This window comes from Lithobates pipiens, unplaced genomic scaffold (genome assembly GCF_037356315.1).
Source record: "Lithobates pipiens isolate NorthernLeopardFrog02 unplaced genomic scaffold, aLitPip1_a1.2 Scaffold_27, whole genome shotgun sequence".
Lineage (NCBI taxonomy): Eukaryota > Metazoa > Chordata > Amphibia > Anura > Ranidae > Lithobates > Lithobates pipiens.
Genome location: NW_027507788.1, coordinates 205,343,582 through 205,487,760, shown reverse-complemented (window position 1 = coordinate 205,487,760; position 144,179 = coordinate 205,343,582). Strand labels below are relative to the sequence as shown.

General features: G+C 42.9%; 1 protein-coding gene across 1 annotated transcript; it reads right to left on the bottom strand.

The window, feature by feature from the left end:
- Positions 1-28,624: 28,624 nt before the first annotated feature.
- On the bottom strand, positions 28,625-116,331 carry TMPRSS5 (transmembrane serine protease 5). The gene is made up of 13 exons (XM_077458135.1): positions 116,002-116,331; positions 109,291-109,381; positions 96,742-96,846; positions 78,079-78,198; positions 74,909-75,044; positions 66,100-66,213; positions 52,408-52,451; positions 45,895-46,057; positions 42,139-42,320; positions 39,298-39,396; positions 38,261-38,403; positions 34,007-34,159; positions 28,625-33,911 (listed from the first exon to the last, which is right to left on the bottom strand). Exons 1-13 carry the CDS (start codon positions 116,038-116,040, stop codon positions 33,903-33,905), a joined length of 1,398 nt encoding a protein of 465 aa, XP_077314261.1. The 5' UTR covers positions 116,041-116,331; the 3' UTR covers positions 28,625-33,902.
- Positions 116,332-144,179: the final 27,848 nt, after the last annotated feature.

Sequence of the window (144,179 nt, the reverse complement as noted above, 5' to 3'; positions counted from 1 at the left end):
GCAGCCTGTTGTACCAATACTCCAATCTCCCCCGAATGGGGAGGGAAATGATGTGAAGGTTTAAACCAAAGGAACAGAAAAAATGAAAAAGAAAAAAAGGCTCCACATGGTGCGGGTCAAACGATATAAAAAAGTTGATTTATTGAAGTCAAAAGGTAATTAATGACTTGGTGATCACATAAAAAATATAAAATGAAATTAAAAGCAATGTGGGGTGCCAACAGCTCGCCCGACGCGTTTCGACATATGTGTCTTCAACTGGGGCATGTTGGAACCCACCACATTGCTGACAAATATATAAGGAATGAGAGAGAAGTTCCGCCTACCAAGGGGCGGAGAATCCCATCTCAGACAACATCTTAAAGATACAGTGAACAGTTTGGTCAAGTCAGAGTAAACATGTTCAAACACAATAAGCAATTATAAATAGCATCTAGAGATGTCACTCATGCAGGCTATTAAATTAATGTTGTTAACGATAAAAAATATAAAAATATATAGAAAAAATTAGCCACCATGCTCGCGCATGGATAGCTGTGAATAGATTGCATTATTCATAGCCTCATCGGACATATAGATGCAAAAAAATTCAACATATATATAAAACATATACAAAAAACACATCCAATACCGGTACAAAGAAATCAGACATGTATCGTTAATTATACATAAACTGCATTGCACCTAAATCTGAAAGTAATAGTCCGCATCTGCATTATTCATAGCCTCATCAGACATATAAATGCAAGGAAATTCAATGCACACGCGAAGTAAACACAAAAAACTTGCAGCTCTAGTACACAAAAAATATCAGACATGTATTGTTAACTATACATAGACTACATTATAACGTCACCTAAAAAGACTACTTTACATATGTGTTGTATCATGAATGGAGATGTGAAAGTCTCAGTAATAGTGTCTGATAAGGATCTGTCATTGTGTAATTTGGATGTCTCTTACTTGTTATACTAGCAATCTGTAACCAGAGAATATGTATAATTAACCATGATGACAGTTCATACGTACTGATCTTTTATTTAGAGTTGCGATCGAATGATCATAAACATCATGACGTGCAGTAAGACAGGAAAGGTTCCACTAATCCCTCAATGTGTATATCATGTGACTAGGTGTGGGAGTGGTAAAAAGGAACTCGCGTCTACAGAGCAAGGGCGTGTATATTTCTACATCATTATGCTAAATATGAGGGAGGGGGAGGCATTCAAACATTGGCGCCATTTCTCCGTGTTGTGCGTTCCACGCTGTGAATCAAAACAAACAGCGTAAGAACGTACTAAGTGCGTGGCGACGGAGTGGGGGCGTGTATATGAGAACGTCACAGGTTGCGTCACTAAGCAGGAGTATGTAGAGGGCGTGTAAATGCAAATATCACGTATTGCGTCGCATTACGAGAAGATGGAAAAGAAAAAAAGGATGTCAAAGCTTGGCGCCATTTCTCATATGTTAAGCGTCACACGCCACAGGGCGTGGCGAGCAGTGAGGGAGCCAATCAAAGAATGTATCAATCTGCACATGCGCCTTGACTTGTGACGTAATTACGTCACGTCACGCACAGTAATGTATCTAGGGCTCATCAAGGCCAGGGTAATCACGGGAAATACAGGGGGCATAGCAACACTACGTCACGCCCAATGGTAAAACCCGACGCAACCATGACGACCACAAAGGCGTCAAGACCAGGGTAATCACGGGAAATACGGGGGGCATAGCAACACTGCGTCACGCCCAATGGTGAGACCCGACGCAACCATGACGACCACAAAGGCGTCACAGCACTTAAAATTGAAAGGACACCGCGGGCCAAAGGATACAAATAAAAAGACGGAAAAGGAAAAAATAAAATAGAAGGAAAATTAGACATCGCACCATAACCAGAATATACAACTAGTAACAGAAGTATAGTATATAATAAAAATATATATAAAGGATGGTGACATGGGTCAAATGCGGTGTTTGCACATTACGCACGCATTGACCAGAGAAGATCCTAAAATGCCTAAAACACAGGGATAAACCTGGAATCCAGTAAATATGGCATATTGCCAACTAGTGCAAAAAAATATAAGTGTGTCGGGGATATCCATCCCCGATCGCACGTGATCTAGAAAAGATGCGTAATAATCGCATGTGTCTAGATTCAAGCAAAAGTCAGAAATTTAATTTAATAAAGAGTTTGTGAAAGGAAAAATGAATTGGAGTACATGGGTGTGTAGAGTGCAATAGACATTGTGTCATAAAGAACACATAATAAAGAAATATAAAAAATTATATGAATGGAATGACCTAAAAGTAAGTATAGGGTATACTGGTGTGTAAAAACCAGGCAAATGGTAAGGAAGTAAGAGATCAAAGTGAATAACAAAAATAATATATGGCGATAATAATCCAAAACTGGATAGATTAGGCCTGATTAATGAAGCAGTTAATGTCCCAGTCTGTATTCATGCCGAAGGGGGAATAGCACCTCAATTCATAAATCCAAAATGTCTCGAGGCGCGACACCCCCCTCAGGCATGAATCCCCTCTCCAGCTTGGGACAAATTTGTCGATAACCTGGAAGCGGGTACCCGTGGGGTCTCTATTGTGTTTTTCAAGATAGTGTCTCGGAACCGGGTGTTTATCGCACCCTTTTTTAATTTTGCTAAGATGTTCGTTGACTCTAATAGAGAAGTTGCGAATAGTGCGACCAACATATTGTTGGTTGCAGGGGCAGGTGATCAGATAGACAATATACCTAGTGACACAAGTAGTGAAGTGTTTCATAAGATACCTACGTGTGGTGGTTGAGGATGTAAAAGAGTCACTTTTCCCCTTACCCAGCGTGTTATGTATGCAGACGTTACATTTTCTACAGGGAAAATAACCCTTGCTCTGTGGGAAAAATTGTATCGATTTAGGGATATCTATTACATTAGGAGCAATATCATTTTGTATAGATCGGGCTCCCCTGTAAATGGTTCCAGCTTTGTCTGGAATAATCCCACCCAGAACTTTGTCACTTTGTAGTACCTTCCAGTGCCTATTGATAATTCTCTTTATGTCATAGTGTTGTGTGGAAAAAGTTGTAAAGAAAGACCACTTAAATTTATCACTTGTTCCTGTTTTGACTTTCTTTTGTGTGAGAGAGGCCCTGTCAGTATGTAAAGCTGCTTTAAACTCAACATCAAGGGTGCGTGGGTCATAGCCCTTGTCCAGGAACCTTTTACGAATGGTATAAGATTGGGAAATATAGTCACTAACATTCGTGCAGTTACGCCTGAGCCTAAGAAATTGACTGCGTGGGATAGAATTAAGCCATTGACGATGATGGCAGCTGTCAACAGGAATGTAACCATTCCGATCCGTTGGTTTAAAGAAAGTTTTCAGGACCAGGCGTTTCTGCACTACTGTAACTTCTAAGTCAAGAAAATGGATGTTAGTTGTGCTGGCCTCAAAGGTCAGCTGAATACCACGGTCATTGGCATTGAGGGTTGCCATAAAAGAATCAAGGGATGGCCGACTTCCCCTCCATAGGAGGAGGATGTCGTCTATATACCTAGCCCACAACACCAATTCTGGCCTGTTAAGGGCATAGACGACATCCTCCTCCCACTGGGCCATAAACAAGTTGGCAAGACTGGGTGCATATTTGGCCCCCATGGCGACCCCTCTGGTCTGGGTATAAAAACTGCCCTGGAACCAGAAATAATTGTGAGACATAGCGAACTCCAATATTTGCATAAGGAAATTCCTGTGTATCACAGGGAGTGTGGAATCCCTAGAGAGAAACCGTTCAACAGCTCCCAGGCCTAAATCCTGCGGGATACAAGTATATAGCGCAGAAACATCTGCTGTGACTAAAATAAGGTCGTCATGATACGTTATATTTTCAAGTAGTCGGATTGTATCACCTGTATCCTGTAAGTAGGAAGGTATATTCCTTACTAGGGGCTGAAGATAGGAATCTATATATTTCCCTATTCGCGAGGTGATAGAATTTATACCGCTCACAATTGGGCGGCCGGGTGGATTCACAGAATCCTTATGTATCTTAGGAAGTTGGTATATTGTCGGAATGCGTGGAGCCAATGGGATCATGAATTCTCTCTCTTTCTTATTGAGAATATTTAGAGAAAAACCTTCATCTATGATCTGTATGAGTTCTTTTTTATATTTAAGGGTAGGATCCCCTGGTAGGGGGCTATAAGTGGTTTCAATGTTTGAATGCCTCCCCCTCCCTCATATTTAGCATAATGATGTAGAAATATACACGCCCTTGCTCTGTAGACGCGAGTTCCTTTTTACCACTCCCACACCTAGTCACATGATATACACATTGAGGGATTAGTGGAACCTTTCCTGTCTTACTGCACGTCATGATGTTTATGATCATTCGATCGCAACGCTAAATAAAAGATCAGTACGTATGAACTGTCATCATGGTTAATTATACATATTCTCTGGTTACAGATTGCTAGTATAACAAGTAAGAGACATCCAAATTACACAATGACAGATCCTTATCAGACACTATTACTGAGACTTTCACATCTCCATTCATGATACAACACATATGTAAAGTAGTCTTTTTAGGTGACGTTATAATGTAGTCTATGTATAGTTAACAATACATGTCTGATATTTTTTGTGTACTAGAGCTGCAAGTTTTTTGTGTATACTTCGCGTGTGCATTGAATTTCCCTGCATTTATATGTCTGATGAGGCTATGAATAATGCAGATGCGGACTATTACTTTCAGATTTAGGTGCAATGCAGTTTATGTATAATTAACGATACATGTCTGATTTCTTTGTACCGGTATTGGATGTGTTTTTTGTATATGTTTTATATATATGTTGAATTTTTTTGCATCTATATGTCCGATGAGGCTATGAATAATGCAATCTATTCACAGCTATCCATGCGCGAGCATGGTGGCTAATTTTTTCTATATATTTTTATATTTTTTATCGTTAACAACATTATTTAATAGCCTGCATGAGTGACATCTCTAGATGCTATTTATAATTGCTTATTGTGTTTGAACATGTTTACTCTGACTTGACCAAACTGTTCACTGTATCTTTAAGATGTTGTCTGAGATGGGATTCTCCGCCCCTTGGTAGGCGGAACTTCTCTCTCATTCCTTATATATTTGTCAGCAATGTGGTGGGTTCCAACATGCCCCAGTTGAAGACACATATGTCGAAACGCGTCGGGCGAGCTGTTGGCACCCCACATTGCTTTTAATTTCATTTTATATTTTTTATGTGATCACCAAGTCATTAATTACCTTTTGACTTCAATAAATCAACTTTTTTATATCGTTTGACCCGCACCATGTGGAGCCTTTTTTTCTTTTTCATTTTTTCTGTTCCTTTGGTTTAAACCTTCACATCATTTCCCTCCCCATTCGGGGGAGATTGGAGTATTGGTACAACAGGCTGCGTCTGAGTTTGACTACCTTGACGTTCCATCTGTAAAGATCCACTATTGGGCCTACAACCGCCTGGAGCTCCACCACCAGCTCAACAGATCTCCCTCCTTATACTCCTTGGTCCCAGATTGTGACCTCAAGCTTTCTAGACTCAACCGTCATATGACTGTGTGAGTCCAACTGTTCCGGTAAGAAGTATTTATCCACTCTTTACTGATGTTTACAGTCAAGCAGATCCATATGAATACATTCGCCTAGTGTTTTACCTTCTTTATCCAAAAGCGTACGGGGCAAAAAAAAATATAAAAATTGCTGTAGCTTGGTAAAACTGGGGTGTTGCCCGCAGTGTTTTAGAAAGGAAATAATAACAATGTTCTAAAGATACAAAATCCAAGCTACACCCCTTATAGTCCACTATGTTTTATTTTTAATTAGCAGTAACATGTTAAATATTTTTTTCTATTTAAACTATTATAATGCCAGTATTTAAAGATTGCACATTTTCTTTATGGATGCATAAAATAGATGATCTTTGAATGCTTTGCAGTTTTTGAAATGGCAGTTCTTTTGCTGTGAATCCCCAGCCAAAAAAAAAAAAAGAATAATAACAGTAATAATCCCTGGAATGAGTTTCCTCTCCCATGGATGTGTGATCCGTATTGTCCCGTGTTGTCCCGTGTTGTCCCGTCTGACTGATTTGTACCCTTCGCCATGTCAGCAGCCAGGACTTTGCAATAAGTTGCCTGTCAATCCTGACAGTTCATTAGAACTCTCATGTTCTCTTCTTTATTCCACCTACTGTAGCATACTTCTCTATTCTCTGCTATGGGTTCATCCCTATCAGCGCTCTGCACATTTAAAAGGTTCAACAAAATATAATAACCCTCTCTGTGGATTTCTAAGGATTCATAATGTATTTGGAGAGGTGTGTTTGTTCTCATTAGTATTTCTAAAGCAGTATTTGCATAGCACTTCACCATCAATTATTGGGCTTTTTTCCTACAAGCTTTGCCACCAGTGGTGGCTGGTGCTCAAAATTTTTGGCGAGGTGCAAAGAAACTTAAAAATACTGAACCCCCCCCCCCCCCCCCCCCCATCAATTGCAGCTTCACTGTGCCCATCAAATGCAGCCATTGTGCCCATCAAACGAAGCCACTTGTGCCCATCATACGCAGTCGATTGTGCCCATCATACGCAGCCGCTTGTGCCCATCATACGCAGCCGCTTGTGCCCATCATATGCAGCCACTTGTACCCCATTATATGCAGCCACTTGTGCCCGTCAAAATTAGCCACTTGAGCCCGTCAAATGCAGCCATTTGTGCCCATCAAATTTAGTCACTTGTGCCCATCAAACGCAGCCACTTGTGCCCATCATAAGCAACCGTTTGTGCCCATCATACGCGGCCGCTTTTGCCCATTATACGCAGCCGCTTGTGCCCATTATATGCAGCCGCTTGTACCCATCATATGCAGCCACTTGTGTCCATCATATACAACCACTTGTACCCCATCATATGCACCCACTTGTGCCCGTCAAATGCAGCCATTTGTGCCCGTCAAATTTAGCCAGTTGTGTCCCATCAGATGCAACCACTTATGCCCAGGGACAGACTGACCATTCGGGCACTGCCCGAGGGCTCCATGCCACCAAGGGGCCCCATCAGGGTTGCCAGCCTCAATAAAACCAGGTACAGGATGTAAAAATCTGTGTTTTTTTTAAAGATCCCAAGATTACCTCTCCAGTACCTTTTCAGTGTGTGTATGTGTATTCTGTGTGTGTATACGGTGTGTGTACATTGTGTGTGTATATTGTGTGTGTATACTGTATGTGTGTGTGTATACTGTGTGGCCATAACCTATTGCCTGGGGGCCCCATAATCTCCTATTGCCCAGGGGCCCCATAATCTTCTCCTATTGCCCGGGGGCCCCATAATCTCCTTTTGCCCGGGGGCCCCATGAGTTGTAAGTCCGCCCCTGCTTGTGCCCCATCAAATGCAGCCAGTAGTGCCCCATCAAATGCAACCACTTGTGCCCCATCAAATGCAGTCACTTGTGTCCGTCAAATGCAGCCACTTGTGCCCTATCATATGCAGCCATACTCGGCTGTCACTTCACTAACCCCCCCCCCCCCCCCACAGCCGGTCCGGTGGTATTTACCGCTCCTCTCCGGGAGTGACGGGGCTCTCCTCCTAAGCGGCTCTTCTCCTCTGCAGCATTCGTTCCTCTGTGACTCACCTCCTCGTGTCCTGTGTCCGCTCGGCTCATCTTCAGGCTTCCTTCCCCTGTGCCTCCTCTTCTGCCAAACTGATCCAATAGAATCACCTAATGCTTTGGCCAATCAGGAGACAGGTCTCACTGACCTGCCTGCTGATTCGCAGGGAGGAATTTTAGTGTGAAAATAGTGAAAATTCATTCGCTATGCCACACAACAGGGTCTGATCGGGACACAGAGCTCTTTGCCCCGGGCTCACCCTATTTTGAAGCCTATTACAGCCTTTGGCTCTAATCACGTGCTTCAAAATACACACCCCCCGCCTATCCCCACCACAGTAATTCATGTGTCCGGCGTCCTGAAAGGGGACGGGCACATGAATAGGGAGGGCGTCAGAGGTGTCGGGGGGGCGGCACCCGTGCACCCACAATGCACGGGCCACCATGGTTTGCCACTGACAGATTTATAGTAAGTCAGACGAATAAAATTGGATGCTTCTACTATATTTCTTTATTTTAATGAATGATATGCCAGGTGATTCGGGGCATTGATCTCATTTTCTACGTATGGTCTTGCAAAGTGTTAGTGGGTGATTGTGAGCCAGTTACAGAGCCAGTCTTCTGTGGAGTTCTATGGCCCCTCTTAACCACTTCAGCTCCGGACCAATAAACACCTTAAGGACCAGAGGTCTTTTTGCAATTTCGCACTGCGCTGCTTTAACTGGTAATTGCGCGGTCATGCAATATTGCACCCAAACGAAATTTGCGTCCTTTTCTTCCCACAAATAGAGCTTTCTTTTGATGGTATTTGATTGCCTCTGCGATTTTTTTTTTTTGCGATATAAATGGAAAAAGAGCGAAAATTTTGAAAAAAAAAGATATTTTCTTCTTTTTGTTATAAGAAAAATCGAATAAACTAAATTTTAGTCATACATTGAGGGCAAAATTTATTCAGCCACATGTCTTTAGTAAAAAAAATGTCAATAAGCGTATATTTTTTGGTTTGCGCAAAAGTTATAGCGTCTACAAACTAGAGTACATTTTCTGGAATTTACACAGCTTTTAATTTATGACTGCCGATCTCATTTCTTGAGGTGCTAAAATGGCAGGGCAGTACAAACCCCCCCCCCCCCCCCCCGCAAATGACCCCATTTTGGAAAGTAGACACCCCAAGGAAATTGCTGATGGGTATGTTGAGCCCATTGAATATTTATTTTTTTTGTCCTAAGGGATTGAATAATGACAAAAAAAAAAATAAAAAATTTTTTTTACAAAAAGTTGTCACTAAATGATATATTGCTCACACATGCCATGGTTATATGTGGAATTGCACCCCAAAATATATTCCGCTACTTCTCCCGAGTATGGCGATACCACGTGTGTGGGACTTTTTGGGAGTCTAGTCGCGCACGGCACCCCGAAAACCAATCACCACCTTCAGGATTTCTAAGGGTGCAAATTTTTGATTTAACTCCTCACTACCTATCAAAGTTTCGAAGGCCATAAAATGCCAAAATAGCACAAAACCCCCCAAAATGACCCCATTTTGGAAAGTAGACACCCCAAGCTATTTACTGAGAGGCATGTTGAGTCCATGGAATATTTTATATTTTGCCACAAGTTGCGGGAATATTACAAACTTTTTTTTTTTTGCACCAAGTTGTCACTAAATGATATATTGCTCACACATGCTATGGGCATATGTGAAATGACACCCCAAAATACATTCTGCTGCTTCTCCCGAGTATGGGGATACCACATGTGTGGGACTTTTTGGGAGTCTAGTCGCGCACGGCACCCCGAAAACCAAACACCACCTTCAGGATTTCTAAGGGTGCAAATTTTTGATTTAATTCCTCACTACCTATCACAGTTTCGAAGGCCATAAAATGCCAAAATAGCACAAAACCCCCCCAAATGACCCCATTTTGGAAAGTAGACACCCCAAGCTATTTACTGAGAGGCATGTTGAGTCCATGGAATATTTTATATTTTGCCAAAAGTTGCGGGAATATTACAAACTTTTTTTTTTTGCACAAAGTTGTCACTAAATGATATATTGCTCACACATGCTATGGGCAGAAGTCAAATTACACCCCAAAATAAATTCTGCTGCTTCTCCCGAGTACGGGAATACCACATGTGGGGGACTTTTTGGGAGCCTAGCCACGTACGGGACCCCGAAAACCAAGCACTGCCTTCCGGATTTGAATATAAAATGCTATAAAAAACAAACTAACCAGAGTCACCCGTAACACTTATACGGTGATCAGTGGTGAAAGGGTTAACTAGGGGCAATCAGGGGGTTCAAATTTTTATTAGGTAGTATATGGGGGTCCCTGGCGCTATATAAAAACCTGACGGGGAACCTAAATAACTAACTGGCTAACCAGCGTCACCAGTGACACTTATACTGTGATCGCTGGTGAAAGGGGGTGAAAGGGTTAACTAGCAGCAATCAGGGGGTTAAAACCATTATTGGGTAGTATATCGGGGTACCTAGCGCTATAAAAACCTGGCGGTGAACCTAAAAAAATAACTAGCTACCTAGCGACACTAGCGACACTGATGCAGCGTTCAGAAAAATTATCGCTTAGTGACACTGGCAAAAGGGGGTGAAAGGGTTAACTAGCGGAAATCAGGGGGTTAAAACCATTATTGGGTAGTATATCGGGGTACCTAGCGCTATAAAAACCTGGCGGTGAACCTAAAAAAATAACTAGCTACCTAGCGACTGTAGCGACACTAATGCAGCGATCAGAAAAACGATCGCTTAGTGACACTGGCAAAAGGGGGTGAAAGGGTTAACTAGCGGCAATCAGGGGGTTAAAACCATTATTGGGTAGTATATCGGGGTACCTAGCGATATAAAAACCTGGCGGTGAACCTAAAAAAATAACTAGCTACCTAGCGACACATGCAGCGATCAGAAAAATGATCGCTTAGTGACACTGGCAAAAGGGGGTGAAAGGGTTAACTAGCGGCAATCAGGGGGTTAAAAACATTATTGGGTAGTATATCGGGGTACCTAGCGCTATAAAAACCTGGCGGTGAACCTAAAAAAATAACTAGCTACCTAGCGACTGTAGCGACACTAATGCAGCGATCAGAAAAACGATTGCTTAGTGACACTGGCAAAAGGGGGTGAAAGGGTTAACTAGCGGCAATCAGGGGGTTAAAAACATTATTGGGTAGTATATCGGGGTACCTAGCGATATAAAAACCTGGCGGTGAACCTAAAAAAATAACTAGCTACCTAGCGACACTAGCGACACATGCAGCGATCAGAAAAATGATCGCTTAGTGACACTGGCAAAAGGGGGTGAAAGGGTTAACTCTAGGGGCAATCAGGGGGTTAAATCTTTATTGGGGGGTGATAGGGGGCTACCCTGGACCTAACACTAACTGTCCTGACAGTTTTTACTGTCACAACTGACACTGAATGCATTGATCAGTAAAGAAATGATCAATGCAATCAGTGACACTGTGACTGGGGGGGGAGGGGGGGCGGGGGGGGATCGGGGGGCGATCGGGGGGGGGATCGGGGGGGGTTTGTGTGCCTGTGTGTACCTACATGTCAGTGTAGTGTTGGTGCACACTTACTTTTACTCTTCTCCTCGTAGTCCGGTCAAAAAGACCGCCCCGAGGAGAATGACATCACTTCCTCCTTCCTGTGTAAACAATACACAGGGGAGGAAGCTTCTCATTGGCCAGGAGCGATCCAGAGGGGGTGGCCGAAAACCAACGGCCATCCCCTCATCACGGAGCGCTCCTGGACCGAATCGGACCGCCGTAAACAGCGGGAGGGGGTCCGATCGGACCCCCCACCCGCTGGAAGGCAATCACGTAGATGTACGTGATTGTGCCTGCCTGTGCCATTGTGCTGACGTACAATGGCAATACGGCGGTCCTCAAGTGGTTAAATAACATACTCTATATTACCAAAAGTATTAGGACACCTGCCTTTACACACATATCCCAGTCTTAGTATGTAGGGTTCAATATTGAGTTGGCCCACCCTATGCAGCTATAACAACTTCAACTCTTCTGGGAAGGCCGTCCACAAGGTTTAGGAGTGTGTCTATAGGAATGTTTGACCATTCTGCCAGAAGCCCATTTATGAGGTCAGGCACTGATGTTGGACGAGAAGGCATGGCTCTCGGTCTCCACTCCACTTCACAATTCATCCCAAAGGTGTTCTATCGAGTTGAGGTCAGTACTCTGACTCTGTGCAGGCCAGTCAAGTTCTTTCACCCAAAAACCACACTATATAGCCAAAAGTATTGGGCCACCCCTTCAAATCATTTTGGTGTGGGGCAGTTTTCAGGGGTTGGGCTTGGTTCCAAGGAAGGGAACTCTTAAGGAGTCAGCATACCAAGACATTTTGGACAATTTCATGATCCCAACTTTGTGGGAACAGTTTGGGGATGGTCCCTTCCTGTTCCAACATGGCTGCGCACCAGTGCACAAAGCAAGGTCCATAAAGACATAGATGAGTGAGTTTGGAGTGGAGGAACTTGACTGGCCTGCACAGAGTCCTGACCTCAACCTGATAGAACACCTTTGGGATGAATTAGAGTGGAGACTGCAAGCCAGGTCTTCTCATGCAACGTCAGTGCCTGACCTCACAAATGCGCTTCTGGAAGAATGGTCAAACATTGCCATAGACACGCTCCTAAACCTTGTGAACGACCTTCCCAGAAGAGTTAAAGCTGTTATAGCTACAAAGGTTGGGCCAACTCAATTTTGAACCATGTAGACTAAGACTGGGGTGCCATTAAAGTTCATGTGTGTGAAAAGGCAGGCGTCCCAATACTTTTAGCAATATAGTGTGTGTGCACATTGTAGGTAAAGACACACAATAAGAAAATCGGATGGAAAAATTTGTACGACAAGCTGTCTGACGATTTACGGATCCTTAGTATGGTGCTTTTTGACAGCCAATTTCGCTTTTTCATCAGAAAAAAATTGGATGTGCAGAGTATATAATTTATTGTCGGATGTGAACTCAATGTCTGATTTTCGTTTCATTAATACGGTCTTCATATGAAAAAAAATCACAAGAGCAAGACTACACATGCTCAGAAATGAAACAATACATAAAAAACTATTCAACACATTACGCCACTTCTGACGTTGTATTCTGTCTTACGAAAATTTTTGTATTGTGAGTAACCTCTTCACTTTCGACATGCCACAAAAAAAACGGACGTTTGTTCATCCAAAAATCTAAGCTTGTGTACGAGGCTTTAAAGTGGTTGTAAACCCTTACAAAACACTTTGACCTACAGGTAAGCCTAGATTAAGGCTTACCTGTAGGTCCAAGAAATATCTCCTAATCCTACACGGTTTAGGAGATATTTGCCGAAAGACAGGCACCACTATCTACGGCGCATGCCCTGTAGACAGGTGCGCGCAGGCGCACTGAGTACGACACAATCAACGACGAAGATGCCGCACGTGTCAGCTCCTGTGCACATGCGCGGGAGTGACGTCATTGCGGCTTCGCCGAATGACAGCGGCGGGGCAGCGAGACCCCACCGAGAAGATGGATGCGCCGGACTACAGGGGACATCGGTGACATCGCTGGCTCCTGTGTCAGGTAAGTGACACATAATGGGCTACTATGCGATGCCATGTTGAGGGCACGCGGCCTGGTACGGCTCGGGGGGGGGGGGGGCGCTCGCTCGCCCCCCCTTTCCTGGCCAGCCGGGTAGCGTGCTCGAACAAGGGTATGTTGTGGACTTGGGGGGACCCCCACGCCGATGCATTGGGGTTCCCCTTTAAGTCCATACCAAGCGGCGGGGCCAGCGACGTCTCCTTCGCGTCTCCTTCGTACGTCCGGACTAGAATAAGGAAGTTCATAGCCAGTAGCCAATAGCTGCCCTAGCGTCGGTTTTTGTCCGTCGGACTAGCATACACACGAACGGATTTCTCGGTCCGGCGGAAAAATTTAAAACATGTTCTATTTCTAAAGTCCGCCGGATTTTTGGCAAGCAAAGGTCCGATGGAGCCCACACAAGATCGAATTGTCTGATGGACTCGTTCCGTCGGACCTTTGCTGTCAAAAAGTCCGGTCATGTGTACGCGGCAGTAGAAATCTTCTGGGATGCAGTGGTGGCGGAAGTGGGAGCTATTAGTGGGTTAATGATTGCTAAGGACCCACTTATGCTACAACTAAGTATATGTGACAAAATTGCTACCACATACTACAAACATTTGCTTCATTATATTATGCAAGGAAATCTATTTTAATAGAATGGAAGGTGCCAGACCCCCCTACAATATCCCAATGGCGCACTTTAATTAACAATATCCTCCCCTTGTCCAAGCTCACCTACTTGGGTTATAATTGCTCCAAAAAGTTCCATAAAATCTGTAATTCCTGGGTTAAGGCTTGTGACCTCACAATTTGATGTTCTCACAAGTCCCTGTCTCGCTCTCCCCCGCTTATCCTCTTTACCCCCTTCTCTTCCCTTTGTCCCCCCCCACTCCTTCTTACTATCCCTACACCCCACTTTGCCTTATGTCCCCATTAATATTAATAGAATGCAAGGCTCCCCTGCTTATGGTATTAAGGAATGCTTACTGGGTTAGTTCCTGGTGTACAATAATGGGATAACGTCTTGGTAACCTGTTGGCTCCCCTGACATGTATACGCCCTTGTACACACGGTCAGAAATTCCTACGGAAAATGTCAGATCGGACCGTGTTGTCAGATAATCCGACCCTGTTTGGGTTCCATCTGACTTTTTCCGTCGGAATGTCCGACCAACAAAGTTTGAGAGCTGGATATAACATTTTCCAACAACATGATCCGATCGGACTTTGTCCGATCATTTGTAGAGAATTCGAATTGGACAAAGTGCCACACATGCTCAGATCAAATTAGGAGACCGAAGCTATTGGCTACTAGCCCGAATGTAGTTCCGTCGTAACAAACTAACGTCATCACGTTCTGAACGATCGGATTTTCCGACAACTTTGTCCGACCGTGTGTATGCAACACCAGTTTCGGACAAAATCCGTCCGAAAAAATCCGACGGATTTTGTTGTCGGAATGTCCGACCGTGTGTACAAGGGCTAAGAGCTCAACCACATTGTTATTAACTGGTGTAAAATGGTGAGCTGCGCTAAAAAACCAAAAAGTGTTCTAAATAAATAAATTCATGCAGTTAGAAACATCATAAACTATTTAATTAAGTGAATGTAAGCATTAAATAATATATCGTTTGAATCATATACAGTGGTGCCTTGCGAAAGTATTCGGCCCCCTTGAACTTTTCAACCTTTTGCCACATTTCAGGCTTCAAACATAAAGATATAAAATTTTAATTTTTTGTGAAGAATCACCAACAAGTGGGACACAATTGTGAAGTGGAACGAAATCTATTGGATAATTTAAACTTTTTTAGCAAATAAAAAACTGAAAAGTGTTGCGTGCAAAATTATTCAGCCCCTTTACTTTCAGTGCAGCAAACTCACTCCAGAAGTTCAGCGAGGATCTCTGAATGATCCAATGTTGTCCTAAATGACTGATGGTGATAAATAGAATCCACCTGTGTGTAATCAAGTCTCTGTATAAATGCACCTGCTCTGTGATAGTCTCAGGGTTCTGTTGAAAGCGCAGAGAGCATCATGAAGACCAAGGAACACACCAGGCAGGTCCGTAATACTGTTGTGGAGAAGTTTAAAGCCGGATTTGGATACAAAAAGATTTCCCAAGCTTTAAACATCCAAAGGAGCACTGTGCAAGCGATCATTTTGAAATGGAAGGAGTATCAGACCACTGCAAATCTACCAAGACCTGGCCGCCCCTCTAAACTTTCAGCTCAGACAAGGAGAAGACTGATCAGAGATGCAGCCAAGAGGCCCATGATCACTCTGGATGAACTGCAGAGAACTACAGCTGAGGTGGGAGAGTCTGTCCATAGGACAACAATCAGTCGTACACTGCACAAATCTGGCCTTTATGGAAGAGTGGCAAGAAGAAAGTCATTTCTCAAAGATATCCATAAAAAGTCTAGTCTAAAGTTTGCCACAAGCCACCTGGGAGACACACCAAACGTGGAAGAAGGTGCTCTGGTCAGATGAAACCAAAATCAAACTTTTTGCCCACAATGCAAAATGATATGTTTGGCGTAAAAGCAACACAGCTCATCACCCTCAACACATCATCCCCACTGTCAAACATGGTGGTGGCAGCATCATGGTTTGGGCCTGCTTTTCTTCAGCAGGGACAGGGAAGATGGTTAAAATTGAGGGGAAGATGGATGCAGCCAAATACAGGACCATTCTGGATGAAAACCTGTTGGAGTCTGCAAAAGACCTGAAACTGGGACGGAGATTTATCTTCCAACAAGACAATGATCCCAAACATACAGCAAAATCTACAAAGGAATGGTTCACAAATAAACGTATCCAGGTGTTAGAATGGCCAAGTCAAAGTTCAGACCTGAATCCAATCGAGAATCTGTGGAAAGAGCTGAAAACTGCTGTTCACAAACGCTCTCCATCCAACCTCACTGAGCTCGAGCTGTTTTGCAAGGAAGAATGGGCAAGAATTTCAGTCTCTTGATGTGCAAAACTGATAGAGACATACCCCAAGCGACTTGCAGCTGTAATCGCAGCAAAAGGTGGCTCTACAAAGTATTAACGCAAGGGGGCCGAATAATTTTGCATGCCCCACTTTTCATTTTTTTATTAGTTAAAAAAGTTTCAAAAATCTAATAGATTTCGTTCCACTTCACAATTGTGTCCCACTTGTTGGTGATTCTTCACAAAAAATAAACATTTTATATCTTTATGTTTGAAGCCTGAAATGTGGCAAAAGGTTGAAGAGTTCAAGGGGGCCGAATACTTTCGCAAGGCACTGTAAATATTATAAATGAATCATGTAGTTAATATATGCATAGAAAAAACGCAAATAATAATCACCTGTGTCAAATCACGTGAGAAACCCTACCTAATATGACTTATCAGGAATCCTCAAATGCAAAGGGATAAAATAACACAGAATATATATATCCCTCATATGATCAAACATATAACACCATAATAAAAACAAAATTGAATTTCATTTAAAGTGAAAATAAAAAGAAAAAGAATTAGTCCATTAAAGTCCCAAAAAGTGATGTTAGTTAGCAAATGCTGATAATTCGTTCAAAGTGGGAATGGAGAACTGACACCCACGTCACTTTGTGTGAACAGGAATCCAAGAGAAGCACCTCCACCAGTAAAGAGAAAAGGGGCTGCTTACCAGAACTTGAGATCTCAGTGTTACGTGAGATCAAAGAGGGCATATAAGTAAGGGATCTGGATGAACCATCACAGGAACCACACCGGACTGTCCTCAATGTACATTCCAAACAGTAAAGCGATAATGCCACAATTTGACAATCTTCATTTGTTTTCTTCTTAGAGCAAACCCTCTAAGGCCGCGTACACACGGGCGGACTGTTCGTCCAACTTTGTCCGCTGAACAGTGTTTGGGCGGACAGTCCGCTCGTGTGTGGGCTTTCAGCGGACAGTTTCAGCGGACAGTTGGACGGACAAGGTTTTTCGGAAATTCCGTAAAACTGTCCGCTGAAACCTTGTTTCAGCGAACAGTCCGCTCGTGTGTAGGCTTGTTCGTCAAACAAAGTTGCGCGCATGCTCAGAAAGGATTTTCACGCCGAAAGCTATAATGCAGTGTATAGGACGTCGTATTTTTCGTCCCGTCGTACGTGCTGTTCACGTCATCGCGCACGGTTTCAGCAAACTGTTCGTTCGTCGTGTGTGGCCATGTCCGTCCATGCTAATTTTGAGCGGACTGTTTGCCGAAACTGTTGGACGGACAAAGTTGGGCGAACAGTCCGCGCGTGTGTACGCGGCCTTAGAGGACCAATTTATTAACCGGTGTGTATTATATCCAGGCCTTATTGTCTTCTCTGTTCTTCCCTTTTATGCCAATATAGTTAATGTATTGTTACTGTTTGTATTGCTATACTTGAAACTGTTAAAATCAATGTTTTCTAAAAGAACTGCAAGATCCTCCTCCTTTATTATCAATTAAATTTTTCCAGGTACCACTTTGTAACAAAGAGTAAGCCTCTGTCTCCCTTGTGTTTGGGATGGGTATCATCACTTTGGTGGTCATTGGTGGTCACAGGATTTTGCCCATTTGTATGTAGCCAAAGGCCTACTCCTGTGACTCACAAAACACACTTTAACACAGGCATGGTCCCTCAAGGGGAGCACCTTCCCCCAGGACAAGCTTCCACGGTCCATAGGTTAGCTTTCTCTAGTTCCCCCTATGCTCAATGCAGGAACCTCTTATCCCAATTAACCCAGGCAGAGCCCATGATTGTAAACTTCAGCACTAACTTTAACTAAGACAGAGCAGACATCAGGCATACCAACCTACACTACACAAACAGATACTAAGCATCTCACTTTATCTTTTCAGCACATAACAGAGGAATGTCAATCTGTGTTCAGTTAAATGTCATTTAGACTTTGGTTCACAAAGTTTTACCATGCCAGTCATTCCATTAGTAAACGGCAATGTGAATGATAACTTCTCTAGCATTGTTGTAACAATACATTTTTTAAGTGACATTATATTTGTTCTAAGTATCCTTGTGCTCAATAAGTACCTTTTACGTCCCCATAATTAGGGTGCTTTCTCCCAATCATGCCTGTCTTTCCCAATCCCAAAGGCATTTCTTTCCAAAGGTTTACTTACAGTCCATGGTGCAGTATACTGTACTTTGCCATTTTACCAGGAATGTCTTATCTACGCTATTTTCGGTGTGCACTCTGACTGAGCATCCCCACTCACCAATCTATCACAAGGGGATTCTATGTGACAGCAAGGGCTCAAGTCCTGCGGGGACGCATGGGAACGGAGTTCCTGTACTTTTTCCACAACAGGAACTCAGTTCCCGTTAGCAGCTGTGTCCTGCAAGACTTTGAAGTATGTGAGATGTGTGGCAGGTGCTACACCAGCAGCCGCCGACACAGCTCGCAATAGTAAGTGCCGCACACCTGACCATTCAGGCATTGCCAGTAGGGGGCCCCATGACAGCTTCCGCTTCGATCTACCTGTCAATCACAGCTAGCTGATGGGTAGACCAGGTCTAGGTCTAGCTGACGGGTAGATCAGCTATTCTGCTCACAGGACATGCAGGGAGAGAGGTGAGCTGAGGGAGGAACATCAGTTTGGGGTCGTAAGCTGAGCACAATACCTGGCAAAGTTTAATGCCAGGAGGGAAGTTTATGTGGAAATATGTGAAGGGTTGGTATAGCAGGGAGTGTGTGTTGGAGCCCTGCAGAGTTTGCAGCCCCCCCAAGCTAACATACATCTCCTAAACAGGAACACATCACTATCTCCCCAAGCATTCTGTCCAGATAATGTGCAGTTCATTTATGACCTTTCCATTTAACCCTGTGTTATCCAAACTCTGTTCAATGAAAAGTGTAAACTCACCACATAAACACTCTATATACAAAATAAAATTCCCCAATAAAGATCAGAACATGATGTTCACATTTGCATGGAAGCACAATTGAATGAATGCTGATTATTCCAAGAATTACCGTATTTATGTTTATTGAGGATTGTTTTTTTTTTATGTACTAACAGTTAAGCTTCATACACACAATACGAAAATTGGATGAAAAATACCACTTTTGAAGCGTTCGTGCATATGAGCGTGTCATTTAATTTTTTTGTGGGGGAGTGGATCTTGGGTGGGAGTTCCCACACTTTTTCCCCCAGGACTTGACCCCTGGTTACAGCCTAATTACTCACTTAAAGCAGAGTTCCACACAAAAGTGGAACTTCCGCTCATTTGTCTCCTCTCCCCCTCCGACACCTTTTGGGGGGGGGGGGCAGGATACCTGCCTTTGACAGGTATCCTGTTTCCACTTCTGGGAGTCCGGGCCGCAGCCTGTGACATCACCGCAGGGCTCCCTCCTCCTCCCTCCTCCTCTCCCTGTCGCTGAGCCAGTAGGAGAGAGGAGCGGGGCCTTGCAAATGTGCAGTAGGGTTTCCATCGTGAAGCCCTAAGGCTACACTGCCAGGTACCCTTACCCACAATGGCAACGGCAGCAACCAGCAGCTGATGGAAGCATCAGCTGCGGTTCCGACATCATTGGACTCCAGGACAGGTATGTGTCTGATTGTTGAAAGCCAGCAGCTGCAAAATGTGTAGCTGCTGACTTTTATTTTTTTTTTTTTTTTGGGCGGAACACTGCTTTAACCAAGAAGTGTGACCTTTCCTGAAGAGAACCTCACACCCTGTTACAACCTGCTAGCTGTAGAGAAGCATCAGTTCATCTGAGACTGTATACCTGAAACTGACCTGACTATAGAAGTAGAGACTTAAAGCGGATTAAAAATCTGCTGCATTCACTTCCCAAAGCATCCAGCTATGTTATATCCACAATCTCCGTAATCACCTCAATGCCAATGCTGACATAATTTCTATATTCTCTTCGGTTAGCCATCATGAATGGTTAGCAAGGGATGACTTATCTCCTATTCATGCGAACAGGGGTTAATTCATCTCAACACCTAAGGCATGCTAAGATTAAAATATATTGGAAGTCAACATGTTTTTAATATCAGATATTTCTGGAGTGTTGATACAACCAGGTTATATGGATGCCAACTGGGCGGATGGGGGTAGCCTGGAAGGCCAGCAGATTTAATCTAAAATTACATAGCAGGGTGTGTGTAACTGAAGAATGCAGAATCAGAATCAGAATCTTCATCTGGAAAAGAGTTTCACACATATGAGTGGTATGGGAACAGGAGAGCTTTTCTTCAGACCACCTGTGATGGGAAGATTAAACTGCCTAATTGCCTTCCCTGCAACCAGGACATCAAATTGTCCGCTGTTGCTGAGATATTGACCTAGATTAAGACAGGGGTTCATAGACTAAGGCTGCCCCCTTGTGGAAGAGAATAACATACTTCCTGATTAGGAAAAACAGCTCCTTAAAGCTTCTCATTGGACAGATGACTACACGGGCGTGACGGGGTAATGGCCAGTGAGGGTCTTTTTCTTTTTGTCCTGGAGCCCAGCCAGCATGCAGAACCCGAAAGAAAGGACTTATGGTATATCACCTCTGCTCTTTTTTTTTTTATCTGCTCTGTAGTATTCTTTTAATGTTTTATGTAGGCATTTCTACTTTCTTTATAAACAAATGAGACATTTGCTTATCTGAGCATTGTGTTTGATTCTTTAGCTAACATTATTATATCACCACCATTAACCTTATCAGAGATTTGATAGACTAGCTAACTATAGGAATAGGCAAGATAACACATATTTATAATAAGGGAATCCAAAACCACCCCATATTTATTTCAAAATCTGAACAAACTTGCATACAGACACACAGTGTGAAATCCCTCTGGAAATAGATTTGCGGTAGCTGTTATATACCCTCCTGATCGCCTGCAAACTATGGGCCAGATGATCCTGACAAAGGGTTCCAGCATGGATCACATGACAGCAGCTAGTTCCTTGAGAATAATGGAGGCTGCCATTACTGACCTCTAATTCTGAGAATTCTAGCTTCCTTGACGATGCTTTGACTTCAATGCTGTGTGAGTCAATGACCCAGTGCAAGTATAAAGATAAGGCATTCTGATGCCCCATACACACTATCAGTTTTTCTGCTGAGTTTTTCCATCAGGTTTACCAAAACCATGTAGTACAAGGGACGGCCTGATTGCATACAAATGGAAACTCCTAAGGTTTGACCTCATATTATATGGTTTTGGTAAATCTGAAGGAAAAACTCAGCAGAAAAACTGATAGTGTGTATGGGGCTTTACACTTATTTCCAGCATGCTTTTTCTGGGTCTGTGACTAAGCCCTTGTACACACGGTCGGAGATTCCGACAACCAAATCCGTCGGATTTTGTCAGACAGATTTTGTCTGAAACTGTTGTATACACACGGTCGGACAAAGTTGTCGGGAAATCCAACGTGATGACGTTATTTCGTTACGACGGGACTACGTTTACGCTAGTAGCCAATAGCTTTGGTGTAGGAATTTGATCTGAGCATGCGTGGCACTTTGTCCGATCGGAATTCTCTACACATGATCGGAGTATGTCCGATCGGAGCATTTTGTCTGAAAATTTTACCAACAAGTTAGAAAACTTGGTCCGTCGGATACTCCGACGGAAACCGTCCGATGGAGACCACACACAGTCGGAATATCCGACAAAACTGTTCGATCGGACACATTCCGTCGGAATCTCCTACCGTGTGTACAAGGGCTTAGAAGTAAGTCAAACATCAGTCAGGAACCTAACACTTTATAAGCATGTTAGCAATAGCATTCCATACTTCTCTTGCAACAGAATCACTTTGAACAAATCTGTGACTGCTTGCTACACCTAGGAGCCTGTGGAACGGACTGTTTCTGGAGTACACACCTATGATGAGTAGAACATTATCAGGAAACGCACATTTTTGGCAGGAAGCATATGGTACTAAAACAGCTTACCCAACTGTACTTAACCCTTAGGGTTAGGGTTTGGTGGCAACTACAGGTGGCCTCATCATTGGAACGAATGGGATTGTCCTCATATATGTTGAAAACGTCAGGACCGGCTGGGAGAGTTTCCAGTAGCATCTTCTCCATGGACTTTCCATTGAAATACATAAAGAATCACTAGGCTTTATGTTTTATGATTATGCTGCAGAAGGCTAACTAAATACTTATGGCCATTTTTCCATCTTGAGCTATGCTTCCAGGTGACAAGGGGGGGGGGGGAAGTCTCCCAGTGCGGTCTAGTTATGATCTTGGGCATTCTCTAAACTTGAAAGTTGTGCTCTTTTTAAGTCCAATTCTCTGTGGGCTGGGTCAGTCACTGCAGCATATGTAAGCATAGTAGCGGGTTGCTGGTGACATCAGTGCCCCTATGAGGGCACATGCCCATATTTAATGTCTAATTATGGATATGTGTCTATACACAGTATAAGGGCACTGATGTCACCAGCAACCAGCCCCTTTGTTTACGTCTGCTGCGGGCGGTGAAATACCTGGCCTGAAGCTGAAGGGACTAAAAAAAGCGTGCAACTTTGAAAGTCAGAATTTAGTGCGGAGGACGCCCAAGCTCATCTCTGGAGATAAACTAATATATAAAGAATAGCAAAAGACATTGTGAAACAAAACTTGTTGGGAGAGAAATGTCTAGACATGTTGCTAAACTTAGTCCAGTGACCTTTGTTACTTTCTAGGGCTCAATATACCTGTTACAATCTCTGAACAGTCAACCTGAGATTTACCAAAACTGCAGTGCCTCGAAAAAAGTTATAATATTCACATCCCTTGAAATTTTCCACATTTTGTCATGTTACAACCAAAAATGTAAATGTATTTTATTGGGATTTTATCTGATAGACCAACACAAAGTGGCACATATATACATACACAAAATTGAAGAAAAATGATAAATGGTTTTCAATTTTTTTTTTTACAAATAAACATGTGAAAAGTGTGGTGTGCACAGTGTGGTCAGTCCCCCTGAGTCAATACTTTGTAAAACCACCTTTCACTGCAATTACAGCTGCAAGTCTTTTTGAATATGTCTCTACCAGCTTTGCACATCTAGAGAGTGAAATATTTGCCCATTCTTCTTTGCAAAATAGCTCATGCTCTGTCAGATTGGATAGAGAGCGTCTGTGAACAGCCATTTCCATGTCTTTCCACAGATTCTCAATTGGATTTAGGTCTGGAATTTGACTGGGCCATTCTAACATATGAATATACTTTGATCTAAACCATTCCATTGTAGCTCTGTCTATATGTTTAGGGTCATTGTCTTGCTGGAAGGTGAACCAGTCTCAAGTATTTTGCAGACTCTAATGCCGCGTACACATGATCAGACTTTCTGGCAGACTTGGTCCGGTGGACCAGAATCCGTCGGACAATTTGATCGTGTGTGGGCTCCGTCAGACTTTTTCTTTCCAAAACTCAGACGGACCTAGAAATAGAACATGTTTTAAATCTTGGTCTGCTGGACCAAGTTCCTATCGGGAAGCCCGTTCGTCTGTATTCTGGTCCGACGGACCAAATACGACGCAGGGGCAGCTACAGCAGCTGCCCGCGAGAATGTTTCCAGCACGATCCTATCGCACTTGTTCTCGGCTTCAGGGTACTGTACACCAGGCCCTTAGACCTGGTATGGATTTTAAGGGGAACCCCCTACGCCAAAAAAAACGGCGCGGGGTCCCCCCAAAACCCATACCAGACCCTTATCCGAGCATGCAGCCCGGCCAGTCAGGAAAGGGGGGTGGGGACGAGCGAGCGCCCCCCTCCTGAACCGCATCAGGCCGCATGCCCTTAACATGGGGGGTGGGTGACTTCTGAAGGCAATTGATTCCACTAGATTTTAGTTAGGGATATCAGAGTGAGGGGGCTGAATACAAATGCGTGCCACACTTTTCAGACATTTATTTGTAAAAAATTAAAACAAAAACCATTTATCATTTTCCTTCCACTTCACAATTATTTGCCACTCTGTGTTGGTCTATCACATTCCTAAACTATCCAAACACTGTATTCAATCAGATAGGCCCTTGCACTACATGCCTGTTAGAGCTAAAGGAAATTGTACAATCAGATTTCTAATGTAATGTGTGGCAAACTTAAGACAGCAATAGAGTTAAAGCGGAGTTTCACCCAAAAATAGAACTTCCACTGATCCGGTACCTTCTCCCCTCCAGTGTCACATTTGGCACCTTTCAGGGGGGACCAGACACCTGTCTAATACAGGTATTTTCTCTCACTTCCGGGGATAAATCCACGCATAATCTGCGCCATGTCCGGCCCCTTCTCCACCGCCCCCTGCTCTCTTCTGGGAGACACACAGGACCCAGGGACCAGTGAGGACGCGCAGCAAGACTTGCGCATGTGCAGTAGGGAACCAGGCTGTGAAGCCGCAAGCCTCCACTTCCTGATACCCTTACTGAAGATGTCGCGCCTCCACCTGAGAGCTGAGGCTTCGGGTGAGGACATCGCGGGCGCCCTGGACAGGTAAGTGCTTATTTTAAAAATCAGCAGCTGCAGTATTTGTAGCTGCTGACTTTTAATTTTTTTTTTTTCGGCGGAACTCTGCTTTAAAGGCTAAACAATGATTGCACAAGGTTACGATTAACTGGACAGATTTTGCCTGCATGTACAACTACCCCCAAATCTGTATGCAGTAATTGGCATGTAAATACTGCAGTACAGGGCTGGAGGGCTTCATTCCAAGCTGAGTATTTCATAATGTGCTAGTATGTGATGCATACTAGCACATTATGCTTTTGTCTTATGTTTTGTTTTTGCAACATCCGCAGTTTACAACCTCTTTAAGCACCTTCACCCTTGACTAAAAATAACAATGTTGTTACTTTAAAAATAAAACCCACATATGGACAGGGCCCAGACTCAACATGACACCACACTTAATATAAAGCTTAATATTATCTTCATCGGATAATATATCACCAGTAATGCTTAATCTAGTATTTGGCTCAACTGAGCCTTGAAGATAACAAGCTACCGGAATTTAGAGGCTGCAAAAACATGGTGCATGTATGATGAGAATTAATGAACGTGCTCTTGAAAAATGGCATAGCCCACCGAGCCGTAGGGCAAAGTTCACACAGTCTGCAGCAAGTTAATGTCCTTAATAGTGCTTGAATATGTTCATCATGAGTGCCGCCTGATAAATAGCGCTATTATCATAAGGCCATAATAGGAATAGATGGGATAGATATATACTATATTACCAAAACTATTGGGACGCCTGCCTTTACATGCACACACTTTAATGGCATCCCAGTCTTAGTCCGTAGGGTTTAATATTGAGTTGGCCCACCCTTTGCAGCTATAACAGCTTTAAATCTTCTAGAAAGGCCGTCCACAAGGTTTAGGAGTGTGTCTATGTTGATGTTTGACCATTCTTCCAGAAGAGCATTTGTGAGGTCAGGCACTCATTTTGGACGAGAAGTCCTGGCTCGCAGTCTCCATTCTAATTCATCCCAAAGGTGTTCTATCTGGTTGAGGTCAGAACTCTGTGCAGGTCACTCAAGTTTCTCCACCCCAAATGTGCTTATCAATGTCTTTATGGACCTTGTTTTGTGCACGGTGGAGGGGGGATTATGGTGTGAGGTTGTTATTCAGGGGTTGGGCTTGGCCCTTAGTTTCAGTGAAGAGAACAAGGCATCAGCACACCAAGACATTTTGGACAATTTCATGCTCCCAACTTTGTGGGAACAGTTTGGGGAGGGCCCCTTCCTGTTCCAACATGACTGTGTACCAGTGAACAAAGGAAAGCCCATAAAGACAAAGATGAGTGAGTTTGGAGTGGAGGAACTTGACTGTCTTGACCTCAACCCGAAAGAACACCTTTGGGATGAATTAGAGCAGAGACTGCAAGCCAGGCCATTTTGTCTGAAAGAATGCACTTCTGAAAGAATGGTCAAACATCCCATAGACACACTCCTAAAGCTTGTGGACAGCCTTCCCAGAAGAGATGAAGCTGTTATAGCTGCAAAGGATGGGCCAACTCAATATTGAGTATGGACTAAGACTGGTTATGCCAATAAAGTTCATGTGCATGTAAAGGCAGGTGTCCCAATACTATTGGTAATATAGTGTATATCAGCATTGGAACACCTCAGTCATTTAAAGTTTTGAGTCTTGAAGACATATAAATCTGACTTACTTCCTTTATTGAATCATAAGAGCCAGTTCACACAGGGGCAACCTGGGATCTGACTTCAAGTCGCCCCAAGTGGTGCGGTTGTGAAAATCAATGGAAGTGAATGGAGCCGTCTTAATGTACACTACTGAAGTCGCTCCGACTTCAGAAAAGGTTCCTGTATGACTTCAATCCGACTTCTAGGTGACTTGTACCCATTGATTTCAATGGAAGTTACCTCCAAGTCGGATCCCCTGTCTTAACTGAAGCAACTTTCCAGGAAATAAAAATAGTTTTCTAGGCAAACCCCTCCCTCCCACAGAGCTGATTATTATGTCATTGGCCACTGGCAAAGTCCCCTGTCCTGGAGGCAACTTCAAGTTGCCTTGTAAGCTGCCTTAAGTCGCGCTGTGATTCATACTCAAGTTGTGTCCAAGTTGCCTCCCAAAGTCACACTGGAAGTTGTGTTGCCCCTGTGGGAACCGGTTCTAAGTGTGTGCATGTCAGTCAGGCAAATGATATACAGTTCACGCTACATATCCAGCTCAGATCACCAGTGCAGTAGATAGAGGCTCTGTGGGGAATCACCAGGTAATATTGAAGACCAGGTGTTAATGTATATGTGCAGGGAACTCACTGTTCGTTGACCGGCGTTTCCGAAGATGGATCCATCCTGGTGGCTCACATATCCAAGTCCGCCCAGCTGGGGGACGCCATCTGTCCAATGCAAACAGGGGCCATTGTGAATGTGAGTTTGCGATACTCCTATCCTAGCCTCCGTCTACGCATGCGTGATGGTGGATACTCTTGCTGTTGTTCACGGTGGCAAGCTACAGCAGTGGCATTGCCATTCAGGGGTTATGGAGAAACCTCAGGACCTTGTGTGTACACCCCAAAATATTCTCCCAACTCTTTTTTAGTAGCACCAACTATATATGGTTTAGTGTTCAAGATGCTTTACAAATAGGTTATCAGCTGTCTTTTATCCCCTTGTTCTAGCCTTATGCACCCCCTTATTCTTCACATTATTCTTCTTCTTCTTCTTCTTCTTCTTATTCTTTCCTTCACATGCATTGTCTAGCACTAGTTTGGTTAAACAAGTGTTAATAGTATTGGCCTCCTGTTCCGGCCCTCTCCCACTCTTTACAACATATAAAGTCTTGTCCTTTGGTCAATCTCCTTCCTATGGTTTGATAAAGGGGCCCTCCTGTCTGCCCTGAATCATATAGCCACACCCCATCCACTTCCTGTCATCTTCACCCAGCCAAGAGAAGTGCTGTTTGGAGCCGCAGCCATCTTGCTACTCCTGGAAGTTGCTGCTGCCTATGTTCCAGCCTGACAGCTGTATACTTTCAACAAGAACTCTGCTTCAGGCAGCCACTTCCCTGCGGAGCTCTGAAGCCTCATGGATATCCTATGGAGGTCTATAAGGGTTTATGACAAGTCTTGATTCACTTTTAACTAGTGACTGCATTTTTTATTGTCTTTTTTTTTTTTTTTTGCTATATCTAGATGGAGGCGCCCTCTTGTGTTTGTTTAATATACTGGCAAGGGGATGTTATTGTTTTGTGGAAATCCTTTAAAGCGGAGTTCCATCGAAAAGTGGAACTTCCACTAATTTGGTCCCCCCCCCCCCCTCCAATGCCACAATTGGCACCTTTCAGGGAGGACGGAGTGCAGATACCTGTCTAATACAGGTATCTGCACCCACTTCCTGAAATAGACCACGGGAGTCACGCCCCTTCCTGCACCCACCCTGCTGTCTCCTGGGAAACAGACAGGTCCCAGGAGATAGCGGGGGCCACTTACGACACTCAGCGTCACGCGCGCACTAGGGAACCGGGAAGTGAAGCCGCAAGGCTTCACTTGCCGATTCCCTCAATGAGAATGGCGGCGGCAGCAACCGAGAGCCGAATATTTGCTCGGCTTCGGCTGCCGATATCGTTGGACCCTGGGACAGGTAAGTGTCAATTAAAAGTCAGCAGCTGCAGTATTTGTAGCTGCTGGCTTTTAATAAATTTTTTTAGGTGGACTCCCTCTTTAAGAGACAATTTTTGTTTGCCATGCACCTTGATGATATCATCACAGTGCGCCCACAATGATGCCACCTCACATACCGTGGCCTGATGAAGCACATAAAACAGCTTTGCATACAAAAGGGACAGATTAAACAAAAAAAATGGCAATTCAGCTACAATGTCTGTATTTGCCTACCCTAGCTATTAAATATCTAAATGTGAAAAAAATCCCCACAGAGCATACAACTGTCAAAACTAGTTAAAGAAGATTTATTATATCACTTCAACAAGAACAGAGCAAAAACACCAGCACATGACTGAGAGTAATTACGGAAGCAATCAATTATACTAATTACATAAAAATCCATCACGCAAATCTTTTTATAAATGGATATGAAATGTAATTCACATTATCTTTGCATGCACTATGTTTAACACGTCCGCAGAACTCAGGGCTATGATAACATTTATAACCGTTTTGTATTCTCGTTCTGAGAAAGGTCTACGATTTGCTCAGGGCTGCTCGTTGAATTACTTACTTACCAGACTCTAATAAGTTTAGTCACCAGGAAATGAGTTTCTAGATTAATTTCATATCCTTTATAAAACACTGATCAGCAGTGCTGCAATCCATTACCCCTCAGGACTGACAGTTTTTGTTTTGTTCTACAATTTTAAGAATAATTCCACCAATAAATGGAGTACAGAGTAATGCATAGCATCTAGTGCAGTGATGGTGAACCTTGGCACCCCAGATGTTTTGGAACTACATTTCCCATGATGCTCAAGTACACTGCAGAGTGGATGAGCATCATGGGAAATGTAGTTCCAAAACATCTGGGGTGCCAAGGTTCGCCATCACTGATCTAGTATGATATGTAAGATACTGGTAACTTACTTGCTTCTACCATTCTGAAAAAGATCTTGCTGTTGGAGGTTCCTCCCAAGGGCTTAACTACAGTCCCAGCAGCCCATGTATGTGACTGGTATGGGACCCAGTGTCAATTGGGACCCAGTCTTAGCCCTTGTACACACGGTCGGAGATTCCGACAACCTAATCCGTCGGATTTTGTCCGAAACTGTTGCATACACACGGTCGGACAAAGTTGCCGGAAAATCCGACGTGATGACGTTATTTCGTTACGACGGGACTACGTTCACGCTAGTAGCCAATAGCTTTGGTGTAGGAATTTGATCTGAGCATGCGTGGCACTTTGTCCGATCGGAATTCTCTACACATGATCGGAGTATGTCCGATCGGAGCTTTTTGTCGGAAAATTTTACCATCAAGTTGGAAAACTTTGTCCGTCGGATACTCCGACGGAAACAGTCTGACGTAGACCACACACAGTCGGAATATCCGACAAAACGGTCCGATCGGACACATTCCGTCGTAATCTCCGACCGTGTGTACAAGGGCTTAGGCTCCATGCACACTGAAGCTCAAAAAAGCCTTTTCTGGACGCCAGATTGCTGGCAGAAAACGCTGGTTGAAAAAACGCGCTTTTAATAGCGTTTTGTAATAACGTTTATGAGCGTTTATTAGCGTTAGCGTTTATGGGCGTTTTCAATAAAAATACACAGAGGACACTCCAAAAATCCCGCAGTGCATTCCAAACTCCCACAATGCATTGAAAAAATAGAATGCCAAACACTAGTTAACGCGTGTTAATGAGCGTTTATCTGCGTTTGTCGTTTTTTGGCAGTGAAAAACGGCACTTTGAACGCGAATTTCTGCCGTTCAGAAAAAAGCCTATAAACCCCACTGCTCATTAAAGCTAAAAAACATCCATGTGTGCATGGACACATAGGCTAACATAGAGTGAAGTTTATGGGCTTTTAGGCTCCATGCACACTGAAGCTGATAAACTGCAGTTTATTGGCGTTTGGGCGTTTTTTGTAAAAGCCCATAAACTCCACTCTATGTTAGCCTATGTGTCCATGCACACATGGACGTTTTTCAGCTTTAATGAGCAGTGGAGTTTATGGGCTTTTTTCTGAACGCCAGAAATTCGCGTTCAAAGTGCCGTTTTTCAGCGCCAAAAAACGACAAACGCCGATAAACGCTCATAAACGCTCGTTCATTAGTGTTCGGCATTCTATTTTTCAATGCATTGTGGGATTTTTGGAGTGTCCTCTGTGTATTTTTATAAAAAACGCCCATTAACGCTAACGCTGTAAAACGCTCATAAACGCTCATAAACGCTAGTATAAAACGCTGTTAAAAGCAGGTTTTTAAACCAGCGTTTTGTGCCAGCAATCTGGCGTCCAGAAATAGCTTTTTTGAGCTTCAGTGTGCATGGAGCCCAAGTCTGAAGAGTGATTGTACAATTGCTGGCTCAGGGGTTGGGAAGTGCTGACTTTCCTGTCAATGGATTGCTCATTGATCCACCCAAACTAATACCAGCTGTGATCTCGCTGAACCTGAGGCTCTTCTCCTTGGTTCTCAACACAAAATAATCCTAAAGGAGGACAGTTAGCCTCTGAGTGGCCATTCCTTCACCTAATTCAGATTACCCTACTACAGTGTTTCTCAACTCCAGTCCTCAAGGTGCCCCAACAGGTCATGTTTTCAGGATTTCCCTCAGATGAAATGGCTGTGGTAATTACTAAGGCAGTGAAACTGATCAATTCACCTGTGCAAAATAATGGAAAGCATGAAAACATGACCTGTTGGGGCGCTTTGAGGACTGGAGTTGAGAAACACTGCCCTACTACAAGAAACACGCCAACAGCACCTGCTTACCTTTCTCTGGATTTATCTGGTATTCCAGCGTTCCTTTCTTCTGATCCATTAAGAATGTAACAGAGTCTTGCTCAAATTGCCTCTGATACTCCAAGCCATAGACATAAATTCTGGGCAGTTCCCTGGGACAGCTTCTGATCAAAAGGTTCCTGCGGACCTTTTGTACTGTACATGTATTGTTTGCGCATATTCTAGTACAAACCCTGTTTTTTTTTAGGATCAGATCTATCTTATTGCTATTTAGACCCCTTTCACACTGGGGCGTTTTTCGGGCGTTTTTCAGGCACTTTAGCATTAACAAAAGTGCCTGTAAAGCGCTTGAAAGAAGCTGCAACTGCAATCCCAATGTAAAAGCCCAAGTGCTTTCACACTGAGATCCCTTTCACACTGGGGCGTTTTTCAGGCGCTTTAGCTTTAAAAAAAAGTGCCTGTAAAGCGCCTGAAAGAAGCCGCAACTGCAATCCCAATGTAAAAGCCGGAGTGCTTTCACACTGAGGCGCTGCGCTGGCAGGGCGTCAAAAAAAGTCCTGCAAGCAGCTTCTTTGCAGCGCTTTTGGAGTGGTGAATGCACCGCTCCTAAAGCACCCCTTCCCATTGAAATCAATGGGAAGCGCCTGAAAAGCGCTATTGGCAGCAGCATTTTGTGGGCGTTTTAACCCTTTATTTGGCCACTAGCAGGGGTTAAAAGCGCCTCAATAACGCTCGGAAAATGCTGGTAAAGCGTTGCTAATTTAAGCGGCGCTTTACAAGCATTTTTTTTAGGGCGCTGACATTGTGAAAGGGCTCTGAAATTACTTGGGCTTTCACATTGGGACTGCAGATGAGGCTTCTTTCAACCGCTTTACAAGCACCTGAAAAACGCCTGAAAAATGCCCCAGTGTGAAAGGGGTCTAACTGTGACCCTGCCTGGTACTCCTAATTAATGCCAGACCCATCCTTAATCTGTACATAAACATCATCTCACCCAATTATTGGTCGTTCACTCCTGCACTCCATTGTCTTTTATAACACCCCAAGAATATAGTGGGACTTTAATGGTACCACATTTGTTAGTGCCGGAACAATTTAGTGTTTTTTTTAAATTCATTTTTAATTGTATATATCTTAAAAAACAATCATGTACACAATTTCTAAAAAAAATATATTTAGTGCATGAAAGTAAACATATTTTTGGGCTGGCTCCAGGAAATGTCATGATGTGACCTATTTAACACTACTAACAATATACTTCTACAGTTCAATCAAGTAGTATGGTTATGCATATACAGATATACAAGAGGGCCCATGGTAACTAAATTTGTTGATTACCTTGAGGTTAGAGCCAAGACAGGTATTTTTATGTTCATGCTCTAAATAATGTCTTCATGAATTATGTACATCATTGTTTTCAAGCCCCCGTAAACACCACCATTCACAAAGGAAATCACAATATTTTCAATGGTGCCCAACCACATCAATGCGGAACAGCTGCAGCATGTTTTTGGAAATGTTACAGATGCTATTTTGATGTAAGATGTATAAAAATATATTTTTTTCTTTAAATACTTGTTTGGACTTTTGGATATATGGTACCTTAAAAGCTCTATTATATAAGCTGCATCTTGATATAGCGCGGTCCTTTACCGTACAGGGTCTCGACGCGCTTACAAACAAATACACACATACTAGGGCCAATTTGTAGACAGGATCTGATTAACCTACCAGCATGTCTTTGGAGTGTGGGAGGAAACCGGAGTACCCAGAGGAAAACCCACACAGGCACAGGGAGAACAGGCAAACTCCAGGTAGATATGTGCGAGTTGTTATAGAGTAGGTCCAGGATGCTGGCGTTGTGACCAAATTGTTTAATAGAAGTCTATACATGTACTTACTTTTCTTGACTCATCATGCAGCAAACCTCTTTACAGAGCACCCAGTGGAAAACTAGGATGTTTCATTGACTCTGCATATCAAGCCTGTGTCACCTCACATTTGGCTACCCATAATATTTTGCTACCCGCTAGAGTGCGCGTGCGCGACGCCGCCATAAGCGTTCCAACACAGTGCTCCTTGCGGGCTCGCTTCGCTTGCCATGCTTCGGGCACGGCCTTGCCTTACTCGGCATAATTATAATCTAACTCTATGTCCACTTGGATGGTGGGGCTTGAACCTGGACTCAAGGGTGGAACACATATAACGGCGTCGCACATGCGCAGTTCAGCGGGTAGCCAAATGTGATGGGTCGCCATATGTGACGAAACACCTGCAACAGAAGGATTCTAACTCTACTGCTAATGCGAAAGTACAGATTTGACCTCTTAAAACAACATTTGCAAAAAAAAATTTTCCCCTAAAAATATAATTTTGGGCAATGTGGTGCAGAAGATAAAATGATGTGCTAATCAGATGGCAGATATTATTAAGGTATAAAACTCTAGATGGTTACTTAAGCTACCATTAACACTTCTTTTTTACATATACCCCAAAGCTGTATTTTATAATATGGTGAGATTTGTATTTATATATATATATATAAACCAGTGATACACTGGCTTTTCATTGATGTAATATGGTGTAGCTTTATAGTAATGACATGTATGCCCAGTCCTGTATGTAAGCTACTCACACCACTACAGACAGAAATTACACAGATGAATATGAAGTATGGTGGCTACAGCAGTGTAACAATCTGAGGTCTCTGGAAGATTCAACACTGATTGACACTATATTGATTGGAGATATCACTCATAAGATTTGGAGTTTGTAAATTCAGGGATACAGGCATCTTCTGTCTTCTTTATCTCTTCTAATCATCCTGTAATATTTGAAAAAATATTCTGATTGATATCTAGTTTATGTGCATGTAGGATATGGAAAAGAAATCTAGATCCAAGAAATAAAGAAACCAACCTCAATGATATTGTGGATCCAGTCTAAAAAGGATGAAATCTTAGTGTAGACTCCAGGACGATTTGGCTCAGCACATCCCATGCCCCAACTCACCACTCCTATTAGGCGCCAGGTGTAGTCGGTCTGACATACCAAGGGGCCACCACTGTCACCCTGTAAGAAAAAGGGAAATTAACTTCTGGAAGGACTTCATTTCCTCATGTAATGATCCATCCTTCATTAAAAATTTAGCATTGGGTAGAAAACGGGGCACAACCAAATACTGAATATTCTAGTGTATCTCTAGTGTCCATAAGCTAGATTGTCTTTAGACACTAGTCGGCAACATCAGCAACATTTACCAACAAGTAGCACCAGGACCTGCTTGATTGAATATAGGTTTTATGGGTTGTTTTAGGTAGGCTTTCCTCCTAAATTGTTAATGGTAAATTTTACTGATCTAACACTTAATTTCTGAGGAAAGGCTAGCTGATGTGTAGCTGGTTTAAGATTAGGAGGGCTGGATAGCATATTAGATTCACGCTATAGATAGGTCTCTGAAATATAGCACTGGCATGTAAATTACTTAAAATATGGAAGCATCCACCCCCTGCCAAGGGGTTGAGGGCAATGTCTATGTAATGCAACTGATATGCTGAATGAAAGATTCCTTTAAATACCATGCCTGGGGTCCCCTTAGTCTGCCTGTAAAGTGGCGCGTCCGTGTAATATGTAGAACATGCCGCACTAAAATGACATTTCTAAAGGAAAAAATGTCATTTAAACTTGCTTGCAGCTGTAATGTATTGCTGGCTCCCGGCAATATAGAGAAGAAATCCAGAAAAAAAATCAGCATGAGTCCCCCCCCAGTCCATACCAGGCCCTTCGTCATATTGACACTTTAGGCCCAATTTGGACATATTCACTTAGGGGTGTACTCACTTTTGTTGCCAGTGGTTTAGACATTAATGGTTATGTGTTGAGTTATTTTGAGGGGACAGGAAATTTACACTGTTATACAAGCTGTACACTCACTACTTTACATTGTAGCAAAGTGTAATTTATTCAGTGTTGTCACATGAAAAGATATAATAAAATATTTACAAAAATATGAAGGGTGTACTCACTTTTGTGAGATACTGTATATATAATATAGGTTTGCAAATTACACAATGCAGAACATAGTGGACCAATGCGTTTTGCATAAATCCAGTGCTTCTACAGGATCCGCAAGCTCTTTATATCAAAAATATAGTTACAATCTCTACAATGAAAAATGCAATAATTACAAAGTTGTACATTACATTATTATACATTGCATTTATGCCTGCAAGTTACACTCGTGGAGATAGTGTGAGCCCAAAGTGGAGAAAAGAGAAGGAGAAACAAAAATAAATAAATAAATAAATTAATAGAAAGTATATAAAATCATAATTACAAAATAATAATAATAATACAATTTATCTATCTTCTCTTTTCTCCACTTTGGGCCAACACTTTCTCCACAAGTGTAACTTGCACGCATAAATACAATGTATAATAATGTAATGTACAACTTTGTAATTATTTTTTATTTTAGACATTGTATCCATAGTTTTGATATAGAGAGCTTGTAAATCCTGAAGAAGCACTTGATTTATGCGAAACACGTAGGCCCAATAGGATCTACATTGTGTAATTTGCAAACCTATATCATATATATTGTATATTTTATAAACTAATAAAGATTTTACAACATTTGATATATTTACTTTTTTTGTGTATTATAGGACACACCAAACATCCCCCTACTCCAGGCTCCTTTATTGGGGACTTAGGGTTCTCTTATTCTCTTTTGGCTATTACGATATAATGGGGGATGATGTCAGGTTTTTTTTATTTTTTTTATTTGATTGTGACACGGTCTTTGCCTCCACATAAAATTTATGTTGTTATTACCTACTTACTCTTCCCCACCTTGCACTATCATAAAGTTAATGTGACAGTGAAAAAAAACTTTCAGTGGAAAGTAAAATATCTCAAAATAAAATGTAATGTAATGTAAAATGTCAAATACATTGAAGTATTATTATGGAAAAGAGCTTCACTATACAAGTGCTAATCTTCTGTTAGATTGGAGGAGATGTAGATAGAGAAATAAGAATACCCCTTCTATGTACATATAATAGCAGGCTTTACGTTTTGGCAGATGATGAATTGCAGTTTGACAAAGCTACACAGATCTCAACAAGAGTTTCTAAAGGTGATTCATGAAGGTAAATATCACTGTAGGCTTAACGCCGTGTCATTTCAGTTAATATCAGCTTCTTCATCACCAACTTTAAAGTGGATACTAAGCAAGAAGAAAGTTGGGCCAAGGTATGGATAGGCTGTGCAAGTTAATACAATCAGTAATTTGTAGATGAGTTAGCAAAGGTATGTATGTTTATGTAGGAATATTGGAAAATTAGGACTTATGTCCGTGAGCATTATTTTTGTATGTTATTGACAACTGAACTACAGGATAAGCTGGCCATACTCTAACATTTCTCTTCTTCAGCCCCTTTGGGTTGAGCAAAGGAAATCTATTGATTCCCCTATCAATGCTAAACAGTTTGGATGGAGGAACCTGCCCTGCTGGCTTTTGTATTCTGACAGCGGTCCCCGGGGCTGTCAGAATAACCAAATAGTGGCTGCATCTGTTCAGCCTACAATCAAAGGATGTCAGGAACTGGATGAAATTTGCTGAGTGTATGGCCAGCTTAACCAATTCTGGACCACCCTATGGCAGATTTACTGCTACAAGGCGTCCATCATGTGCAGGATCATGTATATGTGTGTGTATATATATACATATATACACACACACACACATATATATACTTGATTATGCACTTACGCCTACAGGGTGGGTGGGCGGGCACACTGCTGGTGGGCCACTTGTGCTGTGATTAATCACAGCAAAAGCCAATCTGCGGATGCCAGGCACTGGATGTCTGCCGGTACCAGCCGATCATCGGCAAAACACTTAGAAAGGAGATCTGCCTATATAAACAAGGCACATCCCCATTCCGACAGGGGGGGGGGGAAGGGATTGATTTTTTGTCCCTGCAAAACAGGGGATAAAATCCATCTCTTCCCCCAGTAAGAGCAGCACATACAGTACACAAAAACACTGGATAGGCACACAGTTAATTATATAGGATAAAACTAGATAATGGGGCCTAAACCCATATTATGGGAATTAACTAAATTGGTAATATGGTTGCCGAATTGTCTGTTAGACAGGGTACCTCCACAACTGACCAATATCAACCAAGAGCAGCACTAGGGGGAAAGAACAGATCATCCTACTAAAGCGTTGTATAAGGAGGACCACCCACAGTATACAAACGTAGATAAAAAACACAGTAGCACCCTAAAAAAATAAACCTGAGAACAAAATTGCACTTGTTGCTTGCAGCAACAAATTATGTTTCACCTTTTTTATTGAAAACAATTAGCAGAGTCCTAATTGACCAAATGGTGAGTATAGCCACAGGTTCAAAAAGGACATACATCAAACTTATAAATGTGCCATCATCCAAATTTGTAATTGTAGAATGCTAAAAGATGTGGGAGTGTCTGGGCAGTTGCTGATGCTGACCCCTATACATCCACATCTATAAGGCTTTGGGTTTGACTGGACTATCTCGGTACTTGGTAGTAAATAACAAGTGAAAGAAAATAAATACAAAATATATAATATTTAATGAAGACAAGAAGTGTATAAATACAAACAATAAATCTTTAAAATCGTATATACACCACAATTAAGCAATGCTACTGTCGGGTTCTCCCCTGTAGAGTTTTCTGTTGAAGAGGGGTATACAAATTTCCTCAACCGGTTTCGCGGCGAACCGCTTCTTCAGGAGGATAGTCTACAGGATACATAATATCTTTGAGCTAAACATATTCAACAAAACAAACATATACGCAAAAGAGAAATAACAGAACATTTTTATACCCCTCTGCAACAGAAAACTCTACGGGGGAACCCGACAGTAGCATTGTTTAATTGTGGTGTATATACGATTTTAAAGATTTATTGTTTGTATTTATGCACTTCTTGTCTTCATTAAATATTACATATTTTTTATTTATTTTCTTTCACTTGTTATTTACTACCAAGTACCGAGATAGTCCATTCAAACCCAAAGCCTTACAGAGTCCTAATTGGTTGCTATAAGTGATAATATTGTATTTATTTCTGTTTTTAGGAACCTAAACTATAAATACATTTTAGTAAATCTTTACCTGGCAAGCATCAACTTTTCCATCAAGGTAGCCGGCACAGAGCATTCTGGGAGTTATGTCACCATTGTATATACAGGAACTATTGCACTTTTTAGTGTTAATTAACGGTACCAGAGCTTCCTTCAGGATGCGAGGCATATGTGCTAAAGAAAGACATATTATAGGGGAACGTTAGCTAGGATAACAATCACCAGCAGACTTACATATAAAGTGAAAACTATAAAGGTTTTTATTCCCGACATCGCCTAATTTTAACATCGATATTTTATATATTATTTCATTTATTTAATTTTTTAGAAGCTCTAAAAATGAGACATCAAAGACCATAGACTTTGAGCAATGAGCTTTCCACCTTCAGGCTAAAGGTGGGTAAATATGAAATAATCATATATAATGACTACCCATGTAAAAAGGTCCCACCTTATTGCTTATTCCACCCTTCTCTGTAAACAGAACCGTTGCACCTTTTCATAAAAAAGTTGAACACTCAAAATAATATCAACTAAATGTGATTTTTTTTTTAGACTGGTGTACCTGTGTTAGGTAGACAAATATGTTAAGATAATGTAAAATCACCCCCCCCCCCCCCTCCCAGCGCAGAGAAGATCTCCCACATTACATATAGACTGCTACCATCTTACTGAGATTTACGGAACCCAGCAGTCTACTATAAGCTAAATACCAGCCCTCAACTTCTTTGAGATAGTGATAAACTAACAATACATTTCTTCTTCTGACAATGGCCGATGGTTCCTGAATGAATCAATTCTGCAGTAATTAAGGGCTGTTCTTCAACTTGGATTAGCTTGGTTTCATTACTCAAAGATAAAGTTGGACGAAGGCCATATCAGCCACAAGGGTTATAACCGCTCTTTATGAATGGTTATAACAAAGACCATGGTGGAGGGTATGAATGGGACCTCTTGCAAAAAAAAAAGGATTAGCATTACTCTTTAAGGTGCAAAAACCTAAGCACTGTTGACATAGACAGAGGTAATGTCAGAGGTAGGTCTTTACAAGCTGATATGGATACTCACTGTTATCAGGATGAGTATGGCCCCAGCCTGAGACCCAGCACTCCGAACCAGCGGCGAGATCCTGATCGTATTGTGGTAGGCATACTGGACGTATACTGTCTGTGCAAAACCATATCAGTCAAATTTACAGTCATCACATTACTTTCAAATTTACAGTCATCATACTTTTTTTAAATAAATTCTTTATTTGTTCAAAAGGAAAACAGAAACAGGTCACTCTACTTTATTAAGGGCCCCATCTATGCATGAGCCTCTGTTAAGTATGTTTTTAAAATGATTTTCACATGATATTACACTGTTAATAAGCGTTTTTTTTTTTTTTTTCTATTGCTTGAACTAGATGGACTTGTGTCTTTCTTCAACCGAACTATGTAATTATGATCTTTGATCTGTGCTTTCACTCTGTGCTTTCCCTGTGCTTTGTGAGAATGCTTCAATCAATTAAATGTATGTCTAAACCAAAGCGTGAAAGAATTGTTCCATTTGTCCACACCTTCCCCCGGCCTCCTCTATTCATAGAGCATGTACTAGTTCTTTCTGGAAAGCAAAGCATGTGAATGGAGGACAGGCAGATGAATTACTGGAACTAAATTAACAAAATTGCAGCGCTATAATTTAAATAAAAAAAAGTTCAAGTGTATTATAAACAGTTCATATGTGTTTCCAAGATTATTGCGTGTTGAAAGCTTCTCATATGTAACCAGCGGGAGAAGTGGCAACTCATCAGAAGTAAAAAATAAATCAAGAGCACAGCAAACATACTTTTAGTGATCAATTTGTGGTTTGGTCATCAGAATCCAATGGTTAGCTGTATCCACTTCTCCTTGGAATGTCACATCACATGAATTACCATAAAAGTGAAAAATAATATAGTGTAGTAATTTATAGTAAAAAAAAATCAAATGAACACCTGTGATAGAAATGATGTTCAGTGTACACTCGTGACCAAGAATTCCTCACCCCCATGCAGTGCACACTCACCAAAATCATTGTGCTGCCATAAAGTATGCAGCCAACACACATCACAGGATGGATGGATGGAAGCCAAGCATCGGTCTCTCCTTATGGGATCCACTCCTTATTCCTCTCTAAGGCCGCGTACACACGCCAACTTTGTCCGTCCAACAGTTTCAGCAAACAGTCCGCTCAAAATTAGCATGGACGGACATGCCCACACACGACGAACGAACAGTTTGCTGAAACCGTGCGCGATGACGTGAACAGCACGTACGACGGGACGAAAAATACGACGTCCTATACATTGCATTATAGCTTTCGGCGTGAAAATCCTTTCTGAGCATGCGCGCAACTTTGTTTGACGAACAAGCCTACACACGAGCGGGCTGTTCGCTGAAACAAGGTTTCAGCGGACAGTTTTTCGGAAATTCCGAAAAACCTTGTCCGTCCAACTGTCCGCTGAAACTGTCCGCTGAAAGCCCACACACGAGCGGACTGTCCGCCCAAACACTGTTCAGCGGACAAAGTTGGGCGAACAGTCCGCCCGTGTGTACGCGGCCTTATGGACACTGAGCTCCTCATTCAGTCACAACCAAACAACAAAGGTCATGAACCATAGTGGTAGTAGTTTATTGTGAATACCGAATGCAGCAACAAAGCAATCACTAGCAACAGTAGTAATCAGCCAGTTATATTTAGATATATTTATAGAATGTGGTTCGTAAACTCACATCAAAACACTGACACTTCTGAGATCAGTGTGACAGCGCGACATCATGTAGACAGCTCCGCCCCAATGCGTTTTCCACCAATGTGGGTTTGCCTTCTTACAGAACACTTCTGGGAAATCCTGTGAGTTCTATGACTGGAGGAGGTGGACAGAAGGCCTGAGTGAGTGGCACAGCTCTTTCAGCAACTGATGTCAACACCAGCAGCACCAGAAGATCAGTGCTGTGGTGGTGACTACTGTTGCTGGGAAGATTTACCAAATTTTCACTCTACTGAGTTCTTTATTGGTGACAGATCCTGTGGCAGGAAAACAATTGACCAATGAGTGTAACCTTTCACCTGTATCTCTACCCCGGTCACTGGGTGGTGTCAGCAGTTATCTCAGGACTGGGCTCACCTCTGGATTCAGCCTTCCTTTTGGATCTTCTGACCTGCTCTCTAGCCCAATCTCCCCTTTGTTCTATTTTTCCCCTTGTCAGGGTCAATCTTTATGGGGAAATGTCATCCACTTTTTGTGTGAACAGGGGTTAGTAAACTGTAATTTGGTTGGTGTAAGATATTGTTGTGTGAATTCTGATGACTAATGCCGCGTACACACGATCAGATTGTCCGGCGTACTTAGTCCACCGAAACGCATTTCAGCGGACAATTCGATCGTGTGTGGGCTTCAGCAGACTTTTGCTGCGTGAAGTCCGGCGGACTAAGAAAGTATTTTTGCACTCCAAACTTCCCGTCGGACTTGAGTTTCAGCGGACAATACGTTCATCAGTATGCTAGTACGGCGGACTAAGAATGACGCATGCTCAGAAGCAAGTACGAAAAAGGAAGCTATTAGCTACTGGCTATTGAACTTCCTTTTTCTAGTCCCGTCGTACATGCTGTACGTCATCGCGCTAGCAAACGCCGGACTTTCTGTGTGTCTGTGTGTGGCCAAGTCCGTTCGGTAGAAAGTCGGCCGGACTATCCGCCGGATTGTTTGCCGGACTAAGTACGCCGGACAATTCGCTCGTGTGTACGCGGCATTAGCGTATTGGTCTGGTATCTGTTTGGTTATAAAGACTAAAGATTATTTTATGGTTATTTTTTCTTTTAGAACCCAATAGTATACAGTACAACAGTACAAGCATATTCATTAAATCATAATAGTTAGATAACCTGAGTAGTTTAAGGGCTTGTCCAGTTTCATCAGGGCAATATCATAGTCATGACTTCTATCATCATACTTCTGATGATAAATGATCTTCTCCACTGCAGACACTGAGCCTTTCTGTCCCACTGAGGAGTGGCTAATAACACCTGCAAGCACCGACCAGCTGGACACTTGAGGAGACCTGTAACTTAAAGAGGATCAACCAATAAAACATAGATATCACAGCTATTGATACGTCAGTAGTATTTAAAGTGCTTGTTACCCCAGAATTTCATATTCCTGAAATGTGTCTGTTGTAGCATGTACTTGTGTTAAAACATATCTGGTTCTCTTTGTATTTCTTCCTGGTGATCCTGCCAGTCCCTCTGCTTTCAAACTGTCCATGCTAGGCATGGAAGCATATCCACCCCAACCTGGTCAGTTTTCTGGCTGTGCTGGGAATACAGCCTGCCTGTCTTTCAATGGTCAGACTTGTGCTGACAAGCCCCCCCCCCCCACCCCTTCCCGCACAGCTCTTCACTGGTAGATCAGTGTACTGCTGTATGCATGCATCCTTACATTTTCTCCCTGCACCCAACTTACTTAAACTGTCATGCATTATCCATGATCTATTATGTAAGCTGATTTAGTCACATGGACTTCAAATAAAACAGAGAGGTTGAGCTTCATGGTTATTTATCTGATCTTAGTTGACTAACTATAGTATTGTATTAAAGAGGAAGTAAACCCTGATGAGTTTACTTCCTCTTTCATTCCCTGCAAAGGCAAAGCATAATGGACTACTGTGCATCGCATAGTAGTCCATTATATGTCACTTACCTGACACAGGAGCCAGCGAAGTCACCGTTGTCCCCTGTAGTTCCGAGCGTCCATCTTCTTGGTGGGTCTCCGTGGGTCTCGCTGCTCCGGCACTGTGATTCGCCGGAGCAGCGATGACGTCACTCCCGTGCATGCGCACAGGAGCCGAGACGCGCTGCATTGCGCGGCATCTTCGTCATCGATGCCACGCTCAGTGCGCCTGCGCGCCGTAGACAGCGGTGCCGTCTTCGGGCAAATATCTCCTAAACCGTATAGGTTTGGGAGATATTTCTTGGACCTACAGGTAAGCCTTAGGCCCCTTTCACACTGACGATCCGTTCAGGCCCGCCTGTCAGTTTTTCAGGCGGACCTGAACGGGTGCTCCATAGAGCTCTATGGAGCGTCGGATGTCAGCGGTGACATGTCCGCTGACATCCGACCCGCTCCGATCCGAAAAAGTGTGACGGAGGAAAAAGCTATTTTTCCATCCGTCTGCGGATCGGATCGGGTGACGACGGGCACTGCGGTCCGTCATCATCCGATCTCCCATAGGGGAGAGCGGCGCTGTGACAGATCCGTCCCTGCGCAGTGTGCAGAGACGGAGCTGTCATCTCCCTGCTCAGCGGGGTTCGGCGGAGTGATCCCTGCTGAGCAAACGGACATCCACGGGGCGGATCAGAACTGATCCGCCCCGTGTGAAAGGACCCTTAATCTAGGCTTACCTGTAGGTCAAAGTGGTTTTTAAGGGTTTACAACCACTTTAATGTAGCTCAGACCTACTAAAGAAGCCCACTGTCCCCCTTAACACCAAACATCATTCATTCAGGTACACATTTACTAGATACCAGTAACTGCACATAATGATACTGGTCATATTCCTGATTATGTACAACCTGGAATAAGGATGCACATAAGGCTTAGCCCTTGTACACATGGTCAGAGATTCCGACAACCAAATCCGTCGGATTTTGTCCGAAACTGTTGTATACATGCGGTTGGACAAAGTTGTCGGAAAATCCGAAGTGATGATGTTATTTTGTTACGACGGGACTACGTTCAGGCTAGTAGCCAATAGCTTTGGTGTAGGAATTTGATCTGAGCATGCGTGGCACTTTCTCCGATCGGAATTCTCTACACATGATCGGAGTATGTCCGTTCGGAGCATTTTGTCGGAAAATTTTACCAACAAGTTGGAAAACTTGGTCCGTCGGATACTCCGACGGAAACAGTCCAATGTAGACCACACACAGTCGGAATATCCGACAAAACGGTCCGATCGGACACATTCCGTCTGAATCTCTGACCGTGTGTACAAGGGCATATGTTGCTTCCTAGGTTTGCAGATAGTACCAATTGACATTTGGACTTTCAGTGGTTGACATTATAAGGGTCTATTTTAAACAATGTATAATGCAAATAATCACTGTAATGTGTCTAATATGTTTTTTATACCATAATCAAGAAGATACCACATTAGGGTCATTAAATGGTGTTGTTATTCATAGCAAATAAACATATCAGACAAATTACAGTGATTAGTTGTTAGCTTTGAACGTGTTCAGACATTCACATAGGGAGGCTAGGGTAATTTATATTTATCCTTAAAGTGATTGTAAAGTCACATTTTTTTCTCAAAAAACAAAACAAACATGTTATATTTACCTGCTCTATGTAATGGTTTTGCACAGGGCAGCCCAGATCCTCCTCTTCTTGGATCCCTCTTTGGCTCTCCTGGCCCCTCTCTCACTCCTGTTAAATACCACCACAGCAAGCAGCTTGCTATGGGGACATCTGAGCCAAGTCACAGCTCCCTGTGTCCATTCAAACACGGAGCCCCCGTTTGGCCCCGCTCCCTCTCTCTCTCCTGATTGGCTAACTGACTTTCATTGATAGCAGCAGGAGCCAATGGCACCGCTGCTGTGTCTCAGCCAATCAGGAGGAGAGTCCCGGATGGCTGAGGCACTCGTGGACACTGCTGGAGAGAGATGGGGCTCAGGTAAGTATTAGGGGGTGCTGGGGCTGCTGCTGCACACAGAGAATGCATTAAGATAAAAAAACCTTCTGACTTTACAACCACTTTAAAGGTTTTCAGATGATTTACAGTTAAATAATATACAAAAGTCATACCAATGTTATACAGAAGTCATACCAAGTCATTCTCTCTTGGCAATAAATAAAGGTTCTTGGAAAATTGAACCCGAGTTGTGTCACTGTAGTAAGGGGGAGGGGGGGGGGGTGACACATCAGAAATCTTTTTGTCTGTCTCTTGACATTTGTTGCCCTTCCATGTGCTTCTTGATGCAAAAGCCAGTTATAGGTAGGGGTGGTTGCCAATTGTTTGTACTGTTGGTAAATTGGTGAGGGGGGCGCACTGGATACCTTCAGATGGCATTGTGCGTCCCTGCACCTTTGAGGAGGAGAGGGCTCCCTCCAGACATACCTACCCTTAATCTATCCATTATTATATATGTGTTCCAACTTGGGAGACTTTAAAAATGATAGAGTTAGGACTGCAGTACATCGGGTTGTCGTGGCATGGCCTCTACAGCTTATGCATATATTTGCAAATGTGTGCAAACTAAACCCATTGTTTTACGTGAACTGTTAAACAAGGTCAATATCTTTTGTTGCAGGCTGGCTGGTAAGTGAGCTGGGAATTTTTTTTTTTTTTTTTTTACATGCGCTTCCATGTGCTTTTTGCTGCAAAGGCCAGTTATAGGTTGGGGGTGTTGCCATTTGTTTGCCCATCAGAAAGTTAGTAAAAAGCTGACTTGGCCACTAGCTAGACTACAGCTTCAGCAAGTCCAGACCACAAGCATTACCAGAGTAATGAAAGAACTCAATAGTGGGTGTAATAGTGAGAAATAATATATATATATAAAACTCCTTCATTGTTGCTCTTCTAATGGCTCCTTTTTAATGCTACTTGGGACATCAGAGAAAGCTTGCCTTTTAGCACTTACTTGTGCACACAGTGTGCAGCAGTTATGATCCAGTTAGGTGCCACGATGGAGCCGCCACAGACATGCTTATTATTAAGGTATAAACTGATTTGCCATGGCCAGCGACCTATAGCGACATCACTCCCTCCAATAATCCTTGAAGACTTGGAACGAGATCCACATTCTGCAAAAATTGCAAGTTTGGATTGAAGAAAAAAAGCCAGATTAACCTTTAAACAACTTAAAGTAGCTATGGTGCAGTTTCAGCATTTTAGGAGCGTGGCATAAGAAAGCATAGTAGGACACCTTAGTCATTGTTCTTAGGGTTACGTGCTACCATAAATTGCCCTACCATCAAGTGCCCTGAATATCATTGCCCTGTCAGACTTGCACAGAGAAAGCATGTGAGGAAAGCAATGCCAATAACCGGCAAGTCTGTTTACATGGGACCAGCTGATTAAATAGGTATGAACTAAAAAGGGGGAGTTTTGGACTTTAAATGAGACCTATGGGTTACATGTCTTCATCCCTAAATCTGTGAAAAAAAGGGGGCATTTTTGGGACTTTAAATGAGGTGAGTACACATGGCTAGAAGATATCAAAACCATGTATAGTAATATATGGTATATGGGCATCATCAGAAAACTTTTTTCTAATGATGCCAAGTGGGAGGGGCGAAACACGTCAAGCTAAGGAGAATCTGTGAAGGCTGTTTGGATTTCAAGGCAGCACTTTCTGCACGTTTTTAAGATTTTGATGTAAGTGTAATGATTTTAAACCTTTTAAATATAATTTTGCAGTATTACACTATACAGTGGTGTGAAAAAGTGTTTGCCCCCTTCCTTATTTCCTGTTCCTTTGCATGTTTGTCACACTTAAGTGTTTCAGAACATCAAACCAATTTAAACAATAGTCAAGGACAACACAAGTAAACACAAAATGCAATTTGTAAATGAAGGTGTTTATTATTAAAGGTGAAAAAAAATCCAAACCATCATGGCCCTGTGTGAAAAAGTGATTGCCCCCCTTGTTAAAACATACTATAACTGTGGTTGTCCACACCTGAGTTCAATTTCTCTAGCCACACCCAGGCCTGATTATTGCCACACCTGTTCACAATCAAGGCATCACTTAAATAGGAGCTGCTTGACACAGTAAGGTCCACCAGAAGATCCTTAAAAGCTACACATCATGCCGAGACCCAAAGAAATTCAGGAACAATTGAGAAAGAAAGTAATTGAGATCTATCAGTCTGGAAAGGGTTATAAAGCCATTTCCAAAGCTTTGGGAATCCAGCGAACCACAGTGAGAGCCATTATCCACAAATGGCGAAGACATGGAACAGTGGTGAACCTTCCCAGGAGTGGCCGGCCACCCAAAATTACCCCAAGAGCGCAGCGACGACTCATCCAAGAGGTCACAAAAGACCCCACAACAACGTCCAAGGAACTGCAGGCCTCACTTGCCTCAGTTAAGGTCAGCGTTCATGCCTCCACCATCAGGAAAAGACTGGGCAAAAATGGCCTGCATGGCAGAGTTCCAAGGAGAAAACCACTGCTGAGCAAAAAGAACATCAAAGCTCGTCTCAATTTCTCCACAACACATCTTGATGATCCCCAAGACTTTTGGGACAACATTCTGTGGACCGATGAGACAAAAGTGGAACTCTTTGGAAGGTGTGTGTCCAAGTATATCTGGCGTAGAAGGAACACTGCATTTCATAAAAAGAACATTATACCAACAGTAAAATATGGTGGTGGTAGTGTGATGGTCTGGGGCTGTTTTGCTGCTTCAGGACCTGGAAGACTTGCCGTGATAAAAGGAACTATGAATTCTGCTGTCTACCAAGAGATCCTGAAGGAGAATGTCCGACCATCTGTTCGTGTACTCAAGCTGAAACGAACTTGGGTTCTGCAACAGGACAATGATCCTAAACACACCAGCAAGTCCACCACCGAATGGCTGAAGAAAAACAAAATGAAGACTTTGGAGTGGCCTAGCCAAAGTTCTGACCTGAATCCTATTGAGATGTTGTGGTATGACCTTAAAAAGGCCGTTCATGCTCGAAAACCCTCTAATGTAACTGAATTAGGACAATTCTGCAAAGATGAGTGGGCCAAAATTCCTCCAGGACGCTGTAAAAGCCTCATTGCACGTTATCGCAAACGCTTGGTTACAGTTATTGCTGCTAAGGGTGGCCCAACCAGTTATTAGGTTTAGGGGGCAATCACTTTTTCACACAGGGCCATGATGGTTTGGATTTTTTTTCACCTTTAATAATAAACACCTTCATTTACAAATTGCATTTTGTGTTTACTTGTGTTGTCCTTGATTATTGTTTAAATTGGTTTGATGTTCCGAAACACTTAAGTGTGACAAACATGCAAAGGAACAGGAAATGAGGAAGGGGGCAAACACTTTTTCACACCACTGTATGTCCCCTTTCCTTCACCTGTCCAAACTTTGTTACAACTGTCGTTGATCGTGTAAAGTATGTATGACCCTGACTATGTGGTGGAGGAAAGGAGATACTATTCCCTAAAGGCACTATACACCAACCTACTCTGTGGACGGGAGACACCATCTTGATACACAGGCTTATATATCATCTTCATCTGGTGAGTGCGGACCCAGGAAGGGAGCACAGGAAGTCACCAGAAATACACTCCAATATGTCACTGACCCGGTATCTCACATCTGATGAACTTTGTTGATTACACTTTATCTTTATTGGCACAGGAAGTCACTAGAAATATATTCCAATGTGTCACCAATCTGATGAACTTCATTGATTGCACTTTATTGGCACTATATCGTTACTGAGCACTTTATTTTGTTATACATGCTATTATGTTACACACATTGATGTTTGTATACATGCATATTAATAGTTTATAAGTGCAGAGCTGAGTTTAAATTCTTTTTTCATTAGTAGCAACCAGCCAACCACTGTGTGGTATGGAACGAATCCTGTATGTCAGGGATATGCAACTAGTGGACCTCCCAGCTGTTGCAGAACTACAAGTCCCATGAGGCATAGCAAGACTCAGACAGCCACAAGCATGACACCCAGAGGCAGAGGCATGATGGGACTTGTAGTTTTGCAACAGCTGGAGGTCCGCTAATTGCATATCCTTGCTGTATGTAGTGAAAACATTTAAAATTACATGGTAGATGGAGAACGCAAGATAATGTATTGAATAGGGGCGTCTGCATGAGAATAAGTGCATCCAAAATAGCCCGACGCGTTTTGTGGATCATACCACTATTCAGGGGCAGGTGCACGCAAATCTATAAAACACAAAACATGAGTAGACCAGTATGATCCAGTGTTGTACCCCTCAACGGGGAGGATATGTACAAAAAGAAAGGGAGAGAGTTACTCATCCCTAGCAGTACTTACATCGTAATTAGTCTGGAAAATGGGGGACGAGGAGTCAGACGCTGTCCAAATTGTCTGTAATGGGAGCTGTGGAAGGGACCCACAGAAGAGGCACCGGGTGCATAAACATGATCCCCAAGAAAACGAAGGACAAAGATCCAGATAGTGGTGTGAGTGGGCTTCATATCTAAAAGTATATAATCTCTCATCCACAAGGACAGTAGAATCATTCGGGTATGCGTTGTTCTCTGGAACAACGCAGAATAAGGATTCCCATCAGCGGAAATACGGAATTCTTTTGGGTTGTTATGGTCAGAGGCGGAGTCCATGTTTGAAAGCCATGTGGCTTCTAAAAACATGCATGCACCCTGTCTATGTTCAGACATGCCCATAAGACTCCTATAGTCATAGTTTATTGATTGTTGTATTTCCTGTGTTGAAAGTCACATCCTGTGTGGTCACGTCCTTATTTGGTCATTTCCTGTGAGGTCACAAACTGTGTAGGAGGCGATTTGGCTTTTGGAGACAAACCCTCGAGTTTGGGACTTCCTGTTTATGTGTACATAAAAGCAGATGCACGGCTCAGAAAAGGCAGTGATGCGGATGGAGCTGAGAACGTAAGCTATGATGGTGGCCATGTGCATAGTGTACAGCCAAATTTCATGGACAGAGGGGATGTCCCAGTAAGATTTCCCCAACAGGATACAGACAGCAATAAACTGACTAAAAGCTTTGGATCTACATGCACTTTACAAAAAATGCCTGCTGATCCTACCATGAGGGTCCTTCAGCAGACCTTTTCTGTTTGAGGGTGTACATTATACAATTTTCTTGTACAATTTTCCTTTAGATTTACCATTATATATAGATATATCATATAATATAAGGTCAAACCTTCACACTTTCAATTTGTATGCAATCAGGCAGAACTATGGTTGCCACCTTTTCTTCAAGCCAAACCCAAACACTTAAGCAGTGCACAGCAATTTTTTTAATTTGTATAAACTATACATATATTTTGCTATTAAATAACATTTCTAATCATATGACGTTATATAACAAGAGTTCTCCTTTTACATCTGAATCCACAGAGTTCCTCTTTTACATTTGAACTCGCAGAGTTCCCCTTCACTGTAAGGGGGGACTCTGCAGACTCTGATGTAAGGGAGAACTCTGGGGACTCTTACATAAGGGATGCTCTAGGAACCCTGATTTAAGGGGGAACACTGTGGCCTCTGGTGTAAAGGGGGACCGTGATGTAAGGGGTGCTCTGAGGACCCTGATTTACCTTAGTGTACTCACTCAAAGGCAGGAGAGAGAAGGGCGGTGACTTCCATCATAGACCGGGATGGATGGGGAGCTCCCTCACCCCTTCACAGTCAGCACCTCTCATCCAGATGCATCTGAGGCTACTGGACTTCAAATTTCAGGCCCCCCACTTTACTTTTCTGAGGCACAGCACCAGGGATTGGAGTGTGGGCAGACACAGAGGGGTGGGGGGGGGGGAGGAAGAGGTGCAGATCGAGCCCTCTCTCCTCTCCCATCTGTGTGTGTGTGTGTGTTTGGGGGGAGATTGATAGTGCTGATTTGGGCAGGTGAAAGAGAGTGTAACAGACATTCTCAGCTTAGACAACTGTAGCCAGCGACCCTACAAGGAAGTCATAGTCCGGTCTGAATAATGTGTCCGGGTTTCAGGCAGTCTGCCCACAATCCATGGACAATTAAACGTAATAAAACTAAACAAAGGGCACCTTTTCTTTATATGAGCAATGTTAGTTTAAATATAAACAGTGTTACTGCACATAAAAAGCATGCATTTTATTCTGTGATTTGTCCTATTTAAAACAACACAAAAAAATAGGATTTTTGTACAAAGCATTGCAAAGTTATTGACAAATGAAGGAAAGTGTTTTTTGGGAGGTTTTTTTTGCACTTTTTTTTTTTTAAGTGTGATACATTTAAATATATGTAAAAAGGTGTAAAATATTAATGAACAAAGCAAACAAAAACAGAAAAAAAGTTTAAATATTAGTTAATAAAATAGGAAAAAAAATCACCAGCAAAAGTATAATTCAATGGAGAAGGAGAATAAGGAGTTAATCAGGGCTGATTAGAGTAAACTAAGGGTTAATAAGGAGTTCAACAGAGGAACATTTATTTAAAAAAACAAAAAAAAAATGTTTTTTTACTTGTCATGTTGCTTTAACTGACTTCATCTGCAGATTGAAGTCCATCCCTCTGATCTGTAGATAAAAAAACAGAAAGCTACAAAACAAAACCATGTTTCATTGTAGCGTTCTGTATTTGCAGCTGAGGAATGTTGTTGATAAACATTGCCAGACCAGTTTTTTTTTTTTTTTTTACAGCTCCTACTGCCAGAACCTTCTCTGTGTACTCGGCAATGCAGCTGTGATTAATAAGAACAGAACTGTCGTGTACTGGGACAGGGGGGATCCTGGCAGCAGGGCAGAAGGAGAGGGTGTGCTAGACACGCCCTGTGTACAATCATGACATTTTTTGGGGCGTGTCTAGAAAGAGTCTGCAACTGGTTAACTGACTTCATTTGTAGATCAAAGTTCATCCCTTTGATCTGTAGATGAATAAATAGAGTGATACAAAATGACACAGTGGGGGTTATTTACGAAAGGCAAATCCACGTAGCAGTGCATGTGCACTTGAAAGTGAAGTCGCTCTAAATCTAAGGGGTAGATCTGAAAAGAGTGGAAATTCTGCTGATTTTATCATCCAATCATGTGCAAGCTAAAATGCTGTCCCCCCTCGGATCTACAGTGACTTCACTTCCAAGTGCACTTGCAGTGTAAAGTGTATTTTCCTTTAGTAAATAACCCACAGTGTTTTGTTGTATCTTTCTGTATTCGCGGCTGAGCAATGTTGTTGATAAACATTGTCAGACTACTTGTATGTTTCTGTGTCTGAGTGGGCCTAATGCTTGATCTGATTGTACAGTCTACAGTGGCAAACTATTGTGATAGGTAGGAATTATACTAAGCCAAACACTGATTTTGGCTATAGGAAGCATTCAAAGACAAAATTCATACTCCATTCCTAATATTAATTACTTTGATGATATGTATTAACATTTTTGTATGTACGTTCAACAATAGGAGCAACGTGCAGGGGAAATGATTTACCTGAACACTTCAGTGCCACAACGTTACCAGAAAGACATTTATGTCTAGAAATAAAAATGGTAAAATGAACACATGGAATACACTACAAAATGAAGAAAATGTAAACTGGTCATTTTAACAGCAAAGGTATCAGGAGAAAAAGCTGCTTGTCCGTCAATGTTCTGCAAAAACACCCCAGGCTCACAAGTTCAATATACGCTATATATAACCTTGAGACTGGGTTCACACTTATGCGAATTGGATGCATGTTTGTCCGCATCCAATTCCCATGACAGGAGATTGTGACCGACTCTATGGAGCCGGTTCACACATCTGCGGGGCAACCGTAGAGAACATTGCACGGGTGTCCTGTGCATCTTTGGCTCCGTTCCAGGTCCGAACTCAGGCAAAAATTTGGGGCCCGATTTTTCCCTGAAGCAGAGAACAGGGACGCACCGAACCCCTGCTGTGATCCGTATCCGTATTAGGTGTGAACCCAAACTTACCAAACCCAGATGAAGGGGCACACTTTCAGTCCCAAACTTATTGGCCATTTTACTGTATGAGACTTTAAAAAAAAAATAAAACGAAATTGTGGATGTTACATTTCTGGCACTATTCTACCTTTACCCCAATTTTTTTGTTGCTGTAAAGCCCCGTACACACGAGCGGACTTATGTCCGACAGACTTCCGAAGGAGTTCTGCCGGAGTTCTGACAGAGTTCTGACAGAGTTCTGACAGAGTTCTGACAGAGTTCTGACGGACTTTCCGAATGAGCGGACTTGGCCACACACAATCACACCAAACTCCGACGGATTTGAACGTGATAACGTGCGACTGGACTCGAATAAGGAAGTTCATAGCCAGTAGCCAATAGCTGCCCTAGTGTCGGTTTTAGTCCGTCGGAATAGCATACACACGAGCGAATTTTTCGGTAGGAACTGGGTCCGGCGGAGTTCCGTCGGAAAAATGTGAAGCATGTTCCATTTTCTAAAGTCTGTCAGACTTTTGCGAATCAAAAGTCCGTTGCAGCCCACACACGATCGAATAGTCTGCCGGAATCATTCCGTCAGACTTTGGATGTTGAAAAGTCCGCTCGTGTGTACGGGGCTTTAGTGTCCCAAAATAGGAAGATTTATACTTTTCCTTTGTCTTGGTAAAACACTGCCATTGGGACTAAAAGGAAAATGTATGAGTTGTCAGTAGAAAAGAATATAAGGAAACATTCTGGTGACAAAAGCCTAGGAAGGGATTTCTCTCACTTTGGAGAGATTTCCTTTCACTTCCTGTTGCATCTATGAAGCAGGAAATGAAGAGAACTCTCCGCAATGGGACACGGATGGCAAAAAACACGATGGGCTTTAACTATTTTCTACTCTATCCAAAGTGGTAAAAATCATGTTTTGGATGTACATATTATTTAATGATGTTAACTGCTGTACACCTGCTTCTGCCAGTGTATACATTTTGGTTTTAAAGCGGTTCTCCACCCTAAAGGGGAAGTTCCGCTAATCTGATCCCTCCCCCCCTCCGGTGCCACAATCGGCACCTTTCAGGGGGGAGGGCGGTGCAGTTACCTTGATAATCCAGGTATCTGCACCCACTTCCGGGACAGACCGCCGCAGACCCCTGCAGATGCCCCGCCCCCCCGTTGTGTTCTGGGAAACACACAGTTCCCAGGACACAGCAGGGATCAGAAGAGACGCGCAGCGCGACTCGCGCATGCGCAGTAGGGAACCGGGCAGTGAAGCCGCAAAGGGGAAGTTCCACTAATCTGATCCCTCCCCCCCTCCGGTGCCACAATCGGCACCTTTCAGGGGGGAGGGGGGTGCAGTTACCTGGATAATCCAGGTATCTGCACCCACTTCCAGGACAGACCGCCGCAGACCCCCGCAGATGCCCCGCCCCCATTGTGTTCTGGGAAACACACAGTTCCCAGGACACAGCAGGGACCAGAAGAGACGCGCATCGTGACTCGCGCATGCGCAGTAGGGAACCGGGCAGTGAAGCTGCAGCGCTTCACTTCCCGATTCCCTGACAGATCACTGACGATCGCTCGTCATCTGCCGCCGACATCGCTGGACCTTGGGACAGGTAAGTGTCCATTTATTAAAAGTCAGCAGCTGCAATATTAGTAGCTGCTGGCTTTTAATATTTTTTTTTTTTTAGATGCAGAACCGCTTTAACATTATTTATTAATGTTTTATCAGAGAAATGCAAGAAAGAGTTTTGAGCATTAAAATGAATGAAATTGTAGCACATGCAGTATACCATTTAACACAACAAATGTTATATTCAGCTTGAGTTAAAAAATTATTTTATTATTAATATTATTAAAAATATTCAGATTGCAGTTTTTATAGTGCAGCACCAACTGAATCAAATATAAACAATATATAGAAGGCACTCTTAATGACTTATGTTCAGTCAAGATAATATATTTAAGGGAAATGAGTGGCTAATGATTTAAAAAATATCTGAGCTGTGGTTGGTGATAAAAGGCCAAACACTTAAGCCTCGTACACACGATCGGATTGTTGGCCAACAAAACTGTGGACTTTTGACCGAAGGGCGTTGGCCCAAACTTGTCTTGCATATACACGGCCACTAGGGATGAGCCGAACACCCCCCGGTTCGGTTCGCACCAGAACTTGCGAACGACCCCCGCGTTCGGCACGAACGTTAGAACCCCATTGAAGTCTATGGGACTCGAACGTTCGAATTGGAAAGTGCTAATTTTAACGGCTAATATGCAAGATAGTGTGCTAAAAAGGGTTTGGCGATCTGCCTCCTGCCTCAGGGGACATGGGTCACTACAAAAAAAAGTTTTAAAAACTACCGTTTTGGCGGGAGCACTGATTTTAATGACGATTAACCACTTCCCACCCGGCCAATGCACATATACGGCCGGGTGGGAGCCGCCTACTCCTGATATGACGTTCAGGAACGTCATTCAGGAGTAGCGGGATCGCGCGCGCGCGCGCCCGCGCAGCGGCGCGATCCCGATGCGCCCGTGTCACCTGGACACGGCGCATCTCAGATCGGCAGGAGGGCTCTGTGATTGGCCCTCCTGATCACATGACGGCCGTGTCCAATCACGGCCGTCATGTGATGTAAACAAACAGCCGGTTGCTAGGCAATCGGCTCCTCCTCTCCTCACACAGAAGTCATCGCTGTGGAGAGGAGAGCAGATCGCTGCAGCCGGCTGCTGATCAGTGAGTATGAGCTGCTTTTTACAGCTTTTTACTCACTGATCACCAGTCTAGTGTACACAGTAAACACACCACACAGTAAACACATCACACAGTATAAACACAATGTCCCCACACATGTCCCCAAAACATACATGTCCCCAAATAATAAAAACACATGTCCCTAATAATAAAAACATGTCCCCCACATATGTCCCACTAAAATCACATGTCCCAATGATTATCTGCACACATATGTACGTGATCACCTGCACACATATGTACATGATCATTTGCGTACATATGTCCGTGATCACACAAACCAATTATTATACACTTAACGGATTTTTTTTTACCAAAAACATGTAGCAGAATACATTTTGGCTTAAATTTATGACAAAATTTGATTTTATTGGATTTTTATTGAAGTAGAAAAAATAAAATATTGTTTTTTTTTTCCAAATTTCCGCTTTTTTGCGCTTATATCGCAAAAAATAAAAAACGGAGTCGTGAATAAATACCACCAAAATAAAGCTCTATTTGTGCGAACAAAATGATAAAAATTTCATTTGGGTACAGTGTAGTATGACCGCGCAATTGTCACTGAAAGCGCTAGAGCGCTGAAAGCTGAAAATTGGGCTGGGAAGGAAGGGGGCGAAAGTGCCCTGTATTGAAGTGGTTAAAGTGAAAAAAAAAGTGAAATATTCCTTTAAATATGGTGCCTGGGGGGTGTCTATAGTATGCCTGTGAAGTGCCACGTGTTTCCCGTGTTTAGAACAGTCCCTGCACAAAATGACATTAAACGGAAATAACACCATTTAAAACTGCTTGCGGTTTTAATGTTATATCTGGTTCCTGCAATATGGTTGAAAATCATTCAGAAAAATGGCATGGGTAGCCCTCCCTGCCCATTACCAGCCTATTTGGGTCTTGTACGCATATTAAGGGGAACCCCGTACCCATATTAAAAAAAGGAAATGTGTGTGGCCCCCAGGCCCTATATACTCAGAACAGCAGTATACAGGCGGTGCAAACAAGACAGGGACTGTGTAGGTTTGTTGTGTTAAGTTGAATCTGTTTGTCATTTTCAACCGGTACATTTTTAACCACTTGCTTACTGGGCACTTAAACCCCCCTCAGTCCCAGACCAATTTTCAGCTTTCAGCGCTGATGCACTTTGAATGACAATTGCGCGGGCATACAACACTGTACCCAAATGAAATTTTTATCATTTTTTTCCCACAAATAGAGCTTTCTTTTGGTGGTATTTAGTTACAGCTCGGAGTTTTATTTTTTGCTAAACAAACAAAAAAAGATGCAAAAAAAAAAAAATCATGTTTTAATAGTTTGTTATAAAATTTTGCAAACGGGTCATTTTTCTCCTTCATTGAAGTGCGCTGATTAGGCGGCACTGATAGGCTGCATTGGTGGGCACTGATGGGCTGCATTGGTGGGCACTGATGGGCTGCATTGGTGGGCACTGATAGGCTGCACTGGTGGGCACTGATAGGCATAGTTAAGGCGGCACTAATAGGCACAGATAAGGCGGCACCGATGGGCACAGATAAGGCGGCACTGATGGGCAAAGATGGGCACAGATAAGATGGCACGGATGGGTGGCACGGATAAGTGGCACGGATGGGTGGCACGGATGGGCACTGATAGGTACCACAGATAGATGGGACTGATGGGCACTGATAGGTGGCACTGATAGGTGGCTCTGATAGGTGGCACTGCTGGGCACTGATGGGCGGCACTGCTGGGCACTGATGGGCGGCACTGCTGGGCACTGATGGGCGGCACTGGGGTGCAGCACCTTTGAGGCAGATTTTGGGTGGCACTGTGGGTGGCACTGCGGGTGGCACTGCGGGTGGCACTGTGGGCACTGCTGGGTGGCACTGTGGGCACTGCTGGGTGGCACTGTGGGCACTATGGGCACTGCTGGGTGGCACTGACAGGGGGGCACTTACTTTATTTCAGGATGGCACTGCGGGTGGCAGGTGGGCACTGGCAGGGGGCAGGTGTCCGCTGGATATGCTGGCCGTGATCGGGACTGATGTCCCGAACACGGCCGCCGGCGATCGGCTTTTTTTTTTTCTCCTCGCGCTGTCAGCGCGAGGAGGAATTCTAGCCGATTACCGGCTCCGTTTTATCACATGATCAGCTGTCATTGGCTGACAGCTGATCACGTGATAAGGGGTCGGGATCGACCCCTTACACGGATCGGTGATCAGGCGAGTCTCACGGACTCGCCGATCACAGAGCGCGCCGCGCGCGCCCCTCAGGGGGCGCGCAGGCCGCTCGTAACCAGGACTACGTCAATAGACGTAGTCCCGGAAATGTGGGTCCGCGCTATTGCCGTCATTTTGCAATAGCGCGGTACCCAAGTGGTTAAAGTGTAGCTCCAGTCAAAAAAAATATCTTTAAGCTTTTTGGAAAACATAGGGAAGGGTTATCACCCCTGTATAATTTGTTTTGTCACCATCTTTTTTCATCTCACTTGCTGTTGTCTCCTTCCGTTTGCAAGTAGGAGATGTTTGTAAATTGGATGTTTGAAAGTAGGGGCCTGCCCTATATGCTCTGCAGAAATGGCGGAACAAGGTGTTGGTTTTGCAACAACATTGTAAGCCTTCAAAGTGACTCTTGGTGGCCGCTGGAGCGCCCTGCTGTGAACGATTATATCAAGAATTGTAATTACATGCCATTGTTGAACAGTGGTAGAAAAATTGACCTTTGGTGGTTGTGGTGCTGGTGCCACAACACTATAAGTCCTCACCATTACTCTGGGTGGGCACAGGAAGGGGCCCTCCTGTGAAATATTATATCAAGAATTGTAATTACATGTCCCTGTTAAACAGGGGCAGAAAAATTGGGCCTTAGGCACTGGTGCCATCACACTGCAACCTCTGCCATACACTCTAGTTTTATTGCAGGAATTAGCCCTGCTGCAAAGCATTGCATCAAAAATTGTACTTAAACACCCCTGTTAAACAGGGGCAGAAAAATTGGGCCTTAGGCACTGGTGCCATCACACTGCAACCTCTGCCATACACTCTAGTTTTATTGCAGGAATTAGCCCTGCTGCAAAGCATTGCATCAAAAATTGTACTTAAACGCCCCTGTTAAACAGGGGCAGAAAAATTGGGCCTTAGGCACTGGTGCCATCACACTGCAACCTCTGCCATACACTCTAGTTTTATTGCAGGAATTAGCCCTGCTGCAAAGCATTGCATCAAAAATTGTACTTAAACGCCCCTGTTAAACAGGGGCAGAAAAATTGGGCCTTAGGCACTGGTGCCATCACACTGCAACCTCTGCCATACACTCTAGTTTTATTGCAGGAATTAGCCCTGCTGCAAAGCATTGCATCAAAAATTGTACTTAAACGCCCCTGTTAAACAGGGGCAGAAAAATTGGGCCTTAGGCACTGGTGCCATCACACTGCAACCTCTGCCATACACTGTAGTTTTATTGCAGGAATTAGCCCTGCTGCAAAGCATTGCATCAAAAATTGTACTTAAACACCCCTGTTAAACAGGGGCAGAAAAATTGGGCCTTAGGCACTGGTGCCATCACACTGCAACCTCTGCCATACACTCTAGTTTTATTGCAGGAATTAGCCCTGCTGCAAAGCATTGCATCAAAAATTGTACTTAAACGCCCCTGTTAAACAGGGGCAGAAAAATTGGGCCTTAGGCACTGGTGCCATCACACTGCAACCTCTGCCATACACTCTAGTTTTATTGCAGGAATTAGCCCTGCTGCAAAGCATTGCATCAAAAATTGTACTTAAACGCCCCTGTTAAACAGGGGCAGAAAAATTGGGCCTTAGGCACTGGTGCCATCACACTGCAACCTCTGCCATACACTCTAGTTTTATTGCAGGAATTAGCCCTGCTGCAAAGCATTGCATCAAAAATTGTACTTAAACGCCCCTGTTAAACAGGGGCAGAAAAATTGGGCCTTAGGCACTGGTGCCATCACACTGCAACCTCTGCCATACACTCTAGTTTTATTGCAGGAATTAGCCCTGCTGCAAAGCATTGCATCAAAAATTGTACTTAAACGCCCCTGTTAAACAGGGGCAGAAAAATTGGGCTGCTGGCATCACCCAGAACCAAAAATGTTCTTCCAACATATCAGCGGAGGAGGAAGAGGATAGACAATCAACATAACAGGACAGTCACTCAGCATCAGCATAGGCAGTCTTGAAGGGATGTGGTATTTCAAAAAAATTATTCGGTTACATCAGCTTCAGGTGCTTGGTAGCTGTGGGTGATCCAAGACTGATTCATCTTGATGAAGGTCAGTCGATCAACTGATTCGGTGGACAGGCGCACCCTGTGATCGGTAACGAAGCCACCAGCAGCACTGAAGGTGCGTTCCGAAAGAACGCTGGATGCAGGACAGGCCAGTAGCTCAATTGCATACTGTGCAAGCTCTGGCCAGTGATCCATCCTCAAGACCCAGTAAGCCAGAGGATTTTCAGTGGGAAAGGTGTCCAAGTCTGACCTTGCCCCTAGGTATTCCTGCACCATGTAAATTAGACGCTGGCGATGGGTGCTGGAACCAATCATACCTTGGGGCTGCGGACTAAAAAATTGTCTGAACGCATCAGTCAGACGGCCACCTTCTCCACCGCTCCTTCTGACTGATGCCTCAGCAACACGTTGTCCAGGACCAGGAGTTTGTGACCTCCCAGTCTCTGGGAACGCGTTGCACAGAGCTTTCTGCAAGGCCTCCCGGAGATGTCTCATCCTCTGCTCCCTCTGCGATGGCAAGATAAGGTCGGCAACCTTACCCTTGTACCGTGGATCAAGGAGAGTGGCCAGCCAGTAATGGTCCCTCTCCTTGATCCGAAGAATACGAGGATCCTTCCGCAGGCTTTGCAGGATCAGGGAGGCCATGCAGCGTAGGTTAGCTGAGGCATTCGGTCCGGAGTCCTCTGGGTCACTAAGGACAACATGATCCGCAGCTACCTCCTCCCAGCCACGTACAAGTCCACGTGTTTCTTGGGACTGTAAATCATCCCTATAAGACTGCTGCTGCTGATGCTGAGTGCCAGCCTCCACCTCCATGCTGACACAATCATCCTCCTCCTCCTCTTCCTCCTCCTCACCCTCTTCCTGTGTGATGGGTGGCACAGCAGGAACACTGTCTGGATAAAGGGGGCCTTGAGAGGCAAGGAAGTCCTCCTCTTCCTGCCTCTGTTCTGCCTCAAGTGCCCTGTCCATTATTCCACGCAGCGTATGCTCCAAGAGGTGGACAAGAGGTATAGTGTCACTGATGCATGCACTGTCACTGCTCACCATCCTTGTGGCCTCCTCAAACGGTGACAGGACAGTGCATGCATCCCTGATCATGCCCCACTGGCGTGGTGAGAAAAAACCAAGCTCTCCTGACCCTGTCCTGGTGCCGTAGTCGCACAGGTACTCATTGATGGCCCTCTGCTGCGTGTGCAGCCGCTGCAGCATGGCCAATGTTGAGTTCCATCTGGTGGGCATGTCACATATAAGGCGGTTCTTGGGCAGGTTCAACTCCTTTTGGAGCTCAGCCAGCCGAGCACAGGCATTAAATGATCGGCGGAAATGCACACAGACTCTCCTGGCCTGTTTCAGGACATCCTGTAAGCCGGGGTACCTGCCCAAGAACCGCTGCACCACCAGGTTAAGGACGTGAGCTACACAGGGCACATGGGTCAGTTGTCCCTGTCGGAGGGCGGAGAGGAGGTTGGTGCCATTGTCGCAAACCACCATTCCTGGCTTAAGCTGGCGTGGCGTCAACCACCTCTCGGCCTGCCCCTGCAGAGCTGACAAAACATCCGCCCCAGTGTGGCTCCTGTCCCCCAAACAAACCAGCGCAAGCACGGCATGGCATCGTTTTGCCTGCGTACTTGCGTAGCCCCTGCAACGCCTACGGAGCACCGCTGGTTCTGAGGACAGAGCACTGGAAGAGGCCGTGGAGGAAGAAGAAGAGGAGGGGGTGGAGGAGAGAGGTGTGTCACAACCAATAGTAGCATTTTGGAGGCGTGGTGGCGGAACAACCTCCAATACTACTGCACCTTGTCCTGCATCCTTCCCAGCAGCCAGAAGAGTGACCCAATGGGCCGTGAAAGACAGGTAACGTCCCTGTCCATGCCTGCTGGACCATGAGTCAGCGGTAATATGCACCTTACCGCTGACCGCCCTGTCCAGCGAGGCAAGGACATTGCCTTCCACATGCCGGTAGAGAGCCGGAATTGCCTTCCGTGAGAAAAAGTGGCGTTTGGGGACCTGCCACTGAGGAACCGCACATTGTACAAACTCACGGAAGGGGGCCGAATCTACCAACTGAAAAGGCAGCAGTTGAAGTGCTAGCAATTTAGCCAAGCTAGCATTCAACCGCTGGGCATGTGGATGGCTGGGAGTAAATTTCTTCCGCCGGTCCAGCAGCTGGGGCAGGGACATTTGTCTGCTATAATCGGACGTGGATGTACCACTAGCAGAGTTCCCGGAAGCACTTGGCTGTGACACACCTAATTCTACACCTTCATTCCTCTCAGAGCAGGTTTCAGAGAGGACTGAAGGTCTAGTGGGGTTGGAGATGCCAGCTGATGAGGAGCAAGGAGAGGTCCGCTTTGTTCTTTGGTGTGGGTCTTTGAGGTATGCTTGCCAACGAGCTGCATGGCAGGTCAACATATGTCTGGTCAAGCATGTGGTGCCCAAGCGGCTGATGTTTTGGCCACGTGAGATACGCTTGAGACATATGTTGCAAATAGCAGCGGTGCGATCTGATGCACTCGTCTCAAAAAAGGCCCACACCAAAGAACTTTTAGAATAACGCGCAGAGGAAGCGCTCTGCGCAGAGGAAGCGATCTGCGCAGGCGGAGCTCTGCGGTGTGATTCAGTCGGTGTGCTGCCCCTAAGCTGGCCCCCGGAGGGCATCCTGCCTCGTTGGACATGTGCCTCCTCCTCCTCCTCCTCCTCCTCCCTCCTTCCAGGCACCCACGTGGAGTCAGTGCCCTCATCATCCCCTCCCTCTTCATCGCTGTAGCAAACCTGGCAGTATGCTGCAGCTTGTGGAACATTACTGCCAGATTGCTGTCCTTCTTGAGCATCCCCTCTCTCTGTGCTCACGCTACTGCCTTCCTCTAGCTGAGCGTCATCATCAGAGCCCACCAAACACTGGGCATCCTCCTGGAGCATGTACCCAACACTGTGCTCAAAGAGTTCAGGAGACTCCTCAGGAGGACGTGGTGGGTCTAGGGAAGGAGTCACTGATGATGACATTGAGAGGAGGGACGACGATGTGTTGGCAGCTGCTTTTCTACTACCCTGAGACTGGGTGAGAGAGGATGAGGAGGATGAAGAGGGCTTGGTCATCCACTCTACCAAGTCGTTGGCATGTTGCGGTTCAACATGTCCAGCTGCAGAAAAGAAGGACAAGCATGTCCCATGGCCACGTGCTGATGACAATGCACCGCGTCCCCGACCAGCACTGTTGTCTCTAGACACAGAGCCTGCTTGCCCTCTTTTATCGGCTCGCGCCTGTCTGCCTCTCCTTGCTGGCCTTCCAGACATGGTAATGGCCTGAAGGGAGTTGGGTAAAACAGTAGTTGGGTAGTTTATATTGTGCTGGAGGCACACAACACCCACTAACTCCTGCAGATGCCTTTTTTATAGAACAGCAGAGTTAAAGGGGTATATACAGATGTATACTGTGCTGTGCTGGAAGCACACACAACTTCCAATAACTCCAGCAGATGCCAATCGGGCCCAAATACAGAACAGCTATGTAGGTGGATAATAGCGGTATGTACTGGGTACAGAGCAGGCACACAGCACGCACTATCTCCTGAGTGACACTGCTGACTGCAAGCTCTATTGTTAAAGATGGACCACTAGCTATATAGGTGAGGTGAATATCACGGTGTATACTGCGGTCAGGGCACGCAGACAATAACAAGAAAACAGCAGAGTTAAAGGGGTATATACAGATGTATACTGTGCTGTGCTGGAAGCACACACAACTTCCAATAACTCCAGCAGATGCCAATCGGGCCCAAATACAGAACAGCTATGTAGGTGGATAATAGCGGTATGTACTGGGTACAGAGCACGCAGACAGCACGCACTAACACTACTGACTGCAAGCTCTATTATTAAAGCTAGATCACTAGCTATATAGGTGAGGTGAATATAGTGGTGTATACTGCGGTCAGGGCACAGACAGTAACCACTACACAAGAGCAAAATAGTAAATCAGCCAAAAACGATTGGTGTGTAACTGTGTTGAAGGTACACAGAACACCCACTGCTTCAGATGCTAACAAACACTACACGAGGCCGCCTGAAAGGCAGCTTTATATAGTGTGGGGCGTGCACTACACAGTCTGAGCTATGATTGGCCACAGGCAGGATGCCTGTGGCCAACCATTGCTCTTCCCGCTACTGGCGCTGCGATTGGCCAAGCATGCGGGGTCACAGTGCATGCTTGGCCAATCGTGAGACAGCAATGCATTGCGCCATCGCAGTGCATTGTGGGCCACACGAATTTTGCCGCGAACGGCCCAAACGTTCGGAATTCGGCGAACGCACGAACGACCAATGTTCGAGTCGAACATGCGTTCGACTCGAACACGAAGCTCATCCCTAACGGCCACACAATTGTTGCCCAACAATTACGAACGTAGTGATATACTACATGTTTTTTCTGCTCTTTAGTGCCACCCTTTGGGCTCCTTCTGCTAATTTCGTGTTAGTAGAAGTTTGGCGAGTGTTGATTCGCGCTTTTCTTTTTGTGCTTTTCATTTCATGCTTTTCAGTTCGCACTTTTCATTTTGTGCTTTTCAGTTCGTTTCTGCATGGCCGTTTGTCAACCAGACATAGTTACATAGTTAGTAAAGTTGAATAAAGACACCAGTCCATCCAGTTCAACCAGAGTGAGTGTCTACAATTGTCCCTATCCCTGTACATTGCACACTCACATCGATCCCTACCCTCAAGGAGTCCACAATCCAAGGTCCCCATTCATATACTGGGGCAAATTTTAGACAGAAGCCAATTAACCTTTATCTTGCGGAATCGGAGGAGATAACAATATTTATTATTGGCCTTGGAGTTTTTGCTTTGACATTATATTTTTGGTTGAATAATAATGATTTGATTTGTTATATTTTCTATATTTTTGGATGCATAGAATGCACTTTTTGGTTAAGTTCTATTGGCAAATAGCATGTCTAATTGTATCTGTTTTCTTTTTTTAACGCACAATAAAAAAATTGTGTATAATAATACTTGTCTGTGTGTTTTACTTCAAATGACAGTTTGGGAGTAGGTAGTTACATTTAAAAAAATACAATGTAAAATTAACAAGGGACACCAACATAGTTGTATCTTTGATCTTAAACTACGGGATAATGGTGTTGTGATAACTTTCCCCCAAAAAAAGAGCATAATAATATTATTCTTGATATCACTAGAAAAAAAAGCCTTTGAAAATTTGTTTGCAATAACTCCATCAGTATCCCCAGCAAAGCAGATTCATTATTATCCCATTAAAGAAGAAGAAAATATGCGCTGCATTTCGAGATTTCATAATTTGACACCATTAGCCATTATGAACGTTAGTTTACAAGACCAATCGCTTCTGGCTCGTCCTTGCTTTTGAGCATGCGTGTTTGTACTTTGGACTTTTGTCCGACGGACTTGTGTACACACGCTCGGAAAATCCGACAACAGACATTTGTCCGCGGAAAATTTTAAAACCTGCCATCCAACATTTGTTTGCGGAAAATCCGACAATTGTCCGATGGAGCGTACAAACGGTCAGATTTTCCACCAACAACCCGTCATCACACATTTTCCATCGGAAAATTTGATCGTATGTACGGGGTTTTAGCTGGCCATACACCATTTGAATTTTGGTCTGATGAACGGCTGAAATCATTTTAGTGGGTGGGTCTGTCACCCCCAGCCCCACCTGACATCCTTCAATTGAAAAGTCAAAGGAGCAATGAGGAAAATTGATTGGATGAAGCTGCTGTTCAGGTATTCTGACAGCAATTGCGTGAGCTGTCAGCAGGGGCGGACTGAGAACTCATGGGGCCCCCATGCAATAGAAGTTTATGGGGCCCCCAGCAATAGAAGATTATGGGGCCCCCGGGCAATAGGAGATTATGGGGCCACACAGTATACACACCCACACACACATACAGTATACACACACACAGACACATACTGTCCCTGGTTTTATTGAGGCTGGCAACCCTGATGGGGCCCCCTAGTGGCATGGGGCCCTCGGGCAGTGCCCGAGTGCCCCAATGGTCAGTCCGCCCCTGGCTGTCAGAATACAATAGCCCAGCAGGGGGACATTCACCTATAAAGCATGGATTGCGGGATATGTTATGTATATTTTTTTTAAACATCCTGCAGGCTGGAAGAAAAAAAAATCTAACAGTCTATGGCCAGCTTTTAATTTGATTATCAGATGTATCAAATTATTTTGCTTTAAAATCTTTACTTAGTTCAAGGAATAACATACCTTATTTGCCAAATATCTTTTGTCGAAGTCGTCTGAGCAAGAGGGATCTGCGCAAATCCTTGAGTATAATTTAGCCTGTAGTTTGTCAGATTTACAGCTTTGTGTTGCATCAGCCTTCGGAAAGTTATTTAGAAACAAAACAAGAAGAGTAAGTTATACATTACTCAATATTTTGATGACACCGGACAGCAAAGATTTTGCTTCCTAAACATTTTTGGTATGTCTAAAAGATTTTTGGCTGCTATTCAAGAAAATAACCTGTCATATAAAAAGTGACAGTGCAGCACCTATACTTTTATAAACATACACACATTGACATATGGCCAAACATATACTATTGAAATAGTGACACTCAAGATGACTATAAATAAAAATAAATAAAAAAAGCCAATAATATGATGAGGGATTGTCCCAAATGAAACCACAATAGAATAGAAAGTGCAAAACATGTCCCCAAAACCGAATATACCGGTACATACACAGTATTGTTTCTCACAAAGTGCAGACAAAAATCCTGGGGGGATAGAAAAAAAAAACACTCTATCAAAGATAATGTGCCCAACCTCCACCTCCTAAATGCACTCACCAGATAGATGAGGTATAAGAGCATATACACACCCAATCTAGATCACTAGTTAGTCCTTGGATTCACAGTCTCAGATGGCAGTGACCATCCTCTGCACAAAGAGATCACACCAAGGAGCCCACACAAAAGAAGTATATAGTGTAGTATTTAATTAATAAAATGGACAATCACAAACAATCCACGTGGAAAAGATAAAAATACACAGCATCTCACTTATTTTGTGTGGACTTCTGGTTGTAAGCTCTATGTGCAGAGGAATGGTCACCACCATCTGAGATTGGGAATCCAAGGGCTACCTGGCGATCTAGATTGGATTTGTATATGGTCTAAGCCCTTGTACACACGGTCGGACATTCAGACGGAAAATGTCCGATCGGACCGTGTTGTCGGATAATCCGACTGTGTGTGTGTGCTCCATCGGACTGTTTCCGCCAGAATATCCGACGGACAAAGTTTTAGAGCTGGGCTATAAAATTTTCCGACAACATGCTCCGATCGGACTTTGTCCGAATGTGGGTAGAGAATTCCGATCGGACAAAGTGCCACGCATGCTCAGATCAAATTCCTAGAGCAAAGCTATTGGCTACTAGCCTGAACGTAGTCCCATCGTAACGAAATAACGCTGTCACGTTACGTACGATCGGATTTTCCGACAACTTTGTCCGACCGTGTGTATGCAACACAAGTTTCGGACAAAATCCGTCGGGACAAAATCCGACGGATTTTGTTGTTGGAATGTGCTACCGTGTGTACAAGGGCTTATACCTCATCTATTGTATCTGGTAAGTGCATTCAGGAGGTTGGACACAGTGGATTATACTTGCACCCCAGAATTTTTGCATGCACTCTGAGGAAGAATACTGGAGTGTAATTATATGCTGTATTTGGGATTTTTTCTTTGCACTACTAGCACTTTCTATATGGATTATTGTGGTTTCATTTGGGACAATCCCTAATCATATCAATTGCTATTTCAATATTATATGTTTGTACATATGCCAATTTGTTTATAAGAGTATAAGCGCTGCACTGTCGCTTTTTATATTTTCATGCAAGGTTGGCCGATTACCTTTGTTTTTGTGCTAGCAGCTATTTTTTGATTACTAGAGTGTTTTGCAATACCTATTGGCTATGCTGCACTCATGAAAAAAAAAGAAAAGAAAACATTGTTGTTGAAGCACATCCAGTACTCCAAGTACAACTGGAATATCTGTGTAGATCTAAAAGTAGTGACTTTGCTGCTTGGATGTACCAAGTACTTTGTTACATATGCAAATGGGACAACTATGCAACCACATGTTGACCCAACATAGATATTTTTGCCTCCACATATAACTTGGACTGATGGAACATCTGTTGAAAAAAATTAACAAGAAAGGTGAAAGTTCTTTTTTATTTGAGAGAGATATTTCAAAGAATGCCTCATGCCAAGATTAACCACTTAAGGACCGGGCCTATTTTTCAGACTTCTGTTTACAAGTTAAAATCATTGTTTTTTGCTAGAAACTTACTTAGAACACCCAAATATTATATATTTATTTTTTTAGACACCATAGATAATAAAATGGTGGTCATTGCAATACTTTATGTCACACCGTATTTGCGCAGTGGTCTTACAAGTGCACTTTTTTGAAAAAAATACAGTTTTTTTAATAAAAAAATAGGACAACAGTAAAGTTAGATCAATTTTTCTTATATTATGAAAGATAACCTTATGCCAAGTAAATTGATACCCAAGACGTCATGCTTCAAAATTGCGCCTGCTCGTAGAATGGCGACAAACTTTTATTCTTAAAAATCATGCATAGGTGACCTTTAAAAATTGCTACAGGTTTCCAGTTTTGAGTTACAGAGGAGGTCTAGTGCCAGAATTATTTCTCTCTCTCTAATGATAGCGGCCATACCTCACATGTGTGGCTTGAACACCGTTTTCATATGCGTGCACGACTTATGCCCCGTACACACGATCCGAAAATCGTACGGAAAATACCGCTTTCGAAGCGATCGTACGATAATCGGATCGTTAGTACAGAGCTTTCGAGAGCCGATTAGGACAGTTCATCCGATATTATTCTATCGGACATGCACGGAAATTTTTTTCGTACGATGCCAGATCGTACGATTTTCGTTTAATCAGTACAGCTATCGTTCGAAAATGCAATACAAATGCATTACAACACATGACATCACTTCCGAGTCGTGCGGGAATTTTCGTAACTTTAGTAAACTCATCAGATTCGATCTGAGATTAGCATGCAATAAAAAACGGACGATCATTCGTCCGATAATCTCATCGTGTGTATGGGGCATTACGTATGCGTTCGCTCCTGGGCGTGAGCTCGGCGGGGAGGGGTGCTTTAATTTTTTTTTTCTTATTTATTTTACTTTTTATTTTTACACTGTCCTTTTTGGGTCACCATCCCTTGCAATAGAAAAAAAGCATGACAGGACCTCTTAAATGTAATATCTGGGTTCAAAAAGACCTCACATTCAACATTTACACTAATATGCAATAGAAAAAATGTGTTTAAAAAAAAAATCCCCTTTATGACCATAGGGCAAAAGTGACGTTTGACTTCTTCCTTCCTCCAATGGTGTGGACCTGAGCGGGGGCCATCTTTCCCTCACTCAGCATCCAGCCTGTGAGGGAAGAGGACCCGATCGTCTCCACCACTACCTCTAGCTCCGGTAAGTTGCAGGGACGACCGCAGCATGGCAGGAGGGGGGGCCCTCTCCCCCACCCCTGCAAAAGTGATTTTGCAGTGAATCCGCCACTGAGACCACTTTTATCTGAAAGAGGACCATCGGCTCTTGAAGAGGATACCAGGATTATGCCAGATATCTGCTTCCATAACAACGGTATTCCTCTTCAAATAGCCAATGTACAACTGCGGCGGGCGAACCTTAAGTAATAAGAAAGGCATTTTTGTTGGTACACAGATCACATACATTATCAATGGCAAGCAGTTTGAAGATCTGTTAATGGGGCCAGAGAAAATCATCTGAAAAGCATTCAAAGATGTTGTTGATAATTTTCTTCACAACGACAGAACATTAAATTACATTTAGCTGGTCTACAAGCTTCCTACAGCATACCAGACCATGAAGCTCAACATTTCACTGAAGATACATTTTCTATATCCAAACATGACTTATTTCCCAAAAATCTAGGTGCAGTCATTGACAAATGTAGCGCCACCCCCGCTTGGTGATTTTGGGTTCTCTGATCTCTGCCTCAACTCCAAGAATGGCCTCAGCCCCTCTGGCACACCTGGTTAAAATCTCTGTAGACACTTTTTAACCACTTCAGCCCCGGAAGAATTTACCCCCTTCCTGACCAGAGCACTTTTTGCAATTCGGCACTGCGTCGCTTTAACTGACAATTGCGCGGTCGTGCGACGTGGCTCCCAAACAAAACTGACGTCCTTTTTTTTCCACAAATAAAGCTTTCTTTTGGTGGTATTTGATCACCCCTGCGGTTTTTAATTTTTTGCGCTATAAACAAAAAAAAGCGTAAATTTTGAAAAAAACAAATTTTTTACATTTTGCTATAATAAATATCCCCCAAAAATATATAAAATATTTTTTTTTCCTCAGTTTAGGCCGATACATATTCTTCTACATATTTTTGGTAAAAAAAATGGCAATAAGCGTTTATTGATAGGTTTGCGCAAAATTTATAGCGTTTACAAAATAGGGGATAGTTTTATGGCATTTTTATAAATTCTTTTTTTTTTACTAGTAATGGCGGCGATCAGCAAATTTTTTTGTGACTGCGACATTATGGCGGACACGTCAGACATTTTTGACCCATTTTTGGGACCATTGTCATTTATACAGCAATCAGTGCTATACAAATGCACTGATTCCTGTGTAAATGACACTGGCAGTGAAGGGGTTAACCACTATGGGGCAGTGTATGGGTTAAGTGTGCCCTGGGGAGTGTTTATAACTGTGGGGTCGTGGCTATGTGTGACATGTCACTGACCTCTGCTCCCGAACACAGGGAGCAGAGAGCAGTGACACTGTTACTAGGCAGAATGGGGAAATGCTTGTTTACATTAGCATCTCCCCATTCTTCCTCTCCGTGAGGCGATCGCGGGTATCCCCACAGTGATCGAGTCTGCGGGACCCGTGACCCGACTCACGGAGCTTGCCGCGGTATTTTAAACGAAAGCGGAACCCTGATAGGGTGGCCAACCACCTGTGCCCGGTGGCATCCAGTTTTTCGTGAGAGGGTTGTTGTCAGTTTTGACCACGAAGTCTGCACCATACAAGTAGTCTTTCAACTTGTCCACCACTGCCCACTTCAGAGCCAAGAATTCCAACTTGTGAGTAGGGTAGTTTTTCTCAGCATGTGCAAGACTTCAGCTCACATAAGCAACAGGCCGCAGGTGTCCATCGTGTTCCTGATATAGTACCCTGCCTAACCCATCTCGACTGGCATCAACATGCAGCTCATATGGCTTGACTGAATTAGCATAGCCCATAACAGGAGCAGTTGTTAGACTCCACTTCAGCTACCAAAAGTCAGTCCACTGGTCTTTGATTGACTCTCAAGGCTTCCTGGGTCCTCTGATTTGTTCGATGGGTTTTGTTGAATCGGGGTCATCATCATCCTCATTCTTCAACAACTCATTAAGGGGCCCGAGCTATTTTAGCAAATCCTTCAATTAACCTTCTCTAGTATCAGCAAATCAGTTGCATTGGTAGGCAATGGCAAGAGGTGATAGCTTCCAGCTTGTCACGCAACTGGTGGAGATTGAGCTGGAGAGAGGGCTTCTCTTGCACCTCCTGTCCGACACCCTTGATAGTGGTGACAGTGAGTGAAGGACACAGAGTGGCACGAGGGCCGATGTAGTGGATGGTGCTGGCCAGACCTCGACAAGAACCAAATGGCTGTAGAGCACTGGACAGGCTCTGAGGATTGGAGCTTCGTATAGCTGGGTCAGCAGATGGAGGCGTAGCCGGGATGTAAGCCAGGAGGTCATCAACAGCCGGACAGAGCAGGTACCAAGACGAAAGGAAGAGGCATAGACAGGACACAGGCCAGGTTCGGTACACAGACAGGCAGCAAGGTAAAAGATCATCAGGCAGTAACAGAGTCAAACACAAGCCGGGATCAGGTAGGGAGGCGGAGGTCAAGGAGAAGGTTCAGGTGAAGCCGGGGCAAGATACTGGAAACTGGAACAGATTGGGTTAACAAGCACTAGCTGAAAGATCACTCAGCAAAGTTCACGTGTCAGTGCTCAGTTTAAATAAATTACTTGACGCCCATATGTGCGCATATGTGTGCGCATCAGCGTGCACCTGTGTGCGTGCGCGCGCATTAGCGTGCACCTGTGTGCACGAGCCAATACAAGTCCCTTACACTGGTGTGCCCATACATAGCCGGACTTCTCTTACACAGCTTCTTGGGGTCAGTAGCTATTCCTTCAGCAGAGACAACGTAGCTGAGGTAATTAACTGAAGGCTGGTAAAACTGACATTTTTCCAGGGACAGCTTCAATCCCTCATCATGGAGTCTCTTCAGGACTTTCTCCAGACGCTCTTCGTGTTCTTCGAGGGTTTTGCCAAAGATGATGATATCGTCTAGGTACACCAGCACTTCGATCAGGTTCATGCCTTCTACTGTCTTCTCCATCAGCCTCTGAAATGTTGCCGGGTCATCAGACAGATCCTGAGGCATCCTGTGGAACTTGAAGAACCCTACTGGGGTGAAAAATTGCTGTCTTCTCCCCATCTTCAGGGTGCATGGGGATTTGATAGTACCCACCCTTCAGATCCAGCACAATGAACCACTTCTATCTTCTATCCTTGGAGTGGTGTACTGATCAGGGGTGTTTGTCCTGTTGAGCATTAGATAATCGATACACAGCCGTAGGGACCCATTCTTTTTCTGTATTACTACTATGGGGGAGGCATAAAGGCTCCTAGACTCCCTGATGATGCCTGATCTCTTCAGCTCTGCTAGTTGTTCATGGATATCTTTCAGATCACCCAGTGGGATCCTTCTGTCTCTTTTCCTGAATGCTTTGTCTTCCTGAAGGTGAATCCGGTGATGGGCACTTTTTGCACACCCACATCAAACTCATGGTTCGAAAACATATCCTGCTATCTCAGAAGCTGGGCTTTGACCTTTTCTTTACACTCAGGTAATAGTGGGATGTTTTGTGTATAAAACAGTTCTATGGAGATTCTCTTCTTCTCTCCCTTCTCCAAATCAAATGGAGAGACTGGGGTGGCTGGATTCACTTGTCCTAACAGCATTTGGGCCAGCAGTTTCAATGGCGAGGCCGTAACATTGCGGACGCTGATAGGGATCTTCCCATGACTCCGTTGCAGAGACCTAGTTGATATCACTTCTGGGATTACCTCCACTCCAGTGTCCTCTCCATGGCAGTCAGCTTCAAGGACAACAAAGGGGCCCGGTTGTTTCCTATTGAGTTTGATTGAAGCTTGTAGACACACCACCTCTCCAGGCTGTAGTATCTTCTCACTTCTGTATAATCGTCAAATCTTTCCCACTCCTTCAGCTGGGGCTCTCTGTTCTTCAACTAGGTGCTGATATACTTTTCTCAGCATAGGGTGTATGCCTTTGGTTGGGGTGTTAGACTTCAATACATGAGGAGTGAGCAGCCTTCTGACAAGGTCAGTGTTCATTCCTATTATCAGAGAACTCTTGTTGGTTCCTGATGGGCGAGGGCATACAACGGCTAGGATATCAAACGTTTGTTTGCCCGGTCACAGAGGAGTCAAAAGTCAACTTGACCACTAAGTAGCCATCATATAGCCATCATATGGGAAATTTTGGGTTCCAATACCCCATATCTCCAGTTCCTCCAATTTTTGCATATGTCTATAAAGATGAAGGTAACTTGTGCCCCAGTGTCCAGAGGGGCCCTTGTATAGATGCCTTCTACTTGGACTGACGTGATGGGAGAAGGTCCCACTAGTTTGTCAGGAAATCTGCCGGGAGTAGAGTAGTTAATTTGTCTTGTCATTTGTATTTGTGCCCCCTTCTTGAGGGGCTTCGGGTTTTGCTTTCATCTTTGTTTGGCCCCAGAGGGATGGTGTGTATCTACTCTCAGCGACCGGGCACCTGCGGTCGAGGAGAGGCATTTGTATGGTCGCTCAGAAACGGCAGCGGGGGCCCTCTGTAAAGTCTTTGCGTCTTTAATATTGGACCTAGCTGCTGAGGATGGGCACCCGGTTGGGTCCTTTACTGGGGCCCTTTGAAGTCTTCTGCTGGTTTCCAGTATTGGCTTTCAGACTTGGGTGGACTTGAACAATTACGTTGGTAATGTCCCATTCCTCCCCAGTTGAAACAAACACATCGATTCACTGGATTTGTGGTAGAGGCAATGGTAGGAGTTGAAGATTGGCTGGACCCCATAGTAATTTCACTGGACAATGTGGTGATTTTGCTGCTAACAGATTCAAAATTTCCATCATCAGTGACCTCTGGGATTTCAGAGTGGCTATCTCTGAATTGGGCTCTGCTGCCCACACCGACCCAACATCAGTATATATATATATATATATATAAATTCTAGTATTTTCAGTATATCATAGTTTGTATATATTTAACTTTCATGCAAACCAATCTACATACACTTATTGGGATTTATTTTTTTATTTTTATCAAAGATATGTAGCAGAATAAGTTTTAGCCTAAATTTATGAAGAAATTTTAGGTTTTAAAAATTCTTCAGGAATATGTTTTATACCAACATTTTAGGTATTTTTTTTGTTTAATTAGCAAACAATAAAAAAAACCAGAAGTGATCAATTACCACCAAAGGAAAGCTCTATTTGTGTGAAAAAATTATATGAATTTTTTTGTGTACTGCATTTTTTAACAAGTGGTTAACAAAAATCATAATCCTAACTCAAGAAAACAAAAACACAAGCAATCATCTAAAACCTCAAATTTCCAAAATGCATGATGTGCATGAGCGACATGACCAAAGGCAATATTAGCTGTCTCACTTTAGAGTTAAGGACTGCACACAGCTGGAACTGCCATTGAGTCTCATTAGCATTACATTGACAGTCAGTCATTGCTGACATATTTGATAATTAGGTAGATAGTCTACTTTAAATGACTGTTTCTATAGTGGTGCAGCCAGGTGCAGACTCTGGGAATGTAATAGATTTGAAAATAAAAGAACAGGTTGGGATTTACATGTTACTCCATTATATTGCAGTGGAATTTCCTACCTGATATAACCTAGATGTTTACATACAAGTGTTCCCCAAGCTGAGTTCCATCCTTCATGGCAGGTTAGGAGCCATTCTTGTTTATATTCCACCTGTACTTCCAACAAGAAGTTTTCTGTGTTTATTCTGAAAGATACTGAAACCATTTTATATGAAAGAATATTTTCTTAAGTTAAAAAAAAAGCTTGCAATAAAATTAAATCTCTATGTATGATGTCACTGATTGACATGACCAAACGATAATACATTATGTAATATACCTTGAAAGCCTTGTTAGATCTCACCAGACCATATGACATTACCAAATGCACTGAAAGTGATTGTGCTTGGAAACAGGTGGCTTGGTAAGGACTCAAGTATGTATTAGCCCTTGTACACACGGTCGGACATTCCGACAACAAAATCCATCGGATTTTGTCAGAAACTGGTGTTGCATATGCACGGTTGGACAAAGTTGTCGGAATATCCGGTCGTTCGTAACATGATGACGTTATTTCGTTATGACGGGACTACGTTCAGGCTAGTAGCCAATAGCTTTGGTCTCATAATTTGATCTGAGCATGCGTGGCACTTTGTCCGTTCGGAATTCTCTACAAACGATCGCACAAAGTCCGATCGGATCATGTTGTTGGAAAATTTTATAGCTCAACTCTAAAACTTTGTCGGTTGGGTATTCCGACGGAAACAGTCTGATGGAGCCCACACAAGGTCGGATTATCCGACAACGCGGTCCGATCGGACATTTTCCGTCGGAATGTCTGACCGTATGTACAAGGGCTAAGCCTTATCTTTTAAATCTTTGCAAAAGAAGATTTATAGGAGAAGAGGGTCTTTTTTGCTCCCTGAACCAAATTGGGTTTACTGTTGGTTTTGTGAAGGAATATACAGTAAGCAGAGGAGGATGGGCAGACTGGTTTGAGATGATAGAAAAGCAACAGTAACTCAAATAACCACTCGTAACAACCAAGGTATGCAGAATATCATCTTGGAATGTTCAACGCATTGAACCTTGAAGCAGATGGGCGACAGCAGCAGAAGACCACACTGGGTACAACTCCTGTCAGCTAAGAACAGGAAACTGAGGCTACAATTTGCACAGCCTCACCAAAATTGGACAATAGAAGAGTGGAAAAACGTTGTCTGGTCGGACGAGTCTCGATTTCAGCTGCGACATTCAGATGGTATAGTCAGAATTTGGCATAAACAACATGAAAGCATGGATCCATCCTGCCTTGTATCAACGGTTCAGGCTGATAGTAGTAGTGGTGTAGTGGTATGAGGGATATTTTCTTGTTATACTTCGGGCCCCTTAGTACCAATTGAGCATTGTTTAAATGCCACAGCCTACCTGAGTGTTGTTGCTGACCATGTCCATCCCTTTATGCTCTTGTACACACGGTCGGAAATTCCGACGGAAAATGTCCGATTGTACCGTGTTGTCGGATAATCCGACCGTGTGTGGGCTCTGGGCCTCTGACATTAAGGCCCCTTTCACACTGGGGTGGTTTTCATGCACTGCAGCGCTAAAAATAACGTCTGTGTAGCGCCTGAAAAAACTGGCCCCTTTCACTCCAGTGGGAAAGCCCGAGGGCTTTCACACTGGACCGGTGCGCTAGCAGGATGGTGAAAAAAGTCCTGCTAGCCGCAACTTTGGAATTCAATAGGCCAGTGCGGCTATACCACCGGCAAAGCGCCACTGCAGCGCCGCTTTGCGGGGCTTTGTGGGCAGTTTTAACCCTTTTTCTTCCGCTAGCGGGGGGTAAAAAGCTTTACCGCCAACGCCCACACCGCCCCAGTGTGAAAGGGGCCTAAGAGCTTTACTGGACCTTCTATTATGCTTTCATTACAAACATTTTTAAGGTCTAGTCACTATAGAGAGACCAAAATTATCAACAGATGAAAGGAGGACTCTTTCTTTCTACACCAAATGGCCAAATGTTTTTGGAAACTTAACCATCACACCTAACTATGTGACCAAAAGTATGTTGATACACCTCCAGAGTACTGAGTTCAAGTGCTTCCAGTAAGGTTACATAGTTACATAGCTAGTAAGGTTGAATAAAGACACCAGTTCATCCAGTTAAACCTGAGTGAGTGTGGGTGTCTACAATTGTTCTTATATGTTGTCCATTGTACATTGTCCCTATATCTGTACATTGTGTCTCATTAAGATGCTCATCTATTATATTATTATTTATTTAAGGTACCCATATAGGGCCATCAATTTCCGCAGCGCTCCACACATACATCGCACACTCACATTGGTCCCTACCCTCAAGAAGCCCACAATCCAAGGTCCCCAACTCACATTCAAATACTAGGGCCAATTTTGAACAGAAGCCAATTAACCTACCAGCATATCTTTAGAGTGTGGGAGGAAACCAGAGTACCTGGAGGAAACCCACGCAGGCACAAGAAGAACATGCACACTCCAGGCAGGTAGTGTCCAGGTTGGGATTCAAACCAGCGACCCTTTTTACTGCTAGGCAAGCATACTACCCACTACACCACTGTGCTGTCCCCAAGTAATTTATACTATATTATACAGAGACAGTTTAGAAATTTACAATCAGGACAACAGTTTGGAGAAGGTCCTTCTCTCTTAGCAGCATGAAACCAAGTTTATAAATACATGGGTTGACAAGTGTGGTGTGGAGCAACCCCAGTGGTCTGCACAGAGCCATAACTTCAACCCAATTAAAAACCTTTGGGATGAATTGAAACACAGCCTTCTCCTCCAAATACCTCTTTGCAAAGGTAGAGGAAAGTGGGGTAACTCCTTACCAAAGCTCATCATATTAGACCGGGACAGCCTGTTTTCAGTTTCTCATCTCATAGTAGCTGTAACTGTGGGACTTTAGCAAAAGGTCCCTGTTAAACACCCTTTATGAAAATCTGGATAGGAAATTTGAAATAGCATGGCATGAAACACAGTGGTATCCAGATGCTTGGTGCAGTTGGACCAATTAAATGTGATTTATAATTGGCTGGCAAAAGCTACCACTCTGTGTTCTTTGCTGTTTGCCTTATTATTTAAAGGCCGCTGGGTATGTTTTCTTTGATAAACTAAAATGAATGCTTCATCTTTTTCTGAACGCAAAAAAAAATAAGCCAAAGCATATTAACTAATTTCATAACGATGGTTAATTATTAATGATATCTTCACAAACCTTTTCTGCGTGGAACTGTAGCCACTTCGTTGTTGTCCGTGTCATTACATCGAGAGGTCACCTCAGCATCTTGTAACGAAATGGAACCTTGGTAAATGAGGGGCTTCATCAAATACTGCACTGAAAATTTTAAAAGCAATAAAATTATAGTTCTTGGGTTCTGTAATCATTCTAACAATCATTTATAAGTTGTAAAATGAATGAAAAAGAATGGGTCCACATTGGTTACATAATCATCTTGTTCTCCAAGACATGGTTCCTCCCTTCCATTACAGTCACTCATTATAGAGCAGTAGTCACAGTTACATATGTGATTTTCCTCTACAAAATTAACATAATAAGACTTATCCCTGAAAATTCTTCCAACTAGCACATACTAGCAATTTATTTTCCGATTTTCTAGTTTTTACATTTTTAAAGAGAAAACTTGTGTAGTCCTGTCATAAAACTGAAACTTGCTACTTCAAATGTAAATGAGAAATAACGGAGCGCTATCTTGTTGCTGTTAAGATCCTAATTAATTATACATAATGTTGGTAATAAATCACACAGTAAAACGTTTATTAATTATGCACACCTTTTCCAGGCACGAATGTCTGAGCAGTGGATACCTCAGTGTAAAAGTCTGTATGATCTCTGCAGGGTGCACTGCCAAACAAGCTGTCAAGGAAAACCAATTAAAATAGAGACATGAATGATGTAGGTTTCCTTTTAGGCGCTCAGAATTTACCACCTACTACAACCTTTATATAAACAAACTCATGTGTAAAGAAAAATATAGATATTTCTGATTCTTTTTATTTCTCTCTTAGAATAGAGAACCCATCTTGCTCACTCTTTCGCTCTCTGAAGCTAAGGCATTCTGGGAATGTCCACCCTTTGCCACTCATCTCCTACACCCGCTCACGTATTTACAAACTTGCTAAATAACTAACCTCCCTAGTGCTTTATATAAGAAAACTTTTACTAAACCCCTGGAAGTTGGTTGAGTCTGCTCCTACAATCTTATTAATTAATGTTGGAACTGCTTACTCCAAAAACGCCTTTAAGAGGGTTGGTGAAAATTTGGCCCTTTATTTTACAGAATCTAGCCCATAGGCCCATAAGTATAACAAGAATAGCACGTGTGCCTTACTTCTAAAACAACAGCTCAGGACGTGGCAGGAGATGACAGCCTAATCCTCCTGCTCCATTACTCCACGGTCCTTCCATTGGCTAAAAAGGGAGCAAATACCCACCAACAGACGCGCTCCTAACGGAGCGCATTCCGCGCAGTACAAATCCCATATCAAGTCGCTCGCGAAAGGCATCCTCCTCCTCACAGGCTTCAGGCACCACCAGAGAGGTGAGCTGCAGCCCCATGATGCCGCCCAGATCACACATCACAGAATTCCTGACTCCTGCTGCCAAATCCCTCAACCTAGAGGATCTCAGAATGGTGGCTGCAGACATCAAAAACACTCTTTCTGCAGCTATAGCAGACATGCAGGCTGTGGCAGGGAGGATGGAGGAAGTGGAGTAAATCACATATTGCCATGAAACCAAATCTATGACACAGCACTCCCTGTACACACACGGCTCCAGGAACTACACAGAAATTTAGAGGACCTAGACAATAGAGGTCGCCGCCATAATATCAGAATCAGGGGGATTCTGATCACCTCACACAAGCCATCACAACCACTTTTAATGACCTCCTATGAAGGCCATCCGACATACCAATAGAAATGGAATGCCTGCATCGGGCACTCCCTCCCAAAGGCAGAGACACAGACCCCCCGAGAGATGTCATAGGATACCTGATACCTGGGACACCACGCTCCTCACCACCACCTGCCAACCATCATTCCCCAGGAGAAGGTAGTATACCAGCTTCCCCGGCGCACAGAAAAGTCAGAAAAGATTAATCTCCCGCCAGCTCTACTACAACCATTGTACTCCAATGGAGACAAGGACACTTCAACCTGCATCTGAGGTTCACCAGTGGGTAAACCTGCTGCCACTTATCCAGGCCTTATGGCTCTACAAGGCTATATTTCTCTCCGCACATGGATGTCCACAAACTGACCGTCCTATTACTGAAACCCCATTCAAACAACCCTCTCTCGTAACGAAGCATGACCAGAAGGGATCTCTCCTAGTTCTACAGTTGACAGAAACTTATACCACCCATATCGTAATGCAAGAATCATACCCTGCAGTTGCCTTACTAAAATCTCATCACCGACTGCCTGAATCCTTGTCAAATGTTTAAACTCCTCAATCATAATGATTAGTCGCAGCTCACCCCACTACAAACCTCCCCTAATTCACACTATACAGCGTCCAGTTTGTTACCACCTTATGCTTGCAGGCAAAAAATGCATTGCTGTGTTGCCTTGTATCTCACATGCACAAATCTGACAAGGCCACATCCATCCCTGTAACAGGCAAGGTAACTTTGATAGCTTTGATATGCCCAGGCTCTTTATCATAGAATTGAAGAACAGAGCTCACACACATCACATGCTCTTATTCTGGGAACAACATTGACCCTAAAATGTGTACTGAGGCAGCTAACAAACACAATACCTGCAATACTACAACTAACAACTTAGTGAACAACATCTCCCATAGGACACAGCCCTGGCCTGGACCTAAAAAGACTCCTTCAGAAATTATCGTACCAACACTCCATCAACACTAGCATCCACCCTGTCATGTCTCCCAACTGAGATCTTGGGCACGAGATTGAGATGTGATAAGAAGAATAAGGACTTTTGCCACAGGCTGGATTATCTTATCATTTCTTATAATTACCTATAAAAAAAATCTAGCCAGCACAATTTCTTTCCCAAACAGGTATACGCTTACTGTCGCAAGATTAACATAACCTCAAGGTGCTTGCTTGAGACACCTCAAAATATTTAGGGCTGATCAGCCTAGCTTAGTTTATTATGTTACAGTTTAATATACATGTATGATATATTCATTTGCATGTCTTTTAACAAGGAATGTATCCTATCCTCTATCCAATCCATAAATATGATATCTCCCCACCCAGTTAGCTGTTCACACAGCTTCGATCCCTGCAAACAAACCCGCAGCACATAACAAATTGACAATTTAAATATGCATAAAGAGGAGGATAGGATATACCTTGAAACTTACAGTCTATATTACAAATAAGTTTAAGTTTTGGTTCCACAAACGGTTTCTGTATCTAGACGATCACAGTCTAATTATACCGGAGACACTCACTGGTTGAAACACTGCCCCTATCTAGCATGGCCTGATAAGGCATTATTTTGCATCACTGTCTGTTGGATAGATGCTTTACCCTAAACAAGCCAATTAACTGAATTAGTTAAGCAAATCTCTATTGCTCTATTGACTTGTGCACATCTCACAGTAGAATAGGTCTTGTAAGCTCATACGTCTTTCACAGGTCGAGAACTGGATAGGTAACCACTCTGGATTACACCACTCAATGTATTAGTAATATAAATGTTATTGTGCTGCCCCCTACAATAAGACATTACCCTTAAGCATGACAGCACCATGAGGGCGTGGAGGGTGGGAGAGGCACTGAGGGCACCCCTACCAAATTCCTGGTCTCCTCACACCCCCCTGTGGCTGAACCCTAACCTTTCACAGTTCAGTACAATCCCCGATCCACAGGCCTGGACTAAATACAAAGTACTGACTCTTGAGCATGTTGTCACCGACGGGGGAAACTTACTCCCTTTCCTGTGATGCGTACCAAATTTAATATACCGGCACAGGCCCATTTCAGATATCTCCAAATCGCGCATGCTTATAGGTGTCAGTTTTTGGGTCAACCAGTTGTCTTTGAATATTCTGAGCTTGAATCCACCCTTAGGGTGAAAGGCTTGGAGAAACCCATGTCTCAGATATATGGGTCTCTGCTGATTGCTGCTCTCCCCGAGCTGTCCTCCCTCTGCAGGAAATGGGTGGAGGACATACCGGGGCTGGATGAGGACGACTGGAGGGAGATTTGGGATTTTCCATTCTCCCCTCTGATCTCAACCAGAGACAAACTGGTCCAATACAAAATTATACACAGAGCTCACTACACACCCCACAGACTGCACCAGATGTCGCCGGCGCATTCCCTGGTGTGCTGGCGCTGCTCCAATCAGCCAGGAGACTTCTTTCACATTTTCTGGGCCTGCCCGGCAGTTGTACATTATTGGAGGGAGGTGTTCCGGGTGATAGTTCAGATTACTAAGACTAGTATCCCTTATGATCCTAAATATTGTCTGCTGGGGCTTGTGGAACAACTGCCGATCCTTAGAGCTCGGAAGATACTCATGTCCCTGTTATTGTATTATGGGCGCAAGGCCATCGCTATGCACTGGAAACAATCGACCCCCCCTCCCTCAAGTTCTGGAAAAACCTGGTGAACGCCAGTTTGCCCCTTTATAAAGCCACCTATTCAGGCAGGGGTTGCCCGCAAAAATTCGAGAGGGTGTGGTCCTGCTGGTTAGACGATGACACTACGTCAACTGCTGCATTAGACAATCCCTAGGTTAACAATGTGATGTTAGTATGCGGATAGAATGGCCCAAATACTCTTATGTCAATACTATCCTGTAATTTTACCTTTGTGCACAGAATCTCCTGAGCTAACCTCTCCCCATATTGGGGTTTAGATAGGTATGGTTAAGTTGTGTTGCTCTGCTATGTTGAGGCATGTTGCTGCCTCAGAGGTAGATTGTTGTTTGTTATAGGATGTGCCTTGCTGTGGCCTGTTGCCGCAGCAGGAATGTGCCCCTGTGTGGGTAATGTTTGGCCCGCATTGGGGCAGTGTATACGCTTATGAAAAACTCAATAAAAAAGATCTTATAAAAAAAAAAAAAAAAAAGCATGACAGCACATTACTGACTTTCTCTTATACCTAAATATGCTCTACTTTCTACACTACCACATGAAGATTGGATACTGCAATGCTAAAATATATCCAACACACACACCAGCAGAACTTCCTCCTAACTAGTAAAATGACACCCATACCACATACACAATGCTCACGCTATACTTAGATCCAAACACCACAAACATCTGTGATGTCTCTCCACCTCATTCACCAAACGAATACCCCGTATACACATTTTCCTCTTCACCTCTTTTGCTCCTGTATACACTTCTGCTAAGAGAGACCAAGTGAATGACGATGCTTAATGACACTCAAACTCACCGTCTCCTTACACTAACTGAAGTCATCTTCTCCAGTCCTACCATATTCTACAACAGCTCAGTCAGTATATCTGTGCTGATCCAATCCGACTCTCCTCCTCTTCTAAAGGCAGGTTAGCGGGTCTTTCCTAGCCGTCGAAACATCTTCCTAACCCCTGACATTTACCCTCTTCTAATTAGAACCCACCCCCCATCTCTCAACCTATCCCCCCCCCCCCCGTTCCATCCATATAATCAGTTCCAATCTCTCAATCGAACGGACTTTCACACCTTCTAGTACTAAAAACTATAACCATACAACAACACTCAAAAATACCCACTCCAAACCTGAACTCCACACGGGCAAAAATCTAAATAGTATCCCTTAATGTGAAAGGGCTTAATCTACCAGAAAAAAAGAGCTGGAGAGGGAGAAAGGGATTTTAACGGTGCAGGTGTTAGCTAAATCATAACAAACGTTATTAGACTAATTACAAAATTGTATCACAAATATTTATTTAGTTCAAAATTAAAAATTCATTAACAATTACATTAATGAAGTATAAAAACCATACGGTGGACAATACAATATAGTGATTGTTCTCATTAAACACACATTATCCCAACATGTTTCACAGAGATATTTGCTTCTTCAGGGGGATGTGTGGATATTTAAAAAAATCTTCAGCCACTATATAGGTGATATCATAGGGAATTTGTCCACCTCAACAGGCACCCATAGCCATCTTGGATCGCAGGGGGAAAAAAAACAGGCCAAGAATAAAGAATACACAAATCTTAGGAATAAGCGTCACCCCTGGCTGTGGATAGCCCAGAAAAAAAGATCACAACTATTACTATATATGCAGAAGATCAAAGCAGACATAATCCTCCTCCAAGAAACACGCTTCAAAACTAACCAGATCCCTAAGCTATCAAACAAAGACTACCCAAAATCTTATCACGCAACCAATCCACTAGCTAAAACTAAAGGGGTCTTCATCCTAATATCTAAACACTTACCCATAGAAATATCCGACTCATTACTAGACGATGAAGGCCGTTACGCATTTGTCAAGGGCTCAGTATGGGGAAAACCAATAACAGTAGCAAACATATACAGCCCAAACTCAGGTCAAGTTAGTTTTTTCCACGACATAACAATGACCTTATTATCCTTCCAGTCTGGCATTCTTCTACTTGGAGGTGATTTCAATGTTGCCTTAAACCCACTTGAAGACACATCCTCAGGGGGACATCTTCCCTCCCATTCAAAGCAGATTAAGACTCAGATAGAGGATTTACTCTTACATGACTCTTGGCCCCTACATCTTGGAGTAAGAGACTATACCTTTTATTCTCCACCCTACAACCGTTACTGCAGAATAGATTACCTTCTCCTCACACAGAAAGACCTCCCTTTCTTATTTGAAACAACGATCAAACCCATGCTTCTATCGGACCATCACCCTATCACCGCGACCTTATCATTCCCAGATCGCTTGCATTTCTCCAAAACTTGTAAATTGGATGCATCACTACTCACAGACCCAACACACACTCTCACACTCAACAAAAACATTAAGGACTTCTATATCAATTATACCCCCGACACAACCCATTTGACCCAATGGGAAACACATTAGTGCGTTATTAGGAGAGCACTTATTAAAATGCCAGCAACTCGCACATGCACCAAGCAAGAGTCTATTAACACCCTATTAAGACATATACAGAACCTAGAACGGACCCACCAACTTACCACAGCATGAGATACCCAAAAAGAATTAGAACAAGCTAGAGAGCATTTAAGGGAAGAACTTGGAAAGAAAATCAGGAAAATTTTACACTCTCCCAAAAGCTCTTTTATGAGCATAGCAATAAGAGCGGAAAGCTCTTAGCCAGAGCCCTGCAAGCTAAAAAGGCAAGTACCACTATCCACACCATATGAACGTTCCTCAGGGAAAAGGCTATATAATAGTGATGAAATTGCAAACCATTTTGCTAATTACTACACTGAATTATACAACCTCCCTCCAGAACAGAAACCACAAGCGGAATACAGATCACGCAAATCCATCATCACAGAATTCCTTACACAATATAGCCCAAGACCAATACCCCTGGACAGTGCCGGGACAAGGTCACCCAGTGCAAACATATCAGATTGCGCCCCCCCCCCCCCCATTTACAATGCAAGGGTTCAGTAGTAAGTGATGCATAGCTCAGGAATGGGAAAAAAAAATATTAAGGATTGTGGAAATGGGGTTCAGAAGACTTCTATAAAACCCAAGATGTTATATATTGCAGCTTAATAATCATTCGATGTGGGGGCTGCATTAGTTTTATTTTAGGCTTTTCCCCCTGTCTCTTACACACAGGGGGAGGGGCTCTGACACACGGGGGGGGGGTCTCTGACATAAAGGAGGGCTCTGACACACAGGGGGAGGGGCTCTGACACACAGGAGGCTCTGATTCCCAACAGATGGATCAGCAGAGAACATTAACAACTGAAAAGTCTCAGAATATTCCCAACATATATAAGAAATGTTCTTCTCTTTTTGTAAACCTGCTCTGCAAAGTACAGGGCGGGTTTACAGCACAGCCAGGTACGGTTTGAAAGGCAGAGCAGTGGGGACTCATATGGAAGAAAACTGACATCCATCCTGAGATCTTCATGTTTGGGAGAGCTGTGTAATCACACTGTGATGTATGCAGGGGGCGGGAGCAATGATCGGGACTGCACTGTTGGGATATCATCTTGCTCCGCCCACCTGTAGAGGAGCTCTCGGTGTCACAGCCAGATCCAGCCAGCCAGACTGATGAGAAATCAAGCCCGGGAGAGTGAATTCTTCTCCCTCTGTGCCAGGATGTGGTTGCCGCTGTAGAGAGGAGGCAAGCAATATGTATGGGCGCATCCTCAGTTCACTTTTTGGGCAGGCTGTAGCATTGAGTGGAGCCATAACCTAAATATTCTCTGCCCAGATTCGTCTGCATGTTGCTGCCAGTGACCCAGCGCCCCCTCCCACACTCCTTCCACACTCCGCCCAGGGCAGCCGCACCTCCAGCCCACCCCTTGTACCGGCCCTGCCCCTGGAACAAGCAAAAAATATAGATGGCCCCTTGACGTATGAGGAATTCCACGCAGCTATTAAACCAATGAAACTAGGAAAAAGCCCAGGCCCTGACAGATTCTGCATGACCTATTACAAAACTTTTTCAAAAATATTATCTGCCCCCTTCTTCATTCAACCAACTATTACAACCAAATACAACATCCAATAACCTATTGGAAGCACAAATATGTGTTATCCCAAAACCTGGAAAAGACCATTAAATAGCCTCAAATTATCGCCCCATTTCACTTTTGAACACTGACTTACCGTATTCTGCCCTTACTCACAAACGTAATTTCCAGAGATCAAGTAGGATTTATCCCAGGCAGAGAAGCCAGGGATAACACACTTAAAGCTCTGAACATACACCACTGGCTCACCAAATCCAATACTGCCGGTTTACTCTTATTATTAGATGCAGAGAAGGCATTTGACAGATTGGCCAGGGACTAGGGATGAGCCGAACACCCCCCGGTTCGGTTCGCACCAGAACTTTCGAACGGACCCCAAATTCGAACGAACGTTAGAACCCCATTGAAGTCTATGGGACTCGAACATTCGAAATGAAAAGTGCTAATTTTAACGGCTAATATGCAAGATACTGTCCTAAAAAGGGTTTGGGGACCTGACTCCTGCCCCAGGGGACATGGGTCAATGCAAAAAAAAGTTTTAAAAACGGCCGTTTTGGCGGGAGCACTGATTTTAATGACGATTAAAGTGAAAAAAAAAAGTGAAATATTCTTTTAAATATGGTGCCTGGGGGGTGTCTGTAGTATGCCTGTGAAGTGCCACGTCTTTCCCGTGTTTAGAACAGTCCCTGTACGAAATGACATTTAACGGAAATAACACCATTTAAAACTGCTTGCGGTTTTAATGTTATATCTGGTTCCTGCAATATGGTTGAAAATCATTGAGAAAAATGGCATGGGTAGCCCTCCCTGCCCATTACCAGCCTATTTGGGTTTTGTACGCATATTAAGGGGAACCCTGTACCCATATTAAAAAAAGGAAATGCGTGTGGCCCCCAGGCCCTATATACTCAGAACAGCAGTATACAGGCGGTGCAAACAAGACAGGGACTGTGTAGGTTTGTTGTGTTAAGTTGAATCTGTTTGTAATTTTCAACTGGTACATTTTTAAAGTGTAGCTCCAGTCCAAAAAACTATTTTTAAGCTTTTTGGAAAACATAGGGAAGGGTTATCACCCCTGTATAATTTGTTTTGTCGTCCATCTTTTTTCATCTCACTTGCTGCTGTCTCCTTCCGTTTGCAAGTAGGAGATGTTTGTAAGTTGGATGTTTGAAAGTAGGGGCCTGCCCTATATGCTCTGCAGAAATGGCGGAACAAGGTGTTGGTTTTGCCACAACATTGTAAGCCCTCAAAGTGACTCTTGGTGGGCGCTGGAGCGCTCTGCTGTGAACGATTATATCAAGAATTGTAATTACATGCCATTGTTGAACAGTGGTAGAAAAATTGACCTTTGGTGGTTGTGGTCCTCACCGTTACTCTGGGTGGGCACAGGAAGGGGCCCTCCTGTGAAATATTATATCAAGAATTGTAATTACATGTCCCTGTTAAACAGGGGCAGGAAAATTTGGCCTTAGGCACTGCTGCTGGTGCCACCACACTGCAACCTCTGCCATATACTCTAGTTTTATTGCAGGAATTAGCCCTGCTGCAAAGCATTGCATCAAAAATTGTAATTAAACGCCCCTGTTAAACAGGGGCAGAAAAATTGGGCCTTAGGCACTGGTGCTGGTGCCACCACACTGCAACCTCTGCCATATAATTACAAATGACATTTGTTCTGCCTATGAAGCAATAAAATATTAATTTAAGTGGGAGTTTAATGTAGTGGTACTGGAGAAAAGAAAGAAGAATGCAATAGGAAAATAATTAGAATGCATAATTTGCTGGATCCATTGGGCTCCCAAAATGTTTTCTCTACCTCTTCATTATTTGACTTAAATACCCACTATCTTTTTCTATTAGGCCTTTTCCCCCTTACTGTGTGAAGCCAGATATACCCACGTAAATCCCCAAACTAGATCCCACATCCCCACTGTTAGGAGTACCACCGACCCAGGGGACAACCAGTCTCCTCCAATCCTCTCTGCTGACGTCCACCTTTTTTTTACCATAGCCCATCAAATAGGAAGTGGCTACAACAGGCAGGGGTGTGGATTTTATCTCTGAGAGGGGCTTTAAATGAAAAGTATAACATACAGTGGCAGTGCGTCCGTAAAAGGGCGCAGGAGCGCTGCCCCTTCTCTTCTGTCACCGCTCTATCACCATAGATAGATTCATGCCTTGCATGAATCTATTTATAGTCCCCGCTGACACCCCCTATTCAGGTGTCTGGCCCCTTTTCTGGCGCTGGGCACCTGAATTATAGTGATGTTTTTTTTTTTTTGGAAGCACCTGATTAGAGCCGTAGACTCTAATAGGCACCCAAAAAGGTGAACAGCGGGTGCAATGCTGTGCGTTTGCTGCTCACTCAATTGTTTGTTAGCAAAGCGAAGGAATTCACTTTGCTAACACTGAACCACCTCTCAGCCAATCAGGTGCTTGGGTCTGTTACCTGAGTGGCTGAAACATCAGACGCTGTGATTGGACGCCTGATAGAGAGGACGGAAGAAGACATCAAGGAGCACGCAGGACACCGCCACTGACCCGCTGCGAGACAGGCAAGTGCCGGGGTGATACACACTGCCAGCATTTGATGGGGCACAGTTGCAGCGGCAAATGATGGGCACACTGGCAGCATTTGATGGGGCACAGGAGCGGCAATTGATGGGTACACTGGCAGAAATTGATGGGCATACTGGCAGCAATTGATAGGTATGGTAGTTGGCACAATGGCTGCTCTTGATGGGCACAGTAGCTGCCTTTGATGGGCACAGTGGCTGCGTTTCATGGGCATAATGGCAGCATTTGATGGGCACAGTGGCTTGCGTTTGATGGCACAGTGGCTGCATTTGATGGGCACAGTGGCGGCGTTTGATGGGCACAGTGGTTGCATTTGATGGGCACAGTGGCTGCATTTGATGGGCACAGTGGCTGCGTTTGATAGACACAGTGGTTGCATTTGATGGGCATGGTGGTGGCAATTGATGGGCACAGTGGCTGTGGTTGATGGGCACAGTGGTTGCATTTGATGGGCACAGTGGCTGAACATGCTGGGCACAGGGGCTACGCTTGATGGGCACAGTGGCTGCGTTTGATAGACACAGTGGTTGGGCTTGATGGGCACAGTGGCATAGTTTGATGGCACAATGGCTGCAATTGATTTTCTTTTTTCAGTTTGTTTGCGCCTCCCCAAAAATTTTGAGCACCAGTCGCTAGTGGCACCAGTAGCTGCGTTTAATGAGCACAGTACTTGCGTTTGATGGGCACAGTGGCTGCGCTTGATAGGCACAGTGGCTGCGCTTGATAGGCACAGTGGCTGCGCTTGATGGGCGCAGTGGCTGCGCATTAAGATCAAGTAGGCTTTGTCCATTTAAGGGGTACATGAGACAGCATTTGCAGAGCGATCCAATTGATTGATATTGCAAAATCCTACTCTAACTCAGCACGCACTATCTCCTAACACTACTGACTGCAAGCTCTATTATAAAAGATAGATCACTAGCTATATAGGTGAGGTGAATATAGCGGTGTATACTGCGGTCAGGGCACACAGACAATAACCACTACACAACAGCAAGATAGAAAATCGGCCGAAAACGATCGGTGTGTACTGTGTTGAAGGTACACAGAACACCCACTGCTTCAGACGCCAACACACTACACGAGGCCGCCGCGATGGCGGCCTATATAGTGTGGGGCGTGCACTGCACAGCCTGAGCTATGATTGGCCACAGGCATCCTGCCTGTGGCCAATCATGGCTCTCCTCGCTGCTGGCGCTGCGATTAGCCAAGCATGCGGGGTCACAGTGCATGCTTGGCCAATCATGAGCCAGCAATGCACTGCGCCATCGCACACGAATTTGACGCGAACGGACCAAAATGTTCGGATTTCGCCAAACGGACGAACAGCCAATGTTCGAGTCGAATGTACGTTCGACTCGAACACGAAGCTCATGCCTACCAGGGACTACCTAGAACAGTTATTCTCAACCAGGGTTCTGTGGAACCCTAGGGTTCCTCCTTCAGCATTGGGCAATGTCTGCCTCTCAGATAAGTTCCCACTCACACCATTGATCTTTTTAGCTATCTGTAAGAAGATAATTCTTCCCAATGACCACAAGTGTAAGGACCATTCTTCCCACTGACCATCACACTAATGTATCATGAGTTGTAGATTTCACATTTTTATCAGGGGTTCCCCGAGACTGGAGAACTATTTCAAGGGTTCCTCTGTGTTTTGAAAAGGTTGAGATAAGCTGACCTAGAAGCTGTGCTACGAAATCTAGGCTTTGGTAAACGCCTGTCTCTATACACAAACCCCAAGGCGAAAATATGCATAAATGGGCTACTGTCAAACGCTTTCCCTATCAAAAATGGTACAAGCCAAGGCTGTCCCCTATTACCTGTATTGTTTGTTCTCACTCTCGAACCCTTCCTACGTAAGATACGTGAAAATATAGATATCCCCTGCAAAGTAAAAGTATAATGGATTAGTATGCAACACATACTAGCCCATTATGTGGCACTTACCTGCAAACTAAGCCCACGTTGTCCCTGCTGGTGGCCGCATCTCTCTTGCTTCCGGGGCCGCGGACTTCGGCTCTGTGACTGGTCAGAGTCACGTGACGTCACTCCCACGCTTGCATGCGGGAGCCATCAGTCACGGAACTTGCTAATGAAGAAACGGCATGAAGGGCCATTTCTTCACAGCACATGTGTCGATGATGGTGCAACTGTGCAGGTTAAGGAGATACTGTATTTACAGTACCTACAGGTAAGCCTTATTATAGGCTTACCTGTAGGTACACGTGGTGTAACTAGGTTTACAACCACTTTAATGCTGCACTTAATTTGGTGCCCCCAGTGTTTTCTCTTGGTCCTGCAGGTGTATCCATCCACCCAGTACTCCTATCTTGGTCGGAGGTTCCCTGTTTTTGAAAAACTGTCCATTTGAAGCCCTTACTACTGTATGTGATTAGTCTGATTTTAACTGTCACAATGTGACTTGCCATTTGTCTTTTCACTACAATAAATCTGTTAATATACTACACTCAGATTGCGTGCTGCTGTTTTTCTTATCTGTTTACCTAGAGACATGGGCGTCCATAGAATTTTTTTCAGGGGGGGGGGCATAAATTTAGGGTCACCCATGCGCCGCCCCTTTTCGACAATGTCATTATCACATTATCATGGTCAGAGACTGCAGACGTAGTACAGTCCCTAAGATAAGTAATGGATAATGGCCAACAGGCCCTCTTACCAGTTCCAGTGAAACTACAGCAGTGATCCCTCCGGCTGGACGATCGCTCACTCTGGGTTCCCCGGGGGCGACTTTGGTCAGTAGTGTAGCATGTCTGTACCCTGGCAGTGGCTCAGTCTTTCTCTCTCTGGCAGTGCTGGGCAGCGTTGCTCTCTCTGGTGGCGCTGAACAGCATGGCTGTCTCTGGTGGCATGGGACAGTGTAGCTCTCTCTCTCTGGTGGCACTGGGCAGCGTGGCCCAGCACACTCCTCATTCTGTTTCCTGTAGCACTCTCTCCCTCAGCTTTTTTCCAGGCTGCAGTCTCTCAATCTCTCTCTTGATCGAGCTGTAGCCTCCTCCCTGTGGAAAATGGGGCCACCAATCTTTGGGACTACATGTCCCATGATGCTCTCCTCTCCTAGTCTCCTTTGATTGGCCCTCGGTTATGGCCAATAGGGAAGGAATGGAGCGGGCAGAAAGCTGGGTGGGGAACCTGGTGAGAGCCGTCGTCTCTTCTCCCCGACAGGAGAAAGGGGGGGTGACCGGGGGAAACCTGATAGCCCGCAGCTCGCCTTTCTCCTGTCACAGCACCGCCGAGTTCTCTGCTGGACTGAGCAAGGAAAAGAGCCCGCAGTCACATTACACTGATAGGGGGGCTTGACAGAACCACAATGGTGTCACCCCAATAGTGATGGAACTGTGTTGAATTTAAGATCTGATCCCTGATTCCAGGGGGGGCACTTGACCCCCCTTGCCCCTACCTGCGGATGCCCATGCCTAGAGATACTTCAGTCTCTTCAGAGGTGCTGCATCTGGTACATTGAGATCAGCAGAAAGTTACCCTGAATACCCTGACTATGAACTTTGTGCTGTTCTGCATAGGCATTTATATACACACACACTTATTGTGCCATATACCCCATTACTACTGCATACACACGTTGTATAGATGTGACATGCTACATTCCTATCATCTGTATTCTGCTAGGAAAACCAGTATCACTATTTTGCAAAGGGTGTTAATGGGTGGATCAATTAGACCTGGTCACCACTAGCAGAAATGCCCACATTGAAGGTGTACTACATGCTGCTGCCTAAAGGACATGCCTAAATGATGCTGGACATCATCCAACCCATTAGAGGGGTGTAAGCCCACTGTGCATGAACCCACTCTCTGTGGAATCAGTGGCAAAAGAGTGCAGAGGGAGAACATTTAAAGAGGAACTTCAGTGTAATTTGGACTCTGCCCCCTCAAGGCGCCTCCATTATGGCGCATGCGCAGATGCACCAAGGTGCTCTGCCCAACAGTCGTATGCTGGCGGAGCCCCTCTGCACTTCTGCATACACATAGGTGCAAAAACAGAAAATGTTTTGGGTCTCCAATAATACACATCTTAGGCATGCATGAGAATGAATGAATAAATGGGGGGAACATGTGCATGGGCAGATGTGCTGCAGTACTGTCTGCCTAGGTGACAAATCAGAAAGTGTTGCTTTGCATTACATTTTTTTTTTTTTTATTAAAAAATGATGTCCAACTGCAGGGGGGGCAGGGCAAGATTAAAGGGTTTGTTAAACCACATGTGCAAATCACTGCCAGCCCCTCTATTAGAGCTTGGAATAGAACACTCTATAAGTCTTTTATAAAAATGAGCATTGTAAATACCTATTTAGGGTGATCTTCAAGCCGGTCACATGACTCGTGGCCACTGTATACATCCAATATATGGCTTCAACAGGAGGGGAAGAGATGTCCCTCTGATGTCAGCTGGGGAGCTCCTCCTGCAGTGGAAACCAGCCGAGAGTCACGTGACTGGCCTGAAGATCGCGCTAAAACGGTTTACAACGCTTGTTTTTTTAATATACTTATACAGTGTGCAATGCCTAACTATGTTAGAGGGGCTGGCAGTGACATTTTGTAAACTTTTATTTGTACTAATAGCGGTGGTAATGGGGTGGGGCAGAGACACAGACACAGAACTGACAGGCAGTGAGGAGGGGGTGAGGAGGAAAGAGGAGAATTGAGAGCAGGGCTGCGGATGACGGAGGGATGTACGCTGACCACGGTGGTCAGGGCTCAGCAGCCCTGATTTTCCTGGTCATTACAGAGAGGGGGATACAGGAAGTGTCAGGATCAGCCAGGTTTTTTACAGTTTAGAGGGGGACGAGATTACACAGCACAAGCACTATGTTGTTTAATCTGCTTTAAGGGACCAGGATCTGTAATTATTATTTTTTTGTTGGGGGGTGGACAAACATTTTAAGTTTAAGACCGCTTTAACTAAAAGCTGCCATCTGGGATTATATAATGTATATACTCTTCAAATGCATTCATATTCTGCTCCTTCGTCCAGATCTGTTTACTTTAGCACAATTCATTGCATATTGGTAATAGCATGAGCTGTGTATGCCTACAATGCATCAAGTGGTAGACTGGGGGCCCATTAAAAACCTGTTCTTTCCTTTAAATTAAATATATGGGCATTGGCAGACATAGATTTCTGAATAACCAGCTATCATGCAACCTAATGCTGATGGAATGAGAATTCCCCATTTCAAACAGTTTTTGATTTTTAGCAATACAAAGCTCTTATGCAATGCTGTAAATATATATATATATATATCTATATCCTCATCACCAGAGTTTCTTAATGTGGTATATTTTATACTTTATAGTGGCACATTTTGCCCGCAGTGCAGTTTTATGGCTTTCGCATAGAAGAAATGTATAGAAGCCATAAAAAGCCTTGTGATTTAATTTCTTTCTTTATGAATATTTTATTCTAAAATGAGGAGTTTGCATAACGTGCTTGCAGAGCTCCTTATTAGTTCATATTTTATATTTATTTCTCACCCATAGTGGGAATACCGCAAAGTGCTTGTGAATCGTAGGAAGGTGCCGGTACTGTTCGTACATTCTGGTACTGCAGACTGCAGGGATTGGTGGGGAGAAATAAAACAAATATCTTTCAATAATTACTGGCAAAATGATGGACTAGTGAATGTGAATTATGTAAAAGAGCTCATAAAAAAATAATAATAATTAAGGCAACAATTCAAGCCTCTCATTAAACTTCTAATGCCAATCTAGAAATTGCTAAAGCTGCTCCTGTCATATAATTCTATGATTTATAACCTGCCTCTTCCAATGTACAGTCATGGCCAAATATATTGGCACCCCTCTATTTCTGTCAGATAATGCACCCCTTCACACAGAAAGTTGTTGCAATTACAAATGTTTAGGCATTCTCATGTTTATTTCTTTTGTTTGTATTGGTACGACACAAAAACGTGGAGAAACAAAAAAGCCAAATCTGACACATTCCATGCAAAACTCCAAAAATGGATTGGACAAAATTATCGGCACCTTCTCAAAATTGGAAGAACTAATTGCGTTCCAAGTTTGTGATGCTCCTGTAAGTGGTAATTAAACTCACCTGTATCAATTAACAGGTGCTAACAGTATACCGGCAACCAGTTAAATGGTGAAAAATTTACTCAGTCTTTCTGTTGTGTGTCTCCATGTGCCACACGGAAAACATGGAGATGAGAAAGAGCAGCAAATAATTTTTTAAATGTCACCTATGGAGATTTTTAAGGGTAAAAGTTTGTCGTCATTCCACGAGCGGGTGCAATTTTGAAGTGTGACATGTTGGGTATCAAATTACTTGCCATAACATTATCTTTCACAATATAAAAAAATGGGCTAACTTTACTCTTATTTTTTAATTTAAAAAACTGTCTTTTTTCAAAAAGAGTGCGCTTCTAAGACCGCTGTGCAAATATGGTGAGTATACAGAGTATACAGTATATAGAAAGTATTGCATTGACCGCCATTTTATTCTATAGAAAAAAAGTATTAAATATATATATGTGTGTGTGTGTGTGTGTGTGTGTGTGTGTGTGTGTGTGTAATATATATATATATATATATATATATATATATATATATATATATATATATATATATATATATATATATATATATATAATGTTTGGGGGTTCTAAGTAATTTTCTAGCAAAAAAAAACAGTTTTTAACTTGTAAACAACAAATTTCAGAAAGAGGCTCAGTCCTTAAGTTGTTAATTATTTGTTTCTTCACAGTTATGCCCCATACACACGGTCAAACTTTCCGAATGAAAATATACAAATCGGACTGTGTGGTCGGAAATTCCGATCGTGTGTGGGTTTTTTTCATTGGAATTTCCGACACACAAAGTTTGAGATCTGGATCTAAAATTTTCCGACAACATAATCCGATCGTGTAAATTCCGATCATGTGTATACAATTCCGACGCACAATATGCCACGCATGCACAGAATAAATTATGAGATGAAAGCTATTGGCTACTGGCCTCTTTCTAGTCCTGTCGTATGTGGTTTACGCCAACACGTTCTAAACAATCAGATTTTCCGACAACTTTGTGCGACCGTGTGTATGCAAGACAAGTTTGGGCCAAAATCCATCGGAAAAAATGTCCGACCGTGTGTACAGGGCATACGAATGAATTGATATATTCTCTTATGTTGCACCAATGCTGGAATGGACTGATATATTTTTTCTTATGCTGCACTGGTCACTTTATATTATGTTGATTATACGTAGAGATCAATAGGGGTTATTGTATTAGTTGTTATTAGTTATTGTTGCTAGTATTTAATTGTTTTCATGTATTACTCTTTATGTTGTTTTTATACGTTTTGGAATTCTGGTTTTCGCAGCGGGATGGTGAAGCAACAATTCAAAACAAGTCAACAAAAAAAAGACTATGAATTGTTTACTAATTATCCATAATCATTAATCATTGGTTAGCATTCATGATTCATGATTCATTATATATATTGATTAGTATACCTGTTATGGCTAATTATGCATCAAATAGGACTGCATATGTGTATGGAAAAAGGTAACCATCATCATCATCATCAAGATTTATCTGTAGTTTTCTGTCTACTTGGCAACCACCGCAAACCAAACTGTGTTATATAATAAGTATACCTAGTATGTAAACTCCCACAGCTGTCCCTGTAACAACCCCAGCAGCAAAAAGGAGGATCAGAATCTTCCGGGCAATGCATTGTTGCTTTCTTGATTTTTCTAGATCTGAAATACAAAACATATGATAAATATATTAACAGTAAGAAAGTGAAGCCGAAGCAGAGTGGCCCTTTAAGAGATGATGAATGGAATTTGGTTACAAAAGATAATAAGACAGCATTGGTTTTAAATGCATTCTTCTCCTCAGTTTTCACAAAGGAAAAAGGGTGATTTAGTAGCAAGACTGTAATGCTAGTAACGCTATGTGATTGCTTTTTTTCTTAAAAAATAAAAACGAGACTTTACAAACATGTTATACTTACCTCCTCTGTGCAGTGATTTTGCACAGAGCAGCCCAGATCCTTCTCTTTGGCTCTCCTGGCCCCTCCTTCCTGTTGAGTGCCCCCGCAGCAAACAGCTTGCTATGGGGGCAACCGAGCCGAGATGCATGTCCATTCAGACACAGAGCTTCCATTCGGCCCCGTCCCTTCTCTCTCCTGATTGGCTAACTGATTTAGAATGACAGCCATGGGAGCCAATGGCACCACTGTTGTGTCTGAGCCATTCAGGAGCGAGAGTCCCAGAGGACCGGACTCATGTACATCTCTGGACAGAGGTGGGGCTCAGATTAGTATTAGGGGGTGCTGGGGGGGGGGGGGGCTGCTACACACAGAAGGCTTTTTATCTTAATGGATAAAAAACCTTCTGCCTTTAAACCCCTTAACATAAACAAATCACCAGAACTAGACAGCTTACACCCGACAGTCCTTAAAGAGGACTGATGAGTTTACTTCCTCTTTGTCTCCCTGCAAAGGTAAAGCATAATGGGCTACTATGCATCACATAGCAGCCCATGATGTGTCACTTACCTGACACAGGAGTCAGTGATGTCACCGCTGTCCCCTGTAGCACAAAGCGTCCATCTTCTTGCGGGTAATCGCTGCTCTGGCCACTCACAGCGCTGGAGCAGCGATGACGCCACTCCAGTGCATGCGCACGGGAGCCGCCACTCGCCGTTAGCAGCGGCATGCTTAGTGCACCTGCACGCCGCTGTCTATGGCACATGCACCGTAGACAGCAGTGCCTGTCTTTTTGCAAATATCTCCTAAACCGTGTAGTTTCAGGATATTGCATGGACCTACAGGTAAGCCTTAATCTAGGCTTACCTGTAGTTCAAAGTGGTCTGTAAGGGTTTACAACCACTTTAAGGAACTCAGTCAGGTGATAGCTAGACCGTTGTTTCTAATTTTTTTGGACATTTCAGTGACTAAAATGGTACCAGCTGATTGGAGAAAAACCAATGTGGTACCAATATTTAACCACTTCAGCTCTGGAAGATTTACCCCCCCTTCATGACCAGGTAATTTTTTTTTGCGATACGGCACTGCGTTATTTTAACTGACAATTGCGAGGTTGTGCGATACTGTACCGAAATAAATATTATGTTCCCCACAAATAGAGCTTGCTTTTGGTGGTATTGGATCACCTCTGCAGTTTTAAAAGATGAAAAAAAAAATATATAATTTTTTTTTTACTTTCTGCTATAAATCATATCGAATAAAAAAAAAATGTAATGTAAATGTAAAAAAAAAAAAAAATCTAAAATTTCTTCATCGATTTAGGCCAATTTGTATGCTGCTACATATTTTTGGTAAAAAATAAATAAATCCCAATAAGCATATAAAAGTTATAGCGTCTGTAAACTATGGCATATATTTATAAAATTTTTATTTATTTATCTTCTGTAATGGCAGTGATCAGCGACTTATAATGGGACTGCGATATTGAGGCAGACAAATTGGACACTGACATTTTTGACATTGACATTCTTTTGGAACCAGTAACAGTAATACAGTGACCAGTGCTAAAAATATGCACTTTCACTGTATTAAATGACAATAGCTGGGGAGGGGTTAACATCAGGGGCGATCAAAGTGTTAACTGTGTCCCTAGCTGCTGTTTTACTAAGGTGGGGGAGGTGCTTTGACTAGAGGAAGGCATTAATCTGTATTACTGCTTTGCAGGAACACAGGATCAATGCCTTCCTTGCTGACGGAGCGGCGAATCACCTTGTTTACATAGGCAGAACATTGTTCTGTCTGTGTACAGAACAATCAGCAAATGCCGGAGGAAGTCAGGTCTGTTGGACCCGTTGATCGGCTACCGCTGTGTAGAATCACAGCAGGAGCGAGCCACCAGCGGCGTACACTTGCACCCAATACCTGGAAGTGCAAAACCACACACACACACACACACACACACACATTATATATATATATATATATATATATATATATATATATATATATATATATATATATATATATATATATATAATGTGTGTGTGTGATCCTGCGCAGTGCAGCCACCCTGTAGCAGTAAAAAGCGCTATAGGGCGGTCGGCAACTGGTTGAAATAAGGCCAAAGACATATACCTGGAAACTACCGGCCTGTCAGTCTAACATAAATAGTTTGTAAATTATTGGAGGGAATGATAAGGGACTATATCCAAGAATTTGCTGATGAAAATAGTATCATTAGTAGTCATCAGCATGGATTCATGAAGGATTGTCTTTGCCAGACCAACCTGTTAACATGAGGAAGTGAGCTGTAGATAAAAGGTAGGCCTGTGGATGTGGTATGGCTGGATTTTGCAAAGGCATTTGATACAGTTCCCCATAAATGTTTACTTTACAAACTGAGGTCTGTTGGCAAGGACCATATGGTATGTACCTGGATAGAGAACTGGTTACAGGGGCATGTCCAATAAGTGGTGATAAATATTGAGCATTCAAAATGGGCTGGGGTGGTAAGTAATCTGTCCTGGGACCAATTCTGTTTTATTTATTCATAAATGATATAGAGGTTGGTATAAATAGCTCAATCTCAGTTTTCACTGATAATACAAAGCTAAGCAGGGCAATTACTTCACAACAAAATTCCTTATTAAATTTCTCTATAATAGAGCTTTGTTACATTTAATAAGTATTACTATGCACAAGATTGTATAACTATTGTAAAAGCAGCATATTCATCCAGTAAAATATAATTCTATTATGTAGTTCTATTACCAAAGTCATATTCATCGACTTTAAAATGTCATGGAATAACAGGGTAACTAGTTATATTCTGTACACTGAATTCTTATCATTTAATGCTAATGCTAAAAATGTTAAGAATATTAAGTATTCAGAAACTGTGGATGATTCAAATGGAAACTGCTATAGCTAAAATGAAATAATAATAATTATTGTTATTTTAATAACAATAATTATTGTTATTTTAAACAATAAATATCTATTTACCACTCTAGTGTTTGCTTCTTGGTTCTATTCTCTAACTTTGCTTAAGATTTCTATGATCAGATTATTTCCTCTTGTGATTTTAAAGTGATTGATTTTTTAAAATAACAAACATGTTATACTTACCTGCTCTGTGCAACGATTTTGCACAGACCAGCCCTGATCCTCCTCTCCTCAGGTCCCCTGCTGATGCTCCTTGCTACCCCCCCCCCCCCCCCCGGGCATCCGTCCGAGCGCCCCCCTTGAGCTGGCTCTGTGTGTCCATAGACACACACAACATGGCGCAGCCCTGCCCCCCACTCCTTCCTGACTGGCTGTGTCTGAGCCTATGAGAAGGGAGAAAGCTGAGAGAGCCACTGCTATTGTGCACACTACTGAATTGAGATTGCGCTCAGGTAAGTATAGGTAGGGTTTTTTTTTATCTTAATGCAGAGAATAGATTAAGATAAAAAAAAACTTCTGGCTTTAGAATACTTGGTCATTTTTTAAATTAATTCAGTATCATTAGCAATCTGTTTTTTAGGATCAGTCTTTGCACAAAACTGGTGCGTTACTGCCAGTTCAACGCCATATAGTTCTGTGTGCGTTACTGTCAGTTTAACGCCATATAATTTTCTGTGTGTTACTGCCAGTTTAACGCCATATAGTTTTGTGCGTTACTGACAGTTTAACGCCATTTACTCCTGTGTGCGTTACTGCCAGTTTAACACTATTTACTTTTGTGTACGTTACTGCCAGTTTAACGCCATATAGTTTTGTGTGCGTTATTGACAGTTTAATGCCATATAATTCTGTGTGTCACTGTATGTTTGCCACATTATATTGCAGATTATTATATTGTATCTGTGGAGTGTGTCTGTGTAGTGCGAGTACTCAAATTAAAGTGCACCAAACACCTCTTTACATTGATTAAAATGCATCTACGTACAGATTTCAACTTCTTCTTTACATTTTCTTATAAGCACTGCCCCTCCCTCCCAATAATGTCTGGGAGGACAACAAGCAGAGGCAGACGTTACCTTGGCACTGTAAGGGGGCCAGCAACAAATGTGTCCACAGGAAAAGGTGGATGAGGTAGTCAGTCCTCAGGCAGAGCATCATTTCCTCTGTTTAGTGCGTTGCCTGAGTTATCCAGGCACAGCATGCAGATGTGGCGGTGGACTGGCTTACTAAACCTTCCTCATCCTCCTCATCCTCTGTTGCGCAAGCAGAGACAAGTGTGCAGTCCCCTGCAGTTGCCACAGTGGATAAACCTGCCTCCTTTTCCACATCTATTCCTGCCATAGCCCCAACATCAGCCATTGAGGAGTCAGCTTAGATATTTGACCACAGAGTCAGCCACTTTCTCATTGATGATGCCCAGCCATTACTGGATTCAGATGTTGGTTCTGAGGTTGAGGATGACAGGAACATGAGCCTAGAGAGAGGGAGGAACACTGGTAGACAAATTGGTATTCATGTTCCCCAAGCCGCAGTGTATTGCCAAGTTGTCTCCAGTGGTAATGATGAAAATGGAGGAGATGATGATGAGGTCACTGATGCAAATTGGGTGCCAGATAGAGCACAGGAGGAAACTGAAGCTGAGGCGGCACAACCCCAAGGAGGCCGACATCAAGAAAGAGTAGAGAGCAGCCACCCTATTCCATCACATTCTGCAGCTGTTATCTCACGACCCACTCCCCAAAGCTCAGCTTTCTGGGCCTTTTTCAGCAAATATGCAGAAGATCGCACTGTTGCTATCTGCAAACTGTGTCTCAGGCACATCAAAACGTGGCAAAAACACCAACCATTTGGATACCACACAAAAGGGGCACAAATCTGTCCTTCCTCCTCCTTACCCACTTCAGTCTGCCCCTGCTATACTGAGTCATTACCTCTCAGCAGCCTCCACTGACAGGGATGATAGTATAGCACAGGGTGTCTCAGGTCCTAACATCACATCTGCCAGCAGCACGCCACCAGCTATAGACTGTAGCCGGCAAATTTCTCTGCCCTATCTGCTACCCACATGCCCAGCGTCTAAATGCAAGCTTGTCAAAGCTGTTGTCTCCAACATCTGCCTTTCAGCCTGGTGGATTCTGCCCCATTCTGTGAATTTGCACAACGTGCTGTACCACAATGGCAGGTTCCCAGGCACTACTACTTTTCACGTAAGACCATTCCATCTCTCTACCATCATGTGGAAGGGAATTTTCTAGCGTTGTTGGGCAAGGCAGTCAGCTGTAAAAATCCACCTTACTGCTGACACGTGTTCCAGCAAGCATGGACAGGGATGATATATTTAGTTCACAGCACACTGGGTTACACTGCTTGCAACTCAAAAGGATGCAGGACAGGTGCTGCAGCTTGTTGTGCTTAGGGGACAGGAACTACACTGGAGCAGAGATTCTTGTAGCTCTGCAGGGACAGGCCCAGAGGTGGCTCACACCAGGCCAGCTGGAGCCAGCAATGGTGGTGTGCGATAATGGCTCAAACCTCCTGTCTGCCCTTAGACAGGGAAAGTTAACACATGTGCCATTGCTGGCACGTGTCCTCAATTTGGTGGTGCAGCATTTCCTAACTACATACCCAGGGTTACAAGATGTGCTAAAGCTGGCCAGAAGAGTCTCTAGCCATTTCAGGCAGTCATACACAGCCAGTGCTTGGTTGGCTGAATTTCCACTTGCCCATAAACCGCCTGATTTGTGACATGCCCACCAGGTGGAACTCGACTTTGTCAACGTTGCAGCGGCTATACATGCAGCAGAGGGCCATCAACGAGTACCTATGGCACGATGACAGGCTCAGGCCGCCTCAGCTTTTTTTCCCCACATCAATGGCTGATCATTAAGAATGAATGCACTCTACGGTCACCATTTGAGAAGGCCACAACGATGGTGAGCCGTGACAGTGCATGCATCAGTGACACAATCCCTGTTGTGCCTGCTGGAGCAGACTCTGTGTGGCATTATTGACAGGGCACTGGAGGCAGAGCAATCAAGGCTCACTTTATCCATACACATTTCTATGTCACAGAACACACAGGAGGAGAGAAGGAAGGATTCTGGAACTTTCATAGGCTTTGAAGAAAAAAGAGACATGCCTCAAACTGCAAGAAATGGCTTTCCAACCCCGGGACCCTTGGGACCCTGGGCGTCCACTCTGGGCATGCACAGAGAAATCGGCGCTCACAAAGAACCTAGGGGAGAGGCCAATGAATATATTCTTTCCAAATCTCCGTTGTTTGCAGACTATTTCCTCATGCCTATTTGTGCTTCTCCAGCTCCTCAGGTCTTGGTCATGAAGATAGAAGATTGGGAAGGAATGGGAGACATTATTCCTCACGTGAAGATCATAGCTCCCACGGAAGGAGAGATGCTTCTCATTTCTGCTCCGCCTCAAGGTGACAGTGATCTCCGTCGTGACACCACAGGGATTCGCATCATGAACAGCCCAGGCCAGGAGGTTCCTGGGTTTGCCCTGAGAAGGCTATGTCGGGTAAGACGGCTTGCGAGGATTGCTTCTAAAAAGTGACGAACAGCCAAGAACCTGATAAGATGGAGTTGGTATCGTTAATGAAACAGGCATTTGAGGAAACGTTGAAGTCGTTTGCAACACAGACGCAGGCTTCAGCTGCTCCAGTTCCTTCTACCTCTCGCTCCCTATTACCTCAAATACCTCCGGCCGCTCAAGTGAATCCAGAAGCACAAGATCCTTCGGCTTCAGATGCATCTCCTGCCGAGGAACAAGATGCCCAGTATGATGGATTCGACTTCGCCTTAGTCCAACCTTTTGTAACTGAGATTAGGCAGGCCCTGCTGTACGAAGATGAGGTGGTGGAGAATGACCTGGACAAAGCCGAAGTCCTGGCGTCGTTAGCCAATCTGAAGCCAACAGCTTCCTTTATGGCTGAGGCATCTATTGACTTGATTAAAATTTTGGCGAAAGTTATGCTAAATGCAGTAACTGCCAGAAGGCCCTGGGTGGAGGACCCAGCTTCCAAGCAGGTATGGTGTAAGATATCTTTTGAGGGATAATCCTTGTTTGGAAACAAATTGGACACAGCTATTGCAAAGGCAACTGGTGAAAGATTAGGGATTAACCCCCAAAACCAGAGGTTGCTTCACAAGAGAAACACAACTTTTAGAAACACGTCAAGACCCAGAGGCAGAGACGCTAGGTCTTACAGACCAGGAAGGGAGTTTCGCCGGCAATGGCCGAACTCTGCGGCAAACCATAAGGCAAAGAGAGCAACTTTTTACCGGGGGGGGGGAACCCCAGAAATCCTTTTGACTATCCACCAGCTCACACTTGTCAGGTAAAAGCCAGGTTATTCAGGTTCCATCAAGTGTGGGCACAAGAGATAAAGGAGCCGTGGGTGATATCTACCATCTGGTACGGTCACAACTGGAAATTCCTCAAGCAGCCCAGCAGAACCTTTGTCTTAACAAAGATGCCTTCAGAAAAAGGAAAAACGGAATGTCTTCTGGAAATACATAGAAACCCTCCTGGAACAGGAAACGATAATAGCAGTTCCCCTAGCACAGGGGTCTTCAAACTATGGCCCTCCAGTTGTTCCAGAACTACAATTCCCATCATGCCTAGTCATGTCTGTGAATGTCAGAGTTTTACAATGCCTCATGGGATGTGTAGTTCCACAACAGCTGGAGGGCTGTAGTTTGAGGATCCCTGCCCTAGCAGGAAGGCTTTTCCAGAACCTACTCGCCTCTGTCCTTGGTGCAGAAAAAGTTAGGGGTGTGGAGGCCAGTAATAGACCTTAGGGGCCCCAACAGGTTCATCAAGAAGGATTGATCCAGAATGGAGTCGCTCCAAACAATCCTAAAGGTCATTCAACCGGGAGATTGGCTACTGTCAGTGGACCTAAAGGACGCGTACTTTCACGTGCCCGTGGCCCCATTCTATCAGAAGAGGTTTCTTTGGTTCGCAGTGGGACAACTCCACTATCAATTTGCATGCCTGCCCTTTGAGCTGACCACATCTCCCAGAGTGTTCACGAAGATCCTGGTGGATTGCAGGGCATCCAAATACATCACTATTTGGATGACATTTTGCTTCTAATGCTGCGTACACACGATCAGACAGTCCAGCGGAAACCGGCGGACTTTGCAGCGGAGGTTCGCCGGACTTTCCGAATGAGCGGACCTGCCCACACATGACTGGACTTTTCTGGCAGACTAAGTTCGACGGACTATGGCGGGAGTCCGCTGAACTTTTGCAATGAACGGACTTGTCCACACACGGAGTAAAGTCCGTTCATTTTGAACGTGGCTCCAGGTAGCCAGGACTAGCGAAGGAAGTCAATGTCGCTACCTCCATCGGCGAGATTGGCACCTCGCTAGCCCCGTCACCTGGTATAGATTTAAAGGGGAAGCCCTACACCGAAAAAACGTTGTGGGGGTCCCCCCAAAGTCCATAACAGACCCTTTTCCGAGCATGCAGCCCAGCCAGTCAGGAAACGGGGTGGGGACAAGCGAGCGCCTCCCTCCTGAGCCATACCAGGCTGTGTGCCCTCAACATGGGGGGGTGCTTTGGGGAGCACCTTGTCCCCAAAGCACCTTGTCCCCATGTTGATGAGGACAAGGGCCTCTTCCCGACAACCCTGGCAGTTGGTTGTGGGGGTCTGCGGGCGGGGGGGCTTATCAGAATCCGAGAGCCCCCTTTAATAAGGGGGGCCCCAGATACCGGCCCCCACCCTATGCGAATGAGTATGGGGTACGATGTACCCCTACCCATTCACCTGGTGAAAAAAGTGTAAATAAAAAAAACACAACACAAGTTTTTAAAATAATTTATTAGACAGCTCCGTTGGTCTTCTCTTCTTCCGTCTTGGGGGGTCTTCTCGCCTGACTCCTCCACTATCTTCTGCTCTTTTGCTAGCTCTTTTACTAGCGGAGGAGCCCATCTTTCTTCATAGACTTCGCCGCCGCCATCCGGGGGTCTTTTTCCGCTCTTCGTGTCTTCTTGCCGGGCCTCCGCTATCTTCTTATAGCTCTTTTACTAGCGTTGGCCCGGGCTTTTACTGCCACTATGTTGAGGGCACGCGGCCTGGTACGGCTCAGGAGGGGGGCGCTCGCTCGTCCCCACCCTCTTTCCTGACCGGCTGGGCTGCATGCTCGGATAAGGGTCTGCTATGGACTTTGGTGGGCCACCATGCCGTTTTTTCGGCGTAAGGCCTCCCCTTTAAATTCATACCAGGTGACGGGGCTAGCGAGGTGTCAATCTCGCAGATGAAGGCGGCAACATTCACTTCCTTCACTAGTCCCGGCTACGTGGAGCCACGTTCAAAATTAACAGACTTTTCTCTGTGTGGGCAAGTCCGTTCATTTCAAAAGTCTGGCGGACTAGCACACAGACGGGCGGATTGTCCGCAGGGCTGCTGAGTCCAGCGGACAATTTTGAGTCAAAACTTCTTTCTAAGTCCGCCAGACTTTTGGAAAGACCGGATAGTCCGATCATGTGCACACGGCATCAGTCAGGACAAGGACACGCTCCTGGCACACTGGAAAATAACCTTGTTGCTGTTGGAGAACTTTTGTTGGCTGATCTATCAAGAGAAGAGTTGCCTTGTGCCTCCTCAATCCCTGGTATACCTAGGTGCGAAAATAGATACTCGAATAGTGCCAGTGCATTACCCAAAAGGTAAGATAAATGTCCTGCATCCTGAAGACGATGTCGGAAGCCCAAAACAAGTTGTACCTGCCAACAATAGACTGAATGCGACTTCTCGGTATAATGATTTTAACTATTCTTAACCATTCTGATGGTCAAACGGGCATAATGGAACTCGTGCCTCTTCCAAGTTAATCTCCTAAATCAATGGAGATCGAGGGATCTTGGTTGGAAAATCCAGATCACAGCCCAGATGAGGGTCAGTCTGGACTGGTGGTAAAGGCAGTGGAATTTACTTTGGTGCGACTCCCTGTTCACAACAAAATGGCAGATAGTCCAGTCAGATGCCAGTGGAACAGGCTGGGGAGTGCTATACAAACATCACTGGGCCCAAGGCCAATGGACATTTCATGCTGCCAATGTGGTTTCCAACATACTGGAATTGAGGGCAGCCTTCCATGCTCTCCTGGCTTTCAAAAGTCATATTCAAGGGGCGCCAATCCTTTTGAAGTTAGACAATGTATCAGCAGTGGCTTATATCCACAGGCATGGAGGCACTCACAGCGTTACTCTCCTGAGAGAAGTGACTCAGATTAGGAATTGGGCTCAATCCAACTTACAGCTGCTAACAGCAGTGTATGTGCCCCATCATCTGAATACTCAAGCAGACTACCTGTCCAGAGTGGACTTGGACAACAACGAGTGGAGCTCAGTGGCATGGGCTTTCCTTCCTAAGGTGGACCAGTTATCCTCTTCAGCGAATACCAAACTACCACTTTTTTTGCCATATCCAATCACCCACAGTGGAATGGAACTTCAGGACAGCATATGCCTTCCATCCCATTCTGGTGATCCTCCACCTTCTGCGCAGATTGTGGCTGGAGAGCTTGTCCATTCTGGTGGTAGTGCCAAACTGGAGACCTTGGTATCCAATGCTCTTCTCGCTGAGTATAAGAGAACCATGCCCTCTACCAGTAATGCCGGATCTGCTGATGCAGGGGCCAATTTGCCACACAGCCCGAGAGACTCTGAGATTGATGGCCTGGGTCTTGAGAGGTGAAGGCTAATCGGTCTGGGATGCTCAACCAGGGTCACAGATAGCCTAATGAGAGCCAGAAAAGACAGTACCAACAGTACCTATACCACAATTTGGAACAAGTTTGTGGAATTTGCAAGCAAACATGAATTTTTGCCGGATTCACCAAGGGTCTGCCACATACTGGAATTTCTCCAGGCGGGATTGGAACTAGACCTCTTAGTGAATACTGTAAAGGTGGAAGGAAAGAAAATTGCTCAATTCCCCCATCATCACAGTCAGTGTTAATGTGGGAATCCCTTCTACAGTGCTATTTTATTTTGCCGGCTGGGAGAATTCCCTACCAGCAGAACACAATGATCACTGCTGGCAGCTATAGCTGCCAGAGGTGTTCACATGCAAAAAAATTTACAGGCTGGTTGCACTGAAATTGATTGATTGATGGATCGACTTTTGTACAACCAGCCAGCTCATAGATGAATTGAACCTCGGACAATCTCTGCTGAACCTGCCGAGATTCGATCCATGTGATTTAGACAAATTTTTTTGGTTGTCATGTTAAATTTGCATATTTATAGCACAGAGCACAGAGATGTCCATGAAACAGTCATCTCAGGGATAAAACAAATATTGGCCAGGAACATCAAACCTGAGTGAGATATTTTTTATTAGAGATTAATGGATTGTTTACCTACTGTAGCGCCCCTCAGAGTTCTGGTTGTGGCTGGGAGCTTGTGAATTTTTTTTTATAGCACATTTGAATTAAAGCGGACCTAAGCGGAGTAATGCCAATACCTTATACAGCCCACTTCCTGTTTCTTGTCTGCTAAAAAGCCTAGGCTTATGACATAAACCATCACCAACGATTCTTCAATCAAGTGCACAGTGATGAATAAATTGAATGACAGGAAATGAAAAGTTCAGTCTTTCCACCAGGACATGACTCCATATGATGTCAGATGTGTTGACAAAACGCGTCGGTTTACGCAATACATGATACGTCACTTTCGCCATCGTGTTGGAGCGCAGGTGGAACGCAGCTTGGTGTGCTACCTCCTTTTTATGTCCTTTTTTACTGGAATTATATTTTTTACGAATAAATGGCTACAAGTTACGCTATGAGGAAATCTTCTTTTTTCCTTCTCTTATGAATCCCTTCTGGTTACATTGTTGGTGAAAGGTGTCTGCTTTGGTGGATACATCTTGATTTCCCTTTCTGCTTAATCAACACTTGTCATGGGTGTCTGATCAATCTGGTGAGTAGGATGTTTGCCTAAAACTGGTAGAAGTTGGCACTTTCCATTTCCTGTCGCTGAATTTATTCATCACTGTGCACTTTATCATTGAAAATCTGCATTTATATTTGAACATTGCTAATCTTTACCCCTTCACCTTCTCCATTTAAACAGACTAATGAAAAGTACCGGCTTCTTTAAAATATGCTTAAGGAAACTCTCCGCTGCCCTTCTAAAAGCTCAAAGCAGCTTGTGAAAAGTAAATGTCATTTTATGTCAATTTACAATATAATATTCATAACAAATATGATGTTAATTTATATCTTACCTGCTTCAAGGGAATTAACAATTTCAAAGAGATCTTCTCTAATGTTGATGGTAGCTTTAGGAATATTAACACTTTGCTGTTCTGAAGTACTCTGTGAAGAGAAACCAGCGATACATATTATTATTATTATTATTATTATTATTATACAGGTTTTATATAGTGTCAACAGTTTGCTCAGCGCTTTACAACATGAGGGCAGACATTACAGTTACATTACAATTTGGTACAAGAGGAATCAGAGGGCCCTGCTCGCTAGAGCTTACAATCTATGACTTATAAGAAAATGCTACATAGACTGCACACCGTGGTCACTATTGTAGATACAGTATCTCACAAAAGTGAGTACACCCCTCACATTTTTGTAAATATTTTATATCTTTTCATGAAACAACACTGAAGAAATTAAACTTCGCTACAATGTAAAGTAGTGAGTGTACAGCTTGTATAAGCCCTTGTACACACGGTCGGACATTCTGACAGCCAAATCCGTCGGAGTAGGCTACACATGATCAGAGTATGTCCGATCGGAGCATTTTGTCGGAAAATTTTACGGACAAGTTGGAAAACATGGTCCGTCGGATACTCCGACGGAAACAGTCCGATGGAGACCACACAAAGTCGGATTATCCGACAAAACGGTCTGATAGGACACATTCCGTCGGAATCTCCGACCGTGTGTACAAGGGCTAACAGTGCAAGTTTGCTGTCCCCTCAAAATAACTCAACACAAAGCCATTAATGTCTAAACCACTGGCAACAAAAGTGAGTACACCCCCTAAGTGAAAATGTCCAAATTGGGCCCAAACTGTCAATATTTTGTGTGGCCACCATTATTTTCCAGCACTGCCTTAACCCTCTTGGGCATGGAGATCACCAGAGCTTTACAGGTTGCCAGTGGAGTCATTTTCCACTCCTCCACAACGACATTATGGACCTGGTGGATGTTAGAGACCTTGCGCTCCTCCACTTTCCATTTGAGGATGCCCCATTGATGCTTAATAGGGTTTAGGTCTGGAGACATGCTTGGCCAGTCCATCATCTTTACACACAGCTTCTTTAGCAAGGCAGTGGTCGTCTTGGATGTATGTTTGGGGTCATTATCATGTTGGAATCCTGCCCTGCATCCCAGTCTCCAAAGGGAGAGGATCATGCTCTGCTTCAGTATGTCACAGTACAAGTTGGCATTCATGATTCCTTCAATAAACTAGCTCCCCAGTGGCGGCAGCAGTCATGCAGCCCCAGACCATGACACTCCCACCACCATGCTTGACTATAGGCACTAAAAACTTTTATTTGTACTCCTCACCTCATTGCCGCCACACATGCTTGACACCATCTGAACCAAAAAAGTTTATCTTGGTCTCATTAGGTCACAGTACATGGTTCCAGTAATCCATGTCCTTAGTCTGCTTGTCTTCAGCAAAATGTTTGCTGGCTTTCTTATGCATCATCTTTAAAAGAGGCTTCCTTCTGGGACGACAGACATGCAGACCAATTTGATGCAGTGTGCGGCATATGGTCTGAGTACTGACAGGCTGACCCCCCACCCCTTCAACCTCTGCAGCAATGCTGACAGCACTCATGCATCTATTTCCCAAAGACAACCTCTGGATTTGATGATGAGCACGTGTACTCAACTTCTTTGGTGGACCATGGCGAGGCCTGTTCTGAGTGGAACCTGTCCTGTTAAACCGCTGTATGGTCTTGGCCACCGTGCTGCAGCTCAGTTTCAGGTTTTTGGCAATCTTCTTATAGCCTAGGCCAGTGATGGCGAACCTTAGCACCCCAGATGTTTTGGAACTACATTTCCCACGATGCTTAGCTACACTGCAGAGTGCAAGAGCATCATGCGAAACGTAGTTCCAAAACATCTGGGGTGCCAAGGTTCGCCATCACTGGCCTAGCCCATCTTTATGTAGAGCAATGCTTCTTCTTTTCAGATCCTCAGAAAGTTCTTTGCCATGAGGTGCCATGTTGAACTTCCAGTGACCAGTATGAGTGAGCGAGAGCGATAACACCAAATTTAACACACCTGCTCCCCATTCACATCTGAGACCTTGTAACACTAACCAGTCACATGACATCGGGGAGGGAAAATGGCAAATTTATCCCAATTTGTACATTTTCACTTAGGGGGTGCACTCACTTTTGTTGCCAGCGGTTTAGACATTAATGGCTGTGTGTTGAGTTATTTTGAGGGAACAGAAAATTGGTTATACAAGCTGTACACTCACTACTTTACATTGTAGCATAGTGTAAATTTCATCAGTGTTGTCACATTAAAAGATTTTATAAAATATTTATAAAAATGTGAGGGGTGTACTCACTTTTGTGAGATACTGTACATCCCTGTCTAAATGCATTGGATGCACTACAAAGAGTGAGAGGAACTTCTGTTGTCTCTCCTTCTCTATGACATCAGAAACCAGAAGGGACAAGAATGCTGTCACGTCTGGTTTCAGTTTGTTTTATTTATTTAATAGACCACAGATCTCTCTATAAAGAGGACATATCATGACCCATGCTATCAGCGATGTTGTTTACCCCTTCTACCTCTAAGCCTGAGAACTGAGTGATCACATGGTTGCTGATGGCTCAGTTCTTAGGTCTGCTTTGAGCAGAGAGTGGTGATTGTCAATCCTCATTCTCTGCTCTGCCCCTCCAGTGCTCACTGAAGCATCGGGCAGAAGAGTGGACTGGAGCAGCTGGCTCATTCTCTCAGCAGTGCACTAAGAGGCTGAGCCAGCTGCCTGCATCTAGGAACGACAAGGATCCTGTCATTATTGTCAGGATCTTTCCAGAGTCTGGAGTGGCTCTTCAGCCCGCTGTCTGCTGAATCTGGGTCACAAGAGGGAGAAATGAAATGCTATATGGGTGTCGCAACCCTTTGGGAGAGAGTGCTGTTTATCAGGGGTTAAAGGAGAAGTAGGGCCAAAACCCCTTTGTAATTCATGAAGTGCATTTAGTTTTGTACGTTGGCCAAACTTCTCTTTTAAGCCTAACCTAGGCATTTTAGGGAGGAACAATTATAATGCCTTGTCGTCTGTAATATTGTTAATACTTATTTTAACTATTTTAACAAGTGAATCCCAAGGGAGAAAATAGAACTTTGATTATGTTTTTATTGGTACATTGACCTTACGGTCGCAGTGAGCACAGTTTCTGTTTATTACTGGTGTCCCTGAGACACATAGGGCAGGGGGGTCTTACCAGTAGAGTCATAGACAGCAATAAGGCTGTTACCCTTTACTCACACTATTAAAAATAAAAACAAAATTTTGTTTGCTCTTAAAACCCATGTCTACTGTTGCCAGTGGAGTGAATACCAAAGCGTCTTGCATCCTTAGCATCTACTCCTGTCTCTGGTCACAAAGATAGACTTCATGTACCTGCTAGGCAGGGACGTACGGTGTGGTCAGTGGCTGGTGAGGCACTGGCTAATATCAGAGCCAGATACACACAGGTTACATACACTGCAAGCATTAGAGTGAGAGCAATAATTCTAGAACTTCTCTGTAACTCTAAAGGGGTAACCTGTAAAAAATTTGAAGGCATCGCCTATGGAGATTTTTAAGTACTGAAGTTTGGCGCCATTCCACAAGTGTGCGCAATTTTAAAGCGTGACATGTTAGGTATCTATTTACTCGGTGTAACATCAGCTTTCACATTATACAAAACAATGGGCTAACTTTACTTCATTAAACAGTTTCTTTCCAAAACAAATGCAATGTATTTTTATATATGTAAAAACTATATATATATATATATATATATATATATATATATATATATATATATATATATATATATATATAAAAAAACTATCTATATCTCTCTCTCTCTCTCTCTCTCTCTATATATATATATATATATATATATATATATATATATATATAATTTATTATGTATGTGTTTGGGGCTTCTGAGTAATTTTCTAGCAAAAATTTATGATTTTTACATGTAGGAGAGAAATGTCAGAATTGGCCTGGGCGGCAAGGGGTTAATTACCATAAGTAAGTAATATACAAATAATTATTATATATTATTTTTAAGGTAATTTACTATATTTTCAAAAACTATACTCAAGCAGGTGGCATAACAGGCTAAGTACTGAAGTTTGTTATAATTTCCAACCAGTAATTTCACAGTAAATAGATAATAATTACATTATTGGGTTATAACATAGCATATAAATATATGATTTAGCTTGATTAAAAAACAGTACCTTTTCAACAGCAACAGATTGTCATTCTCCCTCTTAGCCCTTGTACACACGGTCGGAGATTCCAACAACCAAATCCGTCGGAGTAATTCCGACGGATTAATTCCGGAAGAGGTCTGGAAGTGATGTTGCATACACACGGTCGGACCAAGTTGTCGGAAAATCCGATTGTACATAACGTGATGACGTTATTTCATTACGACTGGACTACGTTCAGGCTAGTAGCCAATAGCTTTGGTCTAGGAATTTGATCTGAGCATGCGTGGCACCTTGTCCGTCGGCGTAGGCTACACATGATCGGAATATGTCCAATCGGAGCATTTTGTCAGAAAATATTTGCGGCAAGTTGGAAAAGTTGGTCCGACGGATATTCAGACGGAAACAGTCCGATGCAGACCACACACAGTCGGAATATCCGACAAAACGCTCCGATCGGACACATTTCGACGGAATCTCCGATCGTGTGTACAAGGGCTTAAAGTGGTTGTAAACCCTGTTACACCACTTTTACCTACAGGTAAGCCTATAACAAGGCTTACCTGTAGGTACCTTGACTATCTCCTAAACTTGCACAGTTTAGGAAATATTCAGTATATGTGCTGCTGCCAATGTCATCGGCGCATGTGCACTGAAGAAACGGGCCACTGGTGCCGCTTCTTCAGGAGTTGTGCCGTGACTGGCAGGCTCCCGCGTGAATGCGCGGTAGTGATGTAATTGCGGCTCCGAACAATCACAGCGCCGGAGCCGCAAACCTGTACGTAGCTCCGGTGGAAGATGTCCGTGCTGCACTCGGAGGGCCGACGCCGATCCAAGGCATGAGAGGCATGCCTCCACTGCAGCATTTTTATTGGAAAGCTTGGGCCAAATGTATTCTACCATTGGTCCAAGACTCCAAGCTGCCCATTGAGCTCAATGCCTCCGACAAGAAGCGAAAGGCACTGTGAGCTCATCCTCAATGCCCTGTACTAGGGATGAGCTCAGGCGTGTTTGCATGGAACACATGCAGAGTCCGCCAGGAAGTCGGCAGAGCGCTGCGCTAATCACAGGCAGTGAGACATTGCCCCGATGTGCGGCTGCAGAGATTGGGCAATGTCTCATTGCTTGTGATTAGCGCAGCTCTGCGCCGACTACCTGGCGGGCTCTGCACGTATTCCATGCGAACGCGCCTGAGCTCATCCCTTCCTTGTACACACAGTCAGACTTTCCGACGACAAAATCCGTCTGATTTTTGGCACAAACTTGTCTTGCATACACACGGTCGCACAAAGTTGTTGGAAAACCCGATCGTTCTGAACGCGCTGACGTACAACACGTACGACAAGACTATAAATGGGCCAGTAGCCAATAGCTTTCATCTAGCAATTTATTCTGAGCATGCGTGGCACTTTGTCCATCGGAATTGTCTACACATGATCGGAATTTAAACGATTGGATTTTGTTGTCGGAAAATTTTAGATCCAGCTATCAAACTTTTGTGTGTCGGAAATTCCAACGGAAAAAGTCAGATGGAGCCCACACACGATTGGATTTTCCGACAACACGATCCGATCGCACATTTTCCGTCAGAAAGTCCGACCGTGTGTACAGGGCATAAGTCTGCTGCAAACAGAGTGTGCCAGCTTGCAGTTTAAAGCGGAGCTCCACCCTAAAGTGGAACTTCCGCTCATTGGAACCCTCCCCCCCTCCGGCGCCACAATTGGCACCTTTCAGGGGGGAGGGGGGTGCAGATACCTGTATAGTACAGGTATTTGCACCCACTTCCGGCATAGATATTTACACCACCTCCTGCGGGTCCCCCGCTGCCTGCTGGGAAACACACGGATCCCAGAGACAGCGGGGACCATCCTTATTACGCAGCGCGACTCGCGATTGCACAGTAGGGAACCGGGAAGTGAAGCCGCAAGGCTCCACTTCCTGAATCCCATACCAAAGATGGCGGCGGCAGCACCCGAGAGACAATCGAGAGATCGGCTTCGGGTGCCGACATCGCGGACGCGGTTGGCAGGTAAATGTCCTTATTTTAAAAGTCAGCAGCTGCAGTATTTGTAGCTGCTGACTTTAAAAAAAAAACGGCGGAACTCCCGCTTTAACTGGCCGCTTTATATGTAACTTCTGAGCCTCGTATCTCCAGAATTAGGTCTCCGAGCTACAACCCTCGAAGCTCGATCGTTTTTTTTTTTTTTTTTGTTTTTTTTTTAATGTTCATGGCAGGTGAGGCTCTGCCTCACCTGCCTCCCCTGACTGCCCATCCCTGCTGCTGGGTAGTTCCTAGCTTCTATAAATGCTGTTAGAATATGGTTTTAATTGATCTGATCACTGCATTTTACTATATTTTACCCAGACCTGCCATAATAATACATCAAATACCATAAAAGTTTAAGTTTTACTCTTATATTTATAGTTTACTATTATCTAGAACATTTCTATGTTAGCATTTACAGAATGTGTAGTAATCACTATTACAAAATAATTGTTATAAGTTGACTTACCTGGTTCTTTCTGTCTGTGTCTGTGTATTTCGGGCACATTTTTCGCTTTTTTTTCCCCAAATGTGCAATACACAAAAAAAAACAAAAAAACAAGAAGGCTTTGTGACGTTTACTTATAATCCACACTCATTAATATAACAAATCCAAGACCTTGTTAGTACTGAGAACAGAATAGTAGCATCATAATGCATTTTGCTGCTCACAGTTGCTGAGTGATGAAGGGATCTCAATGGCGACTTCTTGTTGTCAGCTAGAACAGATTGTTATCTAGTCAAACGAGAGAGCCAAATCAGCAGAGCTCAGCTGAATAGGATTGTTGTTTTAACTCGGGTCAGGGGTAGAGGGCCAATAACAGCTTCTGTTGGACACAGCTATCTGTTTTCTATGAGCAGGCTGGCGTGCTGAATGTATCAGGAATATGCCCAAAAATTAAATATTACATCCATACATTGCAGTGACAAACTGGAAAATATTTAGATCAAACACTAATAGGTAAGAGAGGAGCATTATCTTTATTATAGATTAATACTATGCAATTTTTATATAAAAAGCAAAATAACTCACTTTGAAAAACACTCCTCCTAGCATTTCTTGCTGTGGCCATCTTGAGTAAGGGCAGATGGCATTTGCTTCTTGGAATCCACTTGCCCTTAGTTCAGGAATTCAGGCAGGATTGTGTGCTTTTTAGTTTGATAAATAGTGCACTAATATTGTGCTTGTTGACAATTCCTGCCTCATAGCATGTCTGATTTTACTTCTACCCCGCTCTGCAAATAGATTAACAAAAAAACAACTTCTATTAAAAGAGAAATATGGGAAGTTTTTTTTGTTTTTTTTTGGAATTGCACTTACCTAGGTGGATGCAGCAGCGGTCCACTGTGGCATCTGTCCCCTGCCAGCTCTAAGCCCTTGTACACACGGTCAGAGATTCCGACGGAATGTGTCCTATCGGATCGTGTTGTCGGATAATCCGACTGTGTGTGGTATGCATCGGACTGATTCCGTCGGAATATCCGTCGGACCCAATTTTCCAACTTGTTGGAAATATTTTCCGACCAACTGGTTAGATTGGACATACTCCAATCATGTGTAGAGAATTTTGATCGGACCAAGTGCCACGCATGCTCAGATCAAATTCCTACATCAAAGCTATTGGCTACTAGCCTGAACGTAGTCCCATCGTAATGAAATTACGTCATCACGTTCTGAATGATCGGATTTTTCGACTACTACTTAGTCCGACCGTGTGTATGCAACAGTTTCGGACAAGATCCGACGGACAAGATCCGACGGACAAAATCCGACGGACAAAATCCGACGGATTTGGTTGTCGAAATCTCCGACCGTGTGTACAGGGGCTAAGACTGAGAACTGAGAGATCAAACACCACCGATCGCTTGGTTCCCAGTACTCCTTGAGCAGAGAGTGGTGACTATCTCTGCCCCCCCCCCCACGCTCACTGGAGTGCTAGCCATGGAGGTGGTGGGAGCGGCCAGCACAGGCTCTCAACGGCACACATTCCCACCATATGGTCACGATCTTTCCTGAGCCTGGACCACCTCTCTGATGTCAGCCGACAACGGGCTTCAGCCCCATCTGCTGAAAACGTGTCACAGGAGTACAGAATGATCTGCACTGCTGTGATCCACAGGAGACGTACAGCCAATTGAGCTTTGGCTGTACTTCTCCTTTAAAGCGGAACTTCACTCTCTCAATCAACGTTGACTATTTTTTAATCTTTAATACAGATCTTTAATAATAATCTTTATACTGCTAGCATTAGTAAACAGATAGGAAAGTATATAATATTTCATTGCTTTAAACATTTTTTTTTTACATTTCTTCATGGCTTCCTGGTTTCCAGGCCTAGACAAATGATGCCACACTTCCCAGGAGTCTTCAGGAGGGGAGGAGGGGGTTTTCTCAGCTAAGCACACCCTCCTGCCAGCATGCCTGAGCTAAGGGCAGATGGATGCTAGGAAGTAACTATTATGCCCCATACACACAGTTGGAAATTCAGACGGAAAAGGTCAGATTGGATTATATTGTCAGAAAATCGGATCGTGTGTGAGCTCTATCAGACTTTTTCCATCGGAAATTTCGACGGGAAAAAATTTGAAAGCAGGATCTAAAATTTACCGACCAAAAAAAATCTGATCGGACTTTTTCCGATCGTTTGTAGAGAATTCCGACGGACAAAGTGCCACACATGCTCAGATCAAATTATGAGACCAAAGCTATTGGCTACTTGCCTCTAAGTAGTCCCGTCATACTCAGCGAATGTCACCATGTTCCAAACGATCAGATTTTCCGACAACTTTGTCAGACCGTGTGCAACACAAGTTTCGGACAAAATCCGTCAGAAAAAATGTGACGGATTTTGTGGTCGGAATGTCTGACCGTGTGTACATGCCATTACATGAATCCTCTGTCCTTAAAGTGGTTGTAAACCCTTACAAACCACTTTGACCTACAGGTAAGCCTAGATTAAGGCCTACCTGTAGGTCCAAGAAATATCTCCTAAACCTGCATGGTTTAGGAGATATTTGCCAAAAGACAGGCACCGCTGTCTACGGCGCATGCGCCGTAGACAGCGGCACGCAGGCACACTGAGCGTGCCGCTGTTAATGGCAATATGCCGCGAGTTAGCGGTTCCCATGCACATGCGTGGGAGTGACGTCATCGCGGCTCCATCGAATGAAAGCGCAGAAGCAGCGAGACCCACCAAGAAGATGGACGCTCCGTACACAAGGGGACAACGGTGACTTCGCTGGCTCCTGTGTCAGGTAAGTGACACATAACGTGCACTTTCTACATAGACGGCAAGTGGCCGGCGGGAATTTTTAAAGTAATCTGTAATCATTTGTTTTGTGAGTAGCATTCTTCTTCTTAATAAAACAACTGTCCATACATACTACACCATGGATGTGTCTTTTCCTCATTATACATAACGTGGACATAATACCAGCGGAAGAGCAGGCATCTCCCAGGACAACATCAAGCCAATTCCAGAGAGCAGCACAGCGGCTCATACTGTGGAGGCTGGTCCACCCCAGTAGGGGTAAGATTTCTGGTGAGGGTAATCACATTACTATTCACTGTGAAGCGCACCGGGAGAAGCTGTTTGTTTTATGAAGATAGTCATCATTATTTATTATTTTTTGTGCACAATCCACTTTTTGTTCATTTATAAGTGCGGGACTTTCACTCATTGTTATTATATTTTTGATTTTGTGTTTTTTTGATGTTACCACCATTTTGTGCTTATAAATTGTATTTATGAATTTCTTTTAGGAGGTTGTTGCTAGTAAATTAAGCACTTGATATATGGTACTTATAGTGATTCGGGCACTTAGAACAGCACAGCCCTTCCTTGTCTTTCATTTAGCATTGTTGGGACTTTTCTGTGTTTTTTTTGTGTTTCACATTATTAGTTTACTATTTACCAGCAAGCTGACAATTTTTCACATATAGGTTTTTTTAAATTAATTTTTTACTAATATTTTAAAGGTATAGCGCCAGATCTACTCCCCCTTCTTCTTTACATTATGCTTTACCTTTGCAAGGAATCAAAGAGGAAGTAAGCTCATTAGGGTTTACTTCCTCTTTAATTAAGATGGCTGTGGCTAGAAATGCTAGGTGGAGTTCAAAGTCATTTCTTAGTAAAATAAGTCATGGAGACATGGATGGATGGGTGAGTTTTCTTTGAATATTACAAATGAATTAAATTACATTTTTTGGTGTGTGGCGCTCAGATGCTGTGTATGATTAATATTTTAATCAGAACATGAAAGATTATATAAAACATCATCAGTTTTAAACTAGTAAATTAAAAGTATACTTAAATAGTTTTGTTTTAATTGAGGTTTGATTTGCAATTTATATAAGAAAATCCCACTGGGGTATTGACCTGATGACACTTATCCTGATGCAATTACCCAACTAATCTGACGGTGCTATCAATGCGGTGTTGCAGGTACAGATGACTTTTCTCTTTATAAGTTTGCTTTTTCAGTTGCTAGCACACAGAGAAAAATAATTTATCTTATATGTCTCATATTCACAGCGGCTTGTTTCATCCCTGCTGAGCCAAAGCTGTTCTGACCAGTGAGTCATGTTTTTGCCAGTTGGAGTGTTTGAAAGAAAACCTTTAGCCATGTGGTCTCATCTGCAGGGGTCGGATATAAAATTCTGAAATGAACATGTTCATCCAATCCAAGCTTGATATGAAAATACATAATAAAGCATAGGCTGATGCCTACACCTGGATAAGTGAGAATTACATAAATGTAAATGAGCAGCTGCAGTTGGAGACAGTAATAGCAACTTTGAAGTTCATGATGCTCATCTAATAGTGGTTAATGTGTACAAATTAATTTTAAAGGGCTCTGGGGAAAAATTTAAAAAAGTTATATTTTTAATAAGGATTATGCAATCTGGTAGAAATACCCCCTGTAAAAGCCAAAGGCAATACATTCCGCACAATCCTTCCTAGTTCACTAATAATATTCTGATACCTACAATACCACTAATTCAATGCGTCCCCCACTTACTATAATAGCCCTATTTAAATGATGGGCAATCTTCATAAATATATTTTCTAAACTTGGGACACTTTATGCACCTAATACCAGATTGTTCTAAATAATTATCAATATATAATCAATCCCCTTCACATATATAAAACCAAGATACACTTAGTTTGTAAATTGATTATAAATGTATTTAAAATATTGTATGTCTTTGATCTGATTGATATATTTTCTGTATTTTAGAAAATTGCTAAAGCTCCTGAGGAAGCGTTGACCAAAAACACGAAACATGTAGAGCGCCAGAATATAGGGGGGGGGGGGAGTATAGTGAAAATTCAGTTTTTTGTCTTTTTTTTATTTTTTTTTTTAGTTTGTATATTTATTTATTTTTCTGGGAGGGAAGGGTGAGGGATGGGGGAGGATGACGTGGAATTGAGGTATGGATTGAAATATTATAAGACTGTTATAGCTGTTAAAGAAGTTGTAGATATATAACGAAATGTAATGTGAAATCTATGGAAAGAAAAGATGAAAAAATAAAGAATTAAAAAAAAAAAAAAAGAATATATTTAAGATCGGTTCTGTAATCAATACCCTGTCTAGTGTAATTCTTTCTTATATTGAATATTAAATGTACAATTTTTCACCCTTTGGGTATATATAACCAATAGATACAGATATGGGCATTGCCTAAGATGTATTAATATAGACAGGATATAAAGCAGTACTTGATATGCCTTTACTCTTTTTTATTTTTTATAAATAAATAACTTTATTTTTATATAGATAGATAGATAGATAGATAGATAGATAGATAGATAGATAGATAGATTTTTTTTTCTTGTTTTGTATTTAAACATAATATTCTGCCTAAAAAGTCCAACACAACCAACACTTTTTTTTTTTTTGAGGTTTTTTCTGTGTGTGGGTTTTTCTCCCCTTTTCCCGTTTTTTTTTCCCCCTCATTTTGCTTTATTTCAAGCTATTTAAAGGACGTGGCAATTGGATTTTTTATTTTTGAGTGTATCCACAGAAACCACCCTGTGACAGATACACACTTCTTTTAAAGGCAATACATTGTCATTATCAAACACAACTTTGAAAGCATTAATTGAATACGCTGCACTAAAATTGATATAGATTGTAGTGTATACTAAAACTATGGACATCCACCTGTAAATATAAATATAGCTTGCATAAGCAGTTTTATTCTGTATTGTCTAAATAAAGAAATTGTGTCTCAATATGTCTGGGCCACAGGACTCATGACTGTGACTCATGAAAGCAGATGACATAATTAATGATATGTAATGTACACCTCTGTATTAACCACACCCATGTTCTATGCAATGATTGGCTAATAATAGCACATATAAGTTGTAGACCCACCCAGAATTAAACCAGACAAGCTCTGAACACCAACTTTGACTCATCTCTTGTGTTCAGAAAAATGCTGTCTCCTTAGTGCTGCAGCGCTAAGCAGGTTTCGTAAGTGTGGTAATTGCCGTGATTATACCTAGCTGGTCTTTGTCAGGTATATAGAAATACCATTTTAATCACAACGCCACCCAGAAAAACATGACCACACTGTAGCCTTCTTTCAGCTATGGCCCGGTCGGCAAGTGGTTAAAGTGCCTTGTGCACAACTGTGTTTAAAACCATAAATATAAACAAATAATATATAGAAAAAGCGCTCCTGTGCAATATATAGTGTCTAAATATGTCATAGATGATCGCGCTGAAAATAAACACTGCAGCGGATATGTGATTTAGATCATAAGACAAAATGCTCATGTGCATACAAATCACATCCAAAACGGACCCAACTGTGTCTCTAGTAACGTGATAACAGTTTGTGTAATTCAGGAACAATAAAAAGTGTGATCCAAGATGTGCTGGAGTGTCTTCACTCAGGTGCCCCCCCCTTAGGTATTTAACGTTCACCTTGGAGCGTGCGACTTTGTGATTAAGATAAGTCGAAACACGCTGGTGAACCACTTCTGGGCTCTTTAAAATGTCAGGCTCCTGAGTTCCTCAGCATAATTATCCTGGATATGTAAAAGGAAAAACTCAATAGTGCAATGATGTTTTAAACAATTTATTTCACTAAAGCAAAGATCCCCATCTGGGGTACTCACATTTATCAGGTGTGTCAGTGCACCATTCTATGATGAACATTATACCAGGGTGGTATCGGGGTGATATAAGCGTCCTCCTTAGCTTACAAGATGTCTTGTCATGCCGTCCTGACCCCTCCCCAACTAGTGTCGATACAGGGATATCGTATCTACTTCAGGGGGGAAATATTTCAGGGCAATCAGAACTGAGTGTTATGTGTGTGTGTTTGTGGGGTACATCTTCATGGGTGATCCAATTACCTGACCAAGCTAATTGCTATCTAACTGCTTGAGACAAAAGCGTAGTGCACACAGGCTGAATGTTGGGTGGCATTGGCCGATTCAATAGAAACCGCCCAACATTCAGCCCGTGTGCACTGCAGCCGCTTTGCTGGCTTCTGTCAAAGGGGCATGACAGAAAAAGGTCTGCTGATTGGCTCCCTATCAGTGCTCTCAGCCAATGGTACGAATGTTTGCCCGCCAGCGAGTGCCCCATAATGCACTGCGAGATTGCAGATTGGCCAAAGAATGCACCTGACCTGCATGCTTTGGTCAATCACAGCACAATGTGCTGCGAAAGCCATGATTGGACAAAGGCAGGGTGCCTTTGGCAAATCATGGCTCAGGGGCTAAGTCCGTGCCCCACACTATATAATGCTGCTTACATGGCGGCCGTGTATAGTGTATATGAATTGAGATTAGGTAGGGTAGTCAGTGTATTGTGTGGTCAGTCAGTGTAGAGAATATATAATACAGTGTAGTGTAGAGAATATATAATACAGTGTAGTGTGGTGTATACAACCTAGTGTAGTGCAGAGTATATAACACAGTGTAATGTGGTATAAATAGCACAGTGTAGTGCAGAGTATATAATACTGTGTAGTGCGGTGTGTATAACAGTGTGAATAACAGTGTTGTGGTGATAATGAAGTGTTGGTGTATACAACACTTCTGTGTCACCATTGATCCCATTTTTTTTTTTTTCATTAATAATTTATTTATTTATTTTTCGCAGTATCAGGTTCTGTTTTAAATTGTTTTTATTCAATTTTTACACATTTAAAAAAATCTTACATACTTTGCAAAACAATTTGCGAATCATAAAAATACAAAACATTTTCAAGATACACATAATTACATAAAAAAAATACATTAGGTACATGAATGGATCTATCCTATAATGGAAGTAAAGGCACTTTTTTTTTTTTTTAAATGCAACCTGCAAGGCAAAGGCATAATGAGCTAGTATGCATAGCATACTAGCTCATTATGAATAACTTACCTGAGAATGAAGCCCCCGAATCGGTCCTCCTTCTTCATCTTCACCGCTGCCATGTATCCCGGAGTGACTTCCGGGTCTCGCTGCTTCGGCGCTGTGATTCGCCGGAGCCGCGATGACGTCACTCCCGCGCATGCGCACGGGAGCCGACACGAGCGGCATAGCGGCGTTATCTGCGGCCTGCTCAGTGTGCATGCACCGTAGACAGCTGTGCCTGTCTTTTTGTAAATATCTCCTAAACCGTTTATTGCATTAGGAGGGTTGTTCTTAGTATATTATCCCTTGCTTCCCTGCCTGGCACAAATCCTGCCTGATCCCTCTCTATACAGTCTGGCATATGCTGCTTCAGTCCTCGCATACATTTTTACGTCTTCGTTAATTAAGGAAATTGGTCTAAAACTGGAACATAGTGTTGGATCTTTTCCTTCCTTTGCTAAAATTGTTATATAGGCTCCCAGAGCAGTATCAGGTTCTGTTTCTCCATTGTGAAAATATAGCTGAAAAACAGCAGCTAATAAACTCCGCGCCACTTATACAAATGTAAAAAGAGAAATAAAATAATAGTCAGTGAATCAAATAAACTAATTGAAACACTAATAGCTGCTCCCTAGAAACAAGAGAAAAAAACTTGTCGTGCTGAAAATAAGGTAATAGTAGGGGCGCTGAAAAAATTATAAATATAAATGTCAATTACAAATGTGAAAATTAATAATCATAAAACACCTCAAGTAATAGACAACCTATCACCATGAATTGCAAAAAACAAATAGTTGCAAACAAATGGATGATATAAACAATAATAAATAAAGTCCCAATTGGATACTAGAACAAAAAATATATCCACAGTCCAAGGCAGTGATTCATTCAGTGAAAAACTCCGTCTATATCCATATGCCAGAAGGCGGCTGAAATCTTCTACAAAGTTGTGACACGTCCCTTCACCAAACTTTTGGATACAGAAAACACCCCAACTGTGAAGATAAAGTTGTCTTCTTACCAGATGCTGTTGACTACTTTGTTTAAAAAGATAGTCAAATAGGCTTATGCAGGTGAATTCCCTGCTCACATGGAATAAGGTGGACCTCTTATGGAAAAAACCTTCTCCTCATAGATTCAGACAGGTCATAAAAAAAGGAGAGCAAACAAAATCCATAGCGTGACACCGTTTAATAATAAAAATAAATTAAAAAACATAAGGCCAAATGGCTGCTTACATATGCCGGTGCCCGACCTGGCACTGGGGCTGCTCGCTTAAAACAATCGTTTCGTAATGGATGCGTAGTTCCTCGTTGTGTAGGGAGTGCGTTCCACCAAGAAACAGCCGACAACCAAAAAAGACCGGAACTGTACGTGTACGAACGTGGTACCGCCTCGACGTACGTTTCATTTGACACGTCATCAGGAAGCGTACCTAGTCACAGAGTCAACGTTCTTTATGGTGTCTCGATCGATCGAAAAGACCAATAGAGAAACACTTAATTTAGTACGCAGCCTCAGTCCCACTCAAGGCTTAATAGAAATCCATTGTTTATAAAACATAACTGGCAAATAAACACTAGACATAGTTCACCCTAGATCCCAGGGAAAAACTATACATACCAAAAATTTAATTAAAAAGTGAAAATTAAAAATTAAAAAAAATATATATATAATAATCCTGTGGGATATTCCTATTAGAAGAAAGGAGAGGGAGTTGTTTTCTTGTAATTTACAAGATTACCTCTAGATGTCAGTCTATAGGTGAAAATATCTGATACCACTTATTGAACAGAGAATGGTTTTTACACCTGAATAATTAGTTACACTTTTTATAAAATATATTAGTGCCATTCCTAAAAAAATATTTAGCAATAATCTTATCTATATATGTAAGGAAAAAACAAAAACAAAACCCTACATCATAAGATACATTTTTTTTTTTTTTTTTATTAAAAATGGGAAAAAGAGAAACTCTAGAGCAAAAAAGGGGAGATTTCAATCATTGGACAAAAAACAATTTAAATCAAGCTCTATGTTCATTCCTAAAGGCTGCATTGTCTTTAATTTATATATCCATTTTGTGTCATTCTTTGATATTTCCCTTTTCATGTGTGTTCCTCTCCAATGTTTTGAAATCTTATCGATCCCATAGAATTTGCAAAGTGAAGGATCGCTATCATGATGTGATTTAAAGTGTCTTGACACACTATGATTGGAAAAACCTTTCTTGATATTTGTGAGATGTTCATTAATTCTAATTCTTAACTGTCTAGTAGTTCGACCTACATACTGTATAGAGCATGGGCATTCTAGCACATAGGTTACATGATCCGAATTACATGTAATTAATGGTTTAATTTTGTACTCCATCTTAGTGACTTGGGATTGAAACTGAATAACCTTTTTTGATGAGCCGGGTCTTCTGGTTAACTTGCAGGCTTTACATCTAGTACAATAATGAAAACCGGATCCATCAAGAAAGGTTACAAGCTTTTTAGGGGGATCGGGAACATTACGGGCTAATTGATTTCTCAAACCCGGTGCCCTTCTGTAAATGAATTTAGGGTTCTGTGGAATTATAGATACCAAATCTTTATCTTGCTGTAAAATGGGCCAATACTTTTTAAAAATAGTTTCTACTTGTCTATACTGCCTATTGAACCCTGTCACAAAGGCTGTAGCTCCTTGATGCTCTGGTTTAGCTTTTGATACCAATAAAGTTTGTCTATCCATCTGTGACACCTGTGTTACAACTTTCTCTAGAGTTTTTTGGGAGTAGCCTTTTTCTAAAAACCTACTGGTTAGAACCTGAGCTTGTAAATGGAAATCAGACTCCTCCTCGCAGTTCCGTTTTAATCGCATATATTGTCCTTTTGGAACTGCTCCTATCCACTGTGGGTGGTGACAACTATGTGTGGGCACATACCCATTTCTGTCTGTGACTTTAAAATAGGTTTTGGTGACAAACTTATTATGCTTTTTAGTAATAGTAAGGTCCAAATAGTTCACTTCCACCTTGCTATATTCGGCTGTGAACTTCAAGCAGTATTGATTACCGTTCATTTTATTCAAAAAATCCTTAAAACTCTCCAAAGTACCTTTCCAAAAAAGAATTACATCATCAATATATCTTTTATAGAAAATAAGGGATTTATTCATGTTTTTATAGATGGTTTCTGATTCCCATCTATTCAGAACAATATTGGCTACACTGGGAGCATAACGTGCTCCCATGGCCACTCCTGCTATTTGATTATAGTACTCATTATTGGCCCAGAAAAAATTGTTACTCATAGCAAGATCAAGTCCTCTAATCAAATAATTTATCTGAACCTTCTTAAGTTTGGATTCTTTTGTTAGTGCCCACTTTATTGCTGTGAGTGCATCCTTATGTTGGATATTAGTGTACAGTGACTCAATGTCCACCGTAATCATGATGGTGTCTTCTGATGCTACTAAATTCTGTAGAAGTACTAGCAGATCTCTGCTGTCTTTCAAATACGAAGGACTTTTGGTCACTAGTGGTTTAAAAAAGCCATCTAGATATTCTCCCAATCTTGCAAACAGGGACTCCATCCCGTTTACTATAGGTCGACCCAGTGGTCTCTCATTGTTTTTGTGTATTTTTGGCAAAATATACATTACTGGAATTTTTGGAGCATGTGGTATAAGGTAATCAGCTTCCTTTTGATACTGTTACCCTCTGTTACCCAATCTGTGAGTAGTGTTTTTAATTTTAGAGTCGGATCACCGTTTAATTTTTTATAGGTATTTGTATCATTTAATAATCGTCCCATCTCATGATAATAGTAGTCACGAGATAATATCACCAGACATCCCCCTTATCTGCTGCTCGTATCACTATCTGTTTGTTTTCCTCTATCATTTTTATACCTTCCCATATGGTTTTATTTTTAGCCTGTGTTTTAATTTCTAAATTCCTCACATCATGCTGTACCATATTTTTAAAAACTTCTATATGGTGATGCATTCCTTTGTTAGGATTGAACACAGAATTGTTTTTTAACCCACTATGTACATATGACTCTGTAGTGGGAATACTTGTTTTTATGTTGGGGTTTGCAAAATATTTTTTAATATTAAGTTTCCTCACATATTTCTCGATGTCAACAAATAATTCAAACTTGTCCACATCTTTATTTGGTGCAAATTTTAAACCCTGATTTAATACTTCTAATTCTTTCTCAGAAAGCTCCACACCTGCCAGATTGAAAATACCCTCATTTACTTGTCTCTCTTTCTTTTTCTTTCTCCTGCCTCCTCTCTTTCCTCGTTTTCTATAGATTCTTGTGGAGGGTGGGGGGTAGGAGGAATACGGTAAGGCCCTTTCCATCCTCTCCCTTCCCCCCCGGTGTTGATTTTGATGGGGTCCCGGTCTCCCTCTAAAATTACCTCTAAAAGAACCTCTAGGGGGTCTCGGAGGATAATGATTCCTCGGCGGTTCATAATAGTTGTAATCAGGATGTCTATTATCCAAAGGGCCATATCTATTATACGTATATATTGGACAGGGAGAAGAGTGGGGGTAGGGATTGGATGGTGGATAATAATGGGTTTTTGAATTTCCTCCTTGTTTACTGTTTGTTTTTTTGGGGGTGCTGGAAACTGGTTTAGCTTTGGCTAATGATTCTAAAATGGGTTCTCTTTCACCTGAAGTTTCACTACCAGATGTGGCCAAAAGAGTTTCCTGCCATTTATATACTTTATTTTGTTCAAAATCTTTAATGTCCCTCTGATATTTTTTAATTTTTTAATTTTTAATTTCACTATCATATTTGGCTAGATGGCTCTGTAAAGTTTTTGCTCTTTCTGAATATTCGTCAGTGGTACTGGAGAAACAACTATTTGTCTGTTTCTCCATTATTAGTACTCCCCTTCTGTGTCGCAGGTGTTATTCCTTCTGCATCAGCACAGCAGTGGTATACTTTTTTTTTTTTTTTTCGCAGTGGCAGCACTAAGAATATTACATTTATTTTATTTTAGTTTTTTTTGCAGCAGCAGTAAAAAAGATTCTGCACAAATGCTGCACCCTTATTTTTTTTAATTAAAAAGAAGCTATAATAAAATGGTTTATAGTGCACCAAAAACAAAAGTATTGCACCCAAGCACCATATTTCCATCCCACACTCTATAATAAAAAGTTATAATGACACCCCCCCCCAAATAAAATAAAAAAGAATAATAAAAAGGGTTTATAATGCACCAAGCACAAAAGTATTGCACCTAAGCACCATATTTCCATCCCACACTGTATAATAAAAATCCCCCCCAAAAATACTCATCATGTCCGGAAGGCCACCAAGGAGAGGCAGGGGCCACTGAAAGAGGGCAAGCAGATTTTATGTCTACAGTGAAAAGTGGTGGTCACAGACATGGTGCATCTTCTGCAGGCGGGGCACACTTCTTCTTTTTTTCCGGTGCTGACCGTGTTTTTGAGCCACAACATACAGAAGAGGCCCAATTTTTCAGCACCTATTTGACAGGTGCATTTCATTTCAAATGTTTTTTTTTTTTCATTTTTAACAGTAGGGCCGGTTACTGCGCCCAGCAAGACTAACTGAGAGGTTTTACAGTGTTCGGACATGACCAACACCCAAGGCACAATTTTTCTGCATGTTAAAAAAAAAAAATTGGGCAATAAACGGCATGGGGGGGAGGGGACCGTTTGGGTCTGGTATGGATTTTAACCACTTCCCTACCGGCCCATTGTAAAATTACACCAGCAAAAACACACAAAATGCAAGTTCATCCAGTGTTGAGGCAATACTTCAAAGTGGGTACACACTCTCTGAGCATGCCCAGAAAAATTCAATTGCGGTTCACACAAAAAGCACAAAAAAAAACCAAAGTCCCTGAGCATGCCCAGACCAACCCAAAGGCAGCTAGCACAAAATAAGCCACCCCCTGACCAAAATTAAGCACATCATCCAGTATTCTACAAAATTACAGATGGGACAAACACCCCCCAGTCTGGGAAGCAAACAAACATGGGCAAAAGGTTATACAACAAATACCATTGCAGTCTATGGGAACTGACCTATTCATTTTGCTAGTCCCCACTTGGCTGGCTTAGATTCTAGGTATTGTCATTAAAATGGGCATGGGGGCCCAACCTGAGGGACATATATCAATGTCACCAATTTTGTCAACCCCAAAAACAAAACAAGAAGTGCCTTTCAAAATGCCAAATTGCTTAAAAGCTAGTAACTTGGGGATAGCTTACTCTACCACTTACTGTAGCATGTATCCAAAATGCTTCTTCAAAGATGCTAAGTGATATTTGTTGTATTCCAGTAAGTTTTTTTTTTATTTTTTTTTATGGGAAGTGTAAAGTTTTGTTATTTTAATGTAAGAGGTCTAAACTCCCCCTCTAAAAGAAGCCAAATACTAAATTTTATGCATAAACAAAAAATTGATATAGTACTGTTTCAAGAAACACATTTTCGCTCAGATCATATACCGAAAATAAATAATAGAAACTATAATGTATGGATGCATGACACTTTTCCCTATTCTAAATCAAAAGGTGTATCAATTGCGTTTCATAGGGAATTACCAGTCCAAATAATAAATAAACTTGAAGGTAAGGATGGGAGGTCATTAATAGTAAAACTAAGGATATATGGAAGTTTTTTTACAATAATTCATTTGTACCTTCCCAACTACGGGCAAATTGAGACTGGAGTTGGATCCCTATCAGACGCAATGGGGAAAGCTGAGGGAATAGTAGTAGTGGGAGGTGACTTGAACTTCTTGATGGACATAAAAAGAGATACTACAAATACTAATATGCAAAAAAAGAAGAATAACATTAAAATAAAATAATTTAAAAATGCCTTGAGAAAATACCAGCTAACTGATATATGGAGGGCTCAACACCAAAGGGAGAAAAATTATACATACTACTCAAATATTCACAACTCATATCATAGATTGGATTATTTTTTTGTAAATAGAGCAGGCCTGATGATGAAGCCAGTATCAGAGATAGGGGGATTTTTATTGTCAGATCATGCCCCAATATATGTAGAGCTCTCAGTAATCGCAACAAAAAAAAGGAACGGGATATGGAGATTGAATGATAATTTAATTAAAGATAATAAATGTGAGGCAGAGATACAACAAACAATAAGAGAATTCTTAATAATTCATGAAGGCGATGAAACACCACTCCCAATTCAATGGGAAACATTAAAATGTGTCCTAAGGGGAATATTCATCAAACATGGAGCAAGAATAAAAAAAGGAAAAGTACTGAAAAAAAAACAATTGGAAATAGAGATTAGAGAATAAGGCCGCGTACACACGGGCGGACTGTCTGTCCAACTTAGTCCGCTGAAACACATTTCAGCGGACAGTCCGCTCGTGTGTGGGCTTCAGCGGACTTTTTCAGCGGACAGTCTGGCGGACTAAGTCTTTCGGAATTTCCGTAATACAGTCCGTCCAACTTTGGTTTCAGCGGACAGTCCGCTCGTGAGTAGGCAAGTTGGACGGACTAAGTATGGCGCATGCTCAGAAAGGATTTACATGGCCGAAGGTTGCATTGCAGTGTATTGGACGTCGTATTTCTAGTCCCGTCGTACGTGCTGTACACGTCATCACGCAAGCTTTCAGCGGACTGTCTGTTCATCGTGTGTGGTCAAGTCCGTTCATTCAAAAGTAGGACGGACTGTCTGTCGGATTGTCTGACGGACTTAGTTGGCCAGACAGTCCGCCCGTGTGTACGTGGCTTTAGAGGGAATACATAAGATCAGTATAAAAATGGAAGATAGAATAAGATTAAAAGAAAAACAACTGGAACTACAGTCAATGCTTGATGAAGAGACTCTTCAGATAAGAGAAAAAAATAGAGCACAGTGGTATAAGTTTGGAAATAAATCAGGTAAAGTGATGGCTCAAATATTAAAAAAACAACAACCCTTAAGTTATATAGAAAAAATTGTAAAATCAGATGGGGAAGTAACATACGATCCAATTGAAATATCCGAAACCTTTCATAATTACTATTCTAAGCTATATAATATAAAGGGAAGTCAGAATTATAAGGAGAAAAGGAATAAAGGGGAAGAGATAAGGGAATATGTAAGGGACACAGCCATACCCAAACTATCAAAGGAAAAGAGTGAGGTGTTGGAGTGTGAAATTTCGACAGAAGAGATACAGCATGCAATAACAGAGCTTGTAGTGGGAAAGAGCCCAGGCCCGGATGGGTATATCGCTAGATTCTATAAGACATTTAAAGACTTAATTATACCTATACTTAAGAAAACATATAACTCTATTTCCCAAACACAGCTATTTGCAGTACAGAGTACGGAGGCCCATATTGTATTAATTTTAAAGCCTGAAAAAGATCAATCAATTTGTAAAAATTATAGACCAATATCTTTGACAAATATAGACATAAGAATATACTCTAAGATTATAGCTAAACGAATAACGGAGATTATATCAGAGATAAATTTAGATCAAACAGGATTTATGAAGGGAAGAGAAACAAGGGACAACATAATTAAGACATGTACACTGATGGTGGGTTGGCAGTTCTTGGAGGAAGTATTGAGGCAAATAGGAATGGGAAGTAAAATGTTGGGTAGGATTGTGGCATTGTATAGGAATTCAAGAGCCAAAAGAAGAACTAATGGGATGTTGTCAGAATATATAGAGATATCAAATGGGACTAGACAGGGGTGTCCCCTATCACCACTTCTATATGTTATGATAATGGAACACCTTATGGAAGCTATAAGGGGAAATAAGGATATTAGAGGGATAAAGGTTAATGATAAAGAATACAAGATGGCTGCTTATGCAGACGATCTGTTGCTATATATATAACTAATCCAATAATTACAATACCAAATATAATAAAAGAATTGAAAAGATTTGGGGAAGTGAGTAACTTTAAAGTAAATTATGAAAAATCTGAATTAATGAATATCACACTGGAAGAAAGAATGCAAAAGGTAATTCAAAAGGATTTCCCATTTAAATGGAAGCAAGACGCGATTAAATACCTTGGAATATATATTCCAAGAGACTTGAGGCTATTGCAGGAAAGGAACTATAATGCGACAATTTTTAAGGTAAAAAAACTTGTAGAAAAATATGATAAAATAACATATTCCTGGGTAGGGAAAATAAATATTGTAAAAATGGTGATACTACTGATTATGTTATATATTTTTCAGACTATCCCTATAGTGCCTTTAAGGAAAAATATGAAAGATCTAAGGGAAGCGGTAGAGAGTTTTATATGGGCACATAAGACCCCTAGAATAGGAAGAGATGTATTAATAAGAACAAAACAAAACGGTGGACTGGCAATGCCGGATTTTGATAAATATCTCCAAGCAGCTTTATTAATGAGAATCATAGATTGGCAGCACAATGAAAAAAATAAACAATGGGTAAAATTAGAAGAAGATATTATAGGGGTTAGAATAAAATATCTGCCCTGGATAAAACCTAATATAAGACCGGAAGAAAAGGAGTTACCTATCTTTGTTAAAACAACATTAAAAACATGGCAGGATATAATAAAAAAAGGAAATCTATCCTCTTTAATTGGCCCAATGACTCCATTATTTGCTAATCCCGAGTTTAGGCCAGCCCTAAATAGTAAAACATTTCTTAAATGGAATGAGGATGAGCATGAGAGAATTATACAAATCCTGATTGATGGAAAAATACCATCGCTTCAGGAAATGGGACAAGAATATAAAAATAAGTGGCTACAATATTGTCAGTTAAAAACGTATATAGATCCAATAGTGATAATGATTAACAGACCATTAACTATATTTGAACAAATGGCAACAAATAAAGATAAGGCGAATAAAAAACTATCTAAGATCTATAATTTATTACTTCCTTATGGTGACATCAAAAAAAAAAAATAATAGGGGTAAAAAAATGGGAGGAGGAAATAGGGAAAGAGATGACGGAGAAAGAATGGGAAGCGATATTTGTAAGAATGCATAAAATACCTGTAGCAATTAAATATCAGGAAAAAAATTATAAAGTAGAAACAAGATGGTATAGAAGTCCAGTAGTTATGAATAGAATAAATAAAAGGAATTCTGAAACCTGTTGGAGATGTAAAATAGAAAAGGGAACGATAGAACATGTATGGTTTAGCTGTTATAAGATAAGAGTTTTTTGGGGTAAGATTATGAAAATATATCAGCAGGTGACAGGTATAGGAATAACGCTGGATATAAATGTAGTTTTATTTTCACATACAACCAAATCAATAACACAGAAGGAGATGGAGTTTTTACATTATATGACCACAGTTGCAAAAGTTGTAATTGCTCAAAAATGGAAAATGGAAATAGCGCCATCAATATTAGAGTGGAAATATGAAATGAGTGAAATGTATTATTTGGAGAAACAAATAAGAGCAGAAGGTTTTATGGAGAATCAGATCTCCAAGTATTGGAAAAAATGGGAGGAGTTTAGTACCTCAGGGAAGTGGAAAGATTTTTTGTAAGTGCTGGATGATGGGGAATAAAGGGGGGGACGGGGTGGGTAGGGTGGGAATTTGTTTGCTTCCCTTTTTTTTTTTTTTTTTTTTTGTATGTTGGTAATATGTCGGGAGTTTTATGTTATTTATGTTGTAATGGATGGAAGTTTTGTATATATGAAAAGATAAAATAAAATAAAGAAATATTTAAAACAAAGATGTACAGCTTTAAGAAAACTTTAAAATCTACATTGCAGCTGCAAAATCTTAAAAAAATAAAATAAAAAAAAAGGTTCTATTAAGACTTTAAGTGAGAACCCCATGTGAAAAATACCACCCCAAACTAAAAGAAGATTGTGCCCCTCCCAAACACTAACAAACCCCTAGCCAAACAAACAAAATGGTTGGAGATCCCAGGGGCAAGTAATTACAATTTTGATCTAATGTTTTCACAGCAGGGCCCATTTCTGCACCTCCTGTGCCTTTAGAGTAACTGAAGCTTTACAGTGTTTTCTCTTCCGTAAGAGTTAATATGGGAAAAAGGTGTCTCCACTGATGCTTTATCACCAATCCTAGTTTCCCTAATAACCCCAAATTTTCAAAATCCAATTATCATTGGGACAGAAAGTGAGGTGAAATCTTCTGAACAGGGGCACGGACAGCAAAACAAAGGTTACAGGGGTGATAACCCTTCCCTATTTTATCCAAAAAGCTTAAAAATAGATTTTTTGGCTGGAGCTACACTTTAAAAATGTACCTGTTCCAAATTACAAACAGATTCAACTTAAGAAAAAACCTACTGTCCCTATCTTGTTTGTAACACGGGGACTGCCTGTATACTGCTGTTCAGAGTATATAGGGCCCACCCCCTTTTTTTTTTTATTATTTTGGTGCGGGGTTCCCTTTAATATCCATACAAGACCCGAAGGGCCTGGTAATGGGCTGGGGGGTTACCCATGCCGTTTTTCTCAATGCTTTTCATCTATATTGCTGGGACTCGACATTAAATTACAGCTGCAAGCAGTTTTAAATTACTTTAATTTCTTTAGAAATGGCATTTTGTGCAGGGACTGTTCTAAACACGGGAAAAATGCGCCACTTTACAGGCATACTATAGTCACTCCCTCGACACGATATTTAAAGGAATATTTCACTTTTATTGTTTACTTTAAGCATTATTAAAATCACTTCTCCCGAAAAAACAGCCGTTTTAAAAAAAACTTGTTTGCATTGATACATGTCTCCTGGGGCAGGACCCGGGTCCCCAAACACTTTTTGTGACACTTGCATATTAGCCTTTAAAATGAGCACTTTTGATTTTTCACGTACAAGTCCCATAGACTTTAATGGTGTTCGCACTAATTTTATGCCTGTTCGCATGTTTTGCCGTGAACCAAACTGGGGGGTGTTCGGCTCATCCCTATTAGGCGTATTGTGTCTCCATGTAAATAAACCCACTTTATTTTACGGTTTCTAGTCTTGGCACCTGAATATTAAATAATAAATAAATAATAAATAAAGCATGAGATCTTCTGTTTTGTAGCAAAATAATCAAATTGGATAGGAAGAAGCTACCTAGGTATTTGCTGTGAAACCACTTCTAGCTTAGTGTTTTTTTAACCACTTCAGCTCCGGAAGTTTTCACCCACTTCCTGACCAGGCAATTTTTGTGATACGGCACTGTGACACTTTAACTGACAATCGCGCGGTCATGCAATGTTTTACCCAAATAGAATTGATGTCCTTTTTTTCCCACAAATAGAGCTTTCTTTTGGTGGTATTTAATAGCCTCTGCGCTTTTTATTTTTTGCGCTATAAACAAAAAAAGACCAACAAGTAAATAAAAAAACAATATTTTTTACTTTCTGCTATAAAAAACATTCCCAATAAAAAAATGTAAATATCAATTTTTTTCATAAATTAAAGGGTAATATGTATTCTGCTTCCTATTTTTTGCAAAAAAAAATCCCAATAAGTGTATATTGATTGGTTTGCACAAAAGTTATAGCGTCTACAAAATAAGGGATAGATTTGGGGACTTTTTAATTTTTTTTCCTATTACTTTTACTAGTGCGATTTTTAGGGGGACTGCGACATTGAGGTTGACAAAGCTGACACTGAGTGATATTTTTGGGGACCAGTAACACTAATGCCCTGTACACACGGTCGAACATTCTGACCACAAAATCCGTCAAATTTTTCTGATGGATTTTGGCCCAAACATGTCTTGCATACACACGGTCCCACAAAGTTGTCCGGAAAATCCGATCATTCTGAACGAGGTTATGTCAAACATGTACATCGGAACTATAAAAGGGCCAGTAGCCAATCTTAGTTTATTGTCTCTTAGTTTATTCTGAGCCTGCGTGGCACTTTGTCCGTTGGAATTGTCTACACACGATCGGAATTTAAACAATCGGATTTTGTTGTCGGAAAATTTTAGATCCTGCTCTCAAACTTTGTACATCGGAAAATCCGACGAAAAAGTCCAATGGAGCCCACACATGATCATATTTTCCGACAACAATATACGATCGCACATTTTCCGCTGGAAAGTCGGACCGTGTGTACAGGGCATAATACAGTGATCAGTGCTATAAAAATGCACTGATTACTGTATAAATGAAACTGGCAGGGAAGGGGTTAACACCAGGGGTGATCAAAGGCTTATATGTTTCCTAGGGAGGTGCTTACTAACTGTGTGAGGCAGTGTCACACTGAAAGAAAAGAGAGATCCGTGATTCAGCTTAGCTGAATCACAAGATCTCTCTTTCCCTTCCTGATAGATCTGCCGTTTGCCTTATTTACACAGGCAGATGGTTGATCTGTCTCTCCTGTGAATGATCAGCAGGGTCACGGTAGCCATCGTGGCCGCCGGACCCGCTGATTGGATCCCGCTGTGTACAATCACAGCTGGAGCAGTGCTCTGGCGGCGCGTGCACGCACCCAAAACCACATGCACAAGATCAAGTACCAGAACTGGTTAAGCAGTATTATTATTAATAATAATAATGCTTGTCTTTATTCTTAAGTCTGGTTTGCTAAGTGTGTTTTTTTCTAAGCCCCATCTCAAGCCAGCAATGCTGCATGAAAGCAATGAAGTCCAAGGACTCTCCCTCCTCATTGGCTAAGACAGCAGCGGGCACCATTGGCTCCCACTGCCGTAAATTAAAGTCATTAAGCCAATGAGGAGAGAGACGACCCACTGTCTGAATGAACACAGAGCAGTCTCTTGGTGCCCCCATAGCAAGCTGCTGGCGAGGGACCCGAGAACCGGAAAAAACCTTAACTGTGCAGGAGCCCCCCTAAGACCCCCTAATATTTACCTAAGCCCCATCTCAAGCCAGCAATGCTGCACGAGAGCAATGAAGTCCAAGGACTCTCCCTCCTCATTGGCTAAGACAGCAGTGGGCACCATTGGCTCCCACTGTTCTAAATTAAAGTCATTAAGCCAATGAGGAGAGAGACGACCCACTGTCTAAATGAACACAGAGCAGTCTCTTGGTGCCCCCATAGCAAGCTGCTGGCGAGGGACCCGAGAACCGGAGGATCTGGGCTGCTCTGTGCAAAACCACTACACAGAGAACATAAGTATAACTTTTTAAACAACAAAAAAACAAGACTTTAATATCACTTTAAAGTGGTTGTAAACCCTTACAACCAACTTTGACCTACAGGTAAGCCTAGATTAAGGCTTACCTGTAGGTCCAAGAAATATCTCCTAAACTTACACGGTTTAGGAGATATTTGCCGAAAGACAACGGCACGCGATATGCCGTGAGCAGCTCCCGTGCGCATGCGCAGGAGTGACGTCATCGCGACTTCGCCGAATGACAGCGGCGGAGCAGCGAGACCCACCGAGAAGATGGATGCGCCAGATTACAGGGGACAGCGGTGACTTCGCTGGCTCCTGTGTCAGGTAAGTGACACATAATGGACTACTATGCGATGCATAGTAGTCCATTATGCTTTACCTTTGCAGGGAGACAAAGAGGAAGTAAACTCATCAGGGTTTACTTCCACTTTAGCCACTTGCTTACTGGGCACTTAAACACCCTTCTGCCCAGACCAATTTTCAGCTTTCGGTGCTCTCACACTTTGAATGACAATTACTCAGTCATGCAACACTGTACCCAAATGAATTTTTTGTCCTTTTTTCCCACAAATAGAGCTTTCTTTTGGTGGTATTTGATCACCTCTGGGGTTTTTATTTTTTGCGCTATAAATGAAAAAAGACCGAAAATTTTGAAAAAAATGCATATTTCTTTGTTTCTGTGACAGAATTATGCAAATTATTAATTTTTCTTCATAAATTTTGGCCACAATTTATACTGCTACATATCTTTGGTAAAAATAACCCAAATTAGTGGATATTATTTGGTCTTTGTGAAAGTTAGAGAGTCTGCAAGCTGTGGTGCGAATCGCACAAAATTGATCACATCTGATGTACTGGTGAACTATCTCGCTTCTTGTGACCCGAACAAGTCAGGAAAGTACAAATACCCCCCAAATGATCCCTTTTTGGAAAGTAGACATTCCAAGGTATTTACTAAGATGCATGGTGAGCTTTTTGATGTTGTAATTTTTTTCTCACAATTCTTTGCAAAATTAAGATTTTTCATTTTTTTTTTCTCCACAAATTTGTTATTGTAATAGGTTATTTCATTCACGTGGCATGTGTATACCACAAATTACACCCCCCAAAAATTCTGCTACTCCTCCTGAGTATTACAATACCACATGTGTGGGACTTTTTCACAGCCTGGCCACATAGAGAGGCCCAACATGCAGGTAGCGCCATCATGTGTTCTAGGAACATAAATTACACATCTAACTTGTTGACTGTTTATTACACTTTTGAAGCACCAGGACAATGACACGTGACACTGATGACAGATGGCACTGATACGTGGCAATGATGACACTTATACGTGGCACTGATGACACGTGGCACTGATGACAGATGGCACTAATATGTGGCACTGATGACAGATGGCACTAATATGTGGCACTGATGACACGTGGCACTTATACGTGGCACTGATGACACGTGGCACTAATACGTGGCACTGAAGACACGTGGCACTAATACGTGGCACCAATGACAGATGGCACTAATATGTGGCACTAATACGTGCCACAGATGACAGATGGCACTAATACATGGCACCGATGACGCGTGACACTGATGACAGATGGCACTGATAAGTGGCATTGATGACACGTGACACTGACAACAGATGGCACGTGACACTGACAGGTGGCACTGATGACAAATGGCACTGATATGTGGCACTGATGACAGATGGCAATAATACGTGGCACTGATGACAGATGGCACTATGTGGCACTGATGACACGTGGCACTGATGACAGATGGCACTTATACGTGGCACTGATGACAGATGGCACTGGTGACAAATGGCACTGACAACGGGTGGCACTGGGGGCAGGTGGCACTGGGGGCAGGTAGCACTGGGGTGGATGGCACTGAGGGCAGGTAGCACTGGGGTGGATGGCACTGGGGGAAGGTAGCACTAGGGTGGATGGCACTGGGGCGGATGGCACTGGGGCAGGATGGCACTGGGGCAGGTTGGATGGCACTGCTGGGGGAGGATGGATGGCACTGCTGGGGGAGGATGGATGGCACTGCTGGGGGAGGATGGATGGCACTGCTGGGGGAGGATGGATGGCACTGCTGGGGGAGGATTGCACTTTTTTTTTTACTTTTTATTTTTTTCACAAAGCTAAGCAGAACGGCTGCCGCTGCAGCCGTTCATCTCTCCCCTCTCACTCTCTGTGTGAGGAGGGAGAGCGGCGCTGAGAGATGATCTCATATGTTTACATATGAGATCATCTCCCATTGGACACGCCGATCACGATGTAAACGGCCGCTGTGATTGGCCGTTTACAGCGATCTGTGTTTGCCTGTCCCCGGGGGACACGGCGAACACAGAACTTCCGCGATGCGCGCCCGCGGCGGCGCGCATTGCGGAAGTAAACAATAGGACGTCTAGGGACGGCCACCCGGACGAACGCGCCTGCTCTATGGCCGTCATTCGGCTATAGGGCGGGCGCGAGGTGGTTAAGGACCGAGCTTCTTTCTGAGATTTGTTGTTTACAAGTTAAAAACTGTTTTTTTTTGCTAGAAAATTACTTAGAACTCCCAAACATTATACTTTTTTTTCTAAAACCCTAGAGAATAAAATGGTGGTCGTTGCAATACTTTCTGTCACACCGTATTTGCGCAGCGGTCTTACAAGCGCACTTTTTTGGGAAAAAATACACTTTTTTGAATTAAAAAATAAGACAACAGTAAAGTTAGCCCAATTTTTTTTTTTTATATTGTAAAAGATAATGTTACGCCGAGTAAATTGCTACCCAACATGTCACGCTTCAAAATTGCACCCGCTCATGGAATGGCGACAAACTTTTACCCTTAAAAATTTCCATAGGCAACGTTTAAAAAATTCTACAGGTTGCATGTTTTAAGTTTCAGAGGAGGTCGAGGGCTAGAATTATTGCTCTCGCTCTACCGATCGCGGCGATACCTCACGTGTGTGGTTTGAACACCATTTTTATATGCAGGCGCTAATCACGTATGTGTTTGCTTCTACATGCGAGCTCGTTGGGATGGGGCGTGTTAAAAAAAAAAGAATTCTTATTTATTTTACCTTTTTGTTTACATTTTTACACTGTTTTTTTTAAAAAGTTTCACTTTTATTCCTATTACAAGGAATGTAAACATCCCTTGTAAAAGAAAAAAAGCATGACAGGACCTCTTAAATATTATATCTGGGGTCAAAAAGCAATAAAAAAATAAAAAAAAAATTTGTCATTTAAAAAAAAATAAAAAAAAATGTCCCTTTAAGAGTTATGGGTAGACATTTTGACGTGGCTTCCGCCCTGTAATGATATGGAGACAGGTGGGGGCCATCTTCCCCTCACTTATCTCCATGTCAGGCCGCAAGAAGGATCCGATCGCCTCCGCCGCTGCCAACAGCTCCGGTAAGAGGTGGAGGGCAACGGAGCGCGGTGGGAGGGGTGGCCCTCTCCTGCCACCGCTAAAAGTGATCTTGTGGTGAATCCGCCACAGAGACCACTTTTTTTTTTTTTTTCATAATAAATTTATTGAGATGCAGAAATACAAACGTACAATATTCACAGATATATGCAACACTTTAGTGTGAAACAGTCAGGTATAAAAGTACAATATTAAAGTTAAAGCGGGAGTCCGCCGGGAGTCTGCGTTTTTTTTTTTTTTTTTTAAAGCCAGCAGCTACAAATACTGCAGCTGCTGACTTTTAAAATAGTGACACTTACCTGTCCAGCGCACCCGCAATGTCGGCACCCGAAGCCGATCTCTCGATCGTCTATCGCAGTGATGGCGAACCTTGGCACCCCAGATGTTTTGGAACTACATTTCCCATGATGCTCATCCACTCTGCAGTGTAGTTGAGCATCATGGGAAATGTAGTTCCAAAACATCTGGGGTGCCAAGGTTCGCCATCACTGGTCTATCGGGTGCTGCCGCCGCCATCTTGGGTATGGGAATCAGGAAGTGGAGCCTTTCCGCTTAATTTCCCGGTTCCCTACTGCGCATGCGCGAGTCGCGCTGTGCAATAAGGATGGACCCGCTGCCTCTGGGATCTGTGTGTTTCCCAGCAGGCAGCGGGGGACTTTCGGAAAGGGGCGTAATCTACGCCCCTTTACGCAGTGTGCTATCCATGAAGTGGGTGCAGATACCTGTACTGTACAGTTACCTGCACCCCCTCCCCCCTGAAAGGTGCCAATTGTGGCGCCGGAGGGGGGGAGGATTCAAATGAGCGGAAGGTCCACTTTAGGGTGGACCTCCACTTTAAGGAGTTATCCTAGTTATACATGTATCAACTCCCTGGTGGGGTCTCTACAGGTGAGGGAGTTGTCTAATGAGGGAGTACAAATCTTTCACTCACCATAGAGCCTTATGTAGTGGTGTACCAGAAGTCAGGGGAGGGGCCATACTTCGAGAAGGGAGTGGGAGAGTAAGGGAGAAAAGAGAGAAAAGAGAAGAGAAAAAAAAAGAGGGGGGGGGGAAGAATCCCAAAAATGGGGGGTGGGGTAAAATGTAAAGGGGGAAGGGGAAGGGTAGAGGGGGGCCTAATAAGGAACAGGGAGGGAGGAGGGGGATAACGTTATGTCGAATCTCTTCTGCCATCACTAATCGTTCTCCAGTACAGTTTGCCCATGCGGGTCAGTAGGCCTACAGTCCATTCGCCACAGGTTCAATTATTCAAGGGCTATAGGCTCGGAAACGTTGTGTCGTTTTAAAGTGAATCCAACATGCCCATGTATTAGTAAATTTTGTGATTCGTTCCTGAGAAATGTGAACTAGCTCCTCTAGCTCTTCTATTTTAGAGATCCTTTGAAACCATTCTCCCACCGTAGGAGTGTGTGTCGATCGCCAATGTACCGGAATACATAATCGAGCAGCGTTTACTAGGTGAATAGCTAGTGACTTAAAGTAAGTGTGTTTGGGTAGGCTAGTGTGGTGTAGTAGGTACTGAGCTGGGAAGTAATCTAGCGTATATGTGGAGATGTGTGCAATGAGTCCATGTACCATGTCCATGTACCATGTCCATGTACCTCCTTCCAAAAGGGTTGTAAAGCCTCACAGGTCCTCCAAATGTGGAGCATCGTTCCCTCCGCCCTGCCACATCTCCAGCACCTATCCGGGATCGCCGGGGAAAATCTGTGTAGGAGCGCAGGGGTCCTGTACCACGTGTCGCGATTTTATAGCAGTTCTCTTGAATAGCCACATTGAGAGAGCCTTTGTGGATATATTCGTTAATGAGAGACCAGTCGTCGTCAGTAAGGGAAATTCCCAGCTCCCTTGCCCATGCCACATGCGCCGCATCCAGTGAGGTAGGCCTGTCGTCGGCGAGTATGGCATAGATAGACGCGATCAAGTGTCTTTGCGGGGGAGGTTTCGAGCATAACAGTTCGAAAGGGGTCAACTGTCTCGTCCACGTCCCTATCGGGGCTTGGGAGGATAGGAAATGTCTTATTTGTCTATATGTCCAGAATGGAAAGGAGTTAGAGCGAGATAGGGTGACTAAGTCTTGGTATGTGTGAAGGGAACCATGTGCAAAAAATTGGTTCGCTAGAACCTTAGCGTGCGGCCAAACCTGTCCTAAGAATCTTTGGACATTCCCGGCGTAAAATCGGGATTGTTCCTTAACGTGGTGAGGGGTCTGGGAGCCGAGGAGAAAGCAACATTTTTGCCCGCCTGTCTGAAAGCTTCCAGAGATGGGCCAATAAGGGGGTGTGTCAAAACCTCCATTGGCCACAGAGACCACTTTTATTTTAAACTGGACCGCTCACTGAAGAAGAGGATACCGGGGTTATGGCAGCTAGCTGCTGCCATAACAACAATACTCCTCTTCAAACAACCGACACGTATAACGACATTGGGTGGTCTGGAAGTGGTTAAACACACTTTGAAGATTCTGAGGCCACATGGAAAAAGGTGTTATGGTCAGATGAGACTAAAATTTAATTATTTGGCTTCAGCACCAAACAATATGTCTGGCGCAAATTCAATACAGCTCACCATTAGGGATGAGCCGAACACCCCCCGGTTCGGTTCGCACCAGAACCTTCGAACGGACCTAGAATTTGTACGAACTTTAGAACCTCATTAAAGTCTATGGGACTCGAACGTTCGAAATCAAAAGTGCTAATTTTAAAGGTTATTTGCAAGATATTGTCCTATAAAGGGTTTGGGGACCCAGCTCCTGCCC

Excerpts from the sequence above, each read along its gene's own strand:
- TMPRSS5 (XM_077458135.1), bottom strand. The coding sequence starts at position 116,040 with ATGTGCCCGAAATACACAGACACAGACAGAAAGAACCAG. Across the intron at positions 66,214-74,908 it reads AAACATCTAGGTTATATCAG|GCTGATGCAACACAAAGCTG; the intron begins GTAGGAAATTCC and ends AACTTTCCGAAG. Across the intron at positions 34,160-38,260 it reads GAAAAGTTGATGCTTGCCAG|GGTGACAGTGGTGGCCCCTT; the intron begins GTAAAGATTTAC and ends TTTTTCTTACAG.